At 42.1% G+C, this 144179-nt stretch overlaps 3 protein-coding genes and 1 pseudogene across 11 annotated transcripts in view; 2 read left to right on the top strand and 2 right to left on the bottom strand.

Annotated features, from left to right (window-relative positions):
* The window catches only part of HHIPL2 (HHIP like 2), a gene marked incomplete at its 5' end in the record, with an annotated part of 20604 nt that extends 5649 nt beyond the window's left edge, over positions 1-14955 (bottom strand). The window contains 5 exons of the mRNA XM_080824141.1: positions 3860-4005; positions 9450-9576; positions 10815-11146; positions 13727-13870; positions 14645-14955. Of these exons, the coding sequence (XP_080680267.1) occupies positions 3860-4005; positions 9450-9576; positions 10815-11146; positions 13727-13870; positions 14645-14955 (1060 nt within the window). The remainder of the gene's footprint in view (positions 1-3859; positions 4006-9449; positions 9577-10814; positions 11147-13726; positions 13871-14644) is intronic.
* Positions 14956-29583: 14628 nt separating this feature from the next.
* TAF1A (TATA-box binding protein associated factor, RNA polymerase I subunit A) lies at positions 29584-60386 on the bottom strand. The gene is made up of 11 exons (XM_080825068.1): positions 60249-60386; positions 58791-58913; positions 53698-53867; positions 49154-49267; positions 44316-44514; positions 38660-38790; positions 37203-37361; positions 35890-35956; positions 35033-35156; positions 32616-32770; positions 29584-30070 (listed from the first exon to the last, which is right to left on the bottom strand). The coding sequence occupies exons 2-11, from the start codon at positions 58909-58911 to the stop codon at positions 29958-29960; spliced, it is 1353 nt and encodes a 450-aa protein (XP_080681194.1). The 5' UTR covers positions 58912-58913; positions 60249-60386; the 3' UTR covers positions 29584-29957.
* LOC308356218 (small ribosomal subunit protein uS17-like) lies at positions 32872-33330 on the top strand (annotated as a pseudogene). The gene has a single exon. The product of its transcript is annotated as a small ribosomal subunit protein uS17-like (transcript).
* A 25865-nt stretch (positions 60387-86251) lies between the features above and the next one.
* On the top strand, positions 86252-143957 carry MIA3 (MIA SH3 domain ER export factor 3). 8 transcript variants are annotated; one of them, XM_080824265.1, is made up of 29 exons: positions 86252-86401; positions 89714-89847; positions 94184-94270; positions 96928-99694; positions 101944-102186; positions 104778-104923; positions 122845-122976; positions 125879-125900; positions 126851-126939; positions 127180-127257; positions 127346-127456; positions 128685-128756; positions 128927-129031; positions 129717-129839; positions 129926-130037; positions 131330-131385; positions 131476-131566; positions 131686-131824; positions 137097-137198; positions 137858-137918; positions 138027-138062; positions 138139-138206; positions 138314-138414; positions 138562-138699; positions 139859-139921; positions 140043-140125; positions 140264-140335; positions 142023-142173; positions 143120-143957. In XM_080824265.1, the coding sequence occupies exons 1-29, from the start codon at positions 86269-86271 to the stop codon at positions 143428-143430; spliced, it is 5826 nt and encodes a 1941-aa protein (XP_080680391.1). In that variant the 5' UTR covers positions 86252-86268; the 3' UTR covers positions 143431-143957. The 8 variants fall into 8 exon arrangements, with proteins under 8 accessions (XP_080680391.1, XP_080680393.1, XP_080680392.1 ...); XM_080824267.1 differs by lacking the exon at positions 140264-140335 and having other exon boundaries at positions 140046-140125; XM_080824266.1 differs by lacking the exon at positions 140264-140335.
* Positions 143958-144179: the final 222 nt, after the last annotated feature.

Below are 144179 nucleotides of genomic sequence, written 5' to 3'. Positions count from 1 at the left end.
CCTTGGGTCCCTCGTTTCCCCTGACCCCTCCCCCCATTCTTCAGACAGTCCTCCTGGCCTTCTCCACACCTCCCAGAAATCACCTCTACCCACAGTCGAGCCCCCCACTCCTCCCACTTCCCCCTGTTTGAACACTCTCTGCTCACGGTCACTACCTCATTCCAGCTCTTCTCACCGTTACCTGCGAGGGACAGGAAAGGATGGGTTGACGAGCCCAACTTCCAAGCTGGAGCCTTCTGACTTTGAATCCTGACAACACCAGCTGCTAGCTGTGTTGTCTCAGGCAACCTCTCAACTTGTGTAACCCTCCCATTATTAATTCATCTGTCAAATGGGGCTAATAATACCTCACGTGATTATTAGGGATTAAGTTAGAAAGTGATGGGGCACCTGGGTGGTTCAGGCGGTTAAGCATCCGACTCTTGGTCTCGGCTCAGGTCATGATCTCAGGGTCCTGAGACGGAGCCTCACACGGGCCTCCGCACTCAGCGGGGGGGTCTACTTGAGGATTCTCTCCCTCCCTCTCCCTCTGCTTCTCAACCCCCCCAAATAAATAAATAAATCTTTTTAAAAATTTTAAAAACTATGATCGGCATTACTCTTACCATCTTACTTCTTCACGCCATAATACTTATGCCACTGCATTGAACTGAGCTCACTTGTATGCTCTCCCTCAACCTCATGGAAGTAAATGTCTACTAAACTGCTAACTGGAAAAGCCTAGAATTTCAGACAGCTCGGAGTGATTCCCACAACCTTCTTCCTTGAATTAGTGGAGGACAGTGACCCATGTTTGTCCCATGCTGAATGTGAGGCCTCCGGTCTTCATGGAGCCCCCACACACAGCTTCCTAATAAACTCTGGATTTCGGGTCCTCACCAACTATATCATCACCTTGCCCTGTAAGGGGTCTGAGGCATTAAGATGCACCCCACCCTAGAGCCGGTTTGCCTCCTCTGATTGGAAAGCCCAGGCACTGTCCATTTGATAAAAAGAGGGGTCTAGCAAGTGTCTGCATGTCCATGGGGTGACATCACACAGGAGCCCCTCTAGCCCATGCAAAGAATTCCTGCTCTAATTGAAAACCCCACACTGTGGCGTAGTCCCTCCACAACACCAGTTTATGTGAATTATATGGCCTAAACACGCCATAGACTTCTCATTGTATTTTTAGGGGAAAACAATGCTAGAAGTGAATTTCATGTGTCATGTCCAACTGACAATTTTAAAAATATATTTGAGGACCAAAAACGACTACCCCAAAAATCTGTAATATGCCATGCCAAACAAAACGCACGGCGGATGTAAACTTAGTGCAAGCATTAGTACTTGGACCAGCCCTCTTGAGAATGTGACTGACATTCAGAAATCCAACCCATCAGGACCCACCCAGCAAGGGGCGGCCCCGCCTCCTGCCCCGCCCTCCACAGTCACTTCTTTATACCAGCTGTCAGCTAGAAAAACCTGGAAGTACACCGCAGTACTGGAGGTTCAACCAAAAAGGACATGTCTACGGCGTGGTGACTGATAACAAAATAATGAAATACTCAGATCTAAAAATATGTCCTTAAGTGGGAAAGGCTAGGACACGAGCAGAAAATCTGAATTACTCCATGCAAACACACCAGACCAAGCAACGTGGGAAGAAAATAACTTGCCTCAGGGCACCTGGGTAGCTCAGTTGGTTAAGTATCTGCCTTCGACTCAGGTCATGATCCCGGGGTCCTAGGATCAAGCCCTACCTCAGGCTCCCTGCTCAGCGGGGAGTCTGCTTCTCCCCCTCCCTCTGCCCCTCTCCTGCTTATGCTCTCTCTCTCTCTCTCTCTCTCTCAAATATATAAAATCTTTAAAAGAAAAAAGAAAAGAACTAGTCTTGAAAACAGCCTTCCTCGCTTTAGGGCCATTTCGGGCGGTCTGGCTTGGGAACAACACCCTGGCAGGTCCACTTGATAAAATTCAGCCAAGGACACTCAGTCTTGCTGGCCAGACGTACTGACTGGTATTTAAAAGCTCCCTGTTTTCTCCTGTGAGAAGCCGACAGGCACAGCAAACCAAACCACCCAAGCCAAGGTTTCCGAGGCCTTCTGAGAAGGAGCAAGCAGCAGAAGACAGCAGCCCAGGATGCCCGGGCAGACCCACCTCTGGGGCTCCAGGGGGCCCCAGCCTGGAGGGGCTCTGGCAGGACAGACGCCCCACCAGGCCTCGGGCTTTTCCCGTCATCCTCCTTCCACGGAGCACCATCCTGCCAGCCTGTGGTTTCTCTCCCTTTTTATATGTTTGGACTTCCAATTTGGAACTCACTTAGACTTTCTCTATTGAGAATGCTTGAATTCTCTCGAATATCCTCCGTTCCTCTAAAACATTCATGTCAAACGATAAGCTAGGAAAATGTCCAAGAGCTGACTGGATTTCCGTGTGTCTTGCTCAAGTGAAGGTCTGGCACCGTCACCCCATGACTCAGAACGGAAAGAAGCCCCATACTGAGGAAACCTTCAAGGCTCTGGTTCACCCTCACAGAGAAGCCCCAGGTCTGGAAGGGGCCCGGAGAGACCCTGTCGTTCTCTTCTGAGACCCCAAGCATGGCTAGATGCAGCGCCAAATACCAAAGAGATCACAGGCCCTGTCCTCCTCACACACACAAAAATATTATCTTTCAAAATGTAACCAACTTAAGTAAAGCTGAAATTAAAAATCCATTTTCTGATTACAGAATTTGAGGCAATTTAGCAGAGCAAAGTCTCTGTCTTTCATACACACACACACACACACACACACACACACGCTTTGCTTTGCTAACGCCCTTAATAAACACCTCATCTGTCTAGCAAATAAATAGCCTCCCACTGAGCTGTCTACCCTTTTAACAGAGATCTCTCAGGGAAGAAATTCTCCCTGGCTCACTCCCAGCACTGGCCTCACAGACTCCGGCAGGGTGAGGAAAGGCCCAGTGAGGGACTGATCACCAGAGGCGCTCCCTCCCAGGCAGCACCAGGAGGGTAAACACCAGCGTCCACCACATCTGCCCCACTACTGGCCCCACCCACGTTCCTGTGATCACAGATCAGAATCCAGTCAGGGAGGAGGACATGAATCTCCTTCATGGTCAAAAGACCGAAAGACCAAACTATAGACCCTGATTTGCCCCACACAGTGAGGTGTGGGCCTCGGTCAAGAAGGGGTAGGTTAGCAAATTCCGTCTGTTGCCTCAATGGCGAAATAAGCATAATCATTACATCATGGGGATGCTGTAGTTATTAAATAACATAAAAAATGTAAAGTAAATAAAAAGTAAATAAAAAGCTGACCATGGCGCCCCTGGGTGACTCAGTCAGTTAGGCATCCAACTCTTGATTTTGGCTCAGGTCATGATCTCACGGTTGTGAGATCAGTTCCGAATTAGGACTCTGTGCTGAGTGTGGAGCCTGCTTAAGATTCTCTCTCTCGGGCGCCTGGGTGGCTCAGTGGGTTAAAGCCTCTGCCTTCGGCTCAGGTCATGATCCCAGGGTCCTGGGATCGAGCCCCGCATCGGGCTCTCTGTTCATCGGGGAGCCTGCTTCCTCCCTCTCTCTCTCTCTCTGCCTGCCTCTCCACCTGCTTGTGATCTCTGTCTGTCAAAAAAATAAAAATAAAATCTTTAAAAAAAAAAAAAGATTCTCTCTCTCATGTCTCCCTCTGCCCCTCCCCACTGTACATTTTCCCTCTCTCTTAAAAAAAAAAATTAAATGGTAGTAAAAAATAGATGTAGCTGTTATTTAAATAACAATAGTAAGAATAATTATTATGCAAATGTCAGTTCACAATGCCTGTGATGATTTAAGTTCTAAAAAGCAGAAACAGCATAACCCTGGACATTTGTTACCTGCTTCATCTTCAGCAAAAGAGATGATAAATTTGCTGTAGGTGCTGATCAGCCCTGGGAAGGCACAGGACGCAGTGCTGCCGAGGCAAATGTCCCGTTTCTTCCATTTCTTGGTTTTTCTATCTTCCTGCAAAGCCATAAGTCGACTAGATGAAAAATAAAACCTTTATTATAAGAATCCATATTTTCACCCTGCAAAATATTCTTCCTCCTTCCCTAGGAGATTAACACCTAGCCTCTCCCAGGAATCAAAAAGCTGCTTCAGAGATACCTGGGTCACCCGCTGTCCCTAGCTGGAGCAGCTCATCTTCTATCATAAGAGGAGTCTGGGGCCCCAAGAAAGTTGCACTGCTACAAAAAAACTAATGCAATTTCTATTAGTTTGTGACCTTTGGCTACATCTTCAACGGCTACGCCTCAGTTCCCTCATCTGTAAAGTGAATTTACCGCGGACCAAAGTTGCAAAGGTTAAGTAAGATAATATACATGAATAACTCCCCGGTGTGCCTAGGACACAGTAAGGACCCCAAAACTGGTAGCTGCTTTTGTTATTATGTCTATGTAGTCATCTGTCTGACCTAAAAGCAGGTTTTTAGAATAAAAAGAAAAGGAAGAAGGGTCAACTGGGGTGTCATATGAAACTCTTTTTTTCACATGAAACATTTTATAGATCAGAGATGCTCAATCCCAGTGATTCTGGTGCATGGACTTTGACTAAGAATCACTGAATATCAACCAAGGAGATGGTGGGAACTGTGGGAAAAACAAAGAACCATTAAATCCCAAAGACCTAACAAGCGATGATAAAGAAACTGACCAATTACTGGCTGTTCCCCAGCTCTGGAACTCAGTATTGCAGTATGAAAATCCTACTATCCTTTCTGACGAAGATGGGGTAATTTTACCCTCACACCTTAAACAGTCAAAAGCCTAGGGGTGCCTGGGTGGCTCAGTGGGTTAAAGCCTCTGCCTTCGGCTTAGGTCATGATCTCAGGGTCCTGGGATTGAGCCCCGCATCGGCCTCTCTGCTCAGCAGGGAGCCTGCTTCCCTTCCTCTCTCTGCCTGCCTCTCTGCCTACTTGTGATTTCTGTCTGTCAAATAAATAAATAAAATCTTTAAAAATATATATTAAAAAAAAAACAGTCAAAAGCCTAGATAAAAATAAATAAATAAATAAAGCCTAGATAATATAGAGAGACAATTTTTAAAAGACACTGGAAATCAGCCAATGAAGGACTACATTTCCTAACACATGGAAAACAAGGTAAATCCTAAATTGTTCCCAGCTTACTACCTTGAGTAAGTTTCCAGCACAAGGATGGAAAACACAGGCGGAACCAGCAGACTCCTTAAGCTGAAAAGATAGGGATGAGAGTCCAGGAAGACCTATGGAGGAAGAGTCTGCAGGACAGACTTTGGAGAGAAGAGGGGGCTGCAGAGAATAGGCCCCAGAGAGCTGCAAAGTGTCTCCCTTGAGTATCCATCACGGCACTTAACAGCACATACATGTGAGGGAACCACCTACATCAGGGGAAAGAATTAGAAAGGAAAGTACTTGGCACTTACTCAGGTTCAGGTATAGTGTAAGGATAATTCACAGAGCATTGGGAAGAGTTTCTAGCAAAGTCCTGCTTCAGTATTATCTAAACGAGAAGGAAAAAAGAGGATGGGGAAACAAAAACTATTTGAAAAAAATTACAGCCAAGATTTTTCCAGATTTGATGTAAACTATAAACTCACAAATCCAATTAGTGCAACCAAATCCAAGCACAAAAAATATGACAAAAACTACACCAATATATATCATAATAAAATTCCACAAAACCAATGATAAAATCTCAAAAGTGGCCAGAGAAAACCTGACATGATAAATATGGAGGAACAAATATAAGGATGACAGCAGATTTCTCATTGGAATTAAGGCCAAGCAGAAGATAACGGACAACATTTTTAAAGAATTAAAGAAAGAATATGTCAACATAGACTTCTTTTTTAACAAGGAAGGGGGAAAAAAGACAGCAAAAGCAGAAAGAATTCATCGCCAATGAATCCATTTTTCAAAAAATTGTAAAGGAAGTTCTTCAAGCGTTAAAAAAAATGACATCCCCAGAAGGAAATATGCACAAAGTAATGAGGAGTATTAAAAATGGAAACTGTATTTGTTTCTTACCACCACTGTAACATATCACCACAACCTGGGGGCTTAAATCAACCCATACTTATTCTCTTACAGGTTTGGAGGCCAACATCCTGAAATGGTTTCTACTGGGTCAAAATCAAGGTGTTGGCAGGGCCGCACTCCCTTCAGAGGCTCTAGAAGAGAATCAATTTCCTTGCCTCTTCCAGCTTCCAATGTTGTCCTCATGTCTTGTCCTCATGTCCTGTCTTGTCCTCATGTCTTGACTCATGGGCTCACCACACCGCTTCTGTTGTTACCCTGACTTCTATCTCTTCTGTCTTCAAATTTCCTTCTACTTCCTTCTTCCAATCGTATTTGTGAGTATATTTAGGACCCACCTAGATAATCCAGGGTGATCTCCCAAATCAAACACAGTCTCTTTGTGACCACAATCAAACTAAATTATAAATCAATAGCACAAAGACCTCAGGAAAACTTCAGATATTTGGAAACTAACACACTTCAAACCAACTGGTGAGAAGGTACGTCCAAGCGAAATTAGAAAATATTTTTAACTGAATGAAAATGAAAACACAATATATCAAACTTTATGGGATCCCATTAAAGCAGGATTTGAGGAGAAATTCAGAGTACTAAACTTATGTATTAGGAAAAAATGACAGTCTCGAGGTACCTGGGTGGCTCAGCTGCTTGGACATCCAACTCTTGCTTTCAGCTCAGGTCATGATCTTATAAGTTGTGGGATCAAAGCCCTGTGTAGGGCTTCTCGCACAGCGGGGAGTCTGCTTAAAACATTCTCTTCCTCTGCCCTTCCCCCCATTCCCCATAGCTCACTCTCTGTCTCTCTAAAATAAATAAATCTCTAAAAAAAAGAACAAAAAAAGGGGCACCTGGTTGGCTCAATGGGTTAAGTCTCTGCTTTCGGCTCAGGTCATGATCCCAGAGCCCTGGGATCGAGCCCCACATTGGGCTCTCTGCTCAGCGGAGAGCTTGCTTCCTCCTCTCTCTCCACCTGCTTCTCTGCCTACCTGTGATCTCCCTCTGTCAAATAAATAAATAAAATCTTTTTAAAAAATTAAAATAAAATAAATAAATAAAATAAAAAACAAAAAAAACAAAAAAAAAAGTAAGCAAAAAATGGCAGTCTCAACTCAGTGACCATAGTTTCCATCCTGAAGTGGCATAATGTTATTTAATGTGGACTCGGATTAGCTGTAAATGTATATTGCAAACTCTAGGCAACCACTGAAAAAGAAAAAAAAAAGTAGAACTGACATGCTGAAAAAGGGAAGAAAATGGAATTATATAGAGTGCTCAGTTAAATCCACAAAAGGCAGACAAAGAGTGGAAGACAAAAATAGAATAAGGAATAAAGGCGACAAATAGAAAGCAGTAATAAATATGGGAGATATGAATCCAACTATGTCCATAACCACGTGGAATGTTAATGGTCTAAATGCACCAATTAGAAGACAGAAGAAATAATGGGGATCCCTGGGTGGCTCAGTTGGTTAAACCTTGACTCTTGATTTTGTCTCAGGTCGTGATCTCATGGTCCTGAGACTGAGGCCCCACGTCGGTCTAAACACAGCATGGAGTCTGCTTGCCCCTCTTCCTCTTCTCCTTGACCTGCTCTCACTCTCTCTCAACCTCTCTCAAATAAATGAATAAATAGAATCTTTTTTTTAATCTTTTTTTAAAAGATTTTATTTATTCATTTGACAGAGATCACAAGTAGGCCCGGAGGCAGGCAGAGAGAAAGGAGGAAGCAGACTCCCTGCTGAGCAGAGAGCCCGATGTGGGGCTCCATCCCAGGACCCTGGGATCATGACCTGAGCTGAAGGCAGAGGCTTAACCCACTGAGCCACCCAGGCACCTATACATTTTCTACAAGAAAACTTTAGGCCTTGATGACTTCACCTGGAAGAAACATGTAAAGAAGAAATAATACCTATTTTAACAAACTCTTCTGGACAACTGAAGAGGAAGAGACACTCTCCAGCTCATCCTAATAAACCCTGCATTATCCTGACACCAAAATCTGGCAAAGATATTACAAGAAAGAAATCCCTTTCATGAACACAGATGCAAAATTTTCCAACAACATGTTAGCAAATCCAATCCAACAATATATTAAAAGGAAAATACATCATGACCAAATGGTATTTATTCCAGAAATGCAAGACTGCTTCAATGATTTAAAAAAAAAAAAAGCAATCAATGTAATTCACTATATTAAAAACTAAAAATGAGAAAACCACATGATTGTCTCACAAGATGCAAAGATGCATTTGCATCTTGCATTTTGCATTTGCATTTGCAAAACATAACATCCATACTTAATACAAATTCTCAGTGAACTAGGAACGGAAGGAAAACTTCTTCACCTAATAGATGGCATGGACAAGTACCTACAACTGACATCATACTCACTGGTGAAAATGGAAACCTTCTAACCAACATTGTACTGAAGTTTAAGAAGAAGCATTAAGTCAAGAGAGTAACAATAAAAGCCTTAAAATTCAGGAAAAGAAAAAGTAAAAGTATCTATATTCATAGACAAAATGATCTTCTTCATAGAAAATCCAACAGAATCTACACACACACACACACACACACACACACACACACACACACAAACACAGGCCAATTGAGCTAATAAGAGTTTGGCAAGGGGGCACCTGGGTGGCTCAGTCGTTAAGTGTCTGCCTTTGGCTCAGGTCATGATCCCAGGGTCCTGGGATCGAGCCCCGCATCGGGCTCTCTGCTCAGCAGAGAGCCTGCTTCTCCCTCTCCCTCTCCCCCTGCTTGTGTTCCCTCTCTCATTGTCTCTCTCTGTCAAATAAATAAATAAAATCTTAAAAAAAAAAAAAGTTTGACAAGGTTGCTGGATACAAGCTACACACACACACACACTTAAATATATATAATAAATACATAATAAATGTGTAGTAAAAAACTGGAAATAGCCAAAACAGGAGACTCCATGAATAACTGCTGTTATATTCATGCACTTGAATATTACAAAGCAATAAAGAAAGAAGCTGATACATGTGACAACGGAGATGAATTTCACTGATGTTACTGAATGAAAGAAACCATACATGTACAAAAAAAGAATGCATATACACGATTCCATTTATACTAAATTCCAGAAGCAAAATTAACATGATGGGAGTGGTTACCTCTGGCCCAAGTGTGTGTGTGTGTGTGTGTGTGTGTGTGTGAGAGAGAGAGAGAGAGAAAGGGGTGGTACTGACAAGCAACAGGCAAGAAGGAACCTTCCAGAGTGATGGAAATGTTCTGCATCTTAACATAGTTACAAGTGTATATATTGTAAAACTTTATCCAACTCTGCTCGTAGAGACTTTGTCTCACCACATGTAGTTTGTTTCTCAATAAAAATGCTGCAATAAAAGAAATGAAAGAAGATACCAATCCTTTCTTACCCACTCATGAAGTCCCCAAAGATGTAGAGGCCATTGAGATTTGGGGATTCACACCCACGGTAGACATATCCTCCAGTGACTGACTTCCCCACTGCATGACCATAAGCATAGATTGGCAGAATGTCACCTGCCCACGAACAAAGAGAGTGTCACAGCTAAAGATTGAGACCTTCAGGGCCTGGGTGGCTCAGTGGGTTAAGCATCTGACTCTTGATTTCGGCTCAGGTTTTGATCTCGGGGTCCTGAGATCAAGCCCCTGTCAGACTCCACTGAACACGGAGCCTATCGGATTCCTTTTCCCTCTCCTACTGCTCTCCCCCCAACCCTGCTCATGCACACACACACACACACACACACACGCTTTCTCTCTCTCTTAAAAAAAAAAAAAAAATTTAGGGGCGCCTGGGTGGCTCAGTGGGTTAAAGCCTCTGCTTTCGTCTCGGGTCATGGTCCCAGGGTCCTGGGATCGGGCCCCGCATCGGGCTCTCTGCTCGGCGGGGAGCCTGCTTCCCTCTCTCTCTCTGCCTGCCTCTCTGCCTCCTTGTGATCTCTGTCTGTCAAATAAATAAAATATTTTTTTAAAAAAATTTAGAGCTTCAATGAGGAAGATGGGGCTTTCCAATGTAGTTGCCTGATTGAGTGGAGAATGCTTTCTCTCTTGGTCTTTGGAAGGGCAGGCAGCCAAGAGAATCACGCTTATTTTTCTCAACACACCAACCACAATATTTGTGAGCTTCCCCTTTGACTGGCCTCTGCAAGCCAAAAGGAAGCCAAAGACTCCCCTACCTGTGAGGCAGTGACCTGAGAACCCACACACCTAAGTGTATCCCCTGGGCTGACAGTACCATGGCAGGTACTCAGGTTCAAGGATCTGAAAACCTTGTGAGGGGCTCTAAGACTCCTTTGCAACTTATGAGGATCAAAACGATTCAGCACCACTGATTAAAAAAACAGCTGAAAAGCACATCTTGATGGGCTGTACCACCGGATTGCATATGGAATGCCATCTCAGTGGGCTGGGCCACATGGGAATAAGTGAAAAACACAGAGCCACCAACTTTCCTCTGCTAGTGGTTCTCAAAGTAGCCTAAAGACCCTGTGGGTAACGGATCTAAAATAGAGATTCCTCGGTCAATCCCAGTCCCCAAACCCAGCCAAGACCTGAATGCATCAGGTCAACAAGCACTAACCCAACGTGTTTCCAGTGCCTGTGAATGGAGGGCCAACCTGGAAGCTGGATCCCACAGGCCGTAAACAAAGACCCCGGAGTGACCCGCAGGACAGAACTCCCAGGTCAAACTCCCCATCTCCACCTCCAACCCCCTCCGTTCACTCCAGAAATCACCCAGAGAACTTCTGACTTACCCAAAGAGGCATTGTGACAAAGCTTCCTGTCGTAACACTCAAACCCTTCCTTGGCCCGCCAGCCGTAGTTCCCGCCTTTCACAATGATGTCAACTTCTTCAAACCTATTTTGTCCCACGTCCCCACAGAACATCCGGCCTCGGCCCCGGCGCGTGACAGGGTCCCCTCGGTCCACGGCACAGCGCCACATGTTTCTGACCCCATAGGCATACACCGCGGGGTGGGCCCCTGGCTCGGCCACGAACGGATTGTCTGGGGGCACTCGGTATGGTCTGCCGTCTGAGCCTGCCCTGTTCACGTCGATCCTTAACACCTTCCCCAGCAGGGAACTTCTGAAAGAAAGAAGGCGGGGGAACAGGCACAGGATAAACACGCAGAAATGGACTGCCGGATCATTGGCGAGTTTTATTTGTTCTGTTTTCGAAGCCTCCCCATACTGTTTTCCAGATCAGCTGCAAATTGTGCATTTCCACCAACAGTATACGAAGTTTTCTGCATCTTCAGCAACACTTGCTGTCTTTGTGTTTGGTTTTTTTTGAGGGGGGGGGGCGGGTGGAGGGAGCTAAAGAGCCATCCTAATGGATAGGAGGTGACATCTCATTGGAGTTTTGATTTACACTTCCCTGATGAGGACTGACACTGAGCATCTTTTCATACACCTGTTGGACATTTGTTAACCAGATGAGTAAGTTCTGGAGATCTGCTGTACATCTGTCCCTATAATTAACAATACTGTATTTACACCTACAATTCTTTTATGCTTAAATTTTTTTAAGAGGGTAGAATTTGTGTTAAGTGTTCAAAATTTAAAACTAAATAATAAAATATAAGATAAAATAAAATAGCACGAGACCATAGAATGCCCAGGAGGACCTACTGATAGTCAGTGCCAAACAACTACTAAGAATCACATAGGAACACAGGGTTTTTAAAAGATATATACACATGTATACAAGATCTATACATAAAATCATGTCTGTACAAGACACATAGATAAACTGACTCATGCAAAATGTTAAGACTTGGGTCACCTGGGTGGCTCAGTCATTAAGCATCTGCCTTGGGCTCACGTCATGACCCCAGGATCCTGGGATGGAGTCCCACATCAGGCTCTGCTTGGTGGGAGGCCTGCTTCTCCCTTTCTCACTCCCCCTGCTTGTGTTCCCTCTCTCACTGTCTCTCTCTCTCTCTGTCAAATAAATAAATAAAATCTTAAAAAACACCAACAAAAAAAATGTTAAGACTTGCCAAGTTTTGGCTCAGGGAGAACGAGAAGGCAAAAGTCTGATGGGATCCTGGCCCATTCGACCCTGAGCAAGCAAGTTGCAGCTCCAATTTTTAAAATGTTTTCGATGAGATGGTTTCTCTCAGGTTGGGTTTAACGCTATGAATTTTTTTTTTTTTTTTCATATGAAACACTCATGAATGTGCCCATCATCCTTGTAGCGAGGCCATGCTTATCTTTTCTGGAGCGTTCTGATTTTAGTACACGTGCTGCCAAAGTGGGCACTAACACTATGAATTTTTAAAAGGAGTTGGTTTATTCTTCCTCACAGAGCACTGTGGTCACAGAAAGGACAGAGCTTTCCGGAGGCTCTGCCACTGACTGCGGCCTCTGGGCCTCAGTTTCCTCATTTGTAAAACAGGCTAGAGAAAGATGACCTCACAGTGTAGTTGTGGTTGTAAGGGCTAAATGAGTTACCTTGCCTGTAGCAGGTGACTCAATTCCCAACAGTAGGCATTTAACAAATGTTAGCTCTTGATTATTTTTTTTTAAAGATTTCTTCATGTATTTGAGGGGGGTACGGACGGAGGGAGAGAGACAAGCAGACTCCCCACCTGAGCTGAAATCAAGAGTCAGCCACTTAACCGACTGAGCCACCCAGGCACCCCCATTAGCTCTTGACTACTTTAACTTCAATATTTTATTACCAGGGATAATGAGCACTCAAGTACTTGTTGTTACAAAGGACATCAGGATCAGGGGCTTTTATCTAGGTCAGCCCAGACTCCCCTGGGCTCTTGACCAGCTTGTCTGACTTTGAATTTTGGTTCTGCCACTTACTTGCTGTGTGACCTTAGGCAAGCTACTTTATTCCTCTGTGCTTCTATCTTCCCATCAGTGAAATGACTATCATAATACCTACACTTCATAGGAGTCCTCCCTTCCATTGTGTCTCTGAAGTGACTCCCATACCAGGCACTATTTGAGGTGGTGGGGACACATCAATTAACAAATAGATAAAAACCCCTGCCCTCATGGGATGTTAGAATTATGTTCTTGGGGCACCTGGGGGGCCCAGTCAGTTAAGCATCCAACTCTTGGTTTCGGCTCAGATAGTGAGATCGAGCCCCACGTCAGACTTTACGGTCAGCACAGAGTCTGCCGGAGTTTCTCTCTCCCTCTGTCCCTCCCGCTCTGTCTCCCTTGCTCTCTAATAAATAAATAAACAGAATTACATTCTTCAATATGCACAAGGTATTCAAAACAGTACCTGACACACAGTAAGCATTCAACATATATTGCGTATTAACTATCTTCTCACATGTCTCCAGGGCCTAGCACAGAGCCCGGAGCGCGGCACTCAATAACATCACTGAGTTGAACTGAAATGTGTAAGATCTTGGTGAGGTAAATAATGTCACGCACTTAGTACATACTGAACACGCTGAATTCGTGTCCCCATAGCGCTCTGAGAGTTACACTGAGCATCCACAGTATTACTTTCCAGAATACACCGTGCCTGAAATTCACAGGACAGAAAACCAAATGTTTCTCCCATGTGCCTCAACAGAAGAGGCTACATCTTGCAGTACGTGATTTGGGTTTGACCCTCCTGAGACTCCATCTCAGCAAAAACATCCCAAGGGCTCACCCTAAAGGGAGAGGGGCCCAGATCCACCCAGCTTACTTGTTCTGAGCATTTCCAAACTTGCCGAAGGGATCCCCAGCTTGTCCTCCATCCCCAGTGAAAATGTACATGTAGCCATCCACACCAAAAAGAAGTTGTCCGCCGTTATGATTTGAGGCTGGTTCTTCTATCTCCAAGATGACTCTGGAAGGAAAAGAAACCGTGCATTAGGTTTTGATATGAGGTAAAACTGCATCCTTTTTTAATACCCAGAAATGACTGGTCCAAGTCAGCCAAGACCTGCTTCAGAGTTTCCAAGAATCACAAAGCTTGGAGCACTAAGATTCCCCTTATTTCCCAGTATGACTCCTTCATGGATCATTTTTCTTTCCTGTCATGATTTCATGAGTTGTAGACACAGCCGGAGTAATAATCACCCTTTTCTGGGCCTTACTCTCTGGCTCTACCAGAACTCTTAATCCTTTCCTTTGGGCAACCCAACAGGACTTAATCTGTCAGTTAGGTGCCCATTTCAATCCCCCAACCTCGCTGTTTGGGACAAGAGACACGAGGCAGAAAGAACAAGAAGGAAAAAAGACAGACTGGTAGGGTGGCAAGACCACGAGCTTGGAGTGACAGAATTAAGTCCCTCACCAGACCACGCATCTAAGGCTCTAGAGTTTTGTGCCACAGCTTCCTGTAAGGATAATATCCATGTTCAAGGCAAAGGGCCTGGAATTCAATGACCACACAATAAGCAGAGGCCACTATTACATCTAATACGTTGATATTATCTATAATCATTTCTCAGACCCTTGTGGCTGCAAGTCTACCATCTCCCTACTGATGACTCCTTGGTCAGTATTATAAGCTAGTGTCTCTAAAACCAGAAACGTGTCCCTTTATCATCTTAGAGGACGCACTGGCATTATTTTGGAGCACAGTACGGAGTTGCCCATTCTCATGGGCATGTCTCACCTTTCTGATCTGGGGTCAGCTTTGTTGGGATCAGCCCGAGAAGCCTTCATCTCACTAATCCGGATCTTTTCTATCTTCTTCTTGCCCAGACATGAATAATAAATATAGAACTTCCGGTTGCGGCGGAATCTGGGATGAAAAGCCAACGCCAAGAAGCCTCTCTCATCCCCTACCCAGGGAGTAGTCAACACGATCTTCTTGAGGTCCAAGAAGGGTTGTTCCAGGCGACTCCCATCAGGCAGGTAGACCCATACCACGCCCACCTGCTCGGCCACAAAGAAGCGATGGGTGCCGTCCCCAGCGTGGACCATGGAGACCGGGTTCTTCAGCCCATTGGCCACCTCGGTCAGGCAGAGCTGCAGGCAGCCCTGCTGGTCCTCGGCCACCACACCCAGGTTGCGGTTGAGATGGTCATTCCTCAGGACATTAGGGAAACAATAGTCCTCGTCAGGAAGGTTGAGGAGGTGGCAGAAATGGGCACCATCCTTTTCACGTGAGCCCTGCAGGCGACGGTCATTGGTCAGTAAGGAGATGGCAGAGTGACAGCTGGAATGGAATGCGGAGCAGTAGTCAGAGCAGAGGCCAGGAAGGTTCCGGAGGGGCGTCCGAGGGTTCTCAGCATCGTAGAGATGAGCCGCATAGGGCGAGCACTCCTAGGAAAGAAAAGGAAGCTTGACCGGTAGTCAGACAGGCCACGGTGGGGCTGGTCCCAATTTTTGAGCACACAGGAGGAAAAGGGTCTAGGAAAGAAGCAGGATTCTGGAGTTCCTATGAGCAACAACTGGTAAAGCTCTTTTGGGGGACCCCAATTTTCTGGCCAGTTAGTGCTCCTGGAAGGCAAAAAGAGGGAGCAATCTTTCATGTTCACCGTACCTTCTTTAGCATTTTAACTTTGTTCTTGACACTTTAAAGTTTTAGTAAGCGATGACTTTTTTTTAAAGAGTACTAATTTCGGGCCGCCTGGGTGAAGCACCCAGTTAAGTGTCTGCCTTGGGCTCAGGTCATGATCCCAGTGTCCTGGGATCCAGCCCCACATCAGCTCCCTGCTGGGAAGGAGTCTGCTTCTCCCTTTCCCTCTGCCCCACACCCACCCCGCTCATGTTCAGGAACGCTTATATAAATAAATAAAATTTTTTAAAAAAAGAGAGAGAGAACTAATTTCCCTACCGTTCCCTTTATTATAAATGCTGTATCTATAAGACTTTATTTCTTTTTTTTTTTTTAAGATTTTATTTATTCATTTGAGAGAGAGAGCGCGAGAGAGATATAGCACAAGCAGGGGGAAAGTGAGAAGCAGACTCCCTGCTGAGCTGGGAACCCGGACACAAGGCTTGATCCCAGGACCTGGAGATCCATGACCCAAGCCAAAGGCAGATGCCCAACCATCTGAGACACCCAGGTGCCCCAAGACTTCTTTACCTAAATCCGAAGCAATGTGGCAAAAGTTTCACATTTGTTAAATCTGGGTATTGGATACATGGTGTTAAGTATTTAATTTTCTGTGCTTTTCTATATGTTTGAAATAGTTTATGATTCAAAATAAAATCACCAAACTAGACATGCGATGTATCACTCCCAGAGATTAGGCATCTAGTCATTTCTTCACTTACTTATAAAACTATTTAAGTGCTTCCTGTATACAAAGCACCACGCTGGGAGTTACACAAATTTGAGGCATGGCTCTGGGGCCACAGTGCTCTTTACACAGACACACACAGGACCCGCGTGCCAAGTACCTCAGGGCTCCCTACACTACGACATTTTTTTAGGAGGAAAATAGATTATTGTGGGCAGACAACCAACTCCCGAGAGTAATGAAAGGTAGGCAACTGGGAATAAGTAATAAAGGCCATTTTTAAAGGGTGCACTTTGGGGCCTCAGACAAAGAACCCCCTTTCTGATCACTGACCCCTCTCCCAGCAGTCGCCAGGGGGACCATCCCAGCCTACCTGTGTCCCCTGCCACCTAACAAGGGAAGATCTGCATTTCTCAGATGTTCCCTGTTCACTCTTCAATCCTGATGCGAGGTTGCAGAGCAAGCTCCTAGCTATTAGAAAAAAGGGAAGAAAGAATCCTTCTAGAAGATTCAGTGTCTCTCCTTGGATGGTCTGTTTCAGTTCAGGGAACCTGTCAGAGCTGCTGACAGGAAGCAAAATGAACTGGTCTGAGTCTCACCCCACTGGCCTGTCCACTCTGGAGGAGTGGAAAGAAGAGGGGGGACAGATATCGGGACGAGCTACCAGGGAACAGAGGGGGCCATGGAAATCTAACCAGCATGGCACACACTTAGGCAGAAATTTAGTGCGCACAATTGCTTCAACTCAATTATCTCAGGACAGCATTTCTCTATTTAAGGAAAATAAAGCCCAGAAGAGTTTCCCCTGTGGTGTCAGACTCTGTTCTCTGCACGGAGGACAGGGAAGGGGGCAAGATGCACCGAGGCTGTTCTAATGGGACGTACACTTGGCCCGGGTCCGAAAACCATGAAGTAAATGGGTTGGTGCTGTTGGGACTCCGTCTTGGCGAGATATGATCCAAAGGGCAGAAGACTCAGAACCTGAGCCTCAGCACGGTCTGACCTTCGACAAGTTCTTTAAAACTCCAGACTCCTTGGGGCCCCTGGGTGGCTCAGTGGGTTAAGCCCCTGCGTTTGGCTCAGGTCATGATCTCAGGGTCTTGGGATGGAGCCCTGCATTGGGTTCCCTGCTCAGCGGGGAGCCTGCTTCCCGCCCACCCCCCTCTGCCCTGCCTACTTGTGATCTCTGTCAAATATATAAATAAAATCTTTAAAAAACATAAACAAAAAACTCCAGACTCCTTAACAGTAAAATCAGGATCCTAATAACTTCCCGCAGAATCACTGCGGGGAATACACTCCATGTTCGCGGAAAGAAAGAGTAGGGGGCTTGAGACTTTAAATAAATAGACTCATGTAGGTTATTCTGATTCCTCAGATCCTTCCAACAGGAGAGCCGCTGAATTTGACTTTCGGAAACTTCTCCCAGTAGGGAAAGCAGGGGGGAGGGGAGCCCTAGGGAGGGTGGAGACATTTTTACCAGGGGGCATCTCGGAAACGAGCAATCTTGGTGTTGCTCAGAAGAGCCCAGCTTCGGCCCTCCATGGTTATCCCGGAGTTAATTCTCCTGTTCCCCGCTGAGGGGTGGTGCCTGAGGTAGGAGAGTACAGCCCCGGGGAGATGCCACCCAGGTGTCTGGCTTCTGTGTCCCGATCTGCGGTGTGCCCTGCCGATGGGGAGAGGGGGCGGCCAGTATGCTCGGAGCGGTGGCGGCGGGAGGTCCCGGTAGCTGCGCTGACAGGCTCAGCGGGGTCCCAGACCACAGGTCCGCCTGGACTTCCCGCCTCTTCGCCCCCTCCACCTCGTGAGCGCACCCCTTCCCGTGGCAGCCTCTCTCAGCGGCCCTCCTCCAGGGCGACTCTCCCCTGCACCCTGAACCCCTCTTCCCAGAGTTCGGTGACGGGGGATGCCTGCCAGGGATGTGGATTTTGGCCCTTGGAGAGCCTGCAGGAGCAGAACCTCTGTGAGTCACTGTCTCCCAGCGGCTTGAAGCCCTGTCAGCCCAGCTCCAGAATGCCGGGGAGAGCCCCCCGACTCTGCCACCACCATCATCACACCGGAGACCCCCTGGCACAAATGGGCCCCAGCAGGTGCCACCACTCCCTCGTAACCACCGCGGCTGGGCACTGCGCCCCGCTCCCAGGGCAGTGCAGGGGAACTCAAGGCAACGCTGCCCGGAGAGCTCCATGGGGGACATCCATCTCCGCCTTCGGGGTGAGAAAGCCCAAGGACCAGCGGACCCCAGGGGGAGACCTCTGGTCTCCAGGTGGAAACCAAACCCAGCACCCCTCACTTCTGTGTGCCCATCCAGAGACCAGAGCTCTATGGTGAGGCAGCTGCCAGGAGAGCTTTCTAAAGGGCCGGTGGCCAAGGAGCTCCCCCAACCCCCTCGCCCCAGGACCCACACCACCAAGCCCAGCACCCGCACTTTGCCAAGCTGGCTCCCTCACTACCGTACGGGGTTTCGCTCAGGCCTACCTGGCAGAGGATGTCCTTAATGTAGCCCCCACACAGCTCATGGCCCCTGAGGTCAAAGTAATCCATGATGTCCCTGTACCGAGCAGCGAGGCGGCGGTCCTTGTGCTGGTCACAGCAGCCGAAAGACTCGTAGTCTGAGCAAAACTCGAGGTGCACCGGGGGCTGGAAGGGGGGCCCGTAATCCAGGCACTGGGGGTGTCCCTGCAGCAAGCCCACCTGGCCCAACCAGAATGTGAGGCAGAGGTGGAAACTGCCAGGAGAAGTAGGGAGTCTGAGGGTCCAGCTGCTCAGAGCACCCCCGGGAGCGGATATCCTCAGCATTTTGTGCTCTGGAAGATTCTGGCTGCCTTCGGCTCAGGTTGGCTCCCCTGCTGTGCTCTAGTTCCCTCCCTCCCCCTAGCCTGCACTCTCTACCCCCAGGGTGTTTTCTTCCTTCCTTCTATCCCCGCCCCCAAGGAGTTCCCTGAGGTGGTTTGTGAGTGGTGCCTCTTCTGCGGTGTGGGTAGCCAAGTGCCTCCTATGAAAACAGTGAGAGGTGCCCCTGTCCCCTCCACTCCTGCCTAAACATGAAGCTGGTGCAAGTTCTGACCCTTACTGCCAAGTGATTGGGGTGCATGGCTTCTTAGGAAAAGGTGCATGGTGTCAATGGCAGGTCTGCTGGGATTCATGAAAACTGCTAAGAATTCGGGGGGGGGGGGGCAGGAAATTCACACTTTGTTTACAGTTTCTTCACAAGCCTGAGCTGCTGGGAGTCTCCCGGAGAGAACACTACGGATTACGGATTACGTAGTCCCAGGGGTCGGAGTGTGCACGGGGAAGATGCAGACCTTCCTGTAGTGCTGAATGGCACCACCGCGACTCCGGCAGGGATCTGAGAACAGGGAGGGGCAGTAGGGGGAGGCAGGGGGAGCCGGTAGGAGGAGGCACGGGGAGCCATGCGGTCCCTGTGATCTGGAGAGGGCCATCCTTGCAGTGGTAGGAAGAGAGGACATGCCATAAATCCTACATCCACAGCAGGAGCAAGAAGAAAGGAGGGAGCGTGGCCCGGGGGGAAACAAGGAGTCAGCAATGGGGGCTACTGGACAGCGTCCCCAGGAATCACAGAACATCTGGGTCTTTATTTGTGCCAGCTCTATGCTCTATGCTCGCTCTCGGGGCACACCTCTGCACTTAGGATATGTTTCAACATTACCATTTAAGAATGTGTTTCACTTTATACCTGTTCCTTGCACATAACAAGGCTTGGATCAATATTTCTTAAATGAGGGGCACCTGGGTGGCTCAGTCACTTAAGCAGCAGACTCCTGATTTCGGTTCAGGTCGTGATCTCAGGGTTGTGAGATCAAGACTCACATCAGGCTTAGCGCTGGGCATGGAGTCTGTGTGAGATTCTGTCTCTCCTTCTCCCTCTGCCCCTCACCCTTCTCTCAAAAAATAAAATTAAAAAAAAATATATATATATATAATGTATTATATATATTATATATTACATTTTATATTATACATCATTTTATTTATATTACATTATATTTTATATATGTGTGTGTATATATATACATCTATATCTATATATATGTATATATATATTTGGAATGAGTGGATGAAGGACATGGAGTCCCAAACTCAAACAACCCCAAACCCAGACAGAGGCCTGAACCTGGGCATAAGCCTGCAGAGGCATCACCAGAGTTCACTTTCCTTCTGGTACCTTCCATGGCTCTACTCCACCCTGAAATTTCCTTATGGGCAAAAATTGCCCTTTGAAATGCAGATGAAATCAAGATTCTTCTCAGCCTAGATGGGCTTCTACGGAGGGTTCCTGCTCACCACCCAGAAGAGCCTTTCCAGGGTGTCCTCCAGAGGGCACAAGGAGCCCCAGTCTAGTCAAGCGTGTGCCCACATTGCTGTGGCTTATGAAGGCCCGGTGGCACCTAAAATACAAACAAACATCATTCTTACAACTAAGGGAAAAGTCAGGAGGAGGGAGTCGTTAAGAAGATTCGACAACACATCTCTGCTTTCCTATTTGTACGGTTCAGTAACGTCCTTAGTTGAATACTGGTTTTTAAAACATAATACCGCACCCATGAGTCACTGGTGACTGTGCTGTTTCCACGGGACTGTTTGCTGGAAGGTTAGATAATGTCATGGCTCTGGAAGCCTTGGGCAGGAGGAGTGACAAACACGATGGCCAACTGCAGCCAGCGGACTCATGCACCACGACCTTCTCGGAAATGGGAGGTAACAGCCTGACCCCATGAGGCGTAAGAATCAGTGCATTCTCTCATTCTATGTGGGACCTGAAAGTACTTTTAGATCTTTTATTAACATTTATGTCTCAGTTTTGCCTCTGCCACAAAATATACTGAGTTCAAAAGGAATGCCTGCTTCTTGGAAAATAATTCTTAATGACTGTGTTTAAAGAATTATAGCGGGGACACCTGGGGGTTCAGTGTCTGCCTTCGGCTCAGGTCGTGATCCCCGGGGGGCCAGTAAAAATCTTTTAAAAATAATAATAAAAAATAGAGAAGTTTAGCTCAGTTTGTTGAGTGCCCAACTCTTGGCTTCAGCTCAGGTCATGATCTCATGGGTCATGGGATCAAGCCCCAAGACCTGGTCCATGCTCAGAAGGGGACTTTGCTTGTCTTTCTCCCTCTGCTTCTCCCCCTACTCGTGCGCGCGCACACACTCTCTCTCTCTCTCAATAAATAAGTAAAATTTTAAAAACAAAACACCTTGGACATAATTCCTATCCACCCAGGACATGTAAATTCAAATCAGATCTTACTATTTTAGGCAAAGAGGGATTTTAAAATTACCAAGAAAAGATCAGCTAGCAGGTCCCACCAGACATACTGACAACATAAATTTCTGATTATTAAAAGATGCAATATTTCAGATGGGACAACATAATATTTTTGATATAATTATATATGTGATTATATAATAATTATGCAGTTATTAACTTACCATCATATCCTATTATCATGCACAAAGCATTATGCTGGAAGAGGAATGTTTGACAGAAAACAGATGCACAAAGTACACTTTTTCAAGGAGTTTATGCTCTGAGAAGAAAGGACCAAATAACACTAGGCAGATGATATGAAGGAAACAATGAAGAACAAACTTGCCACTAGGAACCCCCAGGAGGGAGAGAGGGCATCAGGCTGGAGTGGCTAAGAAAATCCACAGGAGGGTTAAGCAGGGTGCTCTGACGAGGTACAGATGGAGAAGACCAGGAAACAAGTTTTGACTGTTACGTGAGCTTTGGAGCTAAGTCTGAACTACAAGTTGGGACCAGACTGAGTATCTAAAATCACCTGTGCTCCAGTCTTGGAAGCAAACAGAACTTTTTAAAAACTACTGTATTCGTTTGCTGGGGCTGTTGTAACAAAGTATCACAAACTAGGGCTGAAACAGCAGGTGCCTGGCACTTCTGAAGCCTAGAAGACAGAGATCAAGGTGACAGCAGCGTTGGTTCCTCTCAGGGCCACGAAGAATCTGTTTACTGGTAATCTCGAACATTCCTCAGCCTGAGGATACGCTACCCCAATTTCTGTCTTTGTGTTCACATGGAATTCTGTTCGTGTGTGTCTGTGTCCAGATTTTCCCTTTTATGAGGACACAGTCATTTTGGATTCGACCCACCTTCATGACCTTACTTTACCTCATCTCCATAAAGACCCTACCTCCAAACAAGGTCACTACTGGAGCTTAGGTCTTCACCATATCTTTTTGGGAATACACAGTTCAACCCATTTCAACCCAACATGCTATTTCATATAGCAAGGGCGCTTTTTTTTTTTTAAAGTTCATTTTTTTAGTAATCTTGACACCCAACTTCAGGCTCAAAGTCATGACCCCGAGGTCAAGGTTGCCTATGCTCTTCCAGCTGAGCCCGCCAGGCACCCCTGGCAAGTGTCTTTCAAAAATATTGTTGGAAGGTTCAGGTTTGGTGTTTATTCTAGCATCATGTCATGGAATAAGACAGAAAAAGTAGAAAAAGAAATGTTCTAGCTCACTCCCTTCCATATAGTTCACAGTTTTCTCTCTTGGTTTATCTGACTTCTCACCGTATGGAAATGAACAGATGTGTCTGAGATTAGGGAATGTATTAATAACTCTCTTCATTTGTATTACAGTTTATGAAGTATTTCCTAATCTCCTTTGAACTTCACAAAAATTCTCTTGAGGTAAAGGGGAAATGCTGTATTCCCAATGTACAGACAAGTGAATTACCTCAGAGATGCTCCACGAAACGTTTAGGGTCCTGCTCTGGGTGAATGGGAAAAACGGCAATAAAATTTAGGTATTCAGAAACAACTGGGTGGTGTAGTCGTCTAAGTGGTTAAGCGTCTGACTCCTGATTTCGGCCCATGTGGTGGGATCGAGCCCCGCATTGGGCTCCACACTGAGCACGGAGTCTGCTTGTCCCTCTCCCTCTGCTCCTCCCCCTGCTTGCGTGCTCTCTCACTTTGTCTCTAAAATAAATAAAATCTTTAAAAAAAATAAAAATCAAAATATTAAATTTAGGTGTTCTGGAATGTAGCCCAGATCTTGTTCATTCCATCACGATGTATCAAAACATGAGAGCACAGCAATCACTTCTACTTGTTTATCTTCATTTGGAAAACATGTGCGCCAGACGCAGCCAGCCAACTGAAGAGTATGTTGGTAAGATTATGTGAATTCTTGGTACAGGCATAAGGGGAGCTTTAAGCAGACAGCTGGCAACTGCCATCATGGGGCTGACGGGACAGAAATTCAGGATCTGCCTCTACTCGCTGAGTGAAAGCATACATCTGTATCTGCGTGGACCCACAGAGAGGGTTCTTTGGAGGACTGAAGAGGAGTGGACTTTCATTTGGTGTGTGATTATTTCTTTGGGGAGCATGAATCTTGGATGGAGAAAGAGTTTCAAACAACAGTTTTTAAACTTTCTTTTTTCTTTTTAACTTGACTCCACGCCCACCATGGGGCTCAAACTCACAACTCCGAGATAGGGAGTCACATGCTCTAAGCACTGAGCCAGCCAGGCACCCCAAATAGATTAAATTTTGTTTAAGATTTTATTTATTCACTTGACAGAGAGATTAAATTTTGTTTAAGATTTTATTTATTCACTTGACAGACAGAGATCACAAGTAGGCGGAGAGGCAGGCGGGGGGCGGGGGGGGCAGGCTCCCTGCTGAGCAGAGAGCCCGATGTGGGGCTCGATCCCAGGACCCCAGGATCATGACCTGAGCCGAAGGCAGAGGCTTTAACCCACTGAGCCACCCAGGCACCCCTCAAATAGATTAATTTTAAAAATTAACTTAATCAGATGTTAGTCATGGGATTTGCAGACCACATGCATCAAGGGTCTGCTTATTTCCTTTTGAAATATTTAAAATACATTCTAATCCAATCCAGCCAAAAAAATCCCTTGTGCTATAAATATGGATAAATAGCTAGATCCAAAAAGGCCACATTTACTCCTTCATTAAAGAATAGTTTGGTCTTGTGTTCTTTGTTCAGTTTCTTTTCCTTTTTTTTTTTGTTCATAATAACAAATGTTACCATTTATTGAGAAAAACACAACATCAAGACTCATGCTAAACATTTTTCAGATCACCCCATTTTATAGAATAAACCTGAAGCTCAGTTAGGTGAGGTGCTTTGTTGAATCCAGACCTTTCTGACTCCATAAAGCTTATTGATTTTTTGGTTTTATTTCTTTTTGGTAAGTGTCATTGATAAAATTCGCATGCCATATAGTAAACTCATTTAAAGTGTACAATTAAATGCTTTTTAGTATATTCAACAGAGGGAATTGTGAAACCATCACCCCAAATTGGGGATATTTTTCATCACCCCCAAAAGAAACCCTGTACCCTTTGGTTATCACTCCCACCTTATCTTCCCATCCACCTCCCTTCCCCTGCCCTAGGCAATCTCTAATGTACTTTCTTCCATTTCTGTAGACTTGCCTACTCTGGGCATTACATATAAATGGAATCTATACCGTATGGTCCTTTTCATTGTTCAAAGTGGCCTGAAGTGCACCAAATGCGGTAAATCACAATCCCTGGCTCATGATACGCCGTCAACATTAGTCCAGGAAAAGCCTGCCGCCTAATTAAAACACTAGACTATTAGCAGTAATTCACATCCCTTACCCTGCTTTTCCTCCACCCTATTGCTCTGCCTCTCCCAACCAGAGGTAACCACCTGTGTTTACCTGTTTTATTTATATGGGGTTTCATCACAATCTGTATGCATTTACAAACATTTTAGTCATTAGTTTGAACTTTATAAAGTTTGAACTCTAGGGAGGCATAAAGTAGTAAGTTGGGACTCATTTCTCCCACCCGGTCTGTTACTGAGATCCGCCTATGCTGATGTATAAAGCTACGGTTTATTCATTTTTCTTTACATGACTCTACCACAATTTGTCCAATCTCATGCCAATGGGCATTTGTGGGGGGGTTTTTTCCTAGTTTTTCCTCTATGATGAACAGTGCTATTGTCTCTTGGCTTACAGGTACAAGCATTTCTCGAGTAAACACTCAAGGATAGTTTTAGTAAATGGTAAAGCAAGTGTTTCCCAAAATGACTACAGTATTTTACATCCCATCAGCTACTATGAGAGACCCTGTGGAGCCACATCTCTTCAACCTCAGTATCTTAATTTTTGCTCAATGAATGGGTCTGAAGTGGTACCCCACTCCATTCCGGATTTGCTTCTCCTTGGCTTATGTGTTTATGGTCCATGTTTACCCTCTGCTGTGAAATACTTGTTCATGTGCTTGGCCCATTTTTTCCTATTGGGTTCTTTGTCCTGTTTACTGATTTGAATTTATTTTACTCTTTTGTCAGTTCATGTATTGCAAATACATACACATATAAACATCTTAGTCATGACTAAAATATATGTTGAATGTATATGTTTATATCTTTTTCTCAATAAGACTTTTTTTTTCTTTTTTTTAAAAAATTTTAAGTAATCGCTATACCCAATATGGAGCTCAAACTTACAACCCAAAGATCAAGAGTCACATGCTCTACTGCCTGAACCAGCCAGGTGCCCCACAAATATTTCTTTCTTTTAATAGACTGTATTTAATTTTCTTAAAGGTATCTTTGTAGGAAAAAGGTCCTAATTTTAATTTAGTTAGTCTACATATCATTTAATCTAGATAAAATACATGAGACAACTGTTTTCAAAGTAGTGGGCAACAGACAACACAAGACTGGCATTATACGAAACTGAAACTCATAAAATAAGTTCTACAATAATAGTCTAACTTCTCTGTCTTGGGACTTCTCACGGGCAGTGCATTGCGTCAGAGTCCAGGCAAAGCATGGCAGTCCCACTAAGCTGATGAGCCAGAGATCAGAGTTTGGGGCAAGTGAGCAAGGAGGAACTGTGTGGACTGAGTGATCGCAAATGTGTGTGAAGACTTCAAGTCCAAGGTTGATGGCTGGATGGTACGCAGCTTGAAAGACAGGTGTATTTTAGTAGGAAGCATTAACCCAACTATTACACAATTTCTGTATTTCAGAGGTTTCTAGGAGAAAACAAGACTTTAAATTATCTTTGGTTCCTGTTACTTAGTGTCTAAAACCAGCATGATGGATGGTCACTTACTTAAGATTTGTTAAGTATTAATTATTACCCTAGGCATTCACTATATTTTTCATTATTCAGAGCAATCTGATGAGATAAATCCTACTGTCTCTCAGCTATGGGTAAAGGAACTATGAAAGCTCAGTAACCTGCCCAGGAAGTCACAGAATTACCTAATGATAAACCCAGAATTCAAGCTGACCAGTCTCTTGAGACCTCACACTTGGCAAAGGCACCCCAAGATACTACTCCCTATGGCACAGGCACACTAGGTCATTAACTTCCATGAATTTCCATTCAGTTCTACTCAGCATTTAAGCTAGAAATTGTTAGGGACTGATAATAGGAGATTATTAAGCCCAGATAACATACAATCAAGAAAGACAGATATACAAAGACAACGTAATAATGTAGTGATTTGCTAAGAGGCTGTATAGCGAGGGACCAGTAAGGACACAGCGAGGGAACCTACCAAGCCTGTTAGAGAGGACAGGTTTTGCTGAAGCTGGGAAGACTCTGGGTTATGAATCCCCTCTCTTCTTCACCTTGCTACCTAGCTCAGTGCTCTGCCGGTTATAAACACTGACTAAACTGGGAGGCAGGACAGGCAGGACAGATGGAGTGTGATCTTTGGAACTACACTGATCAGGTTCAGGTGCTGGTGCCAACACCTTCCAGCTCTGACCTTGTGCGAGTCACTTAATCTGTGAGACCCCACTTTTTTTCTAGGTAGAACAGGGATGATTCTCAGGATTCTGGTGATACTAAGATAAAATGTAAAGCCAAAAGTGCCAGATATTTAGCCGTAATAATTAATGAAACTGACTTTAGTGGACCTATAAAATTTCACAGTTGATTCACACTGCTCTTACTGCCTAATACGACATGAACATTTGATATAAAAGTTCTAGAAAACTAAGCTTTGGGGCGCCTGGGTGGCTCAGTGGGTTAAAGCCTCTGCCTTCGGCTCGGGTCATGATCCCAGGGTCCTGGGATCGAGCCCCGCATTGGGCTCTCTGCTCAGCGGGGAGCCTGCCTCCTCCGCTCTCTCTCTGCCTGCCTCTCTGCCTACTTGTGATCTCTGTCTGTCAAATAAATAAATAAAAATCTTTAAAACAAACAAACAAACAAAAAAAACACTAAGCTTTGTGTGGAAATCAAGAACCCCATCTACCCATTTCTCTTTCATTCCCACCTCCATTTGCCGGAGATCATGAGAACTCATCAATCCTACTGAATAGCTTTTGACTAAAGGTTTCAGGGAGCAGATGCCATGACAATCTCGGCCCAGAGATTTTGTCCATGTCATCTGGGGATTTCATTCCTATAGTGCTGATCTTTTTTTTTTAAGATTTTATTTAGTTATTTGACAGAGAGAGAGAGAGTGCACAAGTAGGCAGAGTGGCAGCAGAGGGAGAGGGAGAGGCAGGCTCCCCGCTGAGCAGGGAGCCCGATTCGGGGCTCGATCCCAGGACGCCCAGATCACGAACTGAGCCACCCAGGCACCCCTAGTACTGATCTTCTATAGAACACCTACACAACGCACTCACCAACTCCCAGTAGTAAAGCTGGCCCTGCTCATGTAGTAGCTTGAATTTGGTTTATGGTTGGTCTGCGGGGCACCTACTTGTTTCATATGTATATTGTAAGGATGAGTAGTTACTTGTTGATAGTGATCTTACTAAGTAGAAAATATTGAATCAAATTAATGACAAAGCATAATTTGTCCCCCAGTTTTCTTGCAAAAATTTTTTTTTAAGATGTTTATTTGAGAGACTGCAGAGAAAGAGAGAGAGAGAGCACGCGCATGAGCAGGGAGAGGAGCAGAGGGAGAGGGAGAAGCAGACTCTCCCCCTGACCAGGGAGCCCGATGCAGGGCTCCATCCCTGGACCCTGAGATTATGACCCAAAGGAGCCGAAGACAGATGCTTAACCAACTGAGCCACCCAGGCGCCCCTCTTGCAGATGTATTTAAATTAGCAGGAACATAGCCATGGGGAAAATGTGTGGCTTGCCATCTAAACACCGGACTTGCTCTACAGTTAGTGGGCCTTCCTGGAACTCAAACGCAAGTTACCTAAACCATCAACGTGTAAGCGCCGAGCCAGTGCGGAAGAAGCACTCGCTCTATTAGTTATCACAGCATATTATAGACCTCCAGCTCCTGTTCCAGGAAAACTGTTCTCGGCTTCTGCGCCGCGCTTCCCCACTGGGCTGACTGGGTGACGCTAGGACACTGTTTCACTGGCAGATTCTCCTCCCCTGTCCAACTGCCGACCGCCACATCCCAGGTTCCAAGAGAAAGGCAAGGAGTTCGAGGATTGCTGTGCCCGGCAAAACAGCAGCAAACCAGACAGAGCTCTTTGAAGTCAGGCCACCCCTCTATCTTCTCTGACCCAAACTGGCCTTCTGGCGTCGAAGGTAGCTCTATCTCAGGTTACTGAGCCCCAGACTGCTATGTCGTAATACCAAAAAAGGAAGCAGATTCCTTCCCTAAATCCTTCTGTTTCCAAAATTCCTCAACAGAACTCATGACATACATACATATAGATAGACAGATAGATAGATTTTTTTTAAAGATTTATTTATTTGAGAGAGAGAGAGCATGCACATGCATGAGCTTCCGAACACCTGGGAGCAGGGGAAGGGGTAGAGGGAGAGAGGCAGACACCCCCACTAAGTGCGGAGCCCCATGAGGGGCTCAATCTCATGACCCTGAGATCATGACTTGAGCCAAAAATCAAGAGCTGGACACTCAACCTACAGAGTGACCCAGGTGTCCTCTATTATGGTGGCAAACCTATTGTGGCTCATTCAGAATCTTAAAGAAGAGGGGCGCCTGGGTGGCTCAGTGGGTTAAAGCCTCTGATTTCGGCTCAGGTCATAATCCCAGGGTCCTGGGATCGAGCCCCACATCAGGCTCTCTGCTGAGCAGGGAACCTGCTTCCCCCTCTCTCTCTCTGCCTGCCTCTCTGCCTACTTGTGATCTGTCTGTCAAATAAATCAATTAAAAAAATCTTAAAAAAAATAAAATAGGGGCGTCTGGGTGGCTCAGTGGGTTAAAGCCTCTGCCTTCAGCTCGGGTCATGATCCCAGGGTCCTGGGATCAAGCCCCGCATCGGGCTCTCTGCTCAGTGGGGAGCCTGCTTCCTCCTCCCTCTCTCTTTTCCTGCCTCTCTGCCTACTTGTGATCTCTGTCTGTCAAATAAATAAATAAAATCTTTAAAAAAAATAAAATAAAATAAAATAAAATCTTAAAGAAGAATATAAATTCACTTAACAATACTACAAGTTATGTTTTATTATACAATAGTCAGAAGCAAATTATTTGCAAATGGCAGTCACTGCTATACAGCTGTATTCTCTATACATTAAACAAATGTATTTCTTATGTAGAGGTTATTCCATTATAAATATTATATTTCACAGTACTAAAAAGGAAAAATATGTACTTACAAAGAACAAAGGCACTGAGACTGTTTCTTTAACTATAATTATAATAAAAGAAAACATAGAAAAATATAAAAATAACTTTTTGGCAGCCATATAAACTCCCTCCTAGAAACACCAAATAAATAATACATTCAACAATTACCCACTGAGCTACTATTCTGTAGCTACTCATCTGAAATAACTAGTATTCAATATCAGAGTCCTGGATTTACAATACTGTGATTTTCCACTGACTTCTTTATCCGCTTAATTTTTTTCCTTAAGACTTGATCATCTTGTTTGGAAATAAACCGAAAATATCTGCAACCTAAAAAACAAAATAAAGAGTTTTAATACTTACCAATGCTTCAAGTATACTTCTACATTTTAAAAAATTTTGCTTCAGCTCTGGCACAGTAAAGATTATGAAAATGGGGGGATCTGTATGAGGTATACCAGTATGAGCACGTTCTAAGAGCCGTCGCCGGGGAAATGTATGCTTCCTACATACGAAAATGTTTCCGACCCGTCATAATTCGAGCGCACACTTCATCTGGCTTTCCACCCTGCCTCCCAAACCCTAGTTAAGGTGATATGTGGGGAACCTGGGTGGCTCAGTGGGTTAAAGCCTCTGCTTTCGGCTCAGGTCATGATCCCAGGGTCCTGGGATCAAGTCCCGCATCGGCTCTCTGCTCAACGGGGAGCCTGCTTCCTCCTCTCCTTCTGCCTGCCTCTCTGCCTATTTGTGATCTCTGTCTGTCAAATAAATAAATAAAATCTTTAAGGTGATATGTGTATTATCACATACTCATGTATTAAATATGCCTTCTCCAAAAGCAAATTACAATCGCTTCCCTTTCAAGGTTAGCTTGAACAACAGCCCAAGAGGCATCTGTAACAGTAAGAAAGTTCTCTGTAAGAAAACCCTGAGGTGAAGGATTAGAATAAACTCACAGGTCAGAAGAGATCGGAACTTGGCTAGTCATTCCAGCACCCAGCGAGCAGTGGGGCGGTGACCATGCAGCCCCGAGAAAGGGGCCTCGTGCTCATGACAAGTTCTTCTATCTGCTTGTCATAGTCTTAAAGTGCTAAGCAGATCACTGGTTAAATATTTCAGACATGAATCAAATCTCTGTTAAAAAACTGTAAATTAGATATTACAAGTTTTTTTTTAATTTGATAAATGAGTGAGATCATAAATCACCTAAGAAAAACTAATTTCATCATAGTCTCAGCATGTATCTAATCCATCCATCACCTCTGGGAAATTGCTAGGAAACATACTGCACCTACAGTAACCATTTTATCGTTCCTGAAAACAGCGTGCCAGAATGACTACCATTTCGTTAGCTGGGAAGCAGCGGTGTCTGTGGTGTTAATAACCTGTATTTCTAAACACACTTACCACTTCAGGAAAAACAAAATACTTTGTACATAGACCTCTGCTTCTATCTAGAATACTGAAAGATGGAAAGAAATTTTGCTCCCACCCTAACACAGCGAAAAAGCCAAATCAACTACAGAAAACTCCTACCTCCTCACAAGCCACCTGACGTGGAGTCGAGGGGACAGGGCCTGGCCTGCCTTAGCAGAGACGGGAAGACGGGCAGCGACCACACCCGACTCTTAAGCATGGAGCAAAGGCAGACCGTGACCAGAATTTGAATCCTGTGATATAACGAGTGTAACCAGCTCAACTCCTGACCAGACTGACTGAACCCCGACACTAAAGCCCGAAACAAGAGATGGACCCCTTTTGGGGCATGGTTATGCCTGATACTCAGAGAGCACTTCTGAATTTATTAAGCACTTCGATGTGACGCTCACTTGATGCTCGCAACCACCCTGTAAGCAACAGGGACAGGTGGTAACAAAGCCCACTCAGAGAAGGCTCCCAAAGGTTAACTGTTTAACCTAAGTGACAGGGCAAGGTGACAGCACTGGAAAATCAGGCCAGGTTTTCGGACTCTGCTCAAACATAGACGCCTTTAGGTATCTGTTCCAGATGCCTCTATGCTCATAAGGAAGTAGGAAATCACAGTCTGAATCACATTTCTGTTCCTTGGTGTGTGTTCAGAAATCTTACGATTGCTTTCACTTTTATTTGTCCCTTTCCTCTGAGAAACTGGCACTTTATTAACCTTAGGAACCATCTGAAACACTCACTGAGAATACTAATTCCAAAACAGTATTGACCATATCTAAAGCCAAGCGAAAATGTTTTTTAGGATACTCTGAATTCTCCAGCAACAGACTGCTTACTCATGAACACGGAGACATTCGCTTCATCTCTGGACAGACCCAGCCGTGGTCCCATCTCTGTCCTCACAGGGCAGTGGCACAAAGCAGTAAGAGTTTTTACAGTCAAGACAGACCACAGAGATAAGATCAATTTCCCTTTCTTTTAAGAGGATTTTTAAATAAGTTACAGGAGGTATACTTTTTTATAGGGAAAAATGTTTCATCCTTATAGGAACAGACAACTAAATATAATAGCAATTATACAACAATGAAATCACCAGAGAATATTCTTCTCTTTCTAATACTGTAAGGTAGACAATGTCAGTTGCTGTGAAAACAGTCCGCATCCTCTATCTTAACTGGCCCCTAAAGATACTCAAGTTACAGCATAAAAACCAACCACCACAATCAACAAGATGAAATCACTGCTTCTAGTTCACGGACGGTCGCCACTAGCACATCAGCTGGCCCCCACTCAACATTCGTTTTCCCATTCACCAGTTATTTCTCCAGCCTCTAATGTCCTTGGGCACTGTACCCAGTAACCTGTGGCACGAATGAATGGTCACACTTTGTAATTTCAAAATCATCCAAAAGCTATGCTTAGATAAGAAGGAAACAAACCTTCGTACCTTTTCCTAACAATATTCCAGCGACCAAAGCTTTCTCACAAGCCAATGTTTTATCCTCTTTCCAGTCGCTTTTCGCCCAAAAGGAGCTGAAGTGAAAGTTTGGCCACCAGTTTTTCCTGGAGTTCCACTCTTCTTGAACCCAGGCAAGGTGATTCCTAGAAAAGAAAAATGTCAAACAGGAAGGTCAGTGATGGGAGGTGGACGATATTGCCAGAATTTGAACATAAGAAAGCCCTTTTGTCATGCAGCTGGGAAGATGGTGGACATTCAGACTGAGGCTGTCTACCAAAGCAGCCAACCATCTCTCAAAATGAGAATGGGGTCCTGCTTGGAGCAACATGCAAGGAGAAGTGCCTGTGATACTACAAAAACATCAGTCTGGGCTTCAAGACGCCCAAGGAGGCCACTGAGGGCACCTACACTGACAAGAAATGTCCCTATCGGCGGGCAGATCCTGGCTGGTGCTGTGACTGACCAAGATGAAGCTGAGAAGACCACTGTCATCTGCTGAGACTACCTCCACTACATCCAAGAGTACTTCTTCAAGAAACACCACAAGAACATGTCCATGCACCTGTCCCCCCACTTCAGGGATGTCCAGATTGGTGACATGGTCACAGTGGGCGAGTGCCAGCCCTTGAGAAAGACTGTGTGGTTCAATATGCTCTAAGTCATAAAGGCCACTGGCACCAAGAAGCAATTCCAGAAATTCTGAGATTGGAATCTGTCCACATCCCCAAAGAAAATAGTTATTTTCCCAGTCACACACACACACACACACACACACACACAAAGTCTGTGGAAAGATGACAAGGAAGATGTTCTCAAAGTACTTTCTAGTGTGGCCATCAATGGTATAGCACATGCATGAAAGCAAATCCTTTTTCGTTCTCTTTGATTTCTGCTTTCCATTTAATTAAATAGCCAGTTTGGTACACACAATGGTTAACAGCACACACCCTGAACTCAAAATCCTGGATTTGAATCTCCAATCTCCCATTTACTATGTGATCCTGGGCAAGTTGCTCAACCTCTCTGAGCCTCAATTTCCACGGAGCTATTAATGGTCCCCATCTCAAAGCACTGTCATTAAACTGGCCCAGGAGTATAGTGGTCTCATATAAAGACCTTTGCATATTGTCTGGTACTTACTAAATGTTCAATGAATGTTAGCTATGATGATTATTACTTAAAAATTACTATAAACCCTTACTTTATATGCTACAAATTACTACTCAAATGAAGATGCCATTATTATACAAATATGTGAATACACAGGTTTGACAGTTGAACCCAGACAATGCTAAGTGTTTGTCAATAACTTAATTGAGCAAATATTTATTAGCACCCATGTGTGCCCTGTGGCAGAACTTCTAAAGGTTTAAAAAAATGAATAGTACACTTCTTTGCCTTCACAAATCTTGTGGTTAGTTGGGGGTTTTATGCTGCTGTAGATGTGAAAAGTGGTTTACAGTTATCACACCAAAAACGCTTTATAATCAGCCCTCTTCTGTCTCCAAGGTCAAGTCATATCTGAAGCCTGACACAAGTTCCCATCGATGCTAAAGATTCTAACCAACTAAAATGGATATAATAAACAAATGAACCTTAACATTGTCACAAAGTTAACCCCTTCCTCTCACAAAGTAAAAATGACTAGGACCACTCCTGTTTTCACTTGAAATGTGGCACTAATGACATCATGATCACAGGTGTAGTTTCAGAAATCCAACTCACAGCGGACTTAACAAATATTTGCTGAATGAACACAACCTATGATGATCTTACGAGGCCTGCAAAGCCCCACTGAAAGTTACTGAAAAACAGCTGGGAGAAAAGCTGCTTCCTATGAGAGTTTACAAGATGATGACACAGATCACCAAGAGCTTCACAAAGAGTCCGGCGAAGAGTAGGGGTGACCACTGTTTGCCATCATTTCCAACTTGAAAACGTACGTCTTCCCCAATACCGCAGTGGTAAGGTACGGTACTTTTTTTGACAGCATAAAAAATCTTGACAGTATTTTTGTATGTTTCACTTGGGAATGTATTTTCTGGCTTCTGATGTACTCAGAACAGCTGAAGACACAGTTCAAGAAATCAATAAACAGGGGTGCCTGGGTGGCTCAGTGGGTTAAAGCCTCTGCCTTTGGCCCAGGTCGTGATCTCAGGGTCCTGGGATCGAGCCCCGTATCGGGCTCTCCGCTCAGCAGGGAGCCTGCTTCCCCCTCTCTCTCTGCCTGCCTCTCTGCCTACTTGTGATCTCTCTCTCTCTCTCTCAAATAAATAAATTAAAAAAAAAATAAAAATAAAAAACCATAAGCAAATAACTTTACTTAAACAGTAAAAGGTATCAGCTAAAATACTGGGAAATTTTACTGATCTGATCCAGTAATAAACACTGTGTCTTTTACTTACCCCATTAAAGTCTGTCTCAGATATTTTGCCAAGTATTTCCAAGCAGTTATATTTTTAGTGCATCCAGCAAAATCTAAGACTCCAAATAAGACCTCTAATCCCAGTTTACGGTGGTCTTCTTTTTCTGTAATGGGCACAATTAGAATTTACACAAGGTATTGAGGTGCACAAGGCTAAAAATATATATTTGGTTGGTAAAATACTACTAAGTTGTAAGCCTTCTAGTTTGGTTAGCAGTTTAAAATAATTTGTTATGCTCATACTCTCCAGTAAATTACTGAATTCTTACCTCTTTCAGTATTTTGAAATTCATACTCTTCAGTAAATTACTGAAAAATTCAGTAATTTAGTTCCAGCTAATGAAGTCAGAGTGGTGGATCTGATTCCTAAATGGGCTACATTCTACTGAGGGAGGACACTATTTAAAGAACCTGCCCTCTCTTCTAACAGATGAGGGACTGACGGAGCCCCAGTACCTACTGGACTTAAGCTGACTTCCTTCTATGAAGAAGTATGTGCTTTTCTATACCGAGCTGAAATGCAGTAAAGATTAAAACGAGGTGAATTATACAAATTAAAGCCATTTCTCTTGTGCTATTACCTAATATTCTATAGCAGAAGTCAGCACACTTTTCTTATAAAGGGACAAACAGTAAATATTTAAGCTTTGTGAGCTGTATGGTCTTTGTCACAACTACACAACTCTGCTGTTGTAGTACAAAAGTCATAGACAACACAAAAGTGCTCCAAGAGAACTTGATTTACAAAAACAGGTGGGGGTGGATTTGGCCCACTGGCCATAGTTTGCTAGTCTATAGCTTGTCTGCACAAAGAGATACAAAACAAAAACTATTTACCTGATTTTCTCAGTAATCTATGGAATTCTAACATCAATTTATGAGATGGTACAATCTGATACAAAATCTGGAAGAAAAAAATAATCTTGTAATTTGTATATATTACAAAGGCATTTCTTTACTTTTAAGCAACCTCTACACTCAATATGGGCTCGAAACTCACAACCCCGAGATCAAGAGTCCCACACTCCACTGACTGAACCAGCCAGGTGTCCCAGCTAATGTATTTTTTAAAAGAAGACTGGCAGTGCTTGGGTGGCTCAGTTGGTTAAGCGTCTGCCTTCAGCTCAGGTCATGATCCCAGGGTTCTGGGATCAAACCCCACATTGGGCTCTTGGCTCAGCGGGAGCCTGCTTCTTCCTCTCCCTGCCACTTCCCCTGCTTGTACTCTCTGTCAAATAAATAAAATCTTTAAAAAAAGAAAAAAACAAATAAATAAATAAAAGAAGACTGAAAGGTAAGAATTTTTCTTGGGGCCCCGTTGGCTAAGCATCTGACTACTGATTTCAGCTCAGGTCATGATCTCAGGGTTATGAGACTGAACCCACATTACACTCCACGCAATGAAAGATTCTGCCTCCCCTACCCTCTCCCTCCTTCAATAAATAAATAAATAAATAAACAAATAAATTGTTTTGTTTTGTTTTGTTTTAAGATTTTATTTATTTATTTGACAGAGAGAGAGAGAGATCACAAGTAGGCAGAGAGGCAGGCAGAGAGAGTGGAGGAAGCAGGCTCCCCACTGAGTAGAGAGCCCGACACGGGGCTCGATCCCAGGACCCTGAGATCATGACCTGAGCCAAAGGCAGAGGCTTTAACCCACTGAGCCACCCAGGCGCCCCAATAAATTGTTTTTAATACATTTAATACATACATTTAATACGTAAAATAAGTGTTTTACTGTATGTAAATTAAATTTCAATAAAGCTGATTTTCAAAAAGTATCAAAGCAGAATTTTCCCGAAAGGGTGACAAAGGGTTTCCAAAATACTGATCCTTTGCCCTCAGCCTAACTTGGGGAGGAGTAGTGGGGGGATGGCAGTGGAGGGTCACCCAAGCCTCACATGTCCACCTCAGGGCACACAAAATCATTTGCTATGAGTGCTAGAATTTCAAAGCTAGAAAGCATGACCTAAGGATGTTTCAAAACTTACTTTTTTTTTTTTCTCAATCTCTACACCCAACATGGGGCTCAAATTCATGACGCTGAGATCAAGAGTTGCATGCTAGACCAACTGAGTGAGCCGGACACCCCAGGATGTTTTAAAGTAGATCCCCAACCATGTTCAAACATTGAAATAAACATTTTATACCTTAAGCACACTTATGAGTTTCTCTCTTGGTGCCTTTTCTCTCTTCAGAAAGTTATATAAGTAGATATGAGCATTTGGATTTGATGGGAACTTTTCATCATAGGCATAATTGGTGAGCACCTCTCGCGCTCCATCTCGATCCCCATAGAATTCCAGCATCTATATAAAATAAGTCAAAATGTCTTAGCTGTACGAAAGATAATGCACAACTTAACTCTGTTGATGGGAACAAAAATTAATTAAAATGACGAATAGTACTTATTGTAAAGGAAAAATAGTAATGTCAGTGGTTGCTCTCACCAACGTACGTCATGACCTCTATGGAACACAGATCACTTATACCAAAGGCCTATGTGGGTTCTCACGTCCTCCTTATCACATTTTTGTTACTGAAAAATGCAGCAAGTTCAACCTAGGAACTATTCCTCTCAGAAACAAAGTCTTTCAAGGAGGGCATACGAACAACTGAAAAAGACCGTACGACGCAACTAACCTCAGTGCCCGACATAGCTTCAGCCACAAAGGGAACACGTGAGAACTACAATTCCTTTCCTTTTGTTCCTACCCATATGCGGCATGGGGTTTCAGAGATCAACTTTTAACAACATAATTATCATGTTAGCATCCAGGAAACTCTCAAAAAGCCAGTTATTTTGAAGATTTAATCCTAGTGCCCATGCCAAGGCTCCCTGTCCTTTCACACTGACTTGGAGATGACACGGCATGGCTCCCTAATGAACTTCCTAAAAGCCATTAGTCTTCATCCCATCCCACATATTGTGGCCCACTTTCAGATTTTTGTCCCCTGGTCTTCTCTATCCCATCAAATCATAAAGTCTCTCTCTGCTTTTCTTCTAACTTCAGCAAGAGTAATATACATTTAACATTTACAAACCATATTGCTATTTATTTTATAAATATTTGACCATGACACATTATTCAGTGATGAAAGGGGAAAAAAAAGTAACATTTACAGTATATTAGTAAAATAAAAATTCTTCAGACCAAAAAGAGACATATTCTCTCTTTTTAATTTTTACAAATTTTTCTGTACTTATTTTAAGATTTTGTTTTAAGTACTCTCTATACCCAACGCAGGGCTCAAATTCACAATCTGGAGATCAAGAGTTGCATGCTCCACTGACTGAACCAGTCAGGCACCCCTCTTTTTATTTTTTTTATTTTTTTATTTGACAGAGAGAGAGAGGTCACAAGTAGGCAGAGAGAGAGAAGAGGAAGCAGGCTCCCCGCCGAGCAGAGAGCCCGACGTGGGCTTCGATCCCAGGACTCTGAGATCATGACCTGAGCCGAAAGCAGAGGCTTAACCCACTGAGCCACGCAGGCGCCCACCCCTCTTTTTTTTAAAGCAATTTTCTCCATTTAGTTACCATGTGATCAATAAAAATAAGGCTCATGACAAAATGACACTAATAAAAGTTTATGAGAAGGCTACTTGCCTCTACGTAACTCTTCACAAAAGGGTCCCAAACTCCAGGAGTTTGAATCAATGCACCAAGGTTTACAGACGTCTTGCAGCTGTGGTTGAGCATACTCTGGGACGCTGTGTTGTAAGCATAATCATCTTCATCTGTCCAGAGATAACAGATTCTTATAAGTCATTCAGTATTGAGGGCTTTGTTCATAGTACTAGTAATCAATAAACTATCCACAAGAAAAGTTCAGGCCCTGATGGCTTTGCTAGTAGATTCTAAGAGAGAATTTTAAAGAATAATTTATATTTAAATTGTTTATTATTATTAAATATTAAACATTTAGATAATAATACTAATTCTTCACAAACTCTCCCTGACCCCACCCCCCAAAAGACAGAATGGGAGGAAGTGCACACGTGGGGAACTTTAAGAATGAATCTAGGTGGTAGCTACAGAGATACTTGTTTTATTTTACCATTATTTTTTTAAAGATTTTATTTATTTATTTGACGAAGAGAGAGATCACAAGTAGGCAGAGAGGCAGGCAGAGAGAGAGGGGGAAGCAGGCTTCCTGTTGAGCAGAGATACCGATGCAAGGCTCGATCCCAGGACCCTAAGATCATGACCTGAGCCGAAGGCAGAGGCTTAACCCACTGAGCCACCCAGGCACCCCCAGATACTTGTTTTAAATTATTCATTTTATCATGCGTTTGGTTTTTTGGTGGTTTTTTTTTTTAAGATTTTACTTATTTATTTGACAGAAAAAGAAAGAGAGCGCACGAGCAGGGGAAGTGGCAGGCAGAGGGAGACGGAGAAACAGGCTCCCCACTGAGCAGGGAGCCCAACATGGGGCTTGGTCCCAAGACTCTGGGATCATGACCTGAGCCGAAGGCAGATGCCCAACCAACTGAGCCACCCAGGCACCCAATCACGCATTTGTTTTAAACACTTTTTCTGCATGTTTTACTTCAATCTTAAAGGTTTAAATTAAGGAAAGTTAGTCCTTCAAAAGAGACAGTTACAGAAACAAAATACTTTTTATTTTTGGCCACTTTTTGGGCAAAAAAAAAAGCTCTCCCCTCCCTCCAAAAGGCACTGGTATACTCTTCCCAGAGGACCAACTAAATAAATATCAATATGGACTTGGAAATAAGGTGAGAAAGGGAAAGTAGGTAAGAAATTACCTACCTACTTTATAAAAAGAAAATTTAAAAGAAAAAAAGGCAAACCTAAGTCAGAATAGTTGAGTATTAATTTACCATGGAAGGGGTCAAACGCAACCAGGACAGCAAGTGCATCACACCCAACCAGGAAAGGCCAAAGCAATTGAGACAAACCCCAAACCAACACTAAACATACATATTCATGTGTTATGTTCTCATGAGTTTGGCTATACAGAACCAGTCCTAGCCTTTTTTCTTATTAAACAGACATTCTGGGTTAAAGATCATCTAAAGAGTTCCAGACATTACCCTATCTGTATCTCTTCTTGCTACAGAACAAAGTGTCAGCTGCAGAAAGGTACTGAATCATCTACCAGTGTAAATGCAGTGTTCCAACGGCTTTAATCAATGTTTACTTGAGTTCTGCCCAATTGGGTGTAAGAAAAAGGTAAATATTGACTTTAAAATTCATCTCATCAATTAATATCAACAAGCCTTTTTTATTTATTTATTTTTGTTGAAGATTTTATTTATTTATTTGACAGAGAAAGAGAGAGATATCACAAGTAGCAGAGAGGCAGGCAGAGAGAGAGGGGGAAGCAGGCTCCCCGCTGAGCAGAGAGCCCCATGTGGGGCTCAATTCCATGATCCCTGAGATCATGACCTGAGCCGAAGGCAGAGGCTTAACCCACTGAGCCACCCAGGCACCCCTCAACAAGCCTTTTTAAAAAGAAATACTATACCAGGAGTTATGGCAAGGTTAACAAAAGACATAAGATAGGTATGTGACCTCACAAAAATGATTAGTGTAGAAGAAGAGAGACAACATAAAACAGGTATGAAAAAACTTAGGACAATTAATTAAAGAGCAAGTGGTAAAGATCTGATAAATATACGTTGAACATGCAGCTAACACATGAGGGTGTGGCACTGGAATGACAGGTCTAATGAGCCCTGCAGGGCAGATGGCATTCCAGATGGGGGGGCAAGCTTATCATGATGAAGACAGTATTTCAGAATTGTCCCAGAAGAGATCCTACTCAGAAAGAGGGGAATTTTTAAGATTCTAGAACCTGCACATCCACGACACAAAGGAAATACTGCTTATCACAGCAGAATAGTAAAGAACCACTGCTTATACTTATGAGCCAATATACGCGGGAAGTGAGGTTTGGATGGAGGATGAGAAAATTAAAAGGGTCAATCCTAGAGAAGCTATGGAGAAAAACTATACAAGGGAAGGAAGATGCAGAGAATCAAACATGAATCTGTGGAGAGGAGAGGACACCACTACCATTGGAAGTAAGAGAAAGGGAACTCCATTTGAGAAGAAAGGACACACAGCCAGTTCTTGGTGTGGTCAATCAAGAAAACTATCTGTTATGACCTTTGTACAGAAATAAAACAACTTTACCTTGCCCTATTCTCTAAACATATTATTCGAATGAATAGCATTATACAACCAGGGCGCCTGGCTGGCTCAGTTAGAAGAGCCTGCAACTCTTGATCTCTAGGTCGTGGGTTCAAGCCCTACACTGAGTGTAGAGATTACTTAAAAATAAATAAATAAACATCTTTAAAACAAACTAAACTCCATTCTAAACACACAGGAAGAAACAGTTATTATAAGCAATAATGTCTACTGGAAAAATTAGTAATATTTCTTAAATATTTAAAAAAGCAATACATCTAAGATGGTCATGGACTTAATTTATGAAACATCTAATTTTTGTCTGAAAAATTTGATAAAAACAGAAATATTATAAAGGATGATCAAGGAAGTTTACATCAATAGAAATGTCTGCTCTTTGCGGTATCTGGGAAGAATCAGGCTTCAGAGTAGGGGCGTGAGGTTACTCCTTAGGATCCTGAATGTCCCTTGTCCACTACCACCACTGCTATTCAACATAGTACTAGAGGTCCTAGCCTCAGCAATCAGACAACAAAAGGAAATAAAAGGCATCTGAATCAGCAAAGAAGTCAAACTCTCACTCTTGGCAGATGACGTGATACTCTATGTGGAAAACCCAAAGGACTCCACCCCAAAATTGCTAGAACTCGTACAGGAATTCAGCAAAGTGGCAGGATATAAAATCAATGCACAGAAATCAGTTGCATTTCTATACACTAACAATGGGAGAGAAGAAAGTGGAATTAAGAAGTCAATCCCGTTTACAACTGCACCAAAAACTGTAAGATACCTAGGAATAAACCTAATCAAAGAGGCAAAGGATCTGTACTCAGAAAACTACAGACCACTCATGAAAAAAACTGAGGCAGACACAAAGAAATGGAAAAACATTCCATGCTCATGGACTGGAAGAACAAATATTATTAAAATGTCTATGCTAACTAGAGCAACCTATACATTCAATGCAAATCCTTCAATCCCTATCAAAATACCATCAACTTTTTTTTTTTTTAGATTTTATTTATTTATTTGTCAGAGAGAGAGAGAGAGAGAGAGCGAGCATAGGCAGAGGGAGAAGCAGGCTCCCTGCCAAGCAAGGAGCCCAATGTGGGACTCGATCCCAGGACGCTGGGATCATGACCTGAGCCGAAGGCAGCTGCTTAACCAACTGAGCCACCCAGGCGTCCCAATACCATCATCTTTTTTCACAGAGCTCGAACAAATAATCCTAAAATTTGTATGGAACTAGAAAGGACCCCAAGTAGCCAAAGGAATGTTGAAAAAAAGAAAACCAAAGCTGGTGGCATCACAATTCTGTACTTTAAGCTCTATTACAAAGCTGTAATCATCAAGACAGTACGGTATTGTCACAAAAACAGACACAGAGATCAATGGAACAGAATGGAGAATCCAGAAATGGACCCTCAACTCTGCGGTCAACTAATCTTCAACAAAGCAGAAAGAGCATCCAATGGAAAAAAGACAGTCTGTTCAACAGATGGTGTTTATATTTAAACATGCATAAGAATAAAACTAGACCATTTCCTTACACCATACACAAAAATAGACTCGAAATGGATGAAAGACAAAAATATGAGAGAGGAGGGGCACCTCAGTGGCTCAGTGGGTTAAAGCCTCTGCCTTTGGCTCAGGTCATGATCCCAGAGTCCTGGGATTGAGCCCCACATCAGGCTCTCTGCTCAGCAGGGAGCCTGCTTCCTCCTCTGTCTCTGCCTGCCTCTCTGCCTACTTGTGATCTCTGTCCAATAAATAAATAAAATCTTAAAAAAAAAATATGAGAGAGGAATCCATCAAATTCGTAGAGGAGGGGCACCTGGGTGGCTCAGTACGTTAAGCCTCTGCTTTCAGCTCAGGTCATGGTCACAGGGTCCTGGGATCGAGCCCCGCTTTGGCCTCTCTGCTTGGCAGGGAGCTTGCTTCCCCCACCCCTCTGCCTGCCTCTCTGCCTACGTGTGATCTCTGTCAAATAAATAAATAAAATCTTAAAAAAAAGAAAAAATCATAAAGGAAAACAAAAGCAGTAACCTCTGTGACCTCAGCTGCAGCAACTTCTTTCTAGAAACATCATCGAAGGCAAGGAAACAGGCAAGGGAAACAAGTCAACAAAACCAAAAGACAACTGACAGGATGGGAGAAGATATTTGCAAACAACATATTAGATAAAGGGCTAGTATCCAAAATCTATAAAGAACTTATCAAACTCAGCACCCAAAGAACAAATAATCCAATCATGAAATGGGCAGAAGACATGAACAGACATTTCTCCAAAGAAGACATCCAGATGGCCAACAGACATATGAAAAAGAGCTCCACCTCATTTGGAATCAGGGAAATACAAATCAAAACCACAACGCGTATCACCTCACACCAGTAGGAATGGCTAAAATTAACAAGTCAGGGAACAACAGATATTGGTGAGGATGCAGAGAAAGGGGAGCCCTCTTACACTGTTGGTGGGAATGGAAGCTGGTGCAGCCACTCTGGAAAACAGCATGGAAGTTCCTAAAAAGTTGAAAACAGAGCTTCCTTATGACCCAGCAATCACTCTACTAAGTATCTACCCCAAAGATACAAATGTAGTAATCTGTAGGGGCACCTGCACCCCAGTGTTTATAGCAGCAATGTCCACAATAGCCAAACTATGGAAAGAGCCCAGATGTCCATTAACAGATGAATGGATAAAGAAGATATATATACACAATGGAATACTATGCAGCCATCAAAATATGACATCTTGCCATTTGCAATGATGTGGATGGAACTAGCGGGTACTATGCTAACAGAAATAAGTCAATCACAGAAAGACAATTATCATATGATCTTACTCATGTGTGGAATCTAAGAAACAAAACAGAAGATAATAGGGTAAGGGAAGGAAAAACATCAAGATGAAATAAGAGAGGGAGATAAACTGTAAGAGACTTTTAATCATAGGAAACAAACTGGTTTCAGTTTGTTCAAACAGGGTTGCTGGAGGGGAGGCGGGTGAGGGAAGAGGGTAACTGGGTGATACACTATATGTTAATTAGTTGAATTTAAGTTGTGATTCAGTGTCATGGACACACATACATTCCTCTTCACTTACCAAGTGTAGACAATTCCAACTTCTTTTTAGACCAAGTATAATACTGCAAAAGCCCTTTATAGGCCTGAATAAGGTTTATTAACACTTCCTGGGAAGACGACTTTTCACCGTATCTCCATGTCTCTGCATGACTGAGATTTCTGTTTGCATCTTCAAGCATTCCGTGATGCACAAGGTATAAAGCATGTTGTAAGGAGATCTGCAATGGTAAGAAAAAGCCCAGACAAACAAGTCATTAGATAGCCATTAATCCAAAAACTCAGTGAATACAGATGCTGGGTAGCACAAAGATGATGTAACAACATTATCTCTGTCATCAAAAATGTCAATTTAGCAAAGAGGAAAGATACATGAAATAATTAACACTATGGAAATGAGCTAAATTATATACACTCACAGAAGACAGTGTGATCTAGTGAAACAAACAGGGGCTTTCAAGACAGATGGTCCTGGTTCAGATGCTACCTAAAGCTACATAAAGCTGAGTATGCTACTTGCCCTTTGGGACTCTGACAGGTTATGTGGAACAATTATTAACCCTTCAGAGAGCTGTTATGAGAATTAAATAAGATATTTGCATACTGGGGCACCTGGGTGGCTCAGTGGGTTAAAGCCTCTGCCTTCGGCTCGGGTCATGATCCCAGGGTCCTGGGATCGAGCCCCACATCAGGCTCTCTGTTTGGCAGGGAGGCTGCTTCCCTTCCTCTCTCTCTGCCTGCCTCTCTGCCTACTTGTGATCTCTGTCAAATAAATTAATTAATTAAAAAAAAAGAATGTGTAATTTATTTGAAAAAAAAAAAAGATATTTGCATACCACCTAGTACCTACTTTGGCCCACAGCAGGATTATTCTATACATGTCATACAAGCTCAGAGAAAACATCTTAAGAAGGAGTATTAAAGAATGGCATTGGTTCAGATGGAAAAGTCAGTGCCTGATACAGAAGCCGTAAGAATAAATACACAAAGAATGAGCATCCCAGGTAGGGAGGACACTAAAGAGGGGAATAAGGGGAAGTACAAGTGAGGAGAGTCAGAGTTCAAGGCGTTCATCACTATGACAACGATTTCTCAGCTGGTCTCTCCACTCCTGCCCCCACTACAATCCACTTCCATGTGGCTGCCAAAGAAATCTCATTTGTGTAAAACCCCTCAATGGCTCCCACTGCCTACAGAATAAAATCTAAGCTCCTTGGGGATGACACAGAGGGCCCAGCCGACTTCCTCGGGCTTCTACCCAAGTGACTTTTAGAGTAACCAAAGCACTGGATGCAGGGCTATCAAACTCTCGTCAGCCCTGCCATTCCCACCCATCCTCTCCCCTAATACTCCCAGTGAACACCCACCTGCTTTTTCAGCCTCTTCTGAAGCATCACTTCCTTCCCTGACTCCCCTACTCATTTACTCCCAGCACTCCCCAATTCCAGAGAGCTGACCATTCCCCTCCTTTGCCTGCTCACTGTATCTGGCGTTTCTACTCTGATACGAGTAATTTATTCCATGTACATGGCTGTCTCCCTCTGCGGCAAGGTCTAAGTCTAGCACATTATCTGGAAAATAGCAGTAAGTGGTTTTCTTAAATTTTTAACGAGAAATGTTTTACTGCCTATCCTAATTATCAGCCTCAGACTCTGGAGTGTGAAATAGGTTTCTTTCAGGTTTCTTCACGTCAACTGAATAGATTCTCTGGGTTTAAAAGAACCCAACCAATAATTTAGTTAAAATTTGACCCTCTTATTATGTAAGACGGAATGGGGAGTAATTGCTTAATGGGTACAGGGTTTACATTTGGGATGATGACAAAGTTTTGGAAATGCTGGTAATGGTTGCACAACACTGTGAATGTTACTAATGCCATTGAACTGTACACTTACACTGGTTAAAATAACATATTTTATGTTATGCATATTTTACTGCAATAAAAAAATTAGAAAGAAGGAAAAATCAAAACAAAACAAAGAACCACAGAGTAAATATTTTAGGTTTTGCAGGCCATATGGTCTCGGTCACAATTACTCCACTCTGTCATCTGTCATGCTAAAAGCAGCTGTGACAACGAAGTGAATGGGTATGGCTGTGTTTCAATAACTTTATTTAGAGATGTTGAAAAAAATTGAAAGCATTTTAAAACCTTATTGAAAAAGTACTCTTTCAGTCAAATATATACTACAAAGAGGGAGGTATCTAACATTCTGGAAACACCTCGATGTTTTTGGATGAGATTCTAATAAAAAAAAAAATCTGGAGAGGAAGTTTCACCTACACATTAGGAATATTAACACGTTTTTATGAATGGAATGACAGTTAATACTGCTAAAATGTTCATACTACCCAAAACCATCTATGAAGCCAATGTAATCCTGTCATTATTCCAGTGGCATTTTCACAAAAACAGGAAAAAAAATCCTAAAATTTGTATGCAACCACAAAAGACCCCAAATAGCCAAAGCAATCCTGAGAAAGAACAAAGCTGGAGGCATCACACTTTCTAGCTCAAACTATATTATAAAGCTATAGTAATTAAAGTGGCATGGTGCTTGCATAAAAACAAACACATGGACCAACTGTACAGAATCAAAAACCCCGAAATAAAACCACATATCTATGGCCAACTAATGTTTGACAAGGAAGCCAAGAATACTCGAGAGAAAAGATGGTCTCTTCAATAAAAGGTGATGGGAAAATCGGGATATTCTCAGAATAATGAAATTGGTCCTCTCTCTTATACCACTCACAAAAACTAGCTCAAAATGAATTAAAGACTTAAATGTTAAGGCATGAAACCATAAACTCCAAGAAGAAAACACAGGAAAAAGGGTCCCTAACATCAGTCCGGGCAATGATTTTTTTTTAATATGACACCAAAACCATAAGCAACAAAAGCAAAAATCAACATATGGGACTGTATAACCTAAAACGCTTCTGTATGGCAAGAGAAACAATCAACAGAATGAAAAGGTGGTCTATGGACTAGGAGAAAACACCTGTAAGTCACATAACTGATATGGGGTTAATACCCAAAATAAATAAGAACTCATACAAATCCATAGCAAAAAACAACCAGGAGTGCCTGGCTGGCTCAGTCAGTGAGGTATACGACTCTTGATCTCAGGGTTGTGAGTTCGAGCTCTATGATGGGCATAGAGATAAATAAATAAAATCTAAACATATCTGTAAATATAAATATATATACATATACATACACACACATACACATATTTATTTTAAACATCCAATTACAAAAATGGGCAGAGGACTTGAATAGACATTTCTCCAAAGACCCACAATTGGTCAACAAGTACATAAAAAGGTGTTCAACATCACTAGCCTTTAGAGAAATGCAAATCAAAAACAGGATGAGCTATCATCTTACGTTTATCAGAATGGCTATTACCAAAACAAGAGATAACATGCTGGCTAAAATGTGGAGAAAATGGAACCCATGAACCCTATTGATAAGAATATAAATACAGCCACTATGGAAAACAGGATAGAGGTTTCTCAAAAAAACTAAAAGTAGAACTACATATGATCCAGCAATTGCACTTCTGGGTCCATATCCAAAAGAATGAAATCACTATCTTAGAGATTTCTGTACTCCCACATTCACTGTAGTATTATTCACAATGGCCAAGACATAGATAAAAGCTATGTGTCCATCTAATAGATGAATACATAAAATAACATATGTCTACATAAATACATATGCACAATGGGTTATTATTCAGTAAAAAAAAAAAGGGGGGGAGGCACCTGGGTGGCTCAGTGGGTTAAGCCTCTGCCTTCAGCTCGGGTCATGATCCCAAGGTCTTGGGATGGAGCCCCGCATCAGGCTCTCTGCTCAGCAGGGAGCCTGCTTCCCCCACCTCTCTCTCTCTGCCTGCCTCTCTACCTACTTGTGATCTCTGTCTGTCAAATAAATAAATTAAATCTTTAAAAAAAAAAAAAAGGAGGGGGGAGGAAATCCTGCCATTTTTGGTTAACATGTGGTGGATGGACTCTTGACGGCATTATGTTAAGTGAAATAAGTCAGAGAAAACACAAATACTGTATGGTTTCACCACTCACATGTGGAATCTAAAACCATCAAACTCAGAGCAGAATGGTGGCTGGGGGGTGGAGGACATAGTGAGATATAAGTCAAAGGGTACAAACTTTCAGTGAGAAGATGAATACATTCCAGGGATCTAATGAATGGGATGGTAACCATCATCATAACACTGCATTGGATACTTTAAAGTTGCTATGAGAGTAGAGCTTTAATGTTCTCACCATAGCAACAACAAAAAATGGTACTATGTGAGGTGAAGGATGTGTTAACTAATCTTATGCGGTAAACATTTAACGATAAAAACATGGGTCAAATCATCACACTGTAAGCCTTAAACTCACACAATGTTATATGTTGATTATTATCTTCATAAGGCTGGGGAAAAACCCGTTCCCACACATTCAAATTCCCAATTTGTTTTAGCTCTTTCCTTTTTCCAAAAGCACCAATTCCTAGAAAATGACTTAATAAGCAAATGACTAAAGCTAAAAGGTTAGGATTTGGCCCATTACCATAATGAAGCACAAGGGCCATTGTTCAAGGACCGGTTTTGGCCCCCACAGACATACAAAGAGAAGGTATTTTCTCTCAGAGAACAAAGTACGTACGTAGCAGGAAATGGAGAAGCAAATGGTTTTCACAACACTTCCTTTCATCCTCTTTTATCTTTCCAGGTGTCCTACCCTTTTCCATACCTTTTACGTTATTACCTACCTTATTACTGAGACAAACAATTTCTTTAAAAAATGAACACTGCAAATGTAAATTCACAAAACCTGCATTCTCACCTTTAAGTAATTCATGACACCGATGTTTTTCATCCTGTCAGCAAAGGTATTGAAAGTCTCCATGTTGCTTTTGGGATGATAAAATAGAATTTCACTTCCAAGCTTCCAAATAATCTGTCAAAACAGAAATTACTAAGAAATTGTAAAATCCTTGCCTTAAAAAATTTCTGTCTAAGAATGCTATGTTCTTCTCTGCTTACAACCAGTAATTCATTTCCCTGGATACCACTACTGTCGACATTTTGCTCTTTCTCATTTCACCCAGTAAAACTATTATATCTTATGTGGTAAAGCTTCTTCCATCCATTAAATTAAAATAGCAGATGGCTATACTAGTGCAATTTTAAAATTTGTAGTCTAAAGAAGGTAAGAAGTTAAGACCCATATTGTAGATAGAATTTTCAATTAGTATGAGGGCAAGAATATTTAAGCCAGAAAACTTGGTTTCTATTAACACTGGCATCTCCACTGCTCTTGGTCTCATCTTTATTATCCACAAAATGAGAGCAAAGGACTAGATGTTTCCTGAGATCCATCAAGCTCGATAACTCTTGACTATATTTAATCTATATTTAGAACTCCAACTTAAAATTTGTTATCAGCTACAGTCAAATTTTAATAAAATATATTTTCTCCCCAAAGCACCAAAATGGCAGTGACAGAACTTGGAGCCTTTCTTTTTCATGGAACTGAGTCTATGTTTCTCTTACCCCAATTTAAAGTATTTCATTTTTTAAAAAAAAGATTTTATTTATTTATTAAGGGGGGCATGCATGCAAAGCAGGGGGGCGGGGAAGAGGAAGGGGAAGAAGCAGACTCCCCGCTGAGCAGGGAGCCTGATGTGGGGCTCGATCCCAGGACTTTGCGATCATGACCTGAGCCAAAGGCAGGTACTCAACCAACTGAGCCACCCAGGTGCCCCAAGAATCTGTATTTTCAACAAAAGCCCCAGCTAACTCAGGAAGAGGCAGACAGGGCCACCTAGGTGGCTCAGCTGGTTAAGTGGCTGACTTTGGCTCAGGCTGTGATCTCGGGGCCATGGGATGGAGTCCCCTGTGGGGTGCAGCACTCAGCAGAGAGTGTACTTCTCCCTCTCCCTCTGGCCCGCCCCCCATTCATCTCTATCCCTTCTTCTCTCTCTCAAATAAATAAATAAGGTGTTTTAAAAAAAGAGACAAGTGTCTGAAAACCAATGATTAAAATCCTTCATTTTATAACACAAATTTTCAACAGAAAGAACATATAACTTGTCCAGTGTTTTATGGATGCACATAGCTTTGTCCATAAACTAAATTTTCAATCAATAGTTAAATTTTCTTTGATCAGATTTTTTTTTTGGCTCTACTAAATATCTAAATGGTGTAATGTTTACTGTATTAGTAAAAGCTACCTGAGATATTCATGTGAAGTTATTTATGGATAAACCGTATTTTACTGAACAAATTTAAAAGTGTATATGCCAAGCCCTGTTCTAGACCCCTCCCCTCATGAAATTTACATTTTACTGTAGAGAGACAGACAATAACCAAGAAACAGAATAATTAAATTGCAAGTATTGTGGGAAAAGAACGGAGTAGGCAAAGGGGTTCAGGAGTGACAGCTGGAAAGTGGAGGGGCGTGGTATGGAGTTGCCATTTTAAAAAGTCACAGCAGGCCTCACTGAAAATGAGACTTGATGGATATCAAAATGATATCTGAAGAAAGACCTTTCCAAGTAAGGCAAAGACAATCAAGTAAAAGTACACACGGCCCCGTTCAAGCAAGAACAAGGAACTAGTGAGGTTGGAGGAAAAAAACAAACAAGTATCTGAGTAATAGGAAATGCGGTTAGAGAGATCAAAGGGGGAAAGGGAGTGAGCAGACCATACAGAACTTGCAGGCAGTCGTAAGGACGTCGGCTGTTACTCTGCGTGAAATGGGAAGTCACTGTAGTTTCCAGCACAAAAGTGACATGACCTGACCTATGTTTTAAAAGGATCATGCTGCATCCTTCGTCACTGGGGAAATACAGATCAAAACCACAATGAGATACCACTCCGCAATCACTAGGACAGCTATAATCACAAAGACAAACAGCAACAAAAGTTGGCAAGGATGTGCAGAAATAGGGACCCTCATAGACTGCTGGGGGGAATGTAAAATGGTGCAGCTACTTTGGAAAACAGTCTGGTAGTTCCTTAAGAGGTTAAACACAGTCACCATATGACCAGCCCTCCACTCCTAGGAACATACCCAAGAGAAATTTCAACAAACATCCCTAACAAAAACACGTACACGAATGTTCATAGCAGCATTATTCATAATAACGCAAAGTGCAAACAACCCAAGTGCCTAACAACTGATAAAGCAATACATAAAGCGTGATGGAATATTACTTTGCAATAAAAAAGGCCTGGGTGGCTCAGTCAGTGGAGCGTCCAATCTGATTTCCACTCGGGTTATGATCTCAGGGTCATGAGATCGAGCCGTGCACTGGGCTCTGTGCTGAGCCCTGAGTCTGCGTGCCCCTCTTCATCCCCCCCTCTGCCATTTCCCCTTGAACACATGCACTCTCTAGCTCGCTCAGAAATAAATTAAAAAAAAAAAAAAAAGAATGAAGTACTAATATATACTGCAATAAGGCTAAACTTGAAAACGTTGTTTGGAAGAAAAAAGTCATGCGCAAAGGCCATATATGATAAAATTCACTTACATGGAATATCCAGAATATAAATAGATTAGTGCTTGCCAAGGGCTGGGGAGTGGGGTAAGGAGGGGTAGAACAGCAAGGGACTACAAGTGGGCACAGGGTTGTTTTGGGGGCAGGGGAGCAAAAATGTCTGAAATTTAGACTGTGGTAAAGGCTGCACATCTCCGTGGATACGTGAAAAAATACTGAATTGTACAATTTAAATATGTGAACTGTATGGTGTGTTAATTATAAAACTTTTTTTGTAAAGGATCACCCTGGTCACTATGTCGAAAAGAGACTCGGGGGTACAGGAGGGCAAGCAGTCATCTAAGTGAGGGGACAGACAGCGGCTTGGATCAATGTGCGGCAATGTAGGTGTTGGGTAGTATTCAGACTGAATTTTTTTTTTTTTAAGATTTTATTTATTTATTTGACAGACAGAGATCACAAGTAGGCAGAGAGGCAGGCAGAGAGAGAGGAGGAAGCAGGCTCACTGATGAGCAGAGAGCCCGATGTGGGGCTCGATGCCAGGACCCTGGGATCACGACCTGAGCCGAAGGCAGAGGCTTTAACCCACTGAGCCACGCAGGCGCCCCAGACTGAATTTTTTTTTAAGATTGTATTTATTTGAGAGAGAGAGACCATGCACGAGAGCCCATGAGTTGGGGCGGGGCAGAGGGAAAGGGACAAGCAGAGTCAGGGAGCCTGACAGGGGGGCTGAATCCCAGGTCCCCGGGATCATGACCTGAACCGAAGTCAGACACTTAACCAACTGAGCCACCCAGGTGCCCCTCACACTGAATTCTGAATGTAGAGCCAACAGGATTTTTTCACGGTTTGGATATGGGGTATGAAAGAAAGAACTTCAGAGTCTGGCCTCAGTGATTAGATACATAAAATAACCATCACCTGCGATGGGGAAAATTAGGTTTGATGGTGAAGAACAGAAGATCCGTTTTAGGTATGTTAGTGGGATAGGGCTGTTAGACAGCCGAGCGGTGATGGGGAGTAGACAGCTGGAAACAGGAACGCGGATGTGAAAAGATGTCAGGGCCACAGATACACAAATGGGAATCATCCATCATAGAGACTAAATTTAAGGCCATGAAACTGAATGAGCTCATCAGGAGTTCAGATAAAGAAGAGGACGAAGGACTGAGTTCTGGGGAACCCCCAAGTCCAAAGGCCAGGGAGAAGAGGAGCCTTCACAGGAGGCTGAGAAGGCCAGTGAGGCGAGAGAAAACCGAGAGAGACTGCAGCGTCCTGGTAGCCGGATGAAGACAGTTTATCACACAGGAGGAAGCAATCTACTGTCTCAAATCCTGCTGACAGAGCAGGTTATACGAACCCTGAGAACTGGGCACTGTTGACCTTGACAAGATAATGTGGAAGAAAGGGTGATGCTGGCTGTCAGGGGTGCCTTACTGGAGAGGGTATAGAGAGAACCAGTATACACGTTCTTTCAAGGAGTTTTGCTGAAAGCGGAAGTGGAAAACCGGGGCACACCTGTGAAGGAAGCGGGGCGTCAAGGACGACTTTAAGATGGCAGAAATACCATGTCTGTAGGATAGGGACCATCATCCCACAGAGAGGGGAAAATAATGACCCTGCGAAAGAAGGAAGAATACTGGAAGGAAGAGTGGGGGTCCGAGAGTTCCGACTATTCCGAGTAGCCTTTAAAGTCCTAGTAAGTAAAAAGAAGTGCGAGAAACAACGTCCCGGTACAAACTCTCCACCCAAAACTACTTTAAGTCACTTTTAGAAAAATCAATTTGAGATCCCGCAAAGACTCTTCAGGACGGAGCTGCGCAGGCAGAAAGGCCCCGGGTCTGTGATGGCCTCTGGCAGACTCGCGCGTCCCTTAGTCACTTACCTCGGGAGCGGCCTGCCTCTTGTGGCTATCCGAGTCCTCCAGGATCTGGAGGTAACTGTGCATGTACTCGGCAGCTTCCTGCCACTGGTGCTTCAGCAGTGCTTCCTGGATAAAACCCAAACAAGCACTTGTTGTCTGGGCAAAATCCTTCTCCTTTTTTCCTCCTGTTGCTATAGATTAAAAAGAGAAGAGTCTTTACCCACAGCGATCCCAATTCAAGTTTAAAAAACTTATTTCAGGGGCGCCTGGACGGCTCAGTGGGTTAAAGCCTCTGCCTTCAGCTCAGGTCATGATCCCAGGGTCCTGGGATCGAGCCCCACATCGGGCTCTCAGCTCAGCGGGGAGCCTGCTTCCCTTCCTCTCTCTCTCTCTGCCTGCCTCTCTGCCTGCTTGTGATCTCTCTCTGTCAAATAAATAAATAAAATCTTAAAAAAAAACCAAAACTTACTTTAAAGAAAATAAAATAAAAAACTGATTTCGGATAAGCAGGTTTCTTTTTTTTTTTTAACAGAGTTCTTTCCCTTGTTATTTCTAGTAGTCTTTATCCCCCCAAAGATTTATTTAGTTATTTGGCAGAGAGTGAGAGCACACGCACTCGAGCAAGGGGGAAGGGCAGAGGGAGAGGGAGAAGCAGACTCCCCGCTGAGCAGAGAGCCTGATGTGGGGCTCGATTCCTGGACCCCAAAATCATGACCTGAGCTGAAGGCATAAGCAGATATTTTTAAGCAGAAGTTTTAACAAGTGGAACAGTAGTTATTACTTAACCCAGCCCATCCCTCATATCAAAGCTAGCTTCACTTGAAACAAACGCTCCCACATCCAGCTCTGAGCTCCGTGGGGAGTGGGCTTGGGATTCTCTCTCTTCTTCTACCTCTCCCTTCCCCAGTTGGCGCTCACTCTCTCTCTCTCTCTCAAGTAAATAAATAAATATTTTTTTAAAAAGTGTGAGAGGATCTAATAATTCTTTATAATAGAGCACTATGCAATTTCTTCATGAGTGTTTCAAGAATTCCAAAACCTGATATATTGCTATAATTATACTCTATCTAGTGCCATCTACTTACTTACGTAACTAAGATTTCTCAGAATTATAGCAATGAAAACAAAGCAGAACTGAAGCTAAATCTTTTCCTTTTTTTTTTACTTAAGATTTTTATTTATTTGACAGAGAGATCACAAGTAGGCAGAGAGGCAGGCAGAGAGAGAGAGGGTAAAGTAGGCTCCCTACTGAGCAGAGAGCCAGATCCCATGGACCCTGAGATCATGACCTGAGCTGAAGGCAGAGGCCCAACCCACTGAGCCACCCATGCACCCCTAAATCTTTTCTCATTCTGGAAGTACATAATATTCCTTCACAGATTTACAAAATAATTGGAAAAAAGGGATCACCGTATTTATCAAACCAAAGAAGAAATTAAAATTTACTTTTAAATTTTAACACAACTTTATTTTTAGACTTCATTTATTTAAGAGGGAGAGAGAGAGAGAGAGAATGTGCCCACAAGCAGGGGGGGCAGCAGAGGAAGAGGGAGAAGCAAGCTCCTCGCTTGAGCAGAAGCCCAACACAGGGCTGATCCCAGAACCCTGGGATCATGACCCAAGCCAAAGCAGACATCTAACGAGTAAGCGACCCAGGCACCCCCCAACTTTCTTTAGATTTTATTTATTTATTTGAGAGATAATTTTTTTAAAGATTTTATTTATATGTTCAAGACAGAGCAAGAAAGAGCGGGGGGGGGGGTGTTGGCAGAGGGGAACCAGACTCCCCACTGAGCAGGGAGCCAGACTTGGGGCTCAATCCCAGGAATGCCAAGATCACGACCTGAGCCAAAGTCTGATAGACCGACTGAGTCATCCAGGTGCTCCTGAGAGAGAGTATTTTAATACAACTTTTAATACTTATGTTATTTTCATCAGCCTGTATAACTACTAATTATGATGTGCCACTCCAGATGAATTTAATACTTAAAGCCTTAAAAGTCATTAAAATGAATTTTAATACTTAAAGCCTTACAGAATATTAACAAAAAAATAATTAAATGTAGATATACAGTTTTATCACAAAGATGAAAGTATGAAAGGAAAATAAACAGTATAAAATCTCCATCAATTAAAATCTTTTTCATAAATTTTTTTTTTTTTTTAAAGATTTTATTTATTTATTTGACAGAGAGAGATCACAAGTAGACAGAGAGGCAGGCAGAGAGAAGGGGAGGGGGAAGCAGGCTCCCCGCTGAGCAGAGAGCCCGATGCGGGACTGGATCCCAGGACCCTGAGATCATGACCCGAGCCGAAGGCAGCGGCTTAACCACTGAGCCACCCAGGTGCCCCTTTTTTCATAAATATTTTTAAGTGGATGATGAAAGGCATATCACATTCCTATGCTGTTTAGATTCCACTGGATATATCAGTAAAAGAAGTAAACTAATTTCACTTAAAAATGCCAATCTAAGTTAGAAATTACATCTTTTGCAACTATTAAACTTCCGATATGATTTTTTGATAGCATCTTAACACCAAGCAAGGCAATACGTAATTAAAAAAAAAAAAAGGAAAAGCAAGCAAAGAAGTTTGAAGACTACTGCTCTACACTAGTGCTTCTCAAACTCAAACTCAAAATACAAACACATCACCTGGAGATCCTGATGCTTGCTATTCAGTGTGGTCCTGGAAAGAAGAGCCTTTCGGATCACTGGGGATCTTATCAGGAATGCAGAATACTATGCCGCCCTAGATCTCTGAGTAAGAAGCTGCATTTAGCAAGATCTACAAACAAGCTGCCCAGGACCAGCAGCAACACCAGGGAGGTAGTCTGGAAAACTGACAGAGCACTTCTTCTCTAAAACCTCATTTATTCACATAAAGGAGAACTGACCTCAGGCCACGCTCCCACCTACCCCCTCAAGTTTTCACCACTCAGACTGGAAATTGGACTTCCCCTCTGCCTTCCAACTTAGCGTAGTTACCTCAGGAATATCTCTCACTTCATTCTTTTATGAGCAAAAGATCATCCTATTTGGTGCTGATACACTTTCAAAAATAACTGCCTAGGAAAAGAAATTTTGAGAAGGAATGAAGTACAATAAAGAGCCAGTGCCATCAACCCATCTCTAATGCCCTTGAAAGAATGTGGAAACTTGTCAGTCAACAAATACTTATTTTTTTAAGACTTATTTATTTAACAGAGAGAGAGAGACAGCACAAGCCAGGGGGGTGGGGGGGAGACAGAGGAGGGAGAAAACAGGCTCTCCCCTGAGCAGGGAGCCCAATTCTAGGACTCAATTCTAGGACTCTGGAATCAAGACCTGAGCTGAAGGCAGACATTTAACTGACTGAGCCACACGGGTAACCTCAACAAGTATTTTTTGAGCACAATTTTGAATCAAGTACTATTCCAGGTACTCAGTTCTTCTAGGTACTCAACATATAGTTTTAATCCAGACTGGCCCCTGCTTTCAAAGTTTTTAGTGCAGGGGGCATATTCTTCAGAACCCTGAAAGATATCTACTAGGAAGAAAAAAATTGCTAGGCAATTTTGTTTTCCTATTATGGTTATTGATTACTACAATGTCAATATTACCTGAAATTATTTTCTCATTGCAGACATGAAGTATTTTGGGTTTAACAGGCTATCCATAACTTATGAAACATTTCTAAGCATATAAATTCTGGTCTTAAATCTATCTGCTTTAGACTGACACAAGCTCTCTATAGAACACTGATGACAGAAACATGCCCCACTATGTCTTAACTAGCAGGAACTTTAGTTACTAGTTCCCTACAATGGGGGAAAACAGCACTCCCTCTTGCGTGCCATCCATTCAAACCTTGTTTGAACCACGTGCATTCACTAGCAAAAATAAAATGAGGAAAGTTATTTTTCCAACACTCACTATGCGTGAGACTCTGTGCTGGGCACTTTACATATATTATCTCATTTTAAAAAATACATTTCAGTTATTGGAAGTATAAGCTTTGAGATCTGATACACCTGGGTTGAACTCCTGATACCAACATATAGAGTTTATCTTCTTTGAAATTCATTTCCCTCATCTCTAAAATGCCCAGCACATGGATTTGAGGATGAATTTCCTGAGATAATTGAATGAGATAATATTTACACTAAAAGATAAAGAAACAGGAGCAAGTTCTAGAAGCTAAAGAAACTCAGTCAAAGGGAAAGAGGGCTAGGCTAGGAGACATGTATTTGAAGGCAATAAGCGTTAATTCTAATATATTCCCAGAACTACACCATCCAACATGCCCACATACAGATAACCACTTCTTTTATATATTCTTACAGGAAAGATATCCCCAAAAAACTCTTGCTTATATTTATTTGTTTATACTTATATTTATAGGGGAAGTATTCTTTTTTGGAAACCTATTACAGATCAATTCTATTGGGAATAATTGCAACGCAATTTTTTTTTTTTTAAGATTTTATTTATTTGACAGCGAGAGAGACAAAAGAGGGAATATAAGCAGGGATAGTGAGAGAGGGAAAAGCAGGCTTCCCACTGAGCAGGGAGCCTGATGTGGGGCTCAATCCCAGGACCCTGGAATCGTGACCTGAGGCAAAGGCAAACACTTAACAACTGAGCCACCCAGGCGCCCCAAACAGTGCCTTTTTAAAGAGTATTTTCTTGGCTCAGTTTATATTTTAAAAGCATCAAGGGAGAAGAGGCTACAACTGAGCCACCCAGGCGCCCCATAATTTCAGGGCAATCCAACACAAACTTCTTAAAAACACTTCCTATGTATGTGCTCCTCAATGGCCATATCTTCTTCATCTATGTATCTCCAATATTCGGCCAATGCTAGGCATATCAGTGCCTAGTAACTATTGTTAGAGGGAAAAAAAAAAAAGTGTATCTACCATAATACAGACTGTTATTAGTTCAAGGGAAACGTAGCAAAAAAAAAAAAAAAAGTATTCTTTTTATAATTTTTTTGCTTACAGCCTCAAAAACCCTCATATAGTCCCATCTTGAAAACTGAATAAAGCAACTTGATTATTCACTTTGTATCCATATTGAATCTTACCATCTCCTTGCATTAAAGTTAAAATGGTTGTACACTATTTTACTTACCAATAGTCCCTATATGATTTTGGAGCCAAGGAAAAGACATTCCTGTACCAGAGAATACACGTGATTCCTCCTGGTCATCCTCTGTCTTGGACCCTATCAATTCTTCACTGAAATCACTCATACCTGTTCCAAATTGAAAATATCAGTTACTTTCTGTACATCTTATTCCACAGCCTTCTTAGTTACATAGAAATACTGCCACCTTTTTATCTAATAAATAACATTTGATCAGTGAAATTAATTCTACCAAGTAGATTCTTTAAAGTAAGAAATAAAATTATGTCAGCAACAGCCAAAATAAATGATCTTTTAAAAAAAATTTAATCTTTACTCCAGTTACAAGAACATACAAAGATAGCTAAGATACTGCCTCTTAATTTAAGAAAAAAAAAATACAACTCAAGTCTAGAGGAAGAAACAGCAAAATGACACATACTAAAACAATACAAGCATAATAGGAGTAGTAGTTAATACATATCAATCCCTTTCTACACACCAAGGATATAAATTATCTTTTTTTTTTAAGATTTTATTTATTTATTTGACAGACAGAGATCACAAGTAGGCAGAGAGGCAGGCAGAGAGAGAGGGGGAAGCAGGCTCCCCGCTAAGCAGAGAGCCCGATGCGGGGCTTGATCTCAGGACCCTAGGATCATGACCTGAGCCGAAGGCAGAGGCTTTAACCCACTGAGCCACCAGGCGCCCCTAAATTATCTCTTTTAATCCTTATAAATATCCTAAGAAAAGTATTATTATTTTCTTCCATTTTCATGTTGAAAAAACTGAGGGGCTTAATTAAATTACGTAACCTGACCCAACGTCCTAAGAAAGGTGAAGACAATATTCTAGGAACTAAAACATCAAACTACTTGGCATGAATAGAGTCTTGGGTCTGCGGAGAGGAGGGGGTCAGAAGACAGAACGAATGATGGGAAACTTTTCCAGAAAGACGGAAAGACCCAGCTGAGTGTGGACTTCATCCTCACGATGCTCAGGGTCCTTGTCCCGCTTTCCCCACATCCAACTGATTATTAGGTCCTGCTGTTACTACTTGTTGGAATTACTCCAGTTTCCCCTCTTCTCCGCAGTGCTACACCACTACCCTAGTTCAGGACATCTTCAAACTGTGTCTCCACCACTTAATTAGCGTTCCAACTAGTTATCCCGCCTCCAGTTTTGCTACTCCACATCACAGCCAGAGTACACCTTTGAAAGGCAGATTCTGTGGTTCAGGAGCATGGGTTTGAAGTTAAATTTGCATCCGACGCCCCTGCGTTTTAACGAGCCCTTACACAACAAGCTCTCCCTTCCCAAATTCTCAAAAACTAAGCTGGTGCCGCGCAGTTGCCGCGGTAACCATCAGTGCTTCTTCGCCCCTTCCGCCTCGTTCTCAGAAATAAACGTTTCAGGACATTAGGAGAAAGTATCAGCAGAGCATGGGTGAATCCTGCCACAGACCTTCAGGTTCTACTTTGAACGCTGGCAATACTGATAAACAGGAGAAGCGGCCCAATCCTTCCCGCAGCTCTGAACGCGATTTCGTAACCCTCACACGGCGTGAGCGACCCGCCACCGGAAGCGAAGTTAGAGACGCCTTCGTGCGAGCATGCGCAAAGTCCGCCGGCGCTTTCTGGCTGCCCGCAGACGCGGCTCCGCCCCTAACTCCTCCTTCCGCGGCGGAGGCGACGCCATGCGCGGTCGACCCCGGAAGTGACGGCGGTGTGCGACCCTGTCTTGGGGTTGGTCCTGGTTTTACGTGTTAGTGTCCCCGGGTGGGAAGATGCGAGGCTTTAAAGGCGAGTGGAGACCGAGACAAGGGGGTGATGGCTGGATGAGGTGAGCAGTCAAAAAACATGTCACTTTAGAGAATGTGAAAGAATGTCACTTTACTAATTCACGGTACAAAATCTTCAAATTTTTGCTTAGCTCAAGAGCGCACTGCGCAAGCCTCGGGGGCGTGGCTGGTGGTCCTGACCAAAATGAAGCAGCTTAACCTCTTAATTGCTTCCTCGAAATCTTTTTTTCTCTTTGACAAAGTTTTAGTTTTGAGTTTAAGGGATTTGACACCACCCCCTCCCCCAAAATTTGGGCAGCAGTGTCTTTTTCCCTCGCAGAAGAGGTGGCTCTGGGGACACACTGGGGTCACGTTTCATGAGGAACATTGATGAACTCACATGAAAGAGGGGTCCAAAGTAAGACGATTAAATGTGAAATAGGGAAAATTGAGGAGTTCTGGGGAAGATGACCCTGAAGAAGCAGAGACTCATGGGAACACAATATGTATTTTGGAGGTTTGGTCTGTTGAATGGTCAGACCGTTTTCCCATTGCATCAGAGAACAGAACTCGGACCGAGGAGTAAAAGTTAAAAGGAGGTAGCTTTAAAGTCATCGCAAAGATTTTGTTCATACCTAAGGCTGCACAAATAATGGCATAGGCTCCCACAGGAATCTCTGGGTTTTCCCTCCCCCTGAAAGTGAACCACTGGGACAGAATCAGAGTATTGTAGAACTGATTAAAGGATGTAGTAAGAATTTCTACAGGAATTCCTTAAAATGCCAGAAATATGTGATTCTGCGTTTTCCTCGCGAACATCATGCGGTTAGGTTTGAGCTTGCAAGAAAGCTCCAGGGATGCCTGGCTGGCTCAGCTGGTAGAACATTCGACCCTTGATCTTAGTGTGGTGAGTTTGAGCCCCATATTGGCATACAGATTACTTAAAAAAAAAAAAAAAAAGAAAAGAAAAGAAAAAAAAAAGGAAAGAAAGAAAAGTTCCTACAGCTGTTCCTTGTGTTGTAACCCATTTGCCTCACTCAAGCCTGTGCTCTACAGCAAGGCTGGTCGAGGTGATGTGGTCCAGCAAGGCACACAAACGAAATAACATGGCCATAATCTTCTGGTCTAGCGGCTTGATCTGGCTACATTTCTTCCTTTGCCATGAGGTTGTTGACCTTGAAAGTAAAAGAGCTTATTATTTTACCAGCAAAATGTGTTTATTCAGGAACAGGGGAGGATCACTTCTCGGCCTTTTGGCTAAGATCAAGCATAGGAATAGCGGAGGGATTGCAATTTGGGACAAGAGAGTTATAGCAAAAGCCATAGCCAAGTTCAGAAAACAAAAGAGAGGACCACTCTGATATATAGGAGAGGGGAGAGTTGGGAGGAGCCCTTATAAACAAGAAGTCCATTGGAGTAAACTGAGACTTTGAAGTGTGGTGGCTTTTCATTGGCTGAGTTGTGACAGTTTTTCATTGACTGGGCCTTTACTGGGCAAGGAGAAAATCCTCCTTTTTCCTACTGGGATAGTGAAGTGGGTTTCTTCCCGTTGGGAAGGCAAGGTCATCTCTTCCTGTTGAGTCTGCAAAGGGCTGCAATGAGAGGTAGGGCCTGAGAGTTCCCCTTTCTGGCCTCCCAGCTCCTCCTAAAAGAGGTTTCCTTTCTTGAATTTCACAAGGTATAATTTCACTCAAACCAACCCAGAACTGATTTTGTAGAACGACAAATCTATGCTCTCACAAAAGTGGAAAGAGATTTTTATTTAACATCCTCAGACAACTTGAGGTAACTTTAGATAAAGTTAAGAATGAATCTTGTTAAAAAAAAAAAAAGATATTTATTTTAGAGAGAGAGAGCGAGTGTGCACATGAGATGGGGGGGCAGAGGGCAGAGTGGGGAGGTTGTTTAGACAACCAAACAGTTGGAAAAAAAGACATCATCATAAATAGTCTACACTATATCACAGCTCATAATACGAACAAGATAAAAAAAGGAGTGTAGCAAAAATGAAAACAAAACAAAGACAGCTTATATAATAACATAGAGAAAAATATTATCTAACTACAAACTCCCCAAAATACATAGGCTAGGATTCCACCCCAGACTTAGAATTGAGAAGAAAAAAAAGCTATATCCTCAAACGCATGCCTTCATTTTCTTGCCCATTCGATGCCCTGAGCTACTCATAAAAAAGTTCAAGCAGTCTTACTGGTGAGAAAGGCCACGTGAAGGAAGAGTTCCTGAAGATGAAACAGCACATGGAGAGAAGACACATGAAGCCAACAGTCTGCATCTTAATTCCATACATATGAGACAGGCTTTCCCAGTCCTTGAGACCCAGATCAGTCAACTGCTGAATGCAACTGCAGCAGTGAGTCTAGTTGCAACCACGTGAAGGAGGAGTGAACTATTCTCACCAAACTCTGTGCAAATTCCTGACTCACACAATGTGGGTAATGAAATGGTGGTTGTTTTAAGCCACTAAATTCTGGAGTAGATTGTTGTGTAGCAATAGGTAACTAAAACACTGATACCGTTCATTTGCATCTTCCATATTTCTTCATCAGTCTAGTTAGAGATTACCAATTTATTTATTCTGTGATCAGAAAACGAACTTTGTCAGATGTCAATATTGTGAAAATTGTTGGTACTTATTTTGTCCCCCAATATGATCTATCTTGATAAATCTTCCATGGGCAGTGAAAAAGCATGTGTTCTGCCATTGTTGCACATTGTATCCTGTCAATGTCAGTGAAGTTAAGGTAGTTGATAGTTTGGTTCAGATCTTCTGTATCATCACTGACTTCTTATACTGTGGTACTCTTAATTACTGTAATAGGGGAGTTGAAATTGCATATACCGTGGATTTGTTTCTTCCTTTAGTTTTGTCAGTTTTTCCCCTATGTATTTTGAAGTGTTGATATTGAGCACATTAACATCAACGGCTCTTATGTCTTCCTGATGAAGTAACCATTTTATCATTATGAAAAATCGTGTGTTGCTGATAAACACTTACCTTTTTTTAAAAAAGATTTTATTTATTTATTTGACACAGAGAGACAGATCACAAGTAGGCAGAGAGGCGGGGGGGGGGGGAGCAGGCTTCCTGCTGAGCAGAGAGCCAGATGTGGAGCTCGGTCTCAGGACCCTGAGATCAGGACCTGAGCCGAAGGCAGAGGCTTTAACCCACTGAGCCACCCAGGTGCCCCAATAAACCCTTATCTTTAAATGAAATTTCTTACATTAATGCAGTCACTGCAGCTTTCTTAGCTGTTTGTATGTTCTATATTTTTCCATCTTTCTTTCAACTTATGTGTGTTTTTTAATGTGATTCCCTTATAGACAGTAATTAGTTGGATCTTCCTATTTTTATTCCAGTCTGACAATCTTCATGTTTTATTTGGTGTGTTTTGTCCACTTATATAAGTTGTAATCATTTATATTGTTAAATTTAAGTCTATCATTTTGATATTTGTTTCCAATTTGTCCCATTAGTTTTGTGTTCCTCTGCTCTCACTTAATTGCCAGTTTTTTTGGGTTAATCAAATGTTTTAGTTATTCCATTTGAATCCCTCTGTTGGCTTTTAACTATCTTTTTGTGTTATTGTTTTAGCAATATTTTTAGGGATTATGATAAGCGTTCTTAAATTATCAATCTACTTAGAGTTAAAATTGTGATACTTCACATAAAATAAGGAGCCTTACCTTATATAGTTCTATTTACCACCATCCTTAAGTCCTTTGTGTCTTATTGTCTTATATGTTACATCTATACTCATTATCATTTTTGCTTTAAACAGTCACAGGTACTTTAAAGAAATGAAGAGATATGTATTGCCATATATATACATATATATATATGCCTTTTATATTTACCTATGTTTACTATTTTCAGTGCTTTCATTCCTTCTAATAGATTATCTTCAAATAGCTGCCAGAAATCCTTCCCATTCCTGCCTGCCTGCATGTACATGTAGCTTCTCCCATTATGAGGCAGAGTTGAGAAGGGCCTGAGTGGTACAGCTGGTTAAGCATCCAGCTCTTGGTTTCAGTTCATGTCATGATCTCAGGGTCATCAGATTGAGGCTCATATTGGGCTCCGCATTCAGTGCAGACTCTGCTTGGAACTCTCTCTCTCCCTCTCCCTCTCCCGGCCGCATGTGCTCTCTCTCTCTTAAATAAATAAATCTTAAAAAAAAAAAAAAATCCGTACCTAAAAAAAAAAAAAAAAAAAAAAAGAGGTAGAGTCTAGGGGTGTCTGGGTGGCTCAGTCAGTTAATGGTCTGACTCTTGATTTCAGCTCAGGTCATGATCTAAGGGTTGTGAGAGTGAGTCCTGTACCCAGTGTGGAGCCTGCTTAAGATTCTCTCTCTTCCCATCCTTCTGCTCCTCCCCACTCCCTCTCTTTAAAAAAATAAATAAATAAAGAGGTAGAGTCTATTTCTCCATCCCTTGAATTTGGGTGGGTCTTTTGATTTGCTTTGATGAACAAAATATGCCAAAAGTGATGCTGTGGCAGTTCTAGATACAGACTTTAAGAAGCCTTGCATTTTGTACTTTTATCTTCTAGAATTCCAGCCAGAAAGTAAGTAAGTTTGAGCTAGATTACTGAATAACAGGAAACATTTGGAAAGAAAAAGACCTGTCCCAGCCATTTGAGCCACCACATCTGTCACCAGACATGTGAATGAAACTATTTTGGAAGTTTCAACCCTAGCCAACTTCCCATCTGAATGCAGCCACCCGAGTGACCTAGGCCAATAACACCCAAATCTGAAGAACCAGCCAGTTAAGCCTAGCTAAGGCACAGAATAGGGAGAAATAATAAATGTCCTTTTAAGCCACTAAATTCATTACACAATAGAGGAAGTTAAAACATTATATATCTCAGTTTCCATCAGGTATGTCACCATCTTTAATCCTGAAGAAATTTTTTAACATTGCTTATGCTACAGGTCTGTGGTATTGACTTTTCTGTTTTCATTTACCTAAAAATGTCTATTGTGCCTTCGGTCTTAAAGGATATATTTTTTTCTGGATATAAAATTTTGAATTGGCAATTTTTGTCTTCCAGTACTTTAAGCCCTTCCATTGTGTTTTGATCTTGCTCTTTTTTTAAAAGTAAATTCTACCCCCAATGTACAGCTCAAACTAACAACCCTGAGATCAAGTTACATGCTCTTCCAAATGAGCCAGCCAGGTACCTTTCTTTTGATCTCTAGTTTCTGATGAGAAGTCTGCTATCATTCTTATTATTTTTGCTCATGTATAATGTATCACTTTTCTCTGGCTGCCTTCAGGACTTTATTTTTCACTGTTTGATTTTCAGTTTAACTATACTGTGTCTAAGTATGGGTCTTGTTTTTGTTCTCTATATGTTCTACTTGATATTCACTGAATTTCCTATATGTGTATAATTTTTTCACTAAATTTGCATTATTTTCAGCCATTATTGCCTCAAGTATTATTTTTTTTTCCATGCAATTATCCCTCTGCTCTCCTTCTGGGATTCCAATCAGATGTATGTCAGTTCACTTGATGTTGGTAGGTTACTGAGTCTTTGTTCATTTTTTTCTTTCTGATCTTTAAACCAGATAATTGTTACTAATCTGTCTTCCAATTAACTTTTTGTTATTTTTACAGTGTTCAATCTGCTGATAAGCCCGTCTAGTGAATTTTTCCATTTTAATTACTGTATTTCTGAGTTCTTGGAATTTTTTTTTCTTTAAAAAGTTTCACTTATACTCTGACATCCCTTATCTGTTCATTCATTATGACTATGTCTTCCTTTAAGTCCTTGAAAATATTTATGAATGTTACTTAATTTTTTTTCCCTAATCCCTAAATCTGGGTCATCTCACAGAAATTTCTTTATAGACTACTTCTTTCATATGGTTTCCATTTTCCTATTTCTATGTATGTTTGATAGTAAATAATTATATGTTAGATAGTTGTAGAGAATACATTATAGGGAGTCTGGATTTTGTTGTCTTCCTTTAAAGGGTATTATATTTGTGCATAATGAAAATTAATTACTGGTGGGTCCTTTTGTTCTGTTAGCCTTGGTACTATTATTAGCAGCATTGGTGTTGCTCTTGGGTTGGGCTGGAAATCCAATGTCTCTTAGCACTGCATGATTTTTAATATCACTCTTCAGGCTGCCTCCTGCAGCAGGCAAACTTCCTGGCACATTTGTGTCCCGCCACCCTAATACATGCACGTGCACATGCATGCGTGCATGCGCGCGCACACACACACACACACCACAGCTCAGGTATTGTAACCCACAAAATTCCAGCCATTTCAGAAACTTTGACCTCTGATAACTTTATCCTCTTCGCAGGCAGGCCACTACTTTACTTGAGTTTCACCTCCCTAATTATGGAGTTTACCTTATGTGTTTTGTTCTCAGATATGACAATCATGGCCTGCTTATTTATCAATGCCTGAAAATATTTGCTCTAAGTAGTTTGTCTAGTTTTATACTCTTTTGTGGCAAAAAGTAAGTCTAATGAAGTTACTCTATCACGACTCAAAATAAAAATACTACATTCCTTATATCCTTGTTCATCATAGTGATAGACACCCACTTAGGCCAAATTAAACATAGAAACCTTGTAATGAAATGTCTCACAGATTGAACAACAATTTCATTGTCGATGGAGTCCAAAATCAACTTAAAAAGTACGTTTCGAAATAGGTCTCTGAAAAATAAACTGGCCCAAACTTGCAAGGCAATCAGACTGAACTGACCATATATTTTACCCCTACCTTTATGAGTATGAGATCTACAATCAGCAAAAAAATAAAAGTTAATGTTAGGTTTATAAAATGTTCTTACAATCCAGTAGACAGCCTCTTATGATACTTTCATATGTTAGATGATAGTTGTGAAATTATTACACATATTGGGACACCTGGGTGGCTCAGTCTGTAAGCATCTGCCTTCAACTCAAGTCATGATCCCAGGGTCCTAGGATTGAGCCCCATGAGCTGAGCAGGGAGCCTGCTTCTCCCTCTTCCTCCACTCCTTCCCCCATGTGCATGTGTGTGTGTGCACATTCTCTCTCTCTCCCCCTTCCAAATAAATAAATAAAATCTTTAAAAAATTATTACACATAATAATGAGCACATTCGACTCATGGAGTAGGACATTATTCCCACCTATGTTGAAAATCTATCATTATCTGTATGCCAAAAATTAGATACACCTCAAAATTCTCTAGAAAAGACATTTCTTAAATCTTATCAAAATAACTTCACTAGGTTTTTTTTCACCTCTGACATGACAGTGTCAAGCTTTCTAGTCCTAAATGTACACCTTTTACAAGGAGGAGACGTTGGTCTCGGAAAATACCAGCTCCTTCATCTCATTCCATAAACCCATTCTAGCCATAAAAAAGAAAAATTGGGACACCTGGGTGTCTCAGTTGGTTAAGCCTTTGCCTTTGGCTCAGGTCATATCTCAGGGTCCTGGGATTGAGTCCCGCATCAGGTTTCCTACTCAGCAGGGGAGCCTGCTTCTCCCTCTGCCTGCCACTCCCTCTGCTTGTACTCTGTCTTGCTTTGGCAAGTAAATAGATAAAATCTTTAAAAAATTATTTGTGCATATTTTCTGCTGATTTTTTTAAACTTTTCATCTATGGTGGGGATCAGCAGCTTTTTCTGTAAAGAGTTAATACATATTTTATGACTTTTCGGGTGATACAGTTTCTGTCACCACTATTCAACTGTGCTGTTGCAGGACAAAAGCAGGCATAGATAAATATAAACAAATGAGAATATCTGTGTTCTAGTAAAACCTTATTCACAAAAACAGGTGGCAAACTGGATTTGGCCTGTGGGCCACAGTTTGCCAACTGTTGCTCTAGAGTACTAATTGAAGTCAAGTCTCACAATAGAGATTTGGCTGTGATATATACACACACACATTATATACATGTATATATACTTTTAAAAGTATATTATATTTTATATTTATATAAATATATTTATATTAAATATCTATCAAATATCTATTAAATTATTATATATAATATGTATTAATATATATAAAGTAGATATTAAATATATTTATATTAATTTTAAAGTACATTGTATATATATATATACTTTTTAAAAATACATACTCATACTAGTGTTAATTTTTGCATCCAAAAAGAGACCTACTAAAAAACAATTACTGATACCATCATACACCTCAGTCCTTATGACTGTCATGGACTAGATAGTTAGTGCTTCATCTGAGTACTTTAAATACAGTCAGTAGATGTTAATGCTGAGAAGTAATTGTACTGTTCTATTGTGGAGAAACTTGATTATAATTGTGTAAATGAGATTAGCCATTATGAAGATTATATACATTTATTATAATTATTATCCTAATACATCTTTATGTGTCATCTCAACCTATATCCCCCTAAGTTTTAATTAAGAAGCATGTTCTTGGGGTACCTGGGTGGCTCAGTTAAGTGTCCTACTCTTAGTTTTGGGTCAAGTCATGATCTCACATCCTGGGATTGAGCCCTGTGTCAGGTTCACACTCAGTGGGGAGTCTACTTCCCCTCCCCTCCTTCTGCCCCCCCCCACCTAGCTCATGCACTCTCTCTTTCTCCAAAGTAAATAAATACAATCTTTAAAAAAAACAAACAAACATGTTCTTTCATTAAGAAAAAAACCTTCTACATCCATTCCAAATAATTCAACATGTGCCCATGATTTGACTATTAACACAAAGAAAAACAATACAGTTTATTCAGATCTAAATTTAAGATAAGATAGTGTAGAAGAGGGAACAAGTGTGAGAAGGTGGAAATAGAACAATATACAACCCTTCTTGGAAGAAGAAAAATACGAATTCAATTCAGAAATATGAGATGTCTATGAAGGTGGTATTACCTTTAATGACAACCAAACTGTTGAGCAAAGTCACTTAGATCTGTAGGGACTTTTTTTTTTTTAGGTTGATGTATAATCTTTCTTTTAACAGATGAAACTACAAAACACAAAATATGGAATTTTTGTAAACATGAGTGCCTTTTTTTAAAGATTATATTCTTAAGTCACCTCTGCACCCAAGGTAGAGCTCAAATTCACAACCTCAAGATCAAGAGTCACATGCTCCACCGACTGAGCCAGCCAGGTGCCCAAACATGGGTGCTTTTTAACTGATCAGATTTTTTTTTTAATTTTTTTAAAGTTTTTTTTATTTTATTTACTTGACAGAGAGAGAGAGAGAGATCACAAGTAGGCCGAGAGGCAGGAAGAGGGGGAGGGGGAAGCAGGCTTCCTGCTGAGCAGAAAGCCCAATCATGACCTGAGCCGAAGGCAGAAGCTTAACCCACTGAGCCACCCAGGCACCCCTAACTGATCAGATTTTAACAGAAGTCTTAAGCAATGCATCTCAACTAGGAGAGTGGTACCATTCTTACCAAGGGGAGTTTGGGAGTGCATGGGGGCAATTTTTTGTTCTGTTGCCATGACTAAAAATGCTACTGAAATTTCATGGCTAGGCTCAAGGTTGTATATCCTGCAGCTGGTTGGACTGTCCCGCCCAAAATGCCGAGAGAGTCTAGCAAGAAACATTGCCTAAACTAGTACCATGCTCTAGTCCCTTACTTCCCCATAATTGTGTTTTTCTACAATTTAAATGAAGGAATAAGGGCGCTTGTGCAGTCTCATTGTTGTATTACGCGTATAAACATCATTCTTGGTTTCTTTATGTTTGTCAAGAACGGTTAACGTGTTTAAGATAATTATAAGAAATAAATTATAAAGAGGCACCTGGATGGCTCAAGTCGGACTTGTGATTTTGGCTCAGATCATGATTTCATGAGTCGTGAAATCCAGCCCTGCGCTCAGTGGGGAGTCTGCTTACGATTCTTTCTCTTCCTCTCCCCCCACTCATGCTCTTTCTCTCTCTAAAATAAATAAATCTTTTAAAAAAATTAATAAATGATAAAAGCATGACTAGTGTAGGAGCTTAATGATGACCATAGTTTATGCTTTTCATTAAAGATTTCAGATTCATCTGGAGAAGCAATGAAATTCTTAGATATTCCAACGGAAATCTCAACCTCTGACTCCAAGCAAACAAAATATTAGGGGTTTTGAGATAACCACCATAATTCTTTCTCTTTTTGCAAAAGTTCCAAAAGAGCTTGGCCAAAAATTTTTATATCCTGTAACAGAATTTTAAGCTTTGCTTTTCTTTAAGTATATGGCAAAAATGTACAATTATATGGTGTGGATCTAATGTTAATTTTTAATATCTGCTTTCTAGATCGTTGCTGTCTTTAAAGGTACCTAGTCTGAATTGAGATGTGCTGTAAGTGTAAAATACACACCAGAATTCAAAGATTTCATCTGAAATAAATGTAAAATGTCTCAATCATTTTTATATTGATTACGAGTTAAATGATAATAATTTAGATCTACTGTTTTAAATAAAATGTATTATTAAAATTGATTTCATTTGTTTTGCTTTACCTTTTTTTTTTTAAGATTTTATTTATTTATTTGAGAGAGAGAGAGAATGAGAGAGAACATGAGAAGGGGGAGGGTCAGAGGGAGAAGCGGACTCCCTGATGAGCTGGGAGCCCGATGCGGGACTCGATCCCAGGCCTCGATCCCAGGACTCCAGGATCATGACCTGAGCCAAAGGCAGTCACTTAACCAACTGAGCTACCCAGGTGCCCTGATTTGTAGAAATTTTAAATTATACTTGTAGCTGGCATCATATTGCTACTGGACAACATATCTAGAGAATTCATGAGACATAAGGGAAATATCAGATTATGTTTAGATTCTCTGTTTAATCACTCTGGTTTAATGTCATTCATTCATCCTCTTATGTATTCCATACCATTTCATATCCCATATAGATTTAAATAGAATGAGCTTTCATAGTTGCAGAGAACTCTTACCCCTTCTATATGCAATTGCTCGGTTTTCACACTTGATTAGTCTTCATAATGGTATTTATGATCCTGTTCCTAGTTTTATTCTGCCTGTATTATTTAAGATGCTGATTATTCAGGAGATTTGCTTTGTCTTGATGAGTGATCTGTATGTGACAGGACTGCTGTGATTGTGTGTTATCCCGAAGAATGTATTTTCTCCCTCTCAATTCTTAAGGTCTCCTCCAGGAGGCGCTTTTGACCTGCCAAGTACAACTCTGGAGGCTGTTACCTGCCCTGTGGATTTTTACCAAGAAGAGAAGTTTCTAGGGAAGTTAGTATCAAAAAAGGTCTCCTTTGTGACAGTCACAAAGAAGTGGAGCCTCTTGTTGTACCATTAATTGGCTCTGTTGGCTAAGAGCCAGATATGTTGCTGTTTAATTATTTAAACACCAGGAAGGGGCCACCTTTTAATATATTATCTGATTTGATTCTTAAAGAAACACTATGGTTTTGATATCAGCCTCAATTTTATAGATGAAGAATCTTAGGCTCAAAAATTGATGACTTGCCTAGGGCCACACAGTTAGACCTCTCGCCTAGGTTAGCGCTTCTGATTACTTCCCTTGCATCTGCTGTTGTCTTAGTAAGGAAGTAATTCATATTGAAAACTATACATGGATGAAGCCAGAGAGTCTACATGGTAGATATTGGGTTTAACTGGCCCCACCCTGGAATCTGTTCTGCATTTGTTTCAAAACATCAAATATTTGACTTCTGTGAAAATGGTGCCAGGGTAACTCAGGCAGAACCGGAAACAGGATCTTACATAGAAGTCTGTATACTAGTGGCCATTTCAGATGTTTGAGTTTCTCCCTACAATAGAAATTAGGATAATATTTGTCAGCACTAGACAAATAGTACATGCTGGTAGGTATAGTTGCCTTGTATATGACTCACTCCCAGTACAGCGTGCCCTTTGACATGACTTGGACATGGCTTTTTGATTGTGGGGGAGAATCAAACCCTCCTGGCCATGCCCAACACAGAACTCCATCCTCCTTGGATTTCAGAACAGGATATTTGCTTACATTCCCCTTCAGTTATGATCACTTTCCTTAAAGTCTGGCAGCTTTCTGTTTCTTAACTCTATTAAGTCTAAATTCTTGTGCTTGATTTTCAAGGGCTTATATAATCTGACCTCCTCCAACTGCCCGAATTTATCTCCCACTACTCTTTACTAGGATCATTTCGCTCTGGTAAGATTAGATCCCCTTCCTGTCCTTTAAACATTCTGCTGTCTTTTCTCTCATGTCACTTTCTTCGCCTACCATTCCTTTCTTTTTAGAATCTAAATCCTTGGGACACCTGGGTGGCTCAGTTGGTTAAGCAGCTGCCTTCGGCTCAGGTCATGATCCCAGCGTCCTGGGATCGAGTCCCACATCAGGCTCCTTGCCCCGCAGGGAGCCTGCTTCTCCCTCTGCCACTCTGTCTGCCTATGCTCACTCGCGCGCTCTCTCTCTCTGACAAATAAATAAATAAAATCTTTAAAAAAAAAAAAAAAAAGAATCTAAATCCTTCCTACTCACCAAGACCTAACTCAAATTCCACCACTATCATTTACTATCCTCCTCCTTTTAATTCTTTGGTGCTTAGTATTTGTACCTGTTTTGAATATGAAAATGCATCTTCATTTTAGCAATAATTATGTGGCTGGATTCACCATCTGCCTCCCATCCCCCACCCCATACTTAAAAGTGACTGCTGTTAACAAGAGGGATTTGTTTATCTTTTAGGAGTTTCCACTCTGAAGAATATAATAGGATCCAGAGTCCTCCTGCACCCTTGAGGGTAGGAGCTGAGACCGGGCCTCCTTGGGCACAGGTATAACAAGTAGACCTATCTCCTGGACGCTGTCCATGACGCATGACACTGGACACCAAAAGTCGGAAATCTGGGAAGAGAGAACTCAAGGTGTCCAGCAGGAAATGATACTGTGCAAAAGCTGACCTGACAGAATAAAACAAAAATGTGTTTGTTGCTCTTCTGACTCACTATATTGTAACCAATCACAATATTTTCATGTTTAAGACCTTTACTAGGATTTACCTGGTTTATGATTCTCCAGTTACCTTTAAGGATAACCATATAGTGCTCAATAAAGGCCATTACTCAAAATAAATGTATTTATTTCAGTCTGAGCCTTCCTTTCCATTTTGTGGACCAAAAAGTTAACACCGAGAGAAAAGTTGTCTGGTGGAATGTCTCTCTATAACTATCCTGCTCCATCAAGCTGGGAGGTGGAGAGGGGCTGGGGGGAGTTGGGGTCGGGGGTTGACAGGCTTAGGCAGCTTTACTCCTCCCACACCTGTATCTATCATCACACCTACTGGTGTGGCCACTGAATAAAAGCAACACACTAAATCCAAAAAACAAACAAAAAAGATAACCATATTTCATCTCTTTCTATCAATTACACTTTACTTTCTGTCAGTTACTTTTCTCCATATAATTTTTTTACTTTATTGAGATATAAATGCTATTTCAAAATAAATAAATTCTATTTAAGTATTTAAATTTTCTCATTTTCTGAGTTCTGACATATGCATATACACATGAGACCATCACCACAAGGGAAGGAACATAACCAGCATCTTCAAGTTTCTTTGTGTTCCTTGTTTCCCTGTCCTGTTTAAGTATGTGTTTTTTTGGTGTGGTTTATTTCACTCAGAATCTCCTTGCCATTGCTAGTATCAATAGCTCCTTATTATTTTTTTAAAAAGATTTTATTTATTTAGAGAGAGAGCATGTGTGCAAGGGGGGGGAGGGGGCAAAGGAGTGGGGTTATCCCAAGCAGACTCCTCACTGAGCATGGAGCCCCACACCAGGCTGGATTCTGGGACCTTGAGATCCTGACCTGAGCCAAAATCAGGAGTGAGCTGCTTAACCAACTGAGCCACCCAGGCACCCCAATAGCCCCTTATTGATGAACAATATTCCAAAATTTAATGCCTGTGTATCTGTCAATGGACAGCTGGCTTTTTGGTTGGTTGGTTTGTTTTTACTATTACAAGTGAAGCTAGTATGAACATTTGTGAACAAGTCTTAGTGGGGAAATAACTTTTATTCTCTTGATTAAATACCCAGGAGTGGAAAAACTGGGTTCATATGGTAGGTGTGGTTTAATTTTTAAAGAAATTGCACCTAACTGCCAATTATTACCAGCAGTGTCAGGAGAAATCCAATTTTCCTCATCTTTGTCAACACTTGTATGATTAGTCTTTTTATTTTAGTAATTCTAGTGGATATGCAATGGTATTCATTATGGTTTTGATTTGTATTTTCCTAATGATTAATGATGGTGGATATCTTTTCATATACGTGTTTGCCATGTGTGTATCTTCTAAGGTGAAGTGTGTATTTAAACCTTTTGCCCCCTTTTTTGAAATTGGGTTGTCTTCTTATTTGTAAGTTATAAGAGTTATTTATATATTCTAGGCTTAATTCTTTTGGATATGTGTTTTGCAAAAATTTCTCCTAGTCTGCAGTTTACCTTTCCATTTTCATTAATAGTGAATATAGAAGTGAGAGCAAAAGTTTTTGTTTTGATGAAGTCCAGTGAATTGATTTCTTTTCTTTTAGAGTTCATGTTTTTGTGTGTATTTAGAAATTTGCCAAACCAGAGGCACCTGGGTGGTTCAGTTGGTTGAGCGACTGCCTTTGGCTCAGGTCATGATCCTGGAGTCCCAGGATCAAGTCCTGCCTTGGGGTCCCTGCTCAGGGGGAGTCTGCTTCTCCCCTTTGACACTCCCCCTTCTCATTCTCTCTCTCTCAAATAAATAAATAAAATCTTTAAAAGAAAAAAAAAAAAGAAATTTGCCAAAACCAAGGTCAAGAACATAAGAAACGTGGAAACATAGAAGAACTATGTTTTCTTGTAGAAGTTTTATAGCTTTAGATTTTACATTTAGGTCTACGATGTATTACCAGTCAATTTTTGTATGTTATGTGGTAAGGGTTGAGGTTAATGGATTTTGTCTGTTTCATCCTAGTTGGATCATTTACTGTCATAAAGTTGTTCATAATATTCCCTTGTATTTATTTACTTATTTATTATAAAGAGAGAGAGAAGGAAAGAGGCAGAGGCAGAGGGAGAAGCAGAGCACATCAGATCTCCACAGAACAGGGATCCCAATGTAGAGCTCCATCCTGGGAACATGTTCTGAGCTGAAGGCAGACACTTAACCAAGGTGCCCCTCCCTCCACATTCTTTTAATGTCTGTATTATCCACAGTGATGTCTTCCCTCTCATTTCTGGTATTGATAATTAGGGTCACATCTCTCTCTTTTTTTTCTTCCTACTGTGTCTGATTGATTTTCTCTATTTTCTTTTTGTTTTGTTTTCTTTCTTTCTTTCTTTTTTTTACCCCTGAGCTTATCTTTATTATTTCCTTTCTTCTTCTTGGGTTTTAATGTGCTCTTCTTTTTCTAGTTTCTTAGGGGAGAAGCTGAGGTGGTTGATTAGAAGCTTTTCTGGTTTCCGAACCCTCTAAAAGACTTTTATGATACCCCACAAATTTTGACATGTGTTTTCACTTTTATTCACTATGAAATACTTCCTAATTTCCTATTTGATTTCTTCTTTGACTCCTGAGTTATTTAAAAGTTTGTTACTTAGGGGTGCCTGGGTGGCTCAGTTAGTTAGATGTCTGACTCTTGATTTGGGCCCATGTCATGGTCTCAGGGTCATGGGATCAAGCCTCAAGTCAGGCTTTGCACTCAGTGCAGTCTGCTTGTCCCCCTTCCTCCCCTGACTTGCACTCTCTTTCTCAAATAAATAAATAAGGTCTTAAAAAAATAAAAGTTTGTTACTTAATTTCCAAAATTTGGAGATTTTCTAGTTTTTTTTTGTTTTGTTTTGTTACTGAGTTCTAATTTAATTCCATGTGGTGAGAAAACATACTTCACCTGTTTTGAAATTTTTAAAATGTATTGTTTTATGGTCCATGATCACGATAAATGTTCCATAGTCAAAAAGAACGTATATTCTGCTGTTGTTGGGTGGAGTGTTCTATAGATATCAATTAAGTCAAGTCAACTGTTGGTGTTTAAGTCTTTTATAATCTTATTGACTTTCTAACTACTTGTTCTATCAATCATTGAGAAAGGGGTATTGAAGTCTCCAACTATAATTGTGAATTTGTGCAGTACTCCCATCTGTTTTTGCTTTCTGTATTTTGAAGCTTTCTTATTAGGTATATAAATATTTAAAATTGTTATATTCTCTTGATGAATTGATTTCCTTAAAATTATGAAATGTTTTCTTTTATCCTTGGTAAACATTCTTTGCTATGAAATATACTTTCTCTGGAAACAAAACAAATGAACAAAGGCGAAGAAGAGAAGTGAGTATTTAAAGAGGGGGGAGGGAGAGAGAGAAATCAAGAAACTGAGTCTTAATTAGAGAGAACAAACTGGTGGTTTGGGGGGGCATGAGTTAAAAGGCGATGGGGATTAAGGAGTGCATGTGTAATAAACACCAGGTGATGAATAGAATTATTGAATCACTATATTGTACATCTGAAATCAATATAACAATGTATGTTAACCAACTGGGATTAACATAAAAGCTTAAAAAAAATCTACCTTGTCTGATATCAATATGGCTATTCCAGCTTCCTTATGATTAGTGTTAGCTTGGTTTCTCTTTTTTTTTTTTTTTAAGATTTTATTTATTTATTTGACACAGAGAGACAGATCACAAGTAGGCAGAGAGGCAGGCAGAGAGAGAGGAGGAAGCAGGCTCCCTGCTGAGCAGAGAGCCTGATGTGGGCCTCGATCCCAGGACTCTGAGATCATAACCTGAGCCAAAGGCAGAGGCTTTAACCCCCTGAGACACCCAGGTGCCCCGGTTTATCTTTTTTATTTAAAGTGTGTTTTCTTGTAGGAAGCATATGGTTAAGTTTTGCTTTTTAATTTTTTTTAAAGATTTATTTATTTTTTAGTGAGAGTGGGGAGGTGCAGAGGGCAAGGGAGAGAGAATTTCAAGCATACTCCCCTCTGAACATGAAGCCCCGTAGGGGGCTTAATCTCACAACCCTGAGATCATGATCTGAGTCAAAATCAAGAGTCAGATGCTTAACTGAGCCACCTGGACACCCTGCGTTTTGCTTTTTATTTTTATTTATTTATTTTTAAAATATTTATTTGTCAGAGAAAGAGAGAGAGCAAGCAGGAGAAACAACAGGTGGAGGGAGAAGCAGGCTCCCCACTGAGCAAGGAGCCTGACATTGGGCTCGATCCCAGGACCCTGGGATCATAACCTGAGCTGAAGGCAGATGCTTAATCAACTGAGCCACCTAGGCTTACCTGTTTGGTCTTTTTGTAAAATTGAATCTGAAAATCTATGCCTTTTAAAGGAATTTTTAGACCATTTACATTTAATGTCATTAATGATATGATTAGATTTAACTTTGTTGTCTTACCATTTTTCTTCCTGTTTGTATCTTCTGTTCTATGTTCCCCCTTTCCTCTTTTTCTGTCTCCCTTTGGATTAATTAAGCATGTGTCATCTCCTCTGTTGACTTACTAGCTCTAACTCTGTGATTTTGTTGTTGGTTGTATTCAATAGTACCTTTAGCTTATACACACTTTTAGGTTATTACAGTATACCTTCATGTGACATTTTATCACTTCTGTTATAGCTTCCATTTCTCCTCCTTTGCTTTTATGCAATTGCGTTCATACATTTTACTTGTACATATGTTATGAACCTCTCAATATGTTATTAATTTTGCTTTAAATAGTTAATTATCTTTTAAAGAGATTTTTTATTTTTTATTTATTTATTTATTTTTTTTTTAAGATTTTTTTATTTATTTATTTGACAGACAGATCACAAGTAGGCAGAGAGGCAGGCAGAGAGAGAAGGGAGGAAGCAGGCTCCCTGCTGAGCAGAGAGCCCGATGCGGGGCTCGATCCCAGGACGCTGGGATCATGACCTGAGCCGAAGGCAGCGACTTTAACCACTGAGCCACCCAGGCGCCCCTAAAGAGATTTTTTAAATCAGAAAAAAGTATTTTATTTTATTGTGTGTACTTTAGATAGATATATATTTCATATTTGCCCACATATATACAATTCTTATATTCTTCCTTTGTTAGATTCAGATTTCCATCCAGTAATTTCTCTCTGCCTAAAGAGCTTCAACATTTCTTGCAGTATAGATACGGTAGTAATGAATTCTTTTAGCTTTTGTGTGTCTGAAAATGTATTCCAACATCTTTTTCTTTGTTTTGCATATTTAGAAATTTGCTTTTTGTGACGGGAATCTATTTTTTCATAATAGTGTTACATATAATTCACATAACTAAACAATTCATCCATCTGAACTGTATAATTCAGTGTTTTTTCATATGTTCACAGAATTCTGCATTACCATAATCAATTTTAGAACATTTTTTTATCATCCCCAGAGAGAAATCCTGTACTCTCTATCTGTCTCCTTCCAATATGCCTATCTCCTTAAGCCCTTGACAACCAATAATCTACTTTCTGTCTCTGTAGATTTAAATATTCTGGTCATTTCATATATATGGAGCCATATAATATATGGTCTTTTGTAGCTGGCTTTTTCATTCAGCACAATTTTTTTAAATATTTTATTTATTTATTTGACAGACAGAGGTCACAAGCAGGCAGAGAGACAGGCAGAGAGAGAGGAGGAAGCAGGCTCCCTGTAGAGCAGAGAGCCTGATTCAGGGCTCGATCCCAGGACCCTGGGATCAAGACCTGAGCCAAAGGCAGAGGCTTAACCCACTGAGCCACCCAGGCGCCCCCAGCACAATGTTTTCAAGGGACATTTCTGTTTTAGCATATATCAATATTTCATTCCTTTTTTATTGCTGTTGTATTGATATATCACATTTTTTAAATTTATTTATTAACTTGATGGACATTTGTATTGTTTACAGCTCAGACTATTATGAGTAATTATGCTGTGAATATTTGTATATAAAGTTTTGTGTGGAATATATATATATATATATATTTAAATATTTTATTTTATTTATTTATTTGAGAGAGAGTGAGAGAGAGCATGTGCATGAGCTGGAGAGGGGCTCTCTGCTGAGCAGGGAGCCCAGTGTGGGACTCAGTCCCAGGACTCTGGGATCATGACCTGAGCCGAAGGGAGGTGCTTAACTGACTGAGCCACCAGGCTCCTGGATATATGTTTCCATTTCTATGGTTATTTTTCTGGGGGTGGAATTAATTGGTTGTATGTTATCTCTATGTTTAACCTCTTGAGGAATTGCCAGGTTGTTTTCCAAGGTGGCTTACATTTTTACCCTCCTGGCCATTGTATATTTTCTCTGGAGTAATGTCCATTCAAATAGTTTGCCTTGGAGTTTTTTAAAAAAATAGCTTGTCTTTTTATTATTGAATTTTAAGAGTTCTTTGTATTTTCTAGGTACAAATCCCTTGTCAGACACAGGAATGGCAGGCATTTTCCTCCCTTCTGTGTGGTTTTCTTTTCACTCTCTCTTTTTAAAAAAAATATTTTATTTATTTATTTGACAGGGAGAGTGAGAGAGCAGAGGGAGCAGAGAGGGAGAGGGAGTTGGGAGAAGCAGCCTCCCCATTGGGCAAAGAGCCTGGTATAGAGCTTGATCCCAGGACCCTGGGATCATAACCTGAGCTGAAGGCAGACACTTAACTGACTGAGCCACCCAGGCGCCCCAATCTTCTCCCTCTTTTGATCATATTCTTTGAAGAACAGAAAGAGTTTGGTGAAGTCCAATTATCTCTTTTTTCTTTGGTTGCTGTGCTTCTGATGTCATATCTAAGAAATCATTGGCTACTCCCAAAATTTTTCCCTATGTTTTCCTCTAAGATTTTTACAGTTTAACCTCTTACATTTAGGTCTATGATCCATTTTGAGTTAATTTCTGTTTGTAATGTAAGGTGTGGTTCAATTTCATTCTTTTGCATAAAGATATCCAGGTGTCCCAGCATCATGTGTTGAAATACTTCACCTAATCTTTGAAACATATTTTCACTTGATATGCAACTCCAGAGTGTCGTTTTTCCACCAGCACATTAAATATGTCAAACAGCTGGGGTTTTTTGCTTCCATTTTCCAATGAGAAGTCTTTTGTCATTTTATCCTTGCTCATCTGTACATAGAATGTTTTCTCTAAATGAATTTCATTTTTTTCCATCGTCACTGGTTTTAAGCAATTTAACATGTCTTAGCATTGTTTTCTTCATGTTTCTTGTGCTTGAGGTTTGTGGAACTTCTTGATCTGTGAGTTTTCAGCAAATTTGGAATGCTTTTGTTGTTCCTTCAAACATATTTCTGTCTCCTTCTGGGACCTCATTTACACATCTATTGGACTGAAGTGTGCACATTGATGCCCAATTCATTTCTTTCAGTCTCTTTTCTCTCCATTTCTTTTTGGAGAGTTTATATTACCATGTCTTCAGGTTCAGTAATGTTTTCTTCTGCAGTGTCTAATCTATTATTAATCCCATCCATTGTATTTTTCATTTCAACATTTTTTTGTTCACCTAAGTTTAATTTGGGTCATTTTTATATACTCTACTTTGCATGCTCATGCTTTTCTATAGCTTCTCTAATATACAGAATAGAACTGTGTTAATGTCCTTATGTGATAATTCTTTCATCTGTGTCATTTGTGAAAGTTTCTGTTGACTGATTTTTCTTTTCCTTATAGGTTGTATTTTCCTGCTTCTTTGAATGCCTTGTAATTTTTTATTGGATTCCAGACATTGTGAATTTACCTTTTCAGTTCTGTGCTTAAATGTTCTTCAACTTTGTTCTTGAATGCAGTTAATTTACTTGGAAGTATTTTTATATTTTCTTTTTAAAGCTTTCTTTGTTTGAGAGTGAGAGAGAGTGCAAATGAGTGGGGTAGTGGGAGAGGGAAAGGGAGAGAAGCAGACTCCCTGCTGAGTGTGGAGCCTGATGTGGGGCTGGATTTCACAACCCTGAGATAATGACCCTAGCACAAACCAAGATTCAGATGCTTAACTGAGCCACCCAAGTGCCCCAAATATTTTGATATTTTCAAAGCTTGTTTTAAAGCTTTGTTAGGGTAGCTTTTAGTTGTAAGCTGACAATTTCCCCTTTGCTGAACAATCTATCAGATGCCCTGTTTATTATAGATTTTCCTCTCTGGCTGGTGGAGCACAAACTATTCTTTCTTCCAACAGTTTTCCTCCTACCCTCTCTGGTGACTCTTTCACTGGCCTCAAGCAGTTCTTTACACACAGGTGCTTATCATTGTTCAGTTGAAGACTTGACAGAACCCTCCGCTGTTCTCTGGAGCTCTGTGCAGTTGTCTTTCCCATGCACCTCTTTTTTCACCTGTTCTCTTCTCTGAAAATTCTAGCTGCCTTTACCTCCCCAAACTTTCAAATCTTTCTCCTCAACTCAAGGAGATCACCAGTTTGTATGTCCTTTCTCTGGCTGTAGCCTGGAAAATTCATCCAGAGAGTAAGCTGAGGCAATCATAGCACTCCCCTCATTTGTTCCACTTTTTGTAGAGACCACTTCTTGTTGTCCAACCTCTAAAAATTATTGTTTCATATATTTTGCCTAATTTTTTCATATGTTTAACATGGGAGGATAAATCCTGCCCCTGTTACTCCATCTCGCCTGGAAGCCATTGTCCTCAATAAATATTTTACACTAGTCTCTGGACTCTGAGTGGCTTCATTGTTGACAGTAGACTGTGTTCTTTCTGGTAACTTCAGTATTATACCTTCTAGAAGTTTCTGGACAAGCACCATGGAGTTTACAATTATATATGTTATTATTCTGTTTCCTCTTTGTTTCAAATGCATTTGTCTTTCCTTCTCAGGCAGACTGACAATTCTTTAAGGGCAAAAACCCTCCAAGTCTTATTTTTTATACCCCCCCCCAACTAGACACATTTAGTTTTTTGTTGTATTCAACCTTACCCAGTGAAAATTCCATTTGAGGTGTTAACAAATAATATACTTGGGATTCAAACTTACGTTAAGCATCAGGGCCACATACTCAAATGCTATTAATGATGAATGCTGATTCATCCACTCTAATTATATATATATATATATATATATATATATGGGCAGAAAGAACCACCCTCATTGTGGTCAGCTGAGAATTTTTTTCTGTCCACTGAACTTGTTACTATTTCTTTAAGGCAATAATAATAATAACAACAATAACGATAATGAATGCAGATAAATGAAAATCCCGGAAAATCAACAAACTAAGTAGGCAGTTCTTCAGCAGCTGAGAGCTCTCACCCTTCATACAAAAGCATATCTGAATATTAGTCAAAGTAAATATTAGTAAAATAATATTGAATTAGATCTTTTTGTAATTTTGGCTTTTCCACCAATGAATTGTCATTAATTCTACCCCAAATAGAAATAGGAAAAATTAGAATTACCTTTATCTGCTTTATCTATTCTGGTAATACATAGGAAAAAAATACAATGCAGTTTCATTCACTCCCTCTATAATAAATATGCCCTCAATCAACAATAGATGTATTCCAGATTCTGTTCCAGGTGTTGAGGATGCTGCTGAGGGGAAGACACAAAATGCCTTGTTCTTATAGCATGTTTCCTCTTGGTGCTATTTACATATGGAGGCTCCCTGTAGGTTAATGGTGTAAAATATTTATACTATGTGAGTTATCATGAGTTGATCCCACAAATCTTTGAGTACCTCATACATTCCACACACTTTTCTAGGCATTTATATTATAGCAATGAACAAAGTAAATTCCTTGCTTCCCTAAAACTTATATTTGGGGTGAGGGAAGGCAGTCAGATAAATCTAAGGCTGGTGGAAGTACTCTAAAGAAAAACAAAGCTGGATGGTGAACTCAATATTCATGGAAGGAGCTCTATTTTATTGAGAGTGATAAAGAAAGGCTCTCTAACAAGAAATGGTCTTGCTACAGACACTTGATAAAGTGAGGGAACTAGTCCAGGGGACTGTTTGGGGGAACTGTTCCAGGTTGATGAATTGCAAGTACAAATGCTCTGATGCAAGAGTGGGGCTTAGTGAGTTTGAGTAGAACTGACTGAGCAAGACGAGGGTGTTAGGAAGTGGGGGTAAAAGGGATTAGCAAGGTCAGATCAAGTAAGACAATGTAGTCCTTCATAAAGACAGTGCTGTCCATGCATTTTACTTGGAAGTGGAAAGCTGTGGGAAGGTTTTGAGCAGAGGAGAGAGATGACCAAATTTATGTCATGAAATGATCACTCTGGTCGCTGTTGACACAGTAGACCTTGGGAGGCAAAGGCAGAATAGTCAGAAGCTAATGTAATCTTCTAGGTGAGAGATGATGGTGGTCTGGCCATACAGTGTTCACATAGGAGATGGTGTGAGTGGTCAGATTCTGGATGTAGTTCCAATGCTTATGCTGAGTGAAAACAGTCAAACAAAAAAAGAGGACATACTGTATGACTCCACTTATAACAAATACCAGAAATTATAAATCAATCTATAGCAACAGAAGGTTGTTTGGAGACAGGCAGGAAAGGGGAGGGAAGGATTACAAAGGTGCATGAGGACTCTTATTAGTGATGGATATAGTTAATTATCTTAATCATAGTGATGGTCTCAGGGGTCAAAACGTATCAAACTGTACACTTTACTGTTTTTTTTAATTTTTGTTAAGGATTTTATTTATTTATTGGCAGAGAGAGAGAGAGAGAAAGCAAGAGAGCACAAGCAAGGGGAATGGCAGAGGAGGAGGGAGAAGCAGACTCCTTGCTGAGCAAGGAGCCCAATGTTGGGTGCGGCTTGATCCCAGGACCCTGAGATCATGACCTGAGCTGAAGGCAGACATGTAACTGACTGAGTCACCCAGGCGTCCCCAAACTGTACACTTTAAATGTGTGCAGTTTATTATATGCAAGTTATTATATGCAGTTTATTATATATAATATGCCAGTTACCTTCCAATAAAGCCATTAAAATAAAGAGAGTGCAGGATTGTATGATAGATTGGATTTGGGTGTGAGAAAAAGGGTGCCAGGAAGTAAGTTTTTGACTTGAGCACCTGGAAGATGGGAATTAAAATTGCATTTGTTGAGATATGGAAAGACTGACCAATGCAAAGTGCTCCAACCACCAGCAGAACATTGCAGGTGCTCTTCTCTGGGCTGATGTGTGGGCTTGTGGGCTTTCTTTCCTTCTTTGCACATATAGATAATTCAGTTACACTGTGATTTAAACAGGATTTTGCTTCCCCTAGACAGAAAGAAAGTACAAAAATTTCATGTTGCTTGATGGAGGCTTTACAGAGTTGTGATTAAAAGGGAGGATGGGGGGGGCACCTGGGTGGCTCAGTGGGTTAAGCCTCTGCCTTTGGCTCAGGTCATGATCCCAGGGTCCTGGGATCGAGCCCCACATCCGGCTCTCTGCTCAGCAGGGAGCCTGCTTCCCCTCTCTATGCCTACTTGTGATCTCTCTCTCTCTCTCTAATAAGTAAAAAAAATAAAAGGGAGGACATTCCCCGGGTTTGAATCTGATCTCCATCTCTCACTAGATGTGTGAATGCCCCAATTTACTCATCTCAGATATGGAAGATAGTAATAGCATCCTCTATTGTTTTGAAGATTCGATGAAGAAAGAGCTCAGTAAAAGCAACTTTCAATTTATTAGCTTTTCCCTACTTGCTATTTATTTTTTAGCAGTTTTTGTGTCAGTTGGCTTCCACTAATTTGTGGATTTCTTTGTCAAGGGCCAGGTACCTTGTCTTTTTTTTTTTTTTTTTTTTTAAGATTTTATTTCTTTATTTGACAGAGCACAAGTAGGCAGAGCAGTAGAGGAGAGGGAGAAGCAGGCTCCCTGCTGAGCAGGGCGCCTGATGGGGGCCTGGATCCCAGGACCCTGGGATCATGACCTGAGTTGAAGGCAGATGCTTAACTGACTGAGCCACCCAGGCACCTGGTATCTTGTCTTTTGACCCACGTCTTTCCCACACCACCCTAGTGTCTGGCATAAATGATAGCATAAAGTGGAAGCTCAACACATTTGAGTTAAATTACTTCTTCCCTTAGGGATAAAAGGGCCAAGAATCTTAAGATCTCAGCTCTGGTATACATTGCCAGCCCCTATCACCCAAGGCTCAAAAAGAGACCGAGCCGGCCACCGGCTCATTTTCCATCGCCAAGCCACCATTCCACTCATGCCCCTTCCAATCGAAGGGGATCGTAGAGGGGGCCCCCAAAGAACCCCTGGGAGCCCGAAGATGGAGCCTGAAGCCAGAGACTAACAGTGGCAACTCGTGGGAGGGATCTGGTAGTTCGTTAAAGGGGGCACCAAACCAAGAATGGGGGTGAGGGTGGCGGGGAGGCTGGTTCGGGCTGGACCAGAAAGGAGAAGCTGCGAGAAGAAGCCAGAAAAGGACCCCGTAGCGGGCTGGTGGGATGCGGGCTCAAAGGTCGCAGAGAGGGGTGAGCGACGAGTGCCGCAGCGCGGAGGGCGAGTGAAAAGGGACCGGGCGAGCGAGGGGAGACCGGGGAGCCGGCCGCGGGGGCCGCAAGCGCGGAACCGCGCGGAGGACGGAGGTCGGAGCGCACGCCCCCTCCGGCGCCCGCGGCTCCCAGCCGAGGCCGTGCTGACGTGTCGCCGGGAACGCCGCGGCCTGCGGCGCCGCCCCGCCCCGCCGCGCGCCCCGCCCGCCGCGCTCCGCCCTCGGCCCCGCCCGCCGGCGCCCGCCCGGCCTCGCCGCCGCCTCCGCGCCGCCGGCTCCCCCGCGGTGACCACAACATGGCTGCGGCGCCGGGGCTGCTCTTCTGGCTGCTCCTGCTCGGGTCGCCCTGGCGGGTGCCGGGCCAGCCGCGCGCGGACACGAGCCGGCGCTTCGCGGAGCACAAACTGTGCGCGGACGAGGAGTGCAGCAGTGAGTGGCAGGAGGGCGGCGGCGGCGGGGCCGCGCGGGGGCGGGAGCTGGGCAGCCCCGCGAGCCGACTGGGGGCGCAGGCCGGCCGGGCGGGCGCGGCGCCGGGGTGGGCGAGTGCCGGTGCCCCGCGCCGTCCCGTCGGCTCTCGGCGCCCGCGGGCCCTGGCCAGGGGGCTGCGCCTCCCACTTGTTGCCGGCGTTTCCTTCCCTCCGCTGATCTGGCGGGATTTGGGGTGGCGGTGGCCCCCGGTTCCCCCAGGGACGGCTCGCGGTGTCCGCTCCCCGTCCGGCCCCGAGGGGAGACGGAGCAGTTGGGGTGCGCGCCGCGCGCCCTGGGCTCTCCGCGCTGCAGCGAGCGCTCTCCTGCCCCCGCCGCGGGGACCTGGGTGGGTGCAGTCGGGGCGCAGACTCGCGGAGGGCTCGGCGGGTGCGTTCCCGGCCGCAGGCTGATGGTGGGGTCGGGGAGGGCGCTGGCGCTGCCCCTTCGCCCTACTCCTTCTCTCGGATTTGGGGCTCGTGCCGCCTTTTGACAGGGATTGGAGTTCGGGTTTGGGACGAGCCCGGAGCCCAGGCGTGCAGGGTATTCCAAGGTCTCCGCCTCGGCTCTGCCTCAGTCTTGTCATTTCTGTGCTTGGAAGTCTCCTTGCAAACAGCCAGGCGGGGAGGGCACCTAAGGAAGGCCAACGTCTTTCGCTGTCGAAAGAGGCCAAGAATCTGCATCGGCCACCTGGGACCGGCAGCCTCCTTTTTGCGCAGGAAGCGGAATTGTGCCCCAGTCCTGGACTGGGGGCGGGGGATGGACTGTGGGCGGTGAGGAGGACAGAGATCCCCGGAGTCAGATGAAGAGGATTCTTAAAGGAATCATAATAAATATTTATTTATTTTCATAAACCCGACCAGCCTTAGCCTTAGTCACTTGTGTTGTTGGAGTCTCTTCCCATGTGTTTGTGGGACCGGGATCATGCTTGGGCCTCCCGGAGGGTCTTGAATAACCTTGTAACTTAGAGATCACCGCGTTCGGAAACGGTTGTTCAAAAATTGTAGACAGCACGTATAGAAAAATGTTCATGCTGGGAAGGCCGTATGCCCGCAGTTTAGCTATTTATATTCAAATTGGTGCTATTCAAAACCAAATTTCATAGTTGGGAGAGTTTGAATCTCCCCAACGCCGTGAACAGGAAGCGAGGAGGCATCGTTGTGTTAAGCCATTCCTAGAGGTAACCCGGGGCTGAAACACGTCAACCAACCCCACCAAAGCGGGGCCACTTCTACGCTTCTCCCCTTCAGTTTTCTCCGAGCAAACCCAGATGATGAGCAGACAGGGTTGGCTAAGACAAAACGTTTGCCCCTCTTTGCTTCCAAGCACCCCCCTACTTGGATTCCTCAGAACCGGTTACCTGGAGAGTCACATCGCTGATGCTTCCCCAGTACAGAGATGCGGGGTTGGAAGGGCCCTTACTTGTCGCATGAGTTGAGAAATGGCATGTGTCCAGACAGACAGAACCAAAACACAAGGGGCAGCAACCCCGTGGGGTCTGGGACTGTGTGTTGCATAAAGTATCTAGTAAGGTGTGTGTGAGAGAGAGAGAGAGAGAGAGCGAGCGCTGTGTTTTTCAGAAAGTTGTTACACAGTGTGTGGTAATGTTGTCATCTAATTTATTGTTACAACTTTTCAGTGATTTCTTCTAAGTGGGAAACAAACATTGCCATTTCCGGTTGCAATAGAATCCCCAGTCTTTAAATTGTCCATCACTTTCAGCCTGGCCTTTCCCCCAGTAGTATCTGAATTAGGTTGCTGACACGTATGGATTTCAGCTTCAAAACCCACATCACTGCCCTCGTATCTATCTGTTCGTCCCTCAGATATGTATTTAAAGATACATTTTATTTTTATTTATTTTTTAAAAAGATTTTATTTATTTATTTGACGGACAGAGATCACAAGTAAGCAGAGAGGCAGGCAAAGAGAGAGGGAAGCAGGCTCCCTGCTGAGCAGAGAGCCTGATGCGGGACTCCATCCCAGGACCCTGGGATCATGACCTGGGCCGAAGGCAGAGGCTTTAACCCACTGAGCCACCCAGGCGCCCCTAAAGATACATTTTCATGTATTTATGGCTCACTGGCTTTAAGAAAGGGTGTTCTTTCCATGTCGCCTTTCTTTCTTCTGCTATTTAATTATATCTATTATCCACTTCATCTTGTATCAGAAACTGTGTATTTGGCCACCAAAAAGAAAAAAATGCTGCTTCTACTAGTTTCTAGATCAAGTGTGATTTAAGTCCTGCATTTTAAGACTGAAGGTAACCAATGCACAGTTCTCAGAGTTTTGCTTGTCCCAGCAACATGTGATGCCCACCTGTGATTTTGTGTGTAGACGTAAATATAGAAGGTTATCTTCCTCTCGTGATGAAACCTTCGTAATGTTGGGTACAGTGAACATTACTTTCTTTTTTTTTTTTTAAGATTTTATTTACTTACTTGACAGACAGAGATCACAAGCAGGCAGAGAGGCAAGCAGAGAGAGAGGGGGAAGCAGGCTCCCTGCCGAGCAGAGAGCCCGATGCGGGGCTCGATCCCAGGACCCTGAGATCATGACCTGAGCCGAAGGCAGAGGCTTAAACCACTGAGCCACCCAGGCGCCCCCATTACTTTCATAATAATTGGACGTTACCTCTTCATGTGATTGGACCGGTAATAGGATGTGATGTCCTTTCCCATTAATTTATGCAGATACTGTAGGGGGAGAACAACGCGATGAAGTCGACAATGTTTACTGCTTCGTGGTAGCACTTACAGTCCCTTAACGACAGTGCCTTTTAGTGTTAGTTCAAGTTAATTGACCCCTTGGGGGTTCCTGGGTGCTCTCCCCAGCTCCCTGTTACCTCTTCGTGTGGCCATGCTTAAGCCAGACAGCATCTGCCCTTGAATTCATCCAATTGTGCCATGAAGCTTTTTATGACAGAAGAGCAGAGATTGAGGACAAGAAGGTTAGAGAGGGGACCTAGAGTTTCTTTTGACACCAGCTATGTTTGGCGGTGGACTCACTGCTTTTTGTTTATCCATAGGGAAAAACAGGGAAAGTGGCCATCTCTCTGCTCGTAGGGGGATGATAAATGACGATAAAGCTCTAAGGATTTTAGATACTCAGAGCCTATGGATTGAGAGCGATTGATTCCAGAGAGCGCTGGAGAAACTTGGCTGTCGTTTACAGAATAGAGGACACCCTCCTATTGCCTGATAAATCAGAACGGACTGTGAAAGTTGAATCCTGATACCTGTTCTCTCTTTTTTCCCCCCCTGTCTTTGCATACAGTGTTAATGTACCGGGGGGAGGCTCTAGAAGATTTTACAGGTCCGGATTGTCGTTTCGTGAGTTTTAAAAAAGGGGACCCAGTGTATGTGTACTATAAACTGGCAGGGAGACCACCCGAAGTTTGGGCCGGAAGTGTAAGTACAAATTCGACGCACTTTATCTTCTTACTTTTTGTTGGCTTGTTTAGCACTGTAGAAGGAAATACCTCTTTTCCTGGGGTCTTTGATGGAGTTCACTGGTCCTCTCTGCTAGACTGGGAAAGCAGAAGGTGGCTGTGTGTCCCTGGCAGGCGTCAGGCCTGGCCCGGGGAAGGGGCTCTGCTCTGTTCCTTCAACAGAACCAAACCGCTTCCGGTTGCTGCTTCTCAGCGGGAAGTCCAAGGCCTTATTGGCTGTGAATGCTGCATCCATAGGAAGGGTTGTAGTGGCGAAACCTGAAAATTCCAAACTTTGTTGCTTCACGACAGAAGGGTGCATGAAGCATTAGACTTAATCCTGCAAACCTTGTGCAGAACAGTGTTTCACGTGTTCACATTTGAAGTTCACCGTATGTGTATTTTTTTCTAAATTATTAATATTTGTGGAAGATTGGCAGCTCTGGGACCAGTTACCTAACCATACGTACTGTTACGAGTCTGTTACAAAATCAAGATGTCCTTTTCATTGTGTGTGTTTTGTTTTCTTGTTTTGTTTGCAACTTCTGGGTCGTCCTTTTCCTGCTCTTCAGACACCTGTTCCTGGAGGTTCCCCCACCTGCTGTCTTCCCAGTGGGTTTTAGGGGGCCCAGAGGGCAGACGTGGAAACCGATGACTCCATCACGCTCTGATTTTTGTCAAAAATTTTTTTTTGTTCAAGTATAGTTAACTTAGAGTGTTCTGTTAGTTTCTGGTGCACAGTGGAGGGACTCCACAATTCTGTGTGTTCCTCAGTGCTCATCACCATAACTGTACTTTTAATCCCTTTCGCCTGTTTCACTCCTTCCTCCACCCACCTCCCCTCTGGCACCCACCAGTTTGGTCTCTGTATTCAAGTGTCTGGTTTTGTCTCCTTTTTCCTTTGTTTTGTTTCTTAAATTTCACATACAAGTGAGATCATATGGCATTTATCTTTCTCTGACCGACTTATTTTTCTTAGCATTATACCCTCTAGGTCCATCCATGTGGGTGCAAATGGGAAGATTTTGTTCTTTTTTATGGCTGAGTAATAGTCCGCTCTGTGTGTGTGTGTGTGTGTGTGTGTGTGTGTGTGTGTGTACACCACATCTTTATCCACTCATCAGTTGGTGGACACTTGGGTTGCTTCCACCTTTTGGCTATTGTAAGATTTTATTTACTTATTTAGATAACGGGAGAGTGCGCTTGCAGGGGCAGGGCGGAGGGGGAGGGAAAGGGACAAGCAGACTCTGCCGAGCGTGGAGCCTTATGGGGTGCTTGATCCCATGACCCCGGGGCTCAGTCCCACGACCCAGAGATCATGACCTCAGCCAAAATCAAGATCGGCTGCTCAACCGACTGAGCCACCCAGGCGCGCCATTGGCTGTTGTAAATAATGCTCATGCTTTTGATGTTTTTGATGAGGAGATTCCCTAGGAGGGACCTAATTGAGAGGCTGATGAGTTCTTTTCCTTTCCTCTCTAAAAAGTGTGATGTGTGGACTGTTTATTTACTGAAAGTGTAAGAGTTCTTGATGTCCTTAGGATTGTTCTAACTTTTAGGAATACCCAGTCCCCACTGTCAAAACTTTTCCTCTCAATAAAATACCACAGCACGGAAAGTAAGGCTTGAGAAACCTACACAAGGAAAAATAGATTAATTTTGTTGGTGTTCCAGGTTCCTAGGGGGAACTCTTGAAAGACCAACTAACGGGTCAGGCTCAGCCCTTGTCATTTGGGCAGAGCCCTGATCGAATCCCTAGATACAAAGAAGGATATGTTCTGTCTCCTTCAAGTCAACCACATGAGATTTCTTGATGGTTTTTACTCTTGGAAAGTTTTTTCTGTGTACCTAGGCTGCATGTTTTTTGTACAGTAAGGTGGTTCAGTTGGAGCATTTGGTACGTGAGCTCGACTTGCATTTTCCCGTGGCCGAGGTCACCGCTCCTGCTGCCTTCTTAGGGAAGCACTGCTCTCAGCACCCAGCCAGAGGGCTCTGTGCTGTTTGATGATCACTCCCATGGCACCTTGTTTGCACTGCTCACGTGGCATCCCTTTTACTGCTTTGTATTACAGTTGGTTTATGTACCGTCTTTGCTCCTATAAAGTCATAAACCCCGTAAGGGAAGGGCCCGTGTCTTACCCACCTTCCTTTTGAATATTCCCTTTCAGGGCAGAGGCACTTAATTTACATTTGCCTGATAGTGGCTTATGCAGAATTTATTCTCTTGAACAAATGTTCTAATTCTCAGGAAATCAGTAGTTCCTTGGCAGGGATGATATAGGGAAACAAAATTAGAAATAAAGCTGACTTCCAGTCCTGAGGGTTCATGATTCTGAACCTCTTTTTTTCAGATCCTAAGACACAATACCCCCCCCAGTGTAAAAATAGGGATTTTTTTTCCTTAAGATTTTATTATTTTTAAGAATCTCTATACCCAACATGTGACTTGAACCCACAACCCTCAGGTCAAGACTTACACACTCTACCGACTGAGCCAGCCAGACACCACCAAAAAATATGGAGTTTTATATGACCTGTGGTGTCAATGGACAGAGACTACACAAAGACAAATGTATTTCCTTTATCCGTGTATTTCTGATTTCTCTCCCTTTTCCAGATTTTCTTTTTCTTTCTTTCTTTCTTCTTCTTCTTCTTCTTTTTTTTTTTTTAGATATTATTTATTTATTTGACACAGAGAGAAAGAGACAGAGTACAAGCAGAGGGAACAGCTGGCAGAGGGAGAAAGGAGACTCCCCAATGAGCAGGAAGCCCGATTCGGGGACTCGATCCCAGGACCCTGGGATCATGACCTGAACTGAAGGCAGCCGCTTAACTGACTGAGCCACCTAGGTGCCCCCCCAGATTTTCTCCTAATAAAATTTTCCTGAAAAGGAAAAAAAGTATATTTTCCCTCAGTCTCTCCTCTTACTTCATGAAACTTACGCTTTAAGAAATTAAAAATTCTCTTCCCTTAGCTTTCAAAATCATTCTTGTTTCTGTTTTTTAGTTTTGTGTTGGAGTCCTTTTTGGTTTTGTAGAGTTTTAGATTTTAGCTGCCAGTGTAGTAGTTTTTAATTGCCCTGTCTTATCTCATCTTCTGGACCATATTCTAGTACAGAGACTGGCTTTCACATATTTGCCAGGTATAACAGCAGCACTCCTAATGAGGATATTTTAGGAGTTGGTGATAAGATAGCCTTTCTCTTTGGTGTGTCGGGTCAGCCTCCTTTGAAGAGATCTGCTTTCCATTTCAGATGCAGCCAGTAGAAGACAGTGTATGCGTCTCAAGAAGATACACTTTATGTATTTTAGCCATTAGTGCTGTAGTGGTGTTGTTTTCTCTAGAAGTTTACTTTGCATGAAACTACAGCTTGATGTATACATTAGTATGAATTTTATTTTCTCCCCCAAATACTGGAAAATCTAGTTTTTGAAAAAGCTACTATAGCCCATTCTATCAATAAATATTTGCCTTTTATTAATTGATCACATATTTTAGGAATTTTATATTCTTTTTACTTAATTTTCATGGTTGTTTATTGGTCTAAGAAAGACTTCTAAGTACCAGTTGATGAGCCAAAGCTCTGACATGTACTGGTAAATTATCGCTAGAGGTTATTTGCAATTGTGTTTCTAGCCAGCTTTCATTTTTTTTTTTTAAAGATTTTACTTTTAAGTAATCTCTGTACCCATCATGGGGGTGAAACTCACAACCCCGAGATCAAGAGTCACTCACTCTTCTGAATGAGCCAGCCAGGTGCCCCTGATTTGCATAGTAACAAAATATACAATAACTTTCTCTTACGTAGGTCTTTTATCTACTTGAGAAATCTAACTTTATGCACTCTATGTTTAGAATTAAGTGGCATGTTGGGAGTGCCTGGGTAGCTCAGTTGTTAAGCATCTGCCTTTGGCTCAGGTCATGATCCCAGGGTCCTGGGATGGAGTCCTGCATCCGGCTCCTCGCTCGGCAGGGAGCCTGCTTCTCCCTCTCCCACTCCCCCTGCTTGTGTTCCCTCTCTTGCTGTCTCTCTCTCTCTGTCAAATAAATAAATAAAATCTTAAAAAAAAAATAGAATTAAGTTGCATGTTGAAGGGAAACTTCCGTGGTTTTAGAAAAGTTGGCTTTAAGATATTCTGTACTTAATTTTCATTGGAATAATAATTTGTGTAATCTTAAGGGCAACTATCTGTCTCTTGTGGTTATGCCTCCCTACCTATCTGTGTATTTCCTCTCACTGCTGAGAAGTCTGTCCCTTGTATTTCCCACACAGAATTCTGATTGGTGTTTTTCTTTTGCCCATTCTTTCATATAGGTGGGGCGTATTTTTGGATATTTTCCAAGGGATTTAATCCAAGTAGTCCATGAATATACTAAGGAGGAGCTACAGGTTCCAGCAGATGTAAGTTATGGACTTTTTTTTGGTTCTCAATTATAAGTTGCCTTTGAAATCCATCAGTGACAGTCAGTTAATGATTTTTGAAAGTCTTTGTGTTTTGGCCAGGAAAAAAACCAAGTTCACATTTGTGTATCAAGTTTTAATTTAGAATCAGATTACCTTTGAAAATAGAAAAAAGAAGAAAGAAGAGTCTGAAAAGAATTTATAGGAGACTCTCATTATTTGGTAATTGTCTAATATGTGTACTCATTAGGGTTTTTCTTCGCTGCTTTATATGAGAAAAAAATTAAGAATTCAGTATCTTCTTATTTAGTTACTTTCATTTAAAAAAAATATATTTATTTATTTTAGAGAGCAAGCACGCGTGAGCAGGGGGAGGGGCAGAGGGAGAAGGAGAGAAGCTGAAGCAGACTTCACGCTGAGCGCGGAGCCCAACACAGGGCTCGATTTCATGACCCTGAGATCATGACCTGAGCCAAAATCAACAGTCGGAGGCTTAACCGACTGAGCCACCCAGACACCCCAAGAGGTAAATCTTTTTAGAAGCAAAAGGAGAAGGTATCTCAATTAGAAAGCCACTCACTGGATAGCCTTAGACATTTTAAGTATAAAGAAATCAGGGAAAATTGAACCCTAAGTTATGTACTAGGCCACAAATGCCAATTTACGTTGGTTTTCTTATTACTGAGTCTTTAGTGATTTCGGGGGTGTAGTTATGCTGTAGGTTTGGAACAGGGAATTTGAGAGACTTGGAGGAGGTCTGGTCTCAGATCTGCACAGTACTGACTGCGTACCCTGCACAGAATTCACTGAGTGCGCTGACCTGTAGCTCTGTGCTGGTGAGGATCCTCAGTCCTGCTAACTATTTTCTGGAGTTTTAAAATTTATAGTGATTGACACTCACTTTCATTCAAGAATCCTTGAGCAGTTCTTTGCAGGGCTGCAGAACGTGCGTGCTCCTGGCCTCAAGCCATTCTTAGATGAGATGGACAGAATACGTGGTGTCCTAGAGCCAGTGCTGTCCTTCACGTTTCTCCATAATCTCAAGGGTCATAAAATCAGCCCATTACCTGTCTGGCCTCATTCCTAATAAAGACACCTCCCCCCCCCACCCCCATCGAGGTGTGAGACAGCAGTGCATCGGCCCCGGTGACCTCGCTAGTTTGGGAGCCTGCCTTCTTACTGTAGCTCCCCCCGCACGCTTCCCTCAGTATTAAGAAAATAGCTTGGGGGGAGCCTGGGTGGCTCAGTGGGCTAAGCCTCTGCTTTCGGCTCAGGTCATGATCCCAGGGTCCTGGGATGGAGCCCCGCATCGGGCTCTCTGCTCAGCAGGGAGTCTGCTTCCCTTCCCCTCTCTCTGCCTGCCTCTCTGCCTACTTGTGATCTCTGTCTGTCAAATAAATAAATAAAATCTTTAAAAAAAAAAAAAAAGAAAAGAAAATGGCTTGGAAACACAAGTGATGAAAAGAAGAAATCATCCATCCCTACTGCACTGGTCAGGGGCTCCTCAGACTTGTGAAAGTTTAGTTAGGAGAAGAGAATTATCTTTGTTGGCTTTCTAACTTTCCCTCTGTGTATGGCCCGTTTTATGTCAATTTGCTTATTACTGGAAGAAAGGAAGAATATAGATTTATAGATTGTTCTGAGAGCAGATATTAATGACACCTAGAACCCTGATTTAGAGTTAGAGCATACTCCTTCCTGAATCTTGTTTTCACGGTGTATTTGAGGTAAGAATTAAGTGGGGAGCCCCCTGGACACCCTTCTTTGTGCCTTTATATGTTTACTTCCCGTGCATGCCTCTGTGTTTTAATAAGATACTTTATAAGCTGATCAGTCTTTTCCATATAAAGAAAATATGAGCCAAAAAATTCTGTGTAGACTTAGATCCTGACAGCAGGGAGATTCTGCCTGTCCCTAGCGGGGTAAACAGAAGTATAGCCCAGAGGGCACAGTGATAAGGAAGCTGGGTGGTCTTCCAGCTTTTACACAAACTGTTATGAGATGAATTCCTAGAACATCAGGCATAGGTACTGGGAGTTGGGGGAAACCCAACAAAGGACGCCCTGTTTTTTCTCCACTTGTGCTCAAATTGAGAGACCCAGGAGTCAGGCACATGGAAACCAAACTGTCACTATTATTTATTGATTAAAGCCTTTCAGTGAACATGGCTCAGGTTGCAGAAATAGTGGGCTTTCTAACTTTGTAGTCAAGAATAAGACAGACTGCCTGGCCACAGACAGAGAGCTGCCTAACGGGGGGCCACCCCCAGGGGACTGTCCCTGTAAAACTGACAGTGAGGGGGGCGGTGTGGGGGGCGGGGAGGAGGATATATGTTCCCTCCAACGGGTCCCAAACAGAAAATAGGGATGGTGCAGAGCAAACACCAGCCACACGAATCATGTTTCCTCTGGGGGAAGAGACAGGAAAGGGCAGTCAGGAGTAGTACTTAGGAAGGAGTCCTGCATGGAAGAAGGGAGCCAGGGAAAAGCGGATTCAACTTCTGTATCCCTTCACTACCCAAGAAGAGCTGTTGCCCAAGGTGGGCACAGACGCCACTCTAGAGCCAATATGAGATTCCCTCTGTTGCTAGCGTGGGTAAGAGTTTGCTCTTATGATACTTAGTAACATGCTAACTTTTTTTTTTTTTCCTCTTGTAGGAGACAGATTTTGTTTGTTTCGATGGGGGAAGAGATGATTTTGATAATTATAACATAGAAGAACTTTTAGGATTTTTGGAATTGTACAGTTCTCCAACTGGAGATTCTGAGAAAGGTATAGAAAAACCTCAGCATGAGGACACCCCTCCTGAAGCATTTGAGGAAAGTGACATTGAACCGGAACCGGAAGAAGTTAACTCAGAGGAGAGTGAAAGCGTCTTCTCAGAAAACACTAAGGAACTCAAAGAAAGATCTGAGGTTCAGAAGAACCACCCCCATGTAAACAGTCAAGCAGGTCACGCTCAGGGAGACCCAACTTCGTTTGAACCTTTTGAGGAAATGCTACAGGATAAACTAAAAGTGCCGGAAAGTGAAAACAACAAAACCAGCAATGGTTCTCACGTCTCGAGTGAACAGGAGAAGATTGATGCTTATAAACTCTTGAAAAAAGAAATGACTCTGGACTTAAAAACCAAATTTGGCTCCACTGCCGATGCACTTGTATCCGATGATGAGACAACCAGACTCGTTACTTCCTTAGAAGATGATTTTGATGAGGAATTGGACACTGAGTATTACACAGTGGCCAAGGAGGAAGAGGAGAACGAAGAGAACTTTGATGAGCTGCTGTTACTGACCTTCACACATGGTGAGGAAGATGTGAAACCTCCAGCGACGTCTGGAGTTGAGAACTATTCAGCAGATAGAGAGCAGAGTTCAAATGAAGAGGACAAGGCGGAGGCAGCTCAGCCCCCTGGCATCAAAACCTATGAGGAAAATGTAGTAACAACCTGGGAGGATATTATCCTCCCCTTCACGGAAGGTGACAGACAAACAGGTGTGGATTTAGGGAGCTCTGATTCAGAGGAAGGTGATGGTTCGTTTGTCCCAGGTAGCGAATTGGGGAAATCGCGCTCAGCCATGGATTCTATTGACCCTGAAAAAGCAGAAGATAGTCTTTTGACGGTGGATGGTTCTAAAGCAAATAATGACAAAGACCCGGAAATTCACATTATAGAAAAAGGGAGGAACGTTGAGGAATCTGAGAGGGGCCTGGCACAGGCCGAGACGGGGCTGGAGGGGCAAACGCAGGAAGGCATGACTTCTCACAGTTCTCCTCAGAGCAGCGACCCTGGCTCTTTGCCAGCTGCTGGAAGGGGTAGAGAAGTGTTGGCATCAGCCTTTGACGACAAAGAAAATGACCTAAAAGGAGCGGCTGTTCATATTTCAAAAGGAATGCTCCGTGAAGAAAAGCCTGGAGAGCAGATTTTGGGAGGGGGCTCAGAACGTGAACCAAAACCTGAAGCTTCAGAGAGTCAAGTGAACGAGGAAAAGCCTGGACGGGCGGCTCTGGGTGTTGCACCACCGCTGGGCGGTCACCAGCGCAACGCGTCCAGAGACGGTGTGGACGAAGTACCTGTTCTAGCAGGGGGACCACAGCCGCACACGCTGTCAGTGGAACATCAACGTGAGGAATTTAAAGAGGAACGGCTTCCTCAAACTCAGGACCCGCCTAGACCCTCCCCTCTGGGTGAAGTCGGGTCGCCAAGAGAACCGGAAGAAGAGGGTCCCATTGGGCGAAGAAATCTTTCGCGGCCACAAGGAAGGGAAGAGGCGGCCGCACACAAGCAGACGGGTGAGGAGAGGAGGCCCTCGGGGGACAAGGCCCAGGAGGGCTCCTCTGGTGAAGAGGTTGCTCCTCACAAGCCTATGGCGGGCTCTCGGGAAGTGGAGGCAACAGGCCAGACAGAGAGCCCGCAAGGACCCGGTGTCCCTACCGAGAGGCCCGAGGCAGAGGACGATGACAGCCCCCAAGAGCTCCTGGAGGATGAAAATGCTCTAAGTGCAAAACAGTCTAAAGGAAAAAGCCCTGAGCTCCAGGGCGGGCGGTTAGATGTTAATCTGCAGGCCCCCCCAGGGGCTGTTGTAGGCGCCATTAATCCTGATGCAGAAACGGAAGGAAGCAGAGAAGAAACTGGTAAGATTTTGGAAATTGAAAGACAAAGTGAAACTTTGGGCAGTAGGGCAGACCCAGGGGGCAGGGCGGTGGAAACAGAAAGCCCTCCTGGAGCTCCGAAAGCACAGAGGGTCTCTGAAGGCAGGGACTCTCCTGACAAGAAAAATCAGACTCTGGAGTTGGGTGAAGTGTTTCAGAATCAAGGTACGGATGATTTTAGGGAAGACCGCGCTGACGAATCCACACGGCAGCCGGGGGTAGAAGAGCTCTCGGAGGAGGACCAGGAGGACTTTGAGGGGATCGCGGACACAGAGAGCCAGGGGATTGGCGCCGAGGGGCACGAAGGTGACCGGCCACCCCGGGCGCCGGGTACACACACCCCGGCTCGCAGCGACGATGCGGGGGACCTGCCTATAATCGGCAGCTTCTTTAAAGACCAGCAGTCTCTCCAGAGGTTCCAGAAGTACTTTGATGTCCATGAGCTGGAAGCCATGTTCCACGAAATGGCGTTAAGGCTGAAGTCCGCGCAGCAGGAGAGCCTGCCCTATAACGTGGAGAAAGTCCTGGATAAGGTCTTCCGAGCCTCCGAGTCCCACATTCTGAGCACAGCGGAGAAAATGCTGGATGCCCGTGCGACTGAGAGCAGAGATCTGGGAATGAAGGACAATGATGTATTTGAGGAGGCGGCGGTGCTGGACGATATTCAAGACCTGATCTATTTCGTCAGGTACAAACACTCGGCGGTGGAGGAGAAGGAACCGCTGACCATGGCCCAGGGCCCGCCCGAAGGCTGGGGCGGCTCCATGGAAGGTAAAGTGCCCACCTGTGGCCTCGTGGGGGCGCGCCTGAGAAGCGGGGGGGGGGGCGGGGTGCGTGGCTGCTGGAGGGCTTGCTGCCTTATTTCTGAAGCTCTGACCAGTTTACAGTGTGCCTGAAGGTAAGGGACAACAGACCTGTGACGTCCACGTGTCCCTTCCTGCCTTCTTTCAGGCCAGAGCGTGGGTAAGGATTTCTCACTGTTTTCCCCTTCGGACAGTTGGGACTGGTGGCATTTTCGAAAGGAGACATGACAAGCAGAGAACGAGAAAGCTATAGACAAGAAAATGATACACCAAGTAAACCTGTTAACAAAATACATCATATAAAATTATGAAAGGGAACTTTTTTTTAACTTAGTAAAAAAAATTTTTTTTTTAAAGTAAGCTCTACACCCAACATGAGACTTGAACTCATGACGCTAAGGTTAGGTGTTGCATGTTCTATTGTTTGAGCCAGCCAGGCACCCCAAGTACATTCTTTTTTTTTTTTTTTTTTTTTAAGATTTTATTTATTTGAGAGAGAATGAGTGAGAGAGAGCATGAGAGAGGAGAAGGTCAGAGGGAGAAGCAGACTCCCCAAGGAGCTGGGAGCCCGATGCGGGACTCGATCCTGGAAGTCCGGGATCATGACCTGAGCCCAAGGCAGCCGTTCAACCATCTGAGCCACCCAGGCGCCCCAGTAAATTCTTTTTTTAATTGAAGTCTGGTTGACACACAGTGTTACATTAGTTTCAAGGTGTGCAACATAATGACTCTGCAAGTCTATGCAGTCCGCTGGGCTCACTGCAAGTGTAGCTCCCATCTGTCTCCTTGCAACACTATTACAGCACCACTGAGTGGATTCCCTATGCTGTGCCTTTTATCCCTGTGCCTCTGAAAGGGCTCTTTGGAACACAGTTTCGTAAGCACAAACTAACTACTCTCTGACCAAGGATTAGTTGGCATGATGTTTATTTTTTATTTATTTTTAAACACGTTTTATTTGTTTGAGAGAGAGAGTGAGCAGGGGGAGGGATAGAGGGAGAGAATCTCAAGCAGACTCCACGCTGAGCTCGGAGCCTGATGTGGGGGTTGATTTCTTAACCCTGGCGTCATGACCTGAGCTGAAGCCAAGAGTCAGATGCTTGACCGACTGAGCCACCCGGGCGCCCCAGGAATAACGTTTAAATTGATGCTTTGCCTGAGTTTCTTCATCTAGTCCCTACCCCCCACCCCCGCCCCGTTTTCATCTTTCGTGGGTTTCATGTTCTTTCTTGCCTCTTTGGAGCAGTCACTTAGGTCAGTTAAATTCTGCTGGGCCCTAGGATTCTTGCATTCAGATTAATCAGTGACTGAACTGGGGATGCAGAGCTCTCTGATGCAGCACTTGACACATAGAAGCCTTTTTGTAAATAGCAATTGAATAGACCCTGAGCCAGTATCCTGATATAACTTGATTCCTCGTTCTGTGCCCTGTTCTGTGTCCCTGTGCTTTTCAGACTGAGGTATTTGAACAGAGACATATGATAGAGTACCAGGGGGACGTAAAGTCACAAGAATAAATGTGTCTTCCCAGAGGACCAATTTTTCTGGAGAATCTGGGGAGGGGAACATTTTTGTGTGTAATCAAAGCAGATCTGTTTTGCATTAGAATGCAAGCACTCTAATGAATTTTCAGGATAAACTATGAGGCTTTAAAGTAATTCGTCTTTGCTGTGGGTTGCATTGGGCCATGGCCTGAGCCTCTTGGGGAAAGAAGTGGGTTCCCTCTCTTTGACGATTGGACATGCTCTGGAAATATTTGAGAGGTACTTTAGACTGCTTTTGTACATAACAGGCTTCTCTGTGCTAGCTCTGGGAAATAAGCATGCTCGTGCATGAAAGAGTTCATGGTCTTCCTGCACAGAGTAGATGTTTTATGTTTCTGCACTTGACTGGATTCTCTTCTGTACCTTTATCTGTGTGACCATGTGTTGGTTTGTCAAGGAAAGTTAGGTTATTGAAGACCCTACCGTAGATGTGTTTGTTTATAAAATACTTGGAAGAACGGTTGCCTTATAAATTTTAGCCATCTGTGAAGTGAGACAAAAGCAGCTGAAACTCTTACTTCCCTGCTCATTTGTGCTCCCTGCGGTACCAGGATGTGGAGGGCAGTAGTGGAGCGCCGGGGGGTGGATGGTGAGGCAGAGCTGCCCAGTGGGAAAGGCAGAGGGGGGAGTGTCAGCAGGCTTTGCCAGCCCAATGCATTCTTCTTCCCTGTAGGGAGTCAGCCACACCTTGAAGATAATTTCCCACAAGATAACCCAGAAGACAATTTCCCGCAAGATAACCCAGAAGAGAATTTCCCACAAGATAACCCAGAAGACAATTTCCCACAAGATAATGCAGAGGACCTTAAAGTACAGATTCTCAAAGAGCCCAGCCAGTTGGATCAACCTGTGACTGGTGACAAGGGTGGCCCAGACGTGTCACAGGAGCCAAATACTGAGAAAGACGTAGACCCAGGTAAAGCTTGCAGATTTTTCTCTATGAAGTAGAGGTATGTCATAAAGAAGAGCTTCTACGCTCTTTTTTATTTGTTCTTTCTTTCCCCCCCTTTTTATATTTATTTAAGTAATCTCTGCACCTAGTGTGGGGCTCAAACTCATGACCCCGAGATCAGGAGTCAAATGCTCTACCAGCTGAGCCAGCCAGGCACCCCTGGACATTTGTTCTTAAAGGTAGGAAATCAGAAGGGAGAATAAAAGAGGCTCAATGAGTGAGTTTGAGAAATAAGAAACCCCAGAAGGGAAAGAAAAGCAGGAGTCAAGGCGGGTGGAGATCAGCAGTACGAAAAAGACCAGAGACTGTAACCAAAAACCAATGTTTGGCTGTCATTACTTATGTGAATAATTTTAATCTAAAATATTATTCTAAAAAGCCTTATGTTCTAACACAGTAGAATATAAACAGTTTTCAGCCAGACCAGAGGCATCAGAAACTCTGGGGGAGGAGACCAGCAAGCTGTGTTTCACTGGCCCTCCCGGAAATTCTGATCCCTTGAAAGTTTGAGAACCACTGCGCTGAAACTCACAAATTCTGTGTTTTCTCCCCACTCCTTAGTCCCGTCCACCCTGCCCTGCCCCCAGTAGATTACACTGTGGCTTAGCTCTTTTGTTCATTTGCTGCCTAGACGTGAAAAGAACCTTTTTAAAAACAGCGGAGGGGACATTTACGCCTAGTGTCTCTCCATAGGGAACAGTGCAGGACTTGGCAGGGTGTGGTGGTCCTGAGTGGCCGGTCCATACAACTGCATCACAGAGCACAGCAGTCAGTCAGTCGAGAGCAGCTCATTTCCCTTGAATTGAGGAAAATGTTTAAAACAATAATCCAGCCCCGGTAACGGTGTCACTAGGTTTCTAATGAAGAAGAGCTGGTCGTGCTGTTTGGCGTGTCCGCTGTTGTGGCGTGATTTCATTACTGTGTTTGTGTTCTTAGAGGTTGTGGTCTCTAACCGTGGCTGTAGCATTTCCCTGTGATACTGTAAGACCTGGTAGCCCTGGCTGGACCCTCCCCCTCTCTTCAGAGTACGGGAGAAGTCAGCATGGGGAGGAATTCTGCAAAGTCGAGAAGAAATGACATGTCAGACGTCTCCCGTGTTCCAGGGGAACATTCATGCATCATCCTCTCTGGTTCTAAACTCCTTTCAGTCAGAAGGGTTCTCCTTACTGAAAATGAGTCATATACCATGAAGTCTTGTTATTCTCTTGCTCAAAAACTGTCAGGGCTAGGAAAAGTTCTGCTTGCAGAATTAAAAACAGATTTTTTGCCCTGTCCTTTAAGGTCTGTCACAAAATAACAAAATAACTGCCTTTACAGGCTCATCTTCACAAATATCCCTTCTTGCGTCTCCGACGTGGAGATGCTTGCCTGACGCAGGACACTTCAGAGGTCAGGTTCCCAGATCAATAGTGAATGGAATGTCCTGGCTGGAGGAGACACAGGAAGCCCCGGCCCCACCCATCACTAATGGCTGCTTGAACTTCTAGTGGTTTCCTAAGACGTGTCCCAAACTCAAGTAATTCAAACTGAAATCTCCTCCCCATCACCTCCGCGGGTTAAACCCTTTCAGGCAATGCTGGAATCCTTCCTCTTAGGCAGATCCCCCAGACTGTCAGCAGTTCCCATTAGGGTGTCTGGGCATTTGCCATATTCTCTTTTGTGGAACTGTCATTAGTCCGTTCGGTCAGCAGCTACCAAGTGCCTGCCAGGTGCCAGACGCCGGGCTAAGCATGGGACTATCCCACCTGCAGGTCTGCACGCTGACACTCACTCATGGTTTGCCTGACGTCTCTAACACAGTGCTTCACCAGCACTAAATGTTTGTTAAAGGCAACTGTGTCTATGTGGAAAAACAAAATAATTCCGCCTTTCTCAGTTCCCACGACTAACTACTGCTCAGAGAGCAGTTGCCTTGCCAGGGAGGGACATGATGGAGGTGTTTGGTGTGGGGTAGGTTGTGTTGGAGGTGCGTTCATTTCATAGCGGAAGGGTATGTTGGCTCTGATGGGCATTCTGAATTTTGTTCTCTTTATAATTTTTATTTATTTTTATTTTATTTGAGAGCGAGAGAGTACGAGCAGGGGGGAGGAGCAGAGGGAGAGGGAGAAGCAGACTCCTCGCTGAGCAGGGAACTGGATGCAGGGCTCAGTCTCAGGACCCTGGGATCATAACCTGAGCTGAAGGCAGACTCTTAACCGACTGAGCCACCCAGGTGCCCCTTCTTTTTATAATTCTTTAAAAGAAAAATTATATAAGTTATATAAATCTTTATATAAGACATATAAAAGCTATATATATATATATTTTTTTTAGTAAATATTTTTTATTATTTTAAGTAATCTCTATCCCCAGCATGGGGTTCGAACTCATGACTCTGAGATCAAGAGTCACATGCTCTACCTACTGAGCCAGCGAGGTGCCATTAAACCATATAAGTCTTTAAGAGAAGCCACTGACTAATATTCAGTGGGCACTCAATAGATATTTTAAATGGAGAGAAACAAGTCTTACTCTAAAGCCTAAAATAAAATATTAATTTTCACCCTCAATTTTAGGGATAATTACAACAGAAAGCAGTCCTGTTGATGCTGTTGATGCAAAAAAGCAACTAGAAACAAATGCTGAAGAGCCAGCAAGTGTCACACCTTTGGAAAATGCAATTCTTTTAATATATTCATTCATATTTTATTTAACTAAGACGGTAAGTTCGACATATATAGTTTCTTCAGATAGAATGTTGATTGATTACAGTTTTTGAGTTGATCTTGAGCATGAGGTAAAGAGCTTAAAATGTCTTTATGAAAATTTGTGCCGATCCTTTATGTTAGCCTCTGAAGCAAACCACAAGTGTATAATTTGATGGGTGCTTAGCGCAGTTCCGCCCTTGGAGAGGATCTGCGCTGTGTCAGTCCTGGGCGTAAAACATGGCTCTTCCCCTCCAGGACCTCTTAGTCTTTCAGGGAGATAAGGACTTCCCCTGGAGGCATGGTATGGGCAGAAAGTTTTTACCTGGTGGTAGAGTGAGGTGTTGGATAAGTCGATCCATCGTGGTGGGAGGATGGGCAGAGAAGGTCAGAAATTAGCCGAGACGTGTTTTGGCGGGAGTTGAAGGACGAATGGGAGTTTGATGTAGGCTGTTGCCAAATAGAAGGGATGGGAGGAGGGAGATGGGGGTGGCATGCAGTCAGGACGAAGAAATAACATGGAAGCTATGACAAAGAAAAGGCCTTTTGGGGAAGTGGAGGAAGCCTTGTTGGTGTAGATAGAGCAGTCAGTGGGGGTGGTCTTTGGAGGAAAGCTGGCCAACCGTAAAGGAAGCTGTGTATCATGACAGGTAGTGTTACATTGTTTGGGATGGGGATCCTTGGAAGGTTTTAAGCAGGAAAGGGATGTGGTTAGATTTGTTTCTTAGAAAGAGCCACTTAGGACACAGTATCTATTCAGATTTATCTTTCTTAAAGGAGTCATGATCCAGATGAAACATTTAATCTATCTGGAAGTAGATCTAAGCTTTTTAGGACTTAGCTCCCCCTTGTGGGATTTGTTGAAATTGGACATTTTTCTTGGTAAATTGTGGGAATGAGCAAGCTTTCAGAAGTTGGAGGCCAGGTTGTCCTTGGACCTGTAGAGAAAGTATCCTTCCCCACACGAAAATATTTTTCCATTAGGTTCTGTTATTTCAAGACTTGCATAGGAAAGAGTTTTTTTTTTTTTTTTTTTTCTGTTCCATAAAAATGCATGAGTTTTGAGGCAGGATGATCTTGTTTCAAATCCCCAATTCATCCTTTAGAAGCTTGGGCAAATTAACTAAACTTTGTGTAGTTGTCATACATCTTCAAATGCAGATGATGCCTACTCTAGTTGTTGGAAGAATTAAATGACTCAATGATAAAGTGTCTAGTGCCATGCCTGGCATTTTGTAGGATCTCACCCTCTGTGCACTTCTCATTTGGGTGGTCAGAGGGCAGTGTAAAGACATTGAATACCTGGGGAATTCAGGAGAAGGGCCACCAGGATGGGAAAGATTTTTCAGTTTTCTCTATGGCTGTGGCGGTTTGCAACCACCCAGGTAAAGGTATGTATGACCTGTGCAGTTAGAATAATGAAATTTTCAGTGATTAAGGCAATCTCCAAATTCAGATTTGATCATCAGGATGAATCCTTGTCACTTCAGAACTTTAACGGGCTCCAGATGTGGGAGGAATTCTTTATTTTCTTTGTGGCTATGCACAGAGCCCTGTTCTAGGTCTGGGTTGGGGGACACAAAGGTTATATAGGACAGGGTCTCCACTTGTGGGATGGTGGGAGAAGACACAGGAACGGTGAGGGAAAAGGGCACAATGTTACAAAGCAACATTGATCTGAAAGGTGTTGTCAAGAAGGCATTTTGATAGCCCAGTATGTACAGAGTGTTGTGTTAGGAGTACAAGATTCTAAGAGGTACAAGGCATGATTCTGATTTTGAAAAGGTTTAAGAAAATGGCATTTCAGATATATATAAACATGGGGGAAAATGGAAAATATTTGAAATCGTTTCCATGAAGTATCAAACAGTATAGATAATTATTTGGTAGGGCTGGGGAGGAATGGCGTGCTGGCTTGTTCCGGAAAACTGAACCAGGAGGCAGATTCAGGGATCCCCAAGTAATAGAGTCTTAGAGCAGGAAGGGACCTTCAAGGGCAGCTTGGTTAGCTTAACAAATTGTAGTAATTTCCTCTCCTGCACCCTGGCAGGTAGTTACAGGATCTGGGCGTCAGCAGTTCCTAGCATGAGTGTCCTAACCTTACGAGGCCACTCACTGATTGCTCTCTTGGCATGTTCATTCTCTTATTGACTCCAGATTTTCTTCCGTGTGACTCCTCCTAGAATTGAATTCTTTTTCTACATAATAACACTTTAAACATTTGAAGTTATGCTTTACCTTTTTAAAGTGTTTTGTTGTGGAAAATTTCAAACGTACAAAAGCAGAGACAATTGTAAAATGAGCCCACGAGCGATTACCCGGCTTAACAGTAATTTCTTAGTGTCACCCAAGGTTGGACACATTCGAAATCCCCTCTCCTGCTTTTTAAAAATTGCTCTTATTCAAATCAGGATCTTCTTGAGGTCCAGATGTTGTAGTAGATTGCTATGTATCTTAAAATCAACTTAAAATCAGATATAAATTATATACAGTAAAGAGTACCCATTTTAAGAATACAGCTCAGTGAGTTTTAACAAAGGTATTCACTCATGTAAAAACAGTCATAAAAGACATGGAACATTTCCTTCATTCACACAGGTTTCTCATGTACCTCCCCAGTTTATCTCCTTTAACCACCTGCTCCTGGCAACACTTTTTTTCACTACAGATTAGGTTTTCCTGTTGTAGAATTATAATTATAAATTGGGAGTCATACCTAAGAGTAAAACTGCCCAGCCAAATGGTCAGTTTGCTTCATCTTAAAAGAAGCTGCCAGACAGTTCTCAGAAGTGTCCCAATTTCTTCTTCCACTGGCAATTTATGACCCTTCCAGTTGGTCCCATATTTGCTAACACTTGGTATTATCAGTCCTAAATTGTAGCCATTCCAGTAGGCATATCTTTGTGGTTTTAGTTGTATTTCTTGATGATTTATGATGCTGAGCAGTTTTTCAGGTGGCCATATATTTTGTGTGTTCATCCGTGAAATAGCTTTTCAAATCTCTTGCCCTTTTTAGATCTATTTATGTATTTATTTTCTTTTGCCCTTAAAAAAAAAAGTTTATTTTATTTATTTAAGCAGTTTCTATACCCAACGTGGGACTTGAACTTATTACCCCAAGATCAAGAATTGTGTGCTCTTTTGACTGAGCCAGTCAGGTGCCCCTCTTTTGCCTTTTTTTTTTTTTTTTTAAGCTTTTATTTATTTGAGAGAGAGAGTGAGCATGGGAGGCAGAGGGAGAGGGAGAAACAGACTCCCTGGTGAGCAGGCAGCCTGACTCGGGGCTTAGTCCCGGGACCTTAAGATCACTACTGAGCCGAAGGCAGACTTTTAACCAACTGAGCTACCAGGGGTCCCTTGCCCTTTCTTAAATTGGGTTCTTTTCCTTCTAAATACTAGGGTCTAAGAGTTCTTCATATATTTTGGATACAACTCCTTTGTCAGATTGTATATTATGAATAATTTCTTCCAGTTTATTTCCTGGCTATTCAGTTTTTTGACACTGTTTTTGAAGAACAAATTTGTAATTTTTTTTTAATTTCTTTTTTAAGATTTTATTTATTTATTTGACAGACACAAATCACAAGTAGGCAGAGAGGCCAGCAGGGAGAGAGGGGGAAGCAGCCTCCATGCTGAGCAGAGAACCTGATGTGGGGCTCGATCCCAGGACCCTGAGATCATGACCTGAGCCGAAGGCAGAGGCTTTAACCTACTGAGCCACCAGGTGCCCCGCAAATTGTAATTTTGATAGAATACCATTTTGTTAATTTTTACTTTCATGGTTAGTGCATTTTGTTTCCTGCCCAAGGAATCATAGGCCATTCCAAAGATGCAAATATTTTCTCATGTTTTCTTCCAGAAGTTTTATAGTTAATACTTTTCATGCTTAGGTCTCTGCTCCATGTTGAGTTGATTTTTGTGAATGGTGTCACATTTCATTTTTTTCCTTCTATGGATATCTAGTTGCTCCTGTAGCATTTCTTTTCCCTTGAGATTACCTTGGCACCTTGAGTTGAAATCAGCTGACCATATTTGTGGCTCCCTCGGGACTCAAATCTGTCCCATTGATTTATGTTTCTATTCTAAGATAATAACACACTTTTCTGATTAGTATAGCTTTATAGTGGGTCTTAGAATCAGGTAGTCCTTTGGCAAAATTGTTTTGGCTATCTTGGTTTCTTTGCATTTCCGTAGAAATTTTAGAACCAACAGCAATTTTTATAAAAAAAACTTGGTGAAATTTTGTTACTGTGTTGAATCTATAGATGAGTTTAAGAAGAATTGATATCAACAAATATTAAGGCTTCTAATCTAAGAATTAAGTTCATCTTCATAGATCTAAAGAAGGTCTGTAAGAGACCTACAGGACACTGCTGAGAAACTTCCTTAGTCTCTGTGTACTGGTTTCATGCATATTGTTTACATATGCTTGTATTTTTTGTGACTTTTGGTGTTGTAAATGGTGTCTTTCTTACATCTCATTTATAGTTGTTTTGTGTTTATAGAAATACAGTTGGTGTTTGTATATTGACCTTGTATCTTAATACCTTATTAAATTTATTAGTTCTAGGATTTGTTTTGCAGATATCATAGGCTTCTCTGTGTAGATAGATGGTCATGTCATCTGTGAATAAACACACCTTTTTAAAAAGTCAGGTTAATTGAACCATGATTACTTTTAGTAAAAGTCACTTTTACTGTATACGGTTTGATGAGTTTTCACATTATTTCTTTAGATTTTTTTTTGTATCCCTCTTCTCTTGCCTTTCCTTCTTGGACTCTAATTACAGGTATGTTAAGACCACTATAGCGTTCCATAGGTCACCGAGGCCCTGTTCTTTTGTTGATTTTCGGTCTCTTAGGTCTTTGCTTCTGTTTAGAAGCATTCCCATTACTGTCTTCACATTCATTGATCTTTTGTGAAATTTTCATATCTGATATTTTTTTAACATTTTTTTTTAAGATTTTATTTATTTGCCAGAGAGAGAGAGAGAGAGAGAGAACACACAAGCAGGCAGAGAGGCAGGCAGAGGCAGCGAGAGAAGCAGGCTCCCCGCCGAGCAAGGAGCCCGGTGCGGGACTCGATCCCAGGACCCTGGGATCATGACCCGAGCTTAAGGCAGTGGCTTAACCAACTGAGCCACCCAGGCGTCCCTCATTTCTGATATTTTATTTTTCAGCTCTTAAAGGGACACTTAATTCTGCTTTGTATCTCCTACCTTTTGTCAATATGGTCATGGTTTTCTTGTAATTCTTCCTATACTTCAAGATAATTCTTTAAAGTTCTTTTAAGCAAATTAATTCTGTCATCTCTGTTGCAACTTCTTGGTCTATTTTTAGAGATTGACTTATCTCCTCCTCATGGGACATATTTTCCTGCTTTTTTACATGTCTGGTCATTCGTTGTTGGGGATGCTAGGCGCTGTGAATGTTACATTGTTGAGTACCTGCTTTTTAGTGGCTTCCTTTAAAAAGTGTTGGCGTTTGCTTTGCCTAGACTGTTGTTACCTGGGGACCAGAGTGATCCTTTCTAGTCTTGTTTTTAAGATTTGTGAGGGATGTGTACGCAGTAGTCTTTATTCGAGAGTTAGAAGCGCCCTGCTCCTAAGGCGTGATTCTTCTGCAGTCTGCCGAATGCCTTGAGCGTTCAAGGGTCAGGTCGCTCTAACTGGCTGGGACACGATTCGCCTCCCAGGCGCGTGTTCATTCGGGGGCTCTTCAGCTTCCAGCTTCCCGGCGGACGTGCTTTTTGCCCATCCTCAGATCTTCCGTTAAAAATCTTACTTTATACCGGTGCTGCCTCAGATTCAGCGAAGATCAAAGGAAACCCCCTTGCAGATTTCTAGAACTCTCTTTTCGTAGTTCTCCTCTTTCCGGTGCTTTTCCCGATCCGGTTCCCATACCTCAGTCTCCCTGCCCTCTGTGCCTCCTTGGCGAGATTGGTGGACTCACAGAGTTTCTCTCTCGCTGTACTGAGGCCTAGAGAGTACCTCCCGGTAGAAAGCTGGGTGATCACCAGGCTCGCCTCATTTGTTTCTCTTCCCTCAGGGGTCATAGCTGCCTGCTGCCTGTTGTTCTCTACCTGATTTTCTGGTTATTTCAGTGGGAGGGCTTGTATATCCTTTCCTCTGTAGATTTCTCCTTTTGTTTGTTTAGTGCTGTTGGAATGTATTCACTGCGGAAATAGGCTCGTTTGGCTTCCAGGGGTTATCATGGTCTGTATTTTGCTAACCACAGCCTCCAATATAACTGAACATGTTTCCCTGGCTCTTTATATTTACTGGGAATCGGTAGTCAGATTCAGGCTCAATAAGATTGGCAAGGATACTTAGTAGGAGATGTGTACTTTCAGCAGGAGGTGTCTAATGACTAGATGCCCCTCTCTCTCTTTTTTTTTTAAGATTTTATATATTTAGAAAGAGAGAAAAAGAGAAAGAGTGTGCACAGAAGCAAGGGGTAGGGTCAGAAGGAGAAGAAGAGAGGGAATCTCGGGCAGATTCTGCACTGAGTACGAAAAACAACGCAGAGCTCGATCTCATGACCTTTAGATCATGACCTGAGCTGAAATCAAGAGTCAGATCACGACTGAGCCACCCAGACAGCCCTCTCCTTCCATTTTTGATGTCACTAGTCATTGGTGACATTGACTAAATCTGTCAATATATTATAGGTGGCAAAATGCTGATACACTGATCATGTTGTTCCTGCTTCATTTAAAGAGTGGGATATTTCTCCAAAAAAATGTTTATAATCAAGTATTCTTTTTTTTTTTAAAGATTTTATTTATTTGACAGACAGAGATCACAAGCAGTCAGGGAGGCAGGCAGAGAGAGAGGAGGAAGCAGGCTCCCCGTGGAGCAGAGAGCCCAATGTGGGGCTCGATCCCAGGACCCGGGGATCATGACCTGAGCTGAAGGCAGAGGCTTTAACCCACCGAGCCACCCAGGTGTCCCTATAATCAAGTATTCTTTACACTGAGATTTGGCTTGTATAGTTCAGGCAGTATAAATATTTGGTTCTATTTAAATAGTTCCCAGAATAATGAGTTGTCTTTCTGACATTATCAAAAGATGCCAAAGGGATTTTTTGGTGTGTTTCTTCTAACTCTTTCTGATCATTATGATGTCATGAATTTAAAAATATTTGGGGTGTTTTAATTAGCTGTAATTCTTACTCTTCTCCGTGTTCAATTTCTCTGAGTTTGGGGCCTCTTCACCTTGGCTTCTGGGCCTTTCTGACACCACCCAGTGGTCACTGATCCCTTCCTTGCTTTCTAGTATGGTAAGATAGTCTAAGCTCATATACCTTTCTTGCCCAGATGGTGAAAAAGTCCTTTGTCCAGGGAGCCCCTGATTCCTTTTGATGGGAAATGGTATTTAAAGACTACAGTCTCAGTACTTAGATTGTTTATTGCTTTTGAGTTGGCCAACATTCCTAGGCCTTTTCAGAGGACAAAGCTAGGACAGACATAGTTTTTGTGTGTGTGAATAGTCATCTTGGTGCCATATGGATACTCCCAAAAGAAATTCAGGATGCTAGAGGGATTTTACTTAATCTCATCTATCTTACACATGTATTTTCTTTCTCCGGTGTTGGAAATCTCAGGTTTCCATGATGTCAACACATTTATTTTTTATTGTACAATACTCAAACAACTTTTAAAATACCTACATCAACACTATATGTTCAGTAACATATTTGTTACTGAAAATGTTTTCAGGATGTTTTGCAGTTATTTTTGTTTTTAAGGTATATCCCTCTAGTACATGCTTAAAAATAATTCCTTTCTGTTGTCCTGCCATCAGTTTGATTCACAATTAGGTCAACTGTTTCATTTTTGCTTGCACTTTTTAAGGGTTACTTTTAAATATTTTTTGTTTTGTTTTGTCTTGTTTGATAAGTATCTAACATATTTACAAGATCCAATGCCAATTTATAAAACAATTTGTAAAACTTCAGAGAAGTCTAGGTTTTGTCTCAGTTCCATTGAACCTGTTGTTACCCTCCTCTGTGAATAATTTTATTTTATTTTATTTTGTTTTTTAAATTTATTTATTTGACAGACAGAGATCACAAGTAGGCAGAGAGGCAGGCAGAGAGAGAGGGGGAAGCAGGCTCCCTGCTGAGCAGAGAGCCCGATGCGGGGCTCGATCTCAGGACCCTGGGATAATGACTGGAGTTGAAGGCAGAGACTTCAACCCACTGAGCCACCCAGGCGCCCCCTCTGTGAGTAATTTTAAAAATTAATTTCATTACCTTATTTAAAAAAAAGCAAATGACTTTGCATTTAGCTAAGATTCTGGCTTTATCTACCTTCCTTACTAAAACAACTGAAAAAGAAAAGAAAAAAAAAAAAACCAGACAAAATAAATGAAACTGTTTTCAAGATACTGGACATCAGGTAACAAAGGAGAGTAATCCTGAAAGATAGCGAACCAGTGCTGTGAGCCCTGCAGTTATGCCTGCATACTGCACTGAAATAGTTCCCTGGTTGTAGCATAGACGTGAAGAACCCTGAATTGAGGAGATGGAGCTGAGAGTCCAGGGAAAGCGAGGCAGCTAGAGTTCATAGGGCTGAGTACCAAGGGGAGAACACAGCACGGAGAGCGAGCTCTGGGATCCGTGAAAGGTCCCCTTTTGAGTATTCATCAGCATATGAGTTTGACAAAATTACTCAATGTCAGAAAACTGTCCAAGTGATTAGAGGGAGTAGTTCCTGACGCAAGGCCAAGAATATACCTTATAATTCCAGGAGAATTGGATAAAGTACTCAGGGTGTCACCTCAGACTAAATCTGCTCGTCTTGCCTAACAGGCCTTAAAAGCAAGATCGAAAAGAATCAAACTATCTGAGCAAACAGAACGATGCTCAAGAATGTTTGTTATATTAGTCAAGGTTCTTTAGAGAAACAAAACAAATATGGGACCCCCATACACAGATCGATAAGTAGAAGAGGTTTATTATAAGGAATTGACATACATACAATTGGAGGCTGAGAAATTCCGCAGTCTGCTGTCTGTAAGCTGGAGACCCAGGAAGGCATTGGCGTAACTCAGGCTGAGTCCAAAGGGGAGCTGATGGTCTGAAGGCCTGAGAACCAGAAGTACCAAGGGTGGAAGAAAAATGATGTCCCAGCTCAAGGAATCAGGCAGGAAGGGGTAAATTCCTTTCACAGTTTTTTCTGTTCAGGTCCTCAATGGATTGGATGTTGCCTACCCATAGCGGGAAGGGCACCCTCCTTTAAGAGGACATGGATTCAAGTGCTAATCTCACATGGAAACACTTTCACAGACACACCCAAAAATAAAGTTTAATTTGGCTACTCCATAACTAGAGGAGTTGACATAAAGTTAACCATCACATTTGTTCATAATACATGACATTCAGTCAGAGGTTACCAGGCATGCAAAGAGGCAAGAAAATATAAACATGAAGAGGAGAAAAATCAACCAGTCAAAACCAACCAAGAACTACCAGAGATGTTAGAATTAGGCAAGGGTATTAAAATAGTTATAATTACTATATTTTGGATGTTAGGAGTTAAGTGGAGACATGAAAGATTAAAAAAAAAAAAAAAGACCCAAATCAGTCTTATAGGTTGAAAACTGCAGTGCCACCCTGGTTGGGGGGAATGCTAAGAGTAGATATCATAGATGAAAAGGTTAGTGAACTTGCAGGCATAACTATAGAAGCTATCCAAAATGAAATACATAGGGAAAAACGACTCAAGAAAAATGATGAGGTCACCTGTGAGCTGTGAGACACTTTCAAGCAGCCTAATAAATGTAACTGGAATCACTGGAGGACAGGATAGAAGAGGTGTTCAGAAAAATATTTAAAGACATAATGACTAAAAATATCTAAAATTTATGAAAACTGTAGATCACATACTCAGGAAGTTCAATGAAACCCAAACATACGAAGCATGAAGAAAACTACATTGAGGTAATCATAATCAAATTGCCCATAATATGTGATAAAGAGCAATCTTAAAAGCAGAGGGAAAAAAAAAGGCATTTTACATAGAGAGGGATTAAGATAAGGTTAACTTCAAGATTTCTTGTCAGAAGGCAAGGGAGAATACAGTAGAATAATATCTTTTAACACACTTGAACAATATTGTTGACCTATAATATCATAGCAAAATAATTTTGTAAAACAAAGATTGAATGAAGATTTTTTCCTGATGTACAAGAGCTGAATGAATTCACCAGCACATCTGTGCCATAAGAGATGTTAAAGGAAGACCTTTAGGCATAAAGAAAATGACAGATGAAAATAGTCAAGCTATAGAAAGGGGGTGAAGAATGCCAGGAATGGTAACTGTGTAAGTAGTTATATAAAACCATTATCTTACTATTTAAATATCTTCAAAATTCAACTTTTTGTAGCATGGGTTTCAAAAATATGTAAAAGTAAAAATATGACAACAATAATACGAAGGTGAGGAGAGGAAGAAATGGTAATAACTCTTATAAAGTCCTTATGCACATGAAATAGTACAAGATCACAGGAAGGTAGACTGTGGTAAGAAAAAGATGTATGGTATAAACCCTAAACTAACCAGTAAAATAACAAAATAATGTGCTAATAAGCCAACAGAGGAGACGAATTAGAATCATTAAGAGGATACAGTTGATCCAAAAGAAGGCAGAATGAAAGTAACAAGGGAACAGAGAACAGATGGAATAAATAGAAAAAACGATGATGCCTAGGCTTAAACTTAACCATATCAGTAATTACATTAAATAGAACTTGTCCAAATACCCCAATTAAAAGGCAGAGATTGTTGGATTGGGTAAAGAAGCAATACCCAAATAGATGCCTTCAAGAATCACACTTTAAATAAAAACACATAGGAAGGTTAAAACTAAAAAGATTGAAAAAGATACCCCACATTTAAAAAAAGCTGGAGTGGCTATACATATATATATTTTTAATTTTCTTTTAAGATTTTATTTATTTATTTGAGAGAGAATGAGTGAGAGAGAGCATGAGAGAGGAGAAGGTCAGAGAGAGAAGCAGACTCCCCAAGGAGCTGGGAGCCCGATGCGGGACTCGATCCTGAAAGTCCGTGATCATGACCTGAGCCGAAGGCAGTCGTTCAACCAACTGAGCCACCCAGGCGCCCTGGAGTGGCTATATTAATATCAGACAAAGTAGATTCCAGAGGAAAGTATATTACCAGGGATAAAGAAGTTATTTTCTAGGATAAAGTAGTCAAACAAACATAATTCTAAATGTTTGTGCTTCTAATAAAAGACCTTCAAAATTTACGTGAAACAAAAATTGATATAACTAAATGAAAAAACAGATATATAATTATGATTGGAGATTTCAACATCCTCTCAATAACTGATAGAATAAGGTTCTAGAAGATATGAACAACACTGTCAACCAACTTGACCTGACATTTACAGAACATCCCAGAAGAGCAGAATATATATGCTTTTTGAGTGCACATGGGGCATCTACCAAGACAAGTCATATTCTGGACCATAAAGCAAGTGTTCAAAATACAGAGAGATTCAAATCATACAAAGTATATTCTCTGGCCATAGTAAAACTAAATTAGAAATCAGTAATGGAAAGATCTCTTGAAAGTCCCCAAATATTTGGAAACCAACTGACATACTTCTGAATAACTTATGGGTGAAAGATATCAAAAGGGAAATCAGTATTTTGAGCTGAATGAAAATGAAAACAGCATATCAAGTTCGTGTAGTAACAGTAAAGCACTACTTGGAAATATACAGCACTATCTATATTAGAAAAGAAAGGTCTCAGACTATTGACCTCCGTTTCTACTATTAGAGACTGGGGTAAAGAGCAGATTAATCCCCTAGAAGCAGAAGAAAAGAAATAAAGAGCGTAAATTAATAAAATAGAAAACAAAAGGAAAACCAGTGGGAAAAAAAGCTGGTTCTTTGAGATTAATAAAATTGATTAACCTCTAGCCAGAGTGATCAGGGAAATAAAGGAGGAGACACATTACCAATGTCTGATCACATGGGGACATCACTACAGGTTCTACAGAAATTAAAACAATAAAAAGGGAATATTATGAAAATTTATGTCACTTAATTTGACAGTGTGGCTGAGATAAAGAAATTCCATCTAAGACACAAATTGGAAAAGCCTCCTCAACAGACAGATGACCTAAATAGCCTATGATTATTAAAGAAATTGAGTTTAGTAAAAATCTTTCCACAAAGAGAACTCCAGGCCCAGATGGCTTCACTGGTGTATTCAATGAAACTTGTTAGGAAGAAAAAATCTATATAAACTCACTCTTAGAGAATTGAAGATGAGAAGATACTTCCCAATTCAAACCAGACAGAGATATAACAAGAAAAGAAAACCCCAGACCAGTATCCGCCATGAATGTAGGCACAAAAACTCTAAAATTTTAGCAAATCAAACCCAACAACATATAAAAAGTATAATACATGATGACCTAGTATGGTTTATCCTAAGAATGCAAGATTCATTTAGCATTAGAAAATTAGTCAGTTGTAAGTAACATATTAACAAATTTTAAAAATAAAATCCAAATATTCAGCTTGATAGATAAAGCATTTGAAAAAAAATCAAATGTTGATTACTGATGCTAAAAACAATGGTAGCAAACTAGGAATAGAAGGGGGCTTAAAATAGCCTCTATGAAAAACTTAACTAAGATCATACTTGGTGGTGGATAATTGTTTCCCTCTAAGATCAGAAATAAAACAAGGATGTCCACTCTAACCACATCTATTCAGCACTGAAGTGGGGCACAGTGAGACAATGGCCAGTGTACTAAGGCAAGAAAAAGAAAGAAAAAGCATACAGATTGGGAAGGAAGGAGTGAAACGGTCTTTATCTGCAGACATTGAACATCTATGAAAAAAATCTGGTGGAATCTACAAAAAAGCTACAGTTTAGTAAGGTTGCCAGATAAAGATTAACATCTAAAAGCATCTGTATTTCTATGTACTAGCAATGAACAGTTGGAAATTAAAACTAAAGTCTTCTGTGTACAATAGCGTCAAAATATATGAAGTACTTAAGGATATATCTGGCAATACTGTGAGACTTATAATTAAAAACTATAAAATATTGCTGATAGAAATTGAAGACCTAAATATGGAGAGATATCCATTGTTTGAGAGTCAGAAGACTAAATATTGTTAAGCTATCATATTGTCACTATGACAAACAGTATGTCAAATATTAAGCTCCCCATTTTGATCCCCAGAGTCAACATAATCGTGATCAAAATCTCAGGAGGATTTTTTGGTAGAAAATGACAAGATGATTATACAATTCATATAGAAAATTCCAAGGACCTTGAACAATACAAACATGACCTGATTTCAAGACTTACAATAAAGTTACGGTAATTAGGAGAGCATGGTATCAATGTAAGATAGACAAAAAGATCACTGGAATAGAATAGACAGTCCAGAAATAGATCCATACATACCTGGCAATGGACTTCTGACAAAGGTAGAAACATAAAGTGGAGAAAGAGACGTCTGTTCAACAAACAGGACTGGAACTACTAGATATATCCCTGTGCAAAAAAATTGATTCATAGCTCAGTCATAAACATAAATGAACTCAAAATGCTTCATTGAACTGAATGTAAAGCCTAAAACCATAAAACTTACAGAAAAAAGTTAAGCAAAGATTTCTTAGATTTAACACTGAAAAAATGATTCATTCATAAAAGAAAAATTTGATAATTTGGATTTCATCAAAATAAAAATGCCTGCTTTTCATAATACACTGTTAAGTGAATGCAAAGACAAGGCACAGATTAGGAGAAAATCATTGCAAAGCATATATACGAACAAGGACTTATATGCAGAATGTATAAAGAACTCTTAAAGCTCATTCGTAAGAAATAAACCAGTAAAGTTAACACTTCACCAAATAAGATGTGTGCATAGGAAATAAGCACATGGAAAAATGCTCAACATCATTACTTCTCAGTGAAATGCAAATTAAAATCACCATGAATTATCACACATACTTATTAGAATGACTAAAATTAAAAGGAATGATTTAAATTAAAATAACCACATGTTGGAGAAGATGTGGAGAAGCTGGAAATACACACTTCCGGTGGGGGATGTACAGTGGTTCATCACTTTGGAAAACTGGTGGTTAGTTTCTTAGAAAGGTCTATGTCAAGTGCTCCAACCATTCCTTTCCTAAGCATGTACCCTTGAAAAAATAAATTCTGCGTCTACATCCGTGTACTTGTACATCAATATTCATAGCCTCTCTATTCGTAAAAGCTAAAAACTGGGGAAAACTCAAATGCCCGTCAACAGCTGAATAAATAAACAAATTGTGCTAGGTCCATCCAGTGAAATGCTACTTAGCAATGAAAAGGAATAGTTACCTATTGATGTATGCAGTAACATGGGGGAATCTCTGTGCTGGTGAGATAAGCCAGAGAAGTAGGATACATGGTGATTATAAATTTCATATATAAAACTGTAGGAAATGCAAACTATTATGATAGAGAACTTCTGTTTGGGCAGGCCCAGTCTGCAAGTGGTGGGAGGTAGGATGAGGAGACATGTGGAGGTGAAGGATATGTTCAGTTGGAATGCGATGAGGTTCTCACAGGTGTATTCGTGTGTCAGAACTTATCAGATTGTGCACTTTGAATATATGCCATTTATTGTATGTGAATTTTATCTCAGGGCCATAAAAAATACTTATTTGTGTCATTACTTTCTTACGTAAAAGTAGTATTCTACATTTTTTCCACCCCTCCTTTAAAAAAAACCCAACATTCTGGAAACCATACGCTAGCAGTATATAAAATTTATTTTTTTCCAGTTTCACGGTAATCTTCAGTGTATTCAGCAACTCTTCTATTGATGAACATTTTGGTTGTTTGTAGTCTTTTGTTCTTATAAATAATGCTGGAATAACATAGTTTTGTTTATATATCTTTTTAATATTTGTTGTGTCCACAGTATCTTTGGGATCTTTAGGAGTGGGAGTGTTGCATCAAAAGGTAAACACACAGTTTGGGGAGATGATGCTAAATTCCCATTCATAGAGGTTGTGTCGTTTTGTGGAATGATGAGCAATATGTGAGAGTACTCTCTCACCAGTAGAGTATGTTGTCAGATGTTTAGATCTTGCCAGTATAAGTGAGAAATGGTATCTCAGTGTAGGTTTAATTTGTATTTTTTATTATGAGTGAGGCAGAGCATGTTTCCATATGTTTGTGAGCTTTTCCTATTTCTTTTCCTGAGAACTGCTGATTCTTTTATTTCAGCTCATTTTTCGATAGGTTTGGGGCTGTTTTCTTCTCTGCTTACTTGTACAGTTCTTCATACTTTAGGAATATTAACCCTTTGTCTCTAATGTTACAAATATTTTTTCTCTGGTTGTCAAACTTTTTTGACATTTCGCATTTTTTTGCATGCAGGGGCTAGGCACGTTTATTATTTTCAAGTAGTTGTTGGCAATTCTTTTCTCTTGGATTTTGAGGCATAATTAGGAATTTTGATCACTCATAATACATCGAGAAACTCACCCATGTCCCTTCTAGTACTTGATTTCATTTTTTACATTCAGGTTTCTGATCATTTGGAATTTATCCTTATGAAAAAAATCCAATTTTAACATTTTCCATATGGCTTAGTTATACTAACATCACTTATTAAAGTTTTCTTCCCCAGCTGACTTTTATTATATTCTAAATTTTCAATGCAGTTGGGTGTATTTTTGGATTTTCTGTTTTGTTCATAATCCATCTGTATTCTTGGGTCAGTTCTGTGCTGTTTTAATTGCGTGGCCTGTTTTCACCTCCCCTCCCCGCCTCCATTGCTCTTCTTTTTGAGGATTTTCCTGATTGTTCTTAATTTTTATATTAAACTGTTAGACATACCTTTAAAGATTTACAAACATCATTGTTCCTTTTACATGTCCTCAGTTTTTTCAACTTTTATTTATTATTATTCTTAAAGATTTTATTTATTTATTTGACAGAGATCACAAGTAGAGGGGCAGGCGGGGGGCGGGGGGCGGGGGGTGGGGGGGAGGGGAAGCAGGCTCCCCGCTGTGGGGAGCTCGATCCCAGGACCCTGGGATCATGACCTGAGCCGAAGGCAGAGGCTTTAATCCACGGAGCCACCCAGGCCCCCAGTTTTTTCAGCTTTTAGAACGTGCCTATGCATAATCCCCGTCCTTTTCCAAAAGTCACATAACTAACATGCGGGACCCTTGGGTATGGCGTGGTAATGACATGGCTCCTTAGAAGCAGCCTTACTCCAGAGCATCATCAGGAATGTGAGACAGCGTGAGCCTGTGGACTGGGAAGGGGAAAGCGGAGCTTCGGGGAACTGGAGATACTCGGGCAGGCAGGCCTCGCCCTGGAGACCGGGGAGGGTGCCTTTACTCGGGGCGTGGGAGAGGCTGCTCTCCCGTCTGGGCAGTGGGACAGGTGCCTGGGGTCTCGGCACGCAGTGACACAGGCTGGCCTTGAGGGGCGTGAGCGGGAGGTTTCTCGCCAGCCCCAGCCCCTGCTCCTCTGTCACGGAGACCCCAGCTCCTGCGGCACGTGAGGCTTCTGTCAGCGCGCCGCCCTCAGTTTGTTCCGCGCGGGTCGCTTCGGCGACCGTTGGTTCCGTCCGCCACGGCCCCGCCCGTCGCGGGCCGGGCCTCCGTAGGCGTCTTTACGTCATAAAAGGGGCATTGTCTGATGACGTATTTCCTTGGAGACGTACGGCGGAGAGTGTCTTCGCTTGGGGAAGGCGAAGTTCACTCCCAGTGACGCCTCTTCAGCCCGACCCTTTCCGGAGGAGGAAGCGGTGGGAAAGGGGATTTCGGTGCTGTTCCGAGGGGGAACGTGGCGTCCTCTCAGCCGCCCCCTCACGATGGACGCAGTTCCTGCCACTGTGCCTTCTGTCACCGCTTCACCCGGGGACTCGGAACTTCTGGGACCCCTGTCGGTCTTTTACGCAGCCCTCATAGCCAAGCTACTGGAGGTGAGGGTCCCCATGCCCAGGGAGGGACCCCAGCTCCGGCAGGCGGGTAGACGAGTTGTGAGCAGAGTTGGCGCGCTGACGGGTGGAGGGAGAGCTGGAGTGGGTCAGGGCCGAGGCAGGCAAGACGTTGCAGTGCTGTTTAGGGAGGCCGGGGGGAGTGATTTTAAGGTTTCGTCTCTTGTTAATTTGTTACTGATTTCTTAGATTGTAGCAGGCGCTGTGTTATTTTCCGGTAGAAAGTCACGATCTCTTCGGGTTCTTTTCTAGTGACCCCTGGCACTGCGGTGGGTTGGGGCCAGTATGGTAGCTGTGTGCTTGTAGAAGGTGGGAAAGTGTTTCATGCAGCTGTTTTCGAGGAAGCGTTTAAAATACAGGCACGGCGTTATGTAGAAGACGGTTACATTCAGAGCTGCAGTCTGGACCAGTTGTGAGGAGCCGTCTGAGCTTACTCAGCTTTTGTTTTTATGTAACAGTAGAATAAAGATTGAAAATCTTAGAGGAAAAGCACATTATTTGGGTTATTTGCTATCATTTTGGTTTTATTTGCCACCATACAAATTGATTTTCTCTCTAGGGTGTTCAATTTTGTGTTTTATTATGTGGCTTTTTAAGTTATGAGTTAACTAAGAGGAAAGTCTGATCCAAAGAGATTAGACGTGTCCTAGACAACATGATGTGGTAGGTCCTGTTGCAAACTGGAAGTATGTGTTCAGCTTAAATACGTTTAGATTCATAATATTCAGAAATACTTGAAGCCAGACAAGAAATAAGAGGCTGCCAGTGTCCCATCTCTATTGAAGCAATGGAAGCTACTAAAGAATTTTGAGGGGGTAGTTACCTGGTGGAGGTCGGTTCAGAATTTCTGTGGATGGTTCTTTGTGACTGTTCTCTTCTAAATTCTTCATGGATTCATGTTATTTCCAATATTTCTGTTTCAGTTAGTTGCAACCTTGCCTGATGATGTTCAGCCTGGGCCTGATTTTTATGGCTTGCCATGGAAGCCTGTACTCATCACCGCCTTCTTGGGGGTTGGTTCATTTGCCGTCTTCTTCTGGAGAACTGTCCTTGTTGTGAGTAAATTAAACTTATACTTTGACTCATCAAGACACCAGATATTTTATAATCGCTAACCCTCTTGTTTCTTTTTCATTTACCAGCACGAACACAGATGCTTCTGATCTCAGCTAATCTTGTGAAGTAATTCAGTATAATCTTTGTTGGTAAAGATTTAGGTGAATAAGACAATATGTGTAATTTTAATGGGAAAACTTCAGTTTATAAATCTTAAAATCTAAAGATTAAGTGTATATGTACCTACTTGGGCACATGTATAGGTTCCTAGTAGAACTGGCAAGTCTTAGAGCCATCTTGAAAAGCAGTTAAGTAGTATGTATTTTCATATCCTTTTATTATAAAGCCATGTGTAATTAATCTGTCCTAGAGAAATAACCAGCCATGCATTAAAAGTTTTATATAAGAGTGATCAATGAAACACTATTTTTTGAGTGAAAACTTGGTGCAAACTAAATGATCTGTAGTAGGGGAATTGTTAAATTATTGTACATCCTTATAATAGGATGCTAGGTAACTCTTGAAATTTATGTTATTTCAAAGATAAGGGGGCCCAGAAAACGCTCACAATTTACTATTAAGTGGAAAAAGCAGAAATCAGGACTGTAAAATACAAACTGTATGTTGTATATATAAATATATAAAAATAGACATGTGCACAGAAAAAAATGCTACAAGAGAACAAAATAATAAAAAAATATATCTAGGCCCCTAGGTAAGTTTGCAGCATTTTCCTATATGTTATCTGTTTCACAGATTTTTTTGTTTTGTTTTGTTTCACATATTTTCTAACTTGATCATTTGCTATTGGACTCATAAAATACCTTCTTATTTGGAAACACAGATTATGTAGTATCCAGAGACACACCATTAAAATTTTTATTTCTTCAGAGTCTCTTCCTGTGCAGAATGTGTCTTTTGTGCTTATCTATATATGTATGCTCATATGTATTCAATCTTGTGACTGTATTATGTCTTTTTGTTTCATAATTATCTAACATAACTGGAGAAGAAATCTTGGGTGAATGAGCTTTGCAGATGAAAAGCTTTCAGTTTCAGTTGAAGCTTAACAGTTAAAGTAGCCAAAGCATTAGATGCATGTCTTTCTAAGATTATTTCTTTTTCTGATTTCTTAGTTTTATCAGACATACCATTGTTCATAAGCTTTCTCTCCTTGTACAAGTGATGATAAAATCACTTAAAAAGAAGGGTCATTTGCCTGGATTCCTGGGAAGAGTCCTCTGATCTCATGGGACTTTTCCTCAGATGGAAGGGGAAAGGGAACATAGAAAGGATGAGTGGAAGGGGAAAAGGTGAAAACGTTTTTTTATTTCCCACTCTTGTTTCTCCCATCTTAAAAATCCTAACACCTGTTTACATTTTCACAGGATGATGCAGGCTTTACGTCCTAACTGCTATTTCTCAACCTCAGCAGTTGACTTTGGAACCTTGGTCCCTGCTCTCATTTGCCTGCTTCTTGCTTCTTCCTACCTCCTCCCGCCTACTGATGTGGGTGAAAGGAGGACTTACTGTCTCATTAACAAGGCTGTGACATTAGAAAAACAGTCATTTCTTTCCATGTTGGAACTCTGAATGCATTTTCCAATAACAGCATTATTATACATGCTGTTGGATACCGTAATAATAATGAGATACCATGGATGATTTATGGACTGATCTGAGTATTTCATTACCATTTATAACTTTTGAAAGTGTAAATAAATTCTGGGTTACAAAGACTTTCAGTGATGCAATTTTTTAAAAAATTGAGTACTGCTTAGTTTTTTGTTTTTTTTTTTTTAATAAGATTTTATTTGTGAGAGAGAGAGAGTGCAAACTAGGGAAAAGGGGCAGAGGGAGCAGCAGACTCCCTACTGAGCAGGGAGCCTGACTTGGGGGCTCGATCCTAGGACCCTGAGATCATGATTTGAGCCAATGACAGACACAACCGACTGAGCCCCCTACGTGCCCCCTGCTTAGATTTTGCAACCCTATTATTCAGTCCTTTAGAGAGGATTTAGAGGTTAGTTGTCATTTCTCTTGTTGCTTGTGCCTTTTCCTCTAGCAGCCTTCTTTCCCTTTCAGGTTGATGACCACTATGTTTAGGGGTTTTGAGAAAATCAGATGACCTAGCGTAACTTTTAGATCTCTAAATTCAGCCAGTTGCTAACTTGTAATAGGACTTCAAAGATGTTTTCTGGTGAGGGAGAGAGACATATCTTAGTACAAAGATTATGCCTTTAATTTTGTTTCCTGAAACTGTCTTTGAATGATCATTGTTTCTGGACTTCATTCTCACTATTTGGGGTTGTCAAATGATTTGGGGTAAAAGAAGTATTGACTTATTTAATATGAAAATATCCATTTCCATTATTAAAATTAAGTGCTAAATAAGATTGGTGCTCATTTAATACATAAACATATCTTTATTTGCAAAATGATGTATTCACTTTAGTGCTTCTACCAGAAATTGTGAGGCATCACTACCAATTACATTTGAGATGCTTTTTAAAAAATATTTTTTATTATTTTTTAAGATTTTATTTATTTGTTAGAGATAGCATGAGAGGTCACGAGTGGGGGATGGGGTCATGAAAGAAGCAGACTCCCCGCTGAGCAAGGAGCCTGGTGTAGTACTTGATCCCAGAACCCTGGGATCATGACCTGGGCTGAAGGCAGATGCTTAACTGACTGAGGCACTGAGGCGCTCCATGTTTGAAATGCTTCTTAACCTTTTCTTATTTTTTAATTCTATGAATTATTACAGTGAACCAAACTGTTTACTAAATTTTCATTTTGTTATGATTTGACTATTGAATATAATATTTTCATAATGAAATACTATAATATTTCTGTTATTAAAATGTTTTGACATCTAATTTAATTTTATTTTTCTTCTAGGTAAAGAGTAGAGTATATCAAGGTAAATATTTAGGCTTATTCTGTTGTCTGTACTCTTCCCTCAGTATTGGTGTTTGATAGGAGTTTTATGTAAGCTAGAAATAGATACAGTGACTTCTGATGTCTGATTGACTTACTCACTCCTGAACATTTTACTAATCCTAGTTGCTAGCTTGGGTGACAGAGTGTAGATAGTGATGCTACCAACTGAGATAGGAGGTGAAGTGGAACAAATTGTGGGAGGTGGAAGATGATTAGTTTGATTTGGGGCAGATTGGCTTTGTTGACTTAATGCAAATTTATTGCATATGAACAGTGTTCCTGTGCTAATGGTTTAATCAATACAGTAAATATTTAAGTATATAATTTGAGGAGTAGAAATGTAAATCAGTGTGCTTGTATTTTTTGTCTTTTTCTTTTTGCAAATGACATATATTTGAATGATCACAGTTTCTGAGAAGAAAGGTACTTCCATGAAGGGAAGGATATCAAGCTAAAATATTTTGTTATATTTCCTGTTTTTGAAATAAATTGGAATCTCACTGAAGGAAGGGTCCTTATTATATTTTTCTTATTTTATGTACTTATTTATTTTAAGATTTTATTTATTTTAGAGAGAGAGAGAGAGAGAGATTGAGAGAATGAGTTGGGGGAAGGACAGAGGAAAAAGCAGGCTCCCCCTCTGAGCAGGAAACCTGATGGGGGTCCCCATCCCATGCTTCTGGGATCACGACCCGAGCAGAAGGTAGACACTCAACTGACTGAGCCACCCAGGCGCCCCTATTTTTCTTATTTTAGTAGTATTTTTACACCCTTATTTGCCATGAACTGCAGGTTGCTTTCTTAAAAGTGTAATAGTTATGTTAAGAAGTTCTTTTCCTCATAGTGCTAGGTAATATACTGCTAATACATTGGGTTATTTAGTTTTACTTAGTTCTCATAATAATCTTATGGATTTCCTCTCCCCTTTAGTCACTGAACAGCAGATTGCTGCAAAGGTGAAGAATATCATGAAAGAAAATGCAGAACTTGTACAAAAATTGTCAGATTATGAACAGAAGGTATAATTATTCTTTCAGTATTTTCCCCTCATCATTCCAGCTTGAATTATTTCCTCCTCTGTTATGGTGCAGTTATTATGGTATTTTAAAATTTCATTATTTCCTATAAGCCATCCAGATCTGAAGTAATCATCGTATGTGTAAAGTACATCTTTCTTCTCTAAGGGGTTACCTACTCAGATTAGTTTTGATTCCCCTGTGATTTATAGTTCTGAATTCTGTGTGCTTTATTTTAAATAGATTAAGGAGTCAAAGAAACATGTTCAGGAGACTAAGAAACAAAATATGATTCTGTCTGATGAAGCAATTAAATATAAGGTAAAAATCCTTTCTCTTTTTGAGATTGCATTCTAAAAAAAGAAAAATAGTGAGTAGTTACTATTAATTTTAATGTCTTTTTTAATAGGATACAATCAAGAAACTTGAAGAAACTAATGAAATTCTGGATGATACAGCTAAAAATCTGCGTGTTATGTTAGAATCTGAGAGGGAACAGAATGTCAAGAATCAGGACTTGGTAAGAGTTTTATTACAAATCGTTAACTGTAATTTAGCTTTCATACTGTTTTGTAGATGGGGTGGAATGACCTCTGCATTTTCCCAGGGTGTAACCAAAGGAGGATTGGGAGACAGGGAAGTTGAACCTATATCCATCTGTCTTCATGGAATCTTAAATGCTAATACCACAAGCTGTTATTTTCATGGTCCTAGGAAATATTTTTGTCCTCAGGCCTGGATAATTTCTGTGTTGCTTGGCTCTGCCATCTGAAACATGTAGAGCAACTAAGAAACCGTACCCCTGTTGAACAGTTCTAGTACTTTGTTTTGTTTTGCATGATTCCTTTTAAAAACAAGCCTTTTAGGGGCGCCTGGGTGGCTCAGTGGGTTAAAGCCTCTGCCTTCAGCTCAGGTCATGATCCCAGGGTCCTGGGATCGAGCCCTGCATTGGGCTCTCTGCTCCGTGGAGAGCCTGTTTTCTCCTCTCTCTCTGCCTGCCTCTCTGCCTACTTGTGATCTCTGTCTGTCAAATAAATAAATAAAATCTTAAAAACAAACAAACAAAAAAACAAGCCTTTTAGAACCATTTAAGAACTACAGGGAAGTTTCAGAGAGTTCCCATATGTTGCACACCCAGCTGAGCTTGTGACCTGGCTGACCAGGTATTTGCCAGGTTTCTTTCCTCTCAGTAGACCCATCCCCACTCTTGGTGTACTGTTCACTTCTAAAGGAAGTACCTATGCCCAGCCTGGGATGAAAAGAGTGAAGAGTATGTTCCACCTCCTTGAGGAGGCAGTACCTTGACAGATTATTTGGAATTCTTCCATAAGTGAGATTTGTCTGTCTGTCCTCAAGTCCAACCATTTTTAGTTCGGGCAAGAGAATTTTTAAGGTGACCTTGGGGATTTTTTTTTCTCTGCCAGTTGATTTCAGCTGGACTACTTGAACATTTCTTTTCCTTTTTTTTTTTTTTTTCTCCCTGCTTTTTTTCACCTTTTTGTCTGGTCATCTACCTACCACATTAGCTCATAGCAAGGAAGGTCATAGATGCACGCAGTTAGAGCTCCAGTTATTTTTTTCTTTCCTCTTTACAGTCTTGACTTTTCTCCCCAGCTAACACTGAATCACCTGCTTTTACCTGATATGTAGGCAATGGCTCTGGGATAGCGTTTCATCTTTTTAGCACATATCCTACTGTTTATACTAAAATCCTAATACATTTTTTGTGTTCTTCTTCCGCATGGCAGATATCGGAAAGCAAGAAATCTATAGAGAGGCTAAAGGATGTCATTTCAGTGAATGCCTCAGAATTTTCAGAGGTAAAGCTGCCTTTAATTCTGCAAGATGTTAATAGGGTGTCTTAGTTTTGTTGAGGAGCAAACATTTGATGTGTGCTAGAATAATAAATGAAAACTATATGATATCTAATTGGGAAAGTGTAATACCCCTCCTTTGGAATTAACTCACTAATAGGAGTGTTTTGCATTAGGTTCAGATTGCGCTTAATGAAGCCAAACTTAGTGAAGAGAAGGTGAAGTCTGAATGCCATCGGATTAAAGAGGAAAATGCTAAGCTTAAGAAGAAGAAAGAACAGGTAAAGAAAAGTTAATGTCCTAGATTATGTGGATGAAGGGACCGAGTATCATTACCCCTTGAGTATCTTTTCTCAGATCTGTTTTTAAGGAAATGAAATATGTATGCAGAATTTTATTCTTAGATATGCAAAGTTTAAGCTCCCAAAATTGAGTGCATGTATATGTTCTCCATCTGTTCTAGATTTTCTGTTCTTACCTATAATTTCTTATAGCTGTCTGAGTGTTTTTAGTCTTTGTCTTGTCAAATACCAACCAATTAATAACTTGAATAGCCTCAGTGAAATGATGGATTTGCTTCTTGACCAAAGAATTATGAATTTTAACACTATTTTGAGCTATTACTGCTTCACTGACAAAAGGAAGGTTACATGATCTGGAGTGTGGACATGGGAGACAGTGAAATGTGTTCTTCTGTTCCTATAAAAGTGAATTATTTGAATGGGCTGCAGTTTTCTGAAGGTTGTAATAACTGGATTGACTTCCTTGACAGCTCTCATCTCATGTGCCTACTGCAGCTCTGAGGGTAGGAGCCACTCTCCCCTCTCCCATCACGAAGGCCTCAGTCCATAGTGACAGGCCAAAGAATAGCATGGCTCCCTGCTTCCCTGTCTCATTCTCATATTCCTGATGTGTCCAGTGCAAGAGCCCTAGCCTTTGGAAATTCATGTGTTTTTAACTTTTCAGTTGCAGCAAGAAATCGAAGACTGGAGCAAATCACATGCTGAGCTCAGTGACCAAATCAAAGCATTTGAGAAATCTCAGAAAAATTTGGAAGTAGCTCTTACTCACAAAGATGATAATATTAATGTAAGTTTATTCTCTTGACTGCATGCTTAATCGTCATGAAATCTACTTGAGAAGCTCTTTCTAATGTCCCTTTGCTTCTTTTCTAGGCTTTGACTAACTGCATTACCCAGTTGAATCGGTTAGATTGTGAATCTGAATCTGAGAGTCAGAATAAAGGAGGAAGTGAGTTAGATGAATTAGCAAATGGTGAAGTGGGAGGTAAGTTTGGTTTCAGGGAGGTTGGACCTCTTTTTGTGTTCCTGTCTTTAAGTACACTGATGCTCCTTTTGGCTGACTAACTTCCTCTTTTTTTTTTTTTTTTTTTAAACGATTTATTTATTTTAGAGAGAACGAGCAGGGGTCGGGGGAGAGGGAGAGAATCTCAAGCAGGCTCCCCACTGAGCAAGGAGTCCAATGCAGAGCTTGATCTCAGAACCCCAAGATCATGATGTGAACTGAAATCAGGAGTTAGATGCTTAACTGACTGAGCTACCCAGGCGCCCCTGACTAACTTCTTCTTCTTTTTTTTTTTAAGATTGATTATTTATATATTTATTTATTTATCTATCTCAGAGAGAGAGAGCACAGGCAGCCAGATTGTCAGGCAGAGGGAGAAGCAGGCTCCCTGCCAAGCAAGGAGCCCGATTTGGGACTCCATCCCAGGACACTGGGATCATGACCTGAACCGAAGGCAGCCACTTAACCGACTGAGCTACCCAGCCGTCCCCTGATTAACTTAAGCGTTAAGAGTTGTAGATACCTATCACTGGACTTAGAAACACCTCTTTGTGCACCGGGCAGAGGTGGGTTGCAGGGCTGTGGTACAGTAGTGGGTGTGCAATGAACATGGACTCTGCTTTTCCATACCACTGAGGACTGTTTGCACTAGAGCGAGAGCAGCAGAGCTATGACTTAGACCTGTAAGTATGAACACTGTTCAGTAGGAGAAATTTATGTCTCATTGCTGTGGGGATGACCTTTGAATCTAGTGCTCATCATCTCTGTAGCTCTGCAGTTTTAAGGCCCACAACCGATTTCAAGAGTACAGAAGTCGGGGGAGCCATAAATTAATGAAAGCCGCGAGAGTGGAGCTGAAGAGTAGCAGTGTTAACTGATGAAGGACATGTTTTTCAAATCAGATACTGCTTTCACAGTGGGCATTTTCAACCATGCCTGGTAGCAGATTCAAGGGGAGAATGGAAGAGGAAGTCTGTCTAAATAAGACACATGACCAGGTGGACACAGATCTGAACGAGAAGAAAGAGCTTTAGTTCACACATTCCTTCTTGTTTGAGAATGGCACAGATAACACTTCTGCTGTACAAACTGGGAATTTGCTTTTTGAATTTACAATTCTCTTAAAAGTCATGGAGCCTAATTAGTTCTCTTGGTTGATTTGTTTTTCCTTTTAAATGTTTGAATGTAATTATAATTGTTTATTTTTGGAGAAATCAAGAAAATACAGTAAAAAGCAAAGGAGGAAAAGGCAATTAAAGCTTTTTGTATTTTAGGTGACCAGAGTGAGAAAGTGAAAAATCGAATTAAGCAGATGATGGACATTTCTCGGGTATGAGCTTTTCTTTGGAGTACTCTAAGTGCTTGTGAATTCTCATTGTGCCTCCCTTGTAAGGATAGTTCTCTCTGTTGGAATTTTTAGACACAAACTGCAATTTCAGTAGTTGAAGAGGATCTAAAACTTCTACAAGTTAAGCTTAGAGCCTCGATGTCTACTAAATGTAACCTGGAAGGTAGGCTGCTTCCTGAGAAGAAAGTGCTGAGTTTCTAACTACTTCCAGCCCCCCACCCCCACCCCACCAGTTTGTGAGCCCTGTGCACACACCCAGCTCAACCATTTTATCCTCTCCAGACCAAATAAAGAAGTTGGAAGATGACCGCTGTTCACTGCAGTCAGCCAAAGCCATCCTGGAGGATGAATGCCAAACCTTGAGGCAGAAAGTGGAGATTCTGAATGAGCTGTACCAGCAAAAGGAGATGGCGCTGCAAAAGTAAGATAATCGTGCCCAGTCATTAGCCGTCTCGCCATGTAAGTGAATGCGTGCACTACTGGACTGCAGGTTGTTTGACAGGGAGTGGTTTACTGGTGCAGCGGTCCTGCTGTGGCGTGTGCTTTGTGAAGACCCAGTCCTTCTCGTGCTCTGCCATGTACTTTACTTTCTTTGTGGCATTTTAAGTAAGCGTGATTTGTCCTGTGTCTGTTCTACTGCTGCTTTTTTTTTTTTAAATGATTTTATTTATTTGAGAGAGGACGAGAGAGGGAGAGAGAGCAAGCATGGGGGTGTAGGGTCAGAGGGAGAAGCAGACTCCCCTGATGTGCGGGACTCCATCCCGGGACTCCAGGATTGTGACCTGAGCTGAAGGCAGTCGCTTAACCAGCTGAGCCGCCCAGGCGCCCCTATTCTACTACTACTTAATACAGCCTTTGAGAATCCTGAGTGATTTGTAGGACACGATGTTTAGTAGAATAAACACTCCAAGGGGAATATTTAGTTATTTGAAGGTATCCTAAGTTTTGGAGTTTAGTCAAATGCTCAGGTTAAACGTTACATACTGTAATTGTGCTGAGGGTGTTTGGAGTTTTAAATGTAGACGTACCTGTTCCGTGTGTATATTTAGGTATTAATATCTTGAAATCTCCATCTCAAATCTGGAGTTATGTGTGTTTCTTGAAAGATAGACTTTGGTGTTCATTTTAAGTTTTTTTCCTCCACAAAATTACCAGAATTCTCTAAAAATAGATACACGGCAGCCTCTGAGAAGGCTTATTCTGCTGAGCAAAGTTTATCTTTTTTAAATGCTCAGGCTGCTGTTGCCTGGTGCCCTGAAACATCGAAAGCAGACCGCTAATGTGTTCTTGGGTTCTTTGCCACCGGGCAGTCATTTTAGATTTTCTAGATTTCGTTCAGGCCAGCTCTAAATACCTGGCCTGTTTTCAGAGAAATATTCCTAATTTCATGACCTTTTTTTTTTTTTAAAGTGTACTTCTTTGCCACCAGAAGTACTCTTAATTTCCTAAACGACAGTTGTTTTTCTTCATGATAGTCATTGTGGCACTGGTTTATTCAGTCCGTCCAGCATATCTGGTTTGTACCGTGCTCTCCATCCCCAGAGCCTGGGTAGTTCAGGTCCACATCCTCTTTCCTGCCAGTCCCTGACTGGACCTCTCATCACCTGCCATTTCTCATACCCCCTTCCAGTCTCTTATTCATTCTCAGCCTCGAGTGAACTTGCTTAAAATGCAGGTCTCTGCATGGCCTCGAGTGCTTAAAATCTGTCAGGAGTGCTCCGTTCTCTTCTGGATCAGTTCCAGACTCTCGCATAGGCACACAGGACACTTCCTCAGTTGTCTGGAGCTTCTTCTCCAGGTGCATTTCCTGCAGCAACTTCTGATGCTTTCTGACCTGCAGCCACACTGAACACAGTTCCTTATGCCACTCTGAGCCTCATTACTACGTATGCTGCTTTCTCTGCAGAAAAATGTCCTTTTACAGTTTCTCCACCTGGCAGTCTCTGCCCATTGAAACGTTTATGTTTCTTAAAATCTTTTATGGAGTCTGTTGTAGCATAAATAGGTATGTAGCTATAGAGACTGGGTGAGTGCACATTTTTTCTATGTAACTCCACAGTACACACACACACACACACACACACACACACGGGTTTAAATCTGTGTGTGACTGGGACACCAAGCTGGCTCACTTGGTAGACCATGTGACTCTTGATCTCAGGGTTGTGAGTTCAGGCCACATGTTGGGTGTACAGATTACTTAAAAATAAAAAAAAATTTAAAGGGGCGCCTGGGTAGCTCAGTGGGTTAAAGCCTCTGCCTTCGGCTCAGGTCGTGATCTCAGGGTCCTGGGATCGAGCCCCGCATCGGGCTCTCTGCTCAGTGGGGAACCTGCTTCCCTCTCACTCTTTGCCTGCCTCTCTGCCTGCTTGTGATCTCTCTCTGTCAAATAAATAATTAAAATCTTTAAAAAAATAAAAAATAAAAAAAATTTAAAAGTAAAATAAAATAAATCTACCTGCTATTGTTTGCTTTCTGTTTGATGGTCTGTTCTGTGTTCCTGTGTTTCTTCCTTCTTTCTGTCTTTTGGATTGTTTGAGTATTTTTCATAATTCTGCTTTTCTGCTCTTTAAGTCTTGGTAGTTAGAAGTTGCTCTTTCAGGACCGTTAACACGGGTCCTGAACTTGTTACAGTGTGATATACATGAATAAGTGTGCCTCTTTCTGGGCTTTAGCTCCCGTCTGACGTAGATGCTATTTGAATGACATCTTCATTCCCTCTACACCTAAACTCTAGAGACGTTTCAGTGTTGTACTGCATCACGGTCAGCCGGCATTCATTCTGCTGACACACACTTGCATAGTTCCTGTAGCTCTTCCTCCTCTCCCACGTCTGTAGTTTTTCACTGGGGGTCTCTTTCACTCTCCTCGAAGGCCATCCTTTAGTGACAGATACGATCAGTTTATCTTGTATGATAACATCTTTCTAAGGATTGTTCTGCTGGCTGTGAGATGCTCGCAGTTACTTAATTTCATTACTTTGAAAGTAACCAGTTAACTTTCTGGATCTGTAGTTCCTTTGAGGAGTCCAGTATCCATTGTCTCTTCCCTCCTCAGTGTCTCACCGCTGCCCTTGGAGCCTTCAGTCATCCTTTCTGGTTCTTCAGCTGTGTTAGTGGGAGGTGTGAGGGTGTGAGGGTGTGTGTGTGAATTTTTTGTTTCTCTGCCCTCTCCCCATCTTGTTTGTATTTATGCTGCTTGGGTCATTGGCACCTCTTGATTTGGGGGACCTTGCTTTGTATATTGATTCTGCTTCAATCTCTCTTCTTGTAAGATTCTATTTAATTTTTTTTTTATATTTCCCCTGTGTCTCCTACATTCTTACCTGATTTGCTGCATTCTGAATGGCATTTTTTCTGACCTGTCTCATGTGTAAGGTCTCACTTCACTTTGTCAAGTCAGCTGCTAAAATTCATTGAGGGCTTCTTAATAAAAATCTATTTGTTTGAGAGCGCACACACACATGTACTCATGCACAGGGGCAGAGGGGGCGAGGGAGGGTAGAAAATCTAAAGCAGAGTCCTCTCTGAGTGAGGCACCTGATGTGGGACTCGACACCATGAGCCTGAGATCATGACCTGAGCCGAAATCAAGAGTCAGGCACTTAACCAACTGAGCCACCCAGGAGCCCCTATTAATAATTCTTAATTTTGGTTACTGTGTTTCAATTTTACAGATTCTGCTAAAATTTTATAATTTTGACTTTTACTTCTTTGATTATATAAGCATAATTGTTTTAAAGTCTGTAAAGATTCAGCTATGGGTCCAGCCCTCTTGGTTTTTAGATTTGATCTCAGTGTTTTGTGGAGTGCTTGGTCAGTTTTGACTGAGTGGCAAAAATTGTCTATAATAACCGTAGAGAAAACTAGAAGTCTAGGATGATGTTATTTTCCTACGGGAAAGATTTGAGTTTATTTGTAGCATGAGGTTGTTACTTTAATACAGTCGGCAATTTACGTCATTTAAAATTGGCCTTGTCCCTTCAAAGGACACTGTGTTGCCTGTTTGCACGGCTCTTTCTAGTCCAAACCCAAAGCCTCGGATTTTGATTGGAGGTTCCCTTCATTGGCAGCCTTGAACTCCATCTTTCTTTGAACCCAGATCTGGTGAAAGTTCTTCTCAGTCTCCTTATGTCTCCATGGTCTTTAGGGCATGGAATGAACCTGGGAGAAAGGTGGCTTCACATGCCAGGCTTTCTTGTAATTCTGAGATTTCTTTTTCTCCTGGAGCTTGGCCTCATACCTTAACTTGTCAACTAATATATTAAGTCTCTGATGTCTTCAGGCAGAGTCTTTATATTTTTGACCGATGTTCTAATTGTTCTCAGTATTCTCAGACCAACTTATTCATTACCGGGAAAAAAATTCTGATTGATCTTTCCTTCAAGATCCCCCATTTCTCACCTTTCTTCCTAAGCCAGAGTCAGGGATTTTTCTGTTATTGTATCTTTCACATATTCAACTATGAGCTCTGTTAGTGCAGGGATAGTACTTTGCCAGTACTTTTATCTTATCATCTCAGGAGGTAGCCAATATAGTGTCGCCATTCATAAAATACTTTGCTGAGTATTGAATGGGCAGTTATAAAAGAATAAACTTTTTTTTCTTGTTAAACCTTTTAACCATATAGCTCTTCTCATTTTGCTTCTGATTCATAGAAATTTAAATTTCAAGTTAAGGGTCTTCTGAATTAGACTTGTAGCCAAAGATGTACAAGGGTAACAAAATAGCATTTTTCAACCCATAAAGGTTCCCATTGCAATCGATTTATTGTAGATGGGTATCTGGAGGTTGAAGGTTAATTGGGTCAAAACCGGTTTCCAGTAGGTAAGACCCTGATTATGGAACAGCTGGGATTCTTTTTCTGTTTTATTTTGAAGATTTTATTTATTTGACAGAGAGGTCACAAGTAGGCAGAGAGTCAGGCGGAGAGAGAAGGGGAAGCAGGCTCCCCGCTGAGCAAAGAGCCCAACGTGGGGCTCGATCCCAGGACCCTGAGATCATGACCTGAGGCCAAGGCCAGAGGCTCAACCCACTGAGCCACCCAGGTGCCCCTTTTTCTGTTTTATTCACTAGACATTGCTAAATTCTGAGATTTTTCTTTCTTGAATCATCGTGCCACTGAAATAGGTAGTGGGAGTCCCATATCTGAAGTGCAGGAATGTTCTGTGGTTGGTTAACTACACAGTTCAGAAGCTAGAAGACTCTTTTAGAAGGCTCTTTCTTTCTCTGGCTATTTTATTGCGTACCCATCTTGGATTGAGAGGCAGTCCTCCTATGGTAGAACAAGGGAAGTAATTACAGGTTTTCCTCGGGTAGAAATAAGAGAAGTAATTACCCCTTGCTTTGGCCTGAGAAGCTTAATGGTGTGAAGTTGATCAGCCATGGCGTTACACAGTCAAGTAAAATGTCTTTTCACTGTGTTAAGCACAAGGAACTAGTCGGTGGGCATAGAGTGACATTTGCTAAACTAGTTTCTAGTGTGTCAAGAATTACAAGAAGTTAAAAAATGCAGGTGATTTGCTGACAGGCCAGAGATTGGTTTTTATCCTGGAGTGGCAAGTTTGAATTCTTCCGTGACTCTGTATGTCTGTGCATTTTAGAGGGGAGGGGAGGTGATGGTTGAGTAGAGGCATTTGGGCAGACTGCTGGGAAGACAGAAACCCGTCTGACTGACAGCCAATTTTGTCTTAGGAAACTGAGTCAGGAAGAGTATGAGCGGCAGGAGAGAGAGCAGCGGCTGTCAGCTGCTGACGAGAAGGCGTTTCTGGCTGCGGAAGAAGTGAAAACATACAAGTGAGTTCAGCTTCGAGAGCAGGGTCCGTGCCAGGGGTGGGCTGTTGGCGTCTTTAAAAACCGTGTTACACTGTATAGAACAAAACAGCACAGAACATAAATAAATGGTCACAGGATGTGAATAGTTAATTCCCATGAGAAAAAAATGCATTTTAAGTTAACGAAGGGAACAGTGTCACATTAACAGCCATTGCCGTATACCCAGTGCTGGCAAGACCGTCAGGGAACGTGGTTCGTGCTGACCGTGCTGGGCGGTTCTGTGTGTTGGAGGAATTCTTTCAGGAAGCCCGCTCGCTGTAGTGGTGTATCTGAAATCATTACAGCTGTTGTGCCACAGAGCTGTAGTGACAGCTCTGGGCAAGTTTCTGTGGCTGTCATTAAAGGAAGAAAAAGCTTTGTGGAGGAAGATTGTCCTAGCAGGATTGCTCGAGAATGTTGAAGAACAGTCCAGAAAATTACAGTGTGTCAACTCAGGCTCTCCTGCCTTTAAATAATAAGGAAATTAGGTCATCTTAGTTTTGATCGTGTTATACTCTGATTGTGACCATGTGAGTATTTCTGCAAGGGAGCGTGGGTGTTGCAGTGAGGGGCACGTGGTGAGACGGTTTCAGATTTTCTTTAGTTGCACTTTCATTGATAAAAGCAAGTGTGATTCTTAGGCGCAGAATTGAAGAGATGGAAGAGGAGCTGCTGAAGACAGAGCGCTCATTCAAAACCCAGGTAATTCTCCTCCCCTGCGGCTGCGGGTTCTTCGGTGTCTGAGACAGACGCTGGCAGTGGCTGCGACGACGAGTCCCCACATGCAGTCATCCACGTGTTGTCTTTCAGATTGCTAGTCATGAGAAGAAAGCTCACGATAACTGGGTAAGATTTTTTTTCCCTTTCCTTTATTTCGTGCGTAGCGTGCCAGCACTGATTAGGATCTGTTTGTCTCCTGTAGCTCAAAGCTCGTGCTGCAGAAAGAGCTATCATCGAGGAGAAAAAGGAAGCTGCCAACTTGAGACACAAGTACGTGATGTGGAATTCCCAGTTTCTCGGCGCGTTCTTGGGTTCCCAGAGTCAGTGCTGCTTGGTATCTCGTAAGGAATGGAGGTTGTCTTTTCTCTGTATTCAAGGTTACTGGAATTATCCCAGAAGATGGCAGTGCTGCAAGAAGAGCCTGTGATTGTGAAGCCGAGGCCGGGCAGGCCCAACACCCAGAACCTTCCATGGAGAGGTGGGCCGCACTTTCAGGGGCAGCGCCTGAGGCTGTGTGCGGAGTGTGTGTGCATTACGTTCTGGTTCTGTGTATCTTCATTCTGATGAACTTACTAGAGGAAAGAAAGGTTGCCTCAGGGTGCTAACAGTTCACTGTCGTCTTCAGGTCCTCTAAGCCAGAATGGCTCTTTCGGGCCATCTCCTGTGAGTGGGGGGGAGTGCTCCCCTCCACCAACGGCTGACCCGCCGGCGAGGCCTCTCTCCGCTACGCTTAATCGAAGAGAGATGCCGAGAGGTGAATTTGGTGAGCATTCACATTTTACTTGTAGTAAACTGTTTCTAGAGGATTACCCCCCTTTTATTTAAGATTTTTTTTAAATTTAAATTTAGTTAATTAACATATAATATATTATTGGTTTCAGAGGTAGAGTTCAGTGATTCATCAGTCTTATATAATACCCAGTGCTCATTGCATCATGTATCCTCCTTAATGCCCATCACCCACTTACCCATTCCCCAACCCCTCTTCCCCCCAGCAACCCTTAGTTTGTTTCCTGTCAAGAGTCTCTTATGGTTTGTCCTGAGAATTCTAATGCAAACAATGTTTTTAGAATTTGGGTCTGTCCAGTATAGGGAAGAAAATGCCTTAGTTTGTTTTGGTGTATAGTCTGCTGCAAGATCTGCTTTAGAACAGAAAGCATTGTTACTAATAATTACTGTAATATATATTAAGTATTATAAAATAAATACATAAAATGCATTTGTAAGTAATATATAATTGTTACTGTTTGCTTTTTACTTTTTTACTGTGAAGTATAAGTCTTTATCTTTACATTTCTATGGAGTTCCTCTCTTGGATATTATTAAAGTAGCTTCAAGACTATATAATTACTGGAGCATACACTCATTTATCATTAATACACAGTGCTGTGAGTCTGTTTCTAATCAAAGACATGTCTGTAATACTTGTTGAGGTATGGAAGTCAGATCACACAGACTGAAAACATCAGCCTGTACAACTGCATCGGGCCTGTCACTCAAAGCACCAGCTGGTGCCATTAACATGCAGGTTTTATTACTGATCTTTGAATCCAACAGTTGTTATTTTAATTCTTTTTTTTTTTTAAGATTTAATTTATTTGACATTGAGAGAGAGAGCACAAGCAGTGGGAGCAGCAGAGGGAGAGGGAGAAGCAGACTCCCAGCCGAGCAGGGAACTTGATGTGAGGCTCGATCCCAGGATCATGACCTGAGCTGAAGGCAGACGCTTAACCAACGGAGCCACCCAGGCACTCTTCTTGTCTTAATTCTTCAACTTTGTGCCTGAGTTGGGATTTCCCCTTATGTATTAGGAGAGCCAATTTTAATGTTGCTTTCTAGGTAGAGTTGAACCCTGACCTGTCCACAATTGGTTTGTTTCTTCTGAAAAATCCGTACAAGGGTTCTCTTCTTTCTATCTTAAGGGTCAATGGACGGACCTCTACCTCGTCCTCGATGGTCATCTGAGGCATCTGGGAAACCCTCTGGTAAGGGATCTGAGTGTGTTCGGGATCTAAAACCATGGAGGAAGTGGGCAGAGGATCTCTTAGTTCTTCCTCAAAGAGTATATACATCAGGATAAGTCTAAATCCGTTCTCTGGCCTTCAGCAGATCCGGGATCTGGTGCAGCTCCCATGATGAACAGCAGTTCTAGAGGCTCTTCTCCTACTAAGATGATGGATGAAGGCAAGGTAAGTTCCACAGTTGCTCTGAATTGAAATTAGGTATTTCAGGAAACCTTAAACTTCCATTACAACACCCTCTCTTTGCGTCATCCCTCTCTTGTTTGTGTGTTTGTTATAGCTGTACTATCTCATTTTTTTAAAAAGCATACTGTTCCCCAAGACCCTGAAGGCCCTTCAGTTCCCAGCAGTACATCTGTGGCTGAGCAGTCAGTAGTAGTAAGTACTTGGAGGTTGAGGACTGAACTGAGCTGTTAACTTGGTATATTTCTGGAAAGGATGTGAGGAGCATGACACTAATCTGCTTTGCTTTGAATTGCACGGCGGTACTGATCTTACTGTTGTTCTTGACTTGGAAGTGTTGCTGGATCGCTGAAATCTGACTGGGGTTTTTCCCCCGTTTGGGTCAGGCTGTTAACCTGTAGGGAACATCATAAAGGCAGCAGAAAGTCATCACTGCAACTGTGTGCTGTTTGTGCTTTCGTGTCCAGTGTTCTGAGGCAGAGTAAATTAATTATATATAACCTAATTCCCCATTTATGCATTTGCAAGTGTGCTGAGTATCTCCAGTTGTATACTAGGCAGACCCTGCTTTGAATGACCTGAACTTACAGATTGGTAGTGGAAGAATGCTTGCTGGAAGTGAAATACTGACCCGTGAAAACCTGTCATTGCTGTTGTGCCCATTGTCAGCAGTAGCCTTAAGGACCATGCACAGAAGTGTATTCTCTGAAAGAGCTGCGCTGGTCCTCTGAGCATGGCTCACAGTGCTTCTCTGTGCTGAAATCAGTATGTGTGATCTGACGCTTTAGAATTTCCAACCCAGTTTCCCACGGGAAAGGGTAGTGTCTCTTACTATAAAGCACAGCATTACTGATGCACGAAGGTAAATATTGGTGCTGTGCTTGCCTCCTTGTGTACAGAACATCGTTTCTGTTGGAAAATGCTTCCACATTTCAGTGCAGGACTCCAGGGACATGGATCTCTTGAGGTCTTTTTATCCAAGGGCAGCCTGCACCTGAGACCCTTTGGGAGTGGACTTGAGAGCAGAGCCCCTTTTGTTAGTGAGGGAAGCGCAGGCTCAAGGAGGACAGGTTTGAAGGCAGACCTGATCCTAAATTGCAACAGCTTCTTACATGCCGTGTGACCGTCAGCAAATTTTCCGATACTCTGTGCCCTCATTTAAAACGGGATCTTCCTGCTAAGAGGTTGGGAGATCTGAGGATGAGAGAGAATATGTGAAAGGAAATCACTGGCACTCTGAATAGTGGCTCTTGTGACATGTGTAGAGTGTGGATCTTTTTTTGCCCCCTTTGTTCTGTCCATGCTCAGTACGGAAGTAATGCGCTGTTGTGGCAGTGGGAAGGACGTGGGGGTGAAGAAGTCGCGCTAGGAGTCGATCGTGGTGTTTGTGGGAGTCTCCTCTGTTAGTGTCCTTCAGCCATCCTCTTGCTTTCTCTTCCTCTTGCATATTCTGGCAGTAGTGCAATTCCAGTGAACGTCTTGGCTTCGGTGCCATCCCTTGAACCTGCCTAAGCTGCTGGCAGGAACAGACAGGAGGGGTCAAGTTTTATTGTGCTGGTTCTGTTCTTTGGACAGATGCCGGACATCTGCTTCATTGGGTTTCAGCTTTTGTTTTTTTTTAAAGATTTTATTTATTTGACAGACAGATCACAAGTAGGCAGAGAGGCAGGCAGAGGGGGAGGAGGAAGCAGGCCCCCTGCTGAGCAGAGAGCCCAATGTGGGGCTTGATCCCAGGACCCTGAGATCATGACCTGAGCCGAAGGCAGAGGCTTAACCCACTGAGCCACCCAGGCCCCCCCTGGGGTTTCAGCTTTTACTGGTGTTGGTGCTTGTGTGTGTCATACCAGAGTCTTTTACAACTGTATTTGCTTCTGCTCTGCAGGTGACTGTGGCTGCAAAAGGGCCCCCTCCTTTCCCAGGGGTGCCCCTCGTGAGCTCCCCCATGGGATGCCCTCTGCCACCACCTATTCGATATGGACCACCTCCTCAACTCTGCGGGCCTTTCGGGCCTCGGCCACTTCCTCCACCATTCGGTATGATGATTGAATAGTAGTAATTGACTTATAGAGTCATTCATCTTTTCTCTCTGTTCCTTGTTGAAATTTTAATAGTGGCTTTTACAGGCCTAGGTAATGAAAGTGTAAGACAAGCCAGTGCATCTTAACTTTCCCTCCAGTTTTTAGGACACACAGGGTGCTGCATAATCCCCCTGTACAGAGATGGGTAGTAGATCTCATGTAGACCAGAGATATTCATAGAAAGCTGGAAATATTACGTCTGCTGACGGCTAGAACTAATTCTCCCAACTCAAGAGCTTACAAAGTCCTCTAGAACGTAGATATATAGATTATGAAACATAAAGCTTGTAATCACTGTGACGAAAGCATAAACAATGGGTCATCGAGTATAGAAGAGGGACAGTTCAACTTAAAACTTCCTGCCTTGGCAGTAAATGAGAGGGAAGTGTTAGCTCTAGAGAAGGTCGAGTTTAATGCCTAATAAATGTTGCTGAATTTGATTAGGGAGAGCTAGAAGGCCTTTCCCCAGTAGGGGACCACCTGGATTTGGACCGCATGTTTAAGTCCATGGGGAGCTACTGCATGAATCGACACAGCGGCAGACACTGGAGTTTCCCTTTATCAAATGTCTTTATTGCAGTGAAGCCCTTGTTTCGTAATCTGTCGTCTTGCTACGACAAGCTAGGGTGCTTTGAAGTGTTAAACCAAGCCCTTGTGAGAGAAAGATGGCAGAACTCTGTAATAGAGAAAACACAAGCCAGCTAGAGCCATGTTTAAATGCTGCCTGTATGGTTTCCTGGTTGGCCAGCCATGGGCATACAACGTACCTGTTTGCCTCATCTCTGAAGTCAGGGATGCCACCACCTGACTTGTGAAGTTGTGAAATTACAGACTGTCGTACCCAGAGTCCTCTGTGTTTACATGTGTTCATATGTATTTACAGGACTTTTTATTTTTCCAGGTCCTGCTTTACGTCCACCGCTAGGCTTAAGAGAATATGCACCAGGCATTCCACCTGGAAGACGGGACATGCCTCTTGATCCTCGAGAATTTTTACCGGGACACACACCTTTTAGACCTTTAGGCTCTCTTGGTCCAAGAGAGTACTTTATTCCTGGTCCTCGACTACCGCCCCCTACTCATGGGCCCCAGGATTATCCACCTCCACCTGCTGCAAGAGACTTACCACCTTCTGGCTCTAGAGACGAGCCCCCACCTGCCTCTCAGAGCAGTAGCCAGGACTGTTCACAGGCTTTAAAACAGAGCCCATAACTCTGACCTCTGACATTTAGTCTGAGAAAGTGAACTGTGCACTATTTGTTAGAGTAAAGGATTTCATTGGCTTCAGAATCCAAAAGTTTATTTTAAAAGGTTTGTTTTTAGAATTAAGCTGCCCTGGCAGTATGCATTTTTGAGCCAAACAATTGAAAAATATCATTTCCCCCCTAAATAAAAACCACCTCATAAGCTAGAATCTCCTTACAACTTTGAAATGTGCAATAAGGAATACCTGTGTTTTAGTTAATGTAGCGTATGTAACTGCTAAATGATTTAGAATGTTATAGAAATTTGAACATTTCCTGTGGAAATGCTAGAAGAACATGTATTTCCATTTATGACCCTATTTTTAGTGTACACCAGTTGAACACAGAGCAATGGTGTTTATTAGCTTGGTTTTTTAAAATACCGGTCGCAAAGACTGTTACGCTAAAAATGTTTACTAAAAGATCACTTTGTCTCCCTTCTTGCCGAAGTTCTTTGTAGTAATAGTTCATAAAAATTTGGTTATTACAAGTGTCTGTTGCCTCATTGAATTGTTTTCTCATGAAACCGCGTACCATTCGGAACCGCGTAAACGGGCTTGCAGAGCTGCCCACAGTGACTTGGCAGCACGCTCCCTGTTGCTCAGTGGTCGGGAGATGCAATCTTAAGTCCCCTGGAAACACCGCAACAACCGTGTCTTCCTTGTCCTTTAGAGAAGTCAGCGGGCCCCTCGGTGCAGCATTCACCCACTTTCGGGT

This window comes from Martes martes (genome assembly GCF_963455335.1).
Source record: "Martes martes genome assembly, chromosome: 15".
NCBI lineage: Eukaryota > Metazoa > Chordata > Mammalia > Carnivora > Mustelidae > Martes > Martes martes.
The sequence above is the reverse complement of the archived record's forward strand: the minus strand, read 5'-3'. Positions and strand labels throughout refer to the sequence as shown.

Coding starts and splice junctions, on each gene's coding strand:
- TAF1A (XM_080825068.1), bottom strand. CDS start 58,911: ATGAGTGATTTCAGTGAAGAATTGATAGGGTCCAAGACAGAGGATGAC. Junction 49,268..53,697: donor AGAGGCAGGCCGCTCCCGAG/GTAAGTGACTAA, acceptor CTGTTTTGACAG/ATTATTTGGAAGCTTGGAAG. Junction 38,791..44,315: donor GTTGGAATTGTCTACACTTG/GTAAGTGAAGAG, acceptor ATCTCTGGACAG/ATGAAGATGATTATGCTTAC.
- MIA3 (XM_080824265.1), top strand. CDS start 86,269: ATGGCTGCGGCGCCGGGGCTGCTCTTCTGGCTGCTCCTGCTCGGGTCG. Junction 104,924..122,844: donor TATTTTATTTAACTAAGACG/GTAAGTTCGACA, acceptor TTTCTGTTTCAG/TTAGTTGCAACCTTGCCTGA. Junction 125,901..126,850: donor AAAGAGTAGAGTATATCAAG/GTAAATATTTAG, acceptor TCTCCCCTTTAG/TCACTGAACAGCAGATTGCT.